The sequence below is a fragment of the Lactuca serriola genome, chromosome 3 (genome assembly GCF_051521515.1).
Source record: "Lactuca serriola cultivar US96UC23 chromosome 3, Lser_US96UC23_V15, whole genome shotgun sequence".
Taxonomy (NCBI): Eukaryota; Viridiplantae; Streptophyta; class Magnoliopsida; order Asterales; family Asteraceae; genus Lactuca; species Lactuca serriola.
The window spans coordinates 28,013,638-28,157,816 of NC_136410.1; the positions used below are offsets into that span (position 1 = coordinate 28,013,638).

The window sequence follows — 144,179 nt, forward strand, 5'->3', positions numbered from 1 at the left end:
TTGGAATAGATATGCATGCTAGTTTTGATATTCTAGTCTGGTAGATCTGTAAGACTATCTGTGATACTGTATGATTATCTATGTATGCTAATACTTGATATCCATTGGGCCCAATAGGGTTTATGTCTCTTGTCCAAACACCACAAACGAGTCACCATACAACGAGGCACACCGCCACCCGACACGGCGGCCGGTGGTGGTTTGACTTTCCTTTCATTATTCCAATTTTTACAATTTCAATGAACTCATGAAATAAGCACACAGACACACTACAGTAAATAAACACACACCCGCAACCACCCTTGTGGTGGTCGGTGGTGGTACACGGTGGCAGCCACCACCTCACGGTGGTGGTGGTGGCTTTCTAGCGATTTCCGGCCAAACACACCAACTACAATTATACACACACGATTTTCCAATTTGCTCAAAAGGTCCAGCCACCCACCTGGTGGCTCACGGTGGCGACAACAAGGGCTTTCGGATGCATCAACGTCGGAAGTGGGAGGAATGGCGGCAGGCGGCAAGAATTGGGATGACAACCACCACCGCATGGTGGTGGCAAGCTTCATTTGTCTTCTGCCCGACAACAAACCAATACCCTTACATACGACATATGGTGGACGGCAGGGCACGAGCGGGGACAACAGTTGCGCCTCCAGCCGGCGTTGCCGGTGACAACAATGTAACAATAGGAAGGAAACGGCGGAGGGTAACCGGAGCGCTGAATGATGGCGTCGCTTGGAGCTACATGTCGACGATCATGGCTAGCGTAACGAGTGAGGGACGGAGGACGGGAGCTGAACTCACGACGGCAGCAACGGCGGCAGGAGAAGGAGGTGTCGCTTCAGGTCCTTGTCGGCGACTGGAGTAGCAAAAACTCCGAACAGCAACATGGACGTTGGCTATCACCCAGAACTCCACCATATTGGAGAGCAAGAAGGGGTCAGGTGGTAATGGTGCTGGAGACTAAGAAGGAGGGTGGTGGCGGCTGCTTCTTAATCCGCTAGGGTTAGGGTTTAGATTGAGTTATATATCCCGTAACTTTGAAACTTCACCTCATAATGGCAAGTATGGTCCCTCTCTATACAATTCTTTTCAACTATGGTCCAAAATATACCATTTGAACCCTGCAACCTGAATCCTTTACAGTTGAAGTCCGAATTTTACCTTTTCAACCCAATCCATGGAAATCCCTTACAAATTAAGTCCCATAAATTATCAAACAGCCCCCAATATCTTAATTATGACATAATCAGCCCTTCCACCTCATTTCCTTTTAAATTAAATTCAAATAATTACCACTGAGTCCCTATCTTCATAAATAATTATAAACTGAGTCCGAAAATTACACTTTTAACCCTCGCCTTCTAAAATGGTGACAATTAGCTCTTCGAGACCATCCTTTTATACATAATTATTTATTTTAGGGCTACGAGTCCTTCATTCATTTATTTATTTATTTAATAAATAAACGGGTGTTACACATACTTTTGTGAACATGGAATTAGTCTTAATTTCCCAAGCCACATGATTCCAAGTTTCTGTCCAATTGAAACTTAGGTGATGAGAATCTTCCTTATTTGGTAAATTTCTGACACTACCACAAATAACATAACTAAGAATCACATCCATTTTCAATATTGTTAACAATAGAAACATACAAACATCAATTTTCACAAAAGTCATTGCAAGGGTATATATAAATAAGACAAAAATCAAAATTTATTTTATTTATAAAAACACAGAAAAACTTGTCCTTACAACGCAATTACAAATGAAAACTATGTTACTAAATATTTCTAAGCATTCGATCCTAACTCTTAAACAGCAGCTCAAAAATCTGATCTTCGAACCATGCAATCGAAATCCATTTCTTCGTGATCAAACTCAACTCACTTTTCCTTTAAGCTTCCTTTCTTTTCTTTGATCCTACAAAACATCAAAATGCAATCTTATCACATCATATATTAAGAATCTACAAATAGGAACTTAATAGAGTTAGATAGTGGATTTACCTGAAGCAGATTCATACATCTTGACTCTCCCATCCTTGCGATCTTTCACGTACGTATGTCAACTTCGTAACCAATGCACCTTCTCTTGGCAGTAGAAACAGACAAACTCCTTTGGAATAACACATGGGAGAATCTCATATTCAGCCTTTCCCATTACCATCCGGTCAAATGGTTTGACCTTGGCCAATCCCTTTCCATTAGGAAGAGAAAACTTTTCTGGATTTCCAATGTTGCCATTGTCAATGTCCATGGAAGTTTAGGAGGTTGATATACCAGTCAAATTTGCTTTGCCAGTATGCCAAATCATTTATGATTCAGCGGCAATAAGCAAATAGGTAAGATCAGTGAGGGTCATGTCGTGGTCAATCATATAGTAATCTTTAATGAACTCACTATATGATTCGGGAAGTGATTGAAGAACCAAGTCAATAACCAGATTCCTTGAGACGTCGACACCCAACATTCCCAGCCTGTCAATATGTAACTTCATCTCCAAGACGTGAGCACATATAGACTTTCCATCTTCGTGTTTGCTTGCTAACAGGGCTTGAGTGACCTTGAACTTTTCAAGTCTTTGAACACGTGGGTCAGGGATAACTATTGGATGAGGTGGAGGAAGTGAAACATGATTTCCGTTTCCATGATCCAATTGTGGAATATCATCTTCATGTGGAAATCCTTTTCCAAAGGATCCGGGAAGACCATAGTTGTTAGAATTTGACATCTACAAAACGGGAGAAATTCAAGTTAGTTGATTCAATCCTTAATATAACACCCAAATGAAATATTAAGGCTAGAATCCACCACAATATTATGGATGTCGTAATCCAGTTGCAGAATATTTGAAGGTAGGTAAATGACGATTTACCAATTTCCACCATGAAAAACGAAAATGAAAATTAGGTTTTAGATGAATTCAAACTCTTAGATCTTTTGAGATTCATTGAACTTTTCAGTGGCATGTTTAATCTTGATTATGCCCTTCAAGTTTGTGACTGGGATACCGAGGTCACAAACAATGTGTGAATAACCATGCAAATTAGCTTGGTACTCTCGAAGACGTATATCACCTAATCGATATGTCGATTAACCACACATGCTCAATTGATCTATGATAATCTACAAGCTACCCATTGAAATCCTTCATTGGTCCCATATTAGTGTGTCGGTTAACTACACATGCTCCACTAACGACCAACAAGGTGCAATGTGCAGTTTCATGGATTAGCACCAAATTCACATTTTTCCTAAAGTAACTAAGATTTGAGAATTTATAAAAGTGTTTAGTTACTTCGTATTTCATTATACTTATAATAGAAGGTTGTGTCATATCCTATCCGTTCGACTAACGACCATCCACTAGTCAAGGGTGCGGTGGGTAAGAATGGATACCCAATGGCAGCCATTTTACAGGCCGCTTCCTTAAACACCCCTTATAGATCAGCTTCGTGAATGCGGCCTACTAACGGTAAGACTGACATTTACTTATACATATATATAATATATTAGACCTTTAATTCTATATACTATAAGGGTGTATTTTATACTTTTAAAATACTATGTGGTTTAATCTATTAAGAAATTAGACTTTTAATTTGATTAATCTTAAAGCATATTATTATGGATTTATTAATTCGCTCTTTTAATTAAACTCTTAATTAATTTAATAAAATCCATAAGGGGTTAATTTGAACTTTTCAAAACACTAGGGTTTTAGAATTTAATATTTCAAAATTAATACCTTTTAATTAAATTTTTAAATTCAAAAACTTGAGGACAAATTTTGAAACCTTTCAAAATACTAGGGTTTAACTATTTAAATTTCAAAAACTAAAACTTTTAAGTTCAAATTTAAACTATAAAACCTAAAGGGTGTAATTTGAAACTTTTCAAACTTACTAGGTTAAATATTTGAATCAAAATAATCCTATATTATCTATATTTAACCCGATCCACCAATTTTGATAAGGGTATCCATACCAATCTTAAAAAATTGAATTTTGGCAAGAAAAACAAGTTTTGGTAATTATCCCAATCAAAATCTGGCCAGAAAATTGAAAATTCCGGCACCAGAACACCCAAATCGTTGAGTCCACTATGGAACTCATCGAGTTCATGTAACTCGCCGAGTCCATACATGGATTCAATGAGTCAACCAGTTAGACAACAAAATTTTCAATTTTTTGATCCTTTGGCAGTTCACTTTTGCATCTATTCAATAGAAAAATGACTTAGTCTCTAATACCACTGTTGGGTTTTAAGCATAACATCATTCTTATGGTGTACATGCAACCTTAATTGATTTGATCTAAGTTTTTTTAATTTGAACATACAACTATGAATACCAAATCAATAAACCATAATCTAGCATGCTTATTTCGAAATTGACATAATAAACAAGTTAGAATGATTACCTCAACTTGTTATGTAGTAATAACAAGAACTCCTTGACCTTTGAAAGCTTAGTGCCCAAGCGTTGCACCTCTAGTGGAGTCACAAACACTCATGCTACAAGATGACTTAGGAGAGGGGATGAAATCGGCTAGGTCTCTCTTGAAAGACTTAGTCGCCGAAAATCCTTAATAGAGGGTTCCTTATATAGTTGTAGCTGCTAGGGTTTTCAGGTGGAAACCCTAATACCTGACTTAGGCAACAAGTAGTCCATGAACTCCTTTCCTTAGAGCCCATGGACGAATTCTATAAGGCTTCCTTATAGAAATTCGTCCACTCCACTCTATGGAGTCCATCAGCCCATTTATGCAACTATCAGTTATTTGCATAACAGTCCCTCAATTATTTAATCGGTCTCTTTTGATCACCAAACTAATTCCAAATTGATTTATGATCAATACTAATTAAATATATGATTTCCAAATAATATATTAATCTTGTAATATATTAATAAACCATTTTGAGTACTAATTTATTATTCATAGAGTAAATTACTAAAATCGTCCATGTGGTTTGGTCAAAATTGCATGTTTGGTCCCTAACTTTTTTTTGCACTCGGATCGTCCCTGTGGTTTGATTTTGTTGCGTTTTTCGTCCCTTACATACATAAAGTTAGGGACCAAACATGCAACTTTTACCAAACCATATGGTCCATATGGTTTGGTAAAAGTTGCATGTTTGGTCCCTAACTTTATGTATGTAAGGGACGGAAAACACAACAAAATCAAACGACAGGGACGATCCGAGTGCAAAAAAAAAAAGTTAGGGACCAAACGTGTAATTTTGACCAAATCACAGGGACGATTTCAGTAATTTACTCTTATTCATATAACAAATTCTACTATCTCTGTCCTTTTGTCATCCTATCAAGTTGCATGTGTGAAAGGCAACCCCAAAGGACCATGCTCATAATCAAATCACGTACATACCAAAGTAGTTATGGGCTTAGACATCTAATCCAATAAGAACTGGAGCGGAATCTAGCAACCGTGACAGCTTGGAGTTTCTTTCTTGGTAGGGGCGGTGGAGGTAGTGGTGATGGTTTGTAAAGTTGAGGGTGGTTGAAAATGGGTTTACGAAAATTATCGATGGGTGTTGGGGCCTCTTCATCATCACTGATAACCTTATTTGATCAATGGAAGAGCATAGAGGTCTTTGCCATGGTTGTATAGAGATGAGAAAATATAACAAAAAAGGGGAGAATCCAAATTCTTAAACAACCTATAAGTGTGTGTGTGTGTGTGTGAGGGGGGGAGAGAGAGAGAGAGAGACGTGTACACGAATTGAATTGGCATAAAGGAATAACCGGTTTATCCATTCAGTTCTTTCAAAATAACAAATTAGACCCGACTAAAACGATCTTATACCCATATAAAACAACAAAAATAGTTTAATAACTGATCAGATAAGTTTCGAAATCATTATAGAAAAAAATGACATTTTTCTTATATTATATTACTCAGTTTTTTGAAAATAAAATTGCAACGCTAACACTGCCTAAGAATCAATGTTTTAAAAACCTGTTTTTTCGTTGAACCGGTTTAGTGACTGGTTCTCGTGTAACCGGTTCGACCACGAGTCAACCGGTTTTTATAATTTTCATATTTTTTTCTTATTTTCCTACATATACACACATATATAAATCATGAAATTGACATTTGCAAGTTCAAACATTAAAAATATACATACAAATAAGTTGTAGATAACTCCAAATACATTACAAACTTTATAACATTTATCAGATGTTTTTATTTAGAGAAAACTACATAGGTTTGAAAAAATTCACCAAAGTTTATTATGCAAATAATTTTTTTCCATGTGTTTTTATTTGGTTTAACCGGTTCAACCGGTATATTTTGACCGGTTCAATTGAGTTTTTCTAAAATTCGACCGGTTCAATCTTGTTCCGAAATCGATGTAAAACCGATGATAGTTAAACTGCTTCCTTCTTTGATTTCCGGTCCAACCGGTTTGATAGACCGATTGATACTGGTTTTTAAAACATTGCTAAGAATCCAATCAAATATAGGAAAAAAAAGAGAAATTTACAAAAATAGCCATTTACACTAATTACATTACAAAAATAGCAAAAAAAATCGAAACTACAAAAATAGCCAACGATTTCGCAGATGAGAAGCTCCATCTGCGAAATGGAGCCTCATCTGCGAAATACCCTTGTTTTTTAGTATATAAACGTTTTTTTTTTTCATTTTTCACCCTTATCTATACAAAAACTCTCTCTATCTTTGGGCTTCTTTCGGAATATTGGCTTAGTTTTTGAAGAAAATGGAGGATTATATCAACAATCCAACAAATATGGTTAGATTTTAACTCTTTTAATGTTTAAAGTTATTTTTTATTTTATCATTTGTTGTATTATTTAGTGTTAAAAAAGGGTAATTTTGTTGTGTTTGATAGTTTTAATATTTCTTTAGTATACTTGAAGTTTAAATGTTATTTTGTTAGTGTTTGTTTGAATGTACAAGTAGAGACTGCGTAGATAATGTTTACAATTTGTTATTTTAGTTGTTTGTTTAGTTGTTGTATAACCTGAAAACTTGTATATTCTTATCGTATAATTGTTTATATAAAGTGAAAAATAGTTAAATTATAGTATGTGCAAAATAGTCGTTTGTATATATATTTGTCGTATAAGTATAACATTTGTATAAGTTGAAAATTTGTCGTATATATATTGTTAGAAATTGTTTGTGTTTGTCGTATAAGTTGAAAATTTGTATAAAGTTGTTGTCGTATAACTTGCGAAATTGTTAATTTGGTTGTCGTTTTATTTGAAAAATTGTTAGTTTATATGGTTATAAAATGTTAGTTTTAATTAGAAAGATAAAAATTGTTTATATATTTGTCGTTTAAGTTGAAAATTTGTTTAATAAAATGTTTTTATAATTATGTATGATATTGTTTTTTATCGTAAATATATTTGTTGTATAACTTGGAAAATTGTTTATATATGTGTATGTTATTGTTTTTTATCGGAAATATATATATATTAGTAATTAAGAAATTGTATTTGCATTACTAATTGTTTATGTACTTATTGCAGTTCGTAATCATATATTTTAAAAACAAAATATTTTTTAGTTCTCTAATTTGTTTTTGTGTTTTTTTTTGTAACAGCCCGAAATTCCAGGTGTTGTTATATTTATAATGTTGGGTGTTTTAAGAGGGGACTCGGCGAGTTGGAGCCTAGACTCGCCGAGTAGGGTCGCTGATCTGGTCGCGGGTTCGCGACTGGACTCGACGAGTCCGGATATGGACTCGGCGAGTCTGCGCTGTTTAGCGAAAACCCTAACCGTTCAGGTTTGGGACGTATATGAGGGACCTTATGGCCGCCATTGTTCACCCTAGTCCTCTGAGAGAAACCCTAATTCGATTGTGAGCATCTGGAGCAAGGTTGAAGACCATTGTTGATTTTGGAAGTGTTGTTTTGCAAGGAAGAGGAGGCTTGGTTAAGGGAACAACAAAGGAAGCCACGTTCTGAGGATTGGGGACACAGAGAGCACATTATTCAGGTAATATTCGAGTTGCATTCTTCTATGTTAATGTATATATGGATTTAGGGTTTATTGAACCCTTTTGTGGCTAAATTGAGTGTTACCTTAGTCCCCCAAGCGATTGGAACCCTGTATTAGGACCTTTGGAAGTCCAGAATGTCCCATGCCTGAGCATTTCGGGAATCAATGGAGGTTTTGGATTGGAATCCTTATGCCTTAGGTCAAAATGTAAATTATGAGTCATGGGGTGTATTATGAGCACCGAAATGAGGACCTTACGTGATGAATCAGTCTAGGAAGGCCAGACCTATGAATGGTCGGAGCAGAACTGACCTTAGGAAGCAGTTTGAGCAGTTGCATGGCATGAACTCGCCGAGTTCGATGAACAGACTCGGCGAGTAGCTTGAAGATTTACTGGGACTCGCCGAGTTGTTCTTCAGACTCGGCGAGTTGAGTCGGGGTGGCCCCGCGATTCTTCCAGGAGGAACTCGTCGAGTCAACGAGGATACTCGACGAGTAGAAAGGGAATCTTAGAGAATTGGTGAGGACGTTTAGACTCGCCGAGTCGCCCTCGCACTCGCCGAGTCCGGTCAAGTTGACCGTTGACCAGAGTTGACCTATGTCTGACTTCTTAGGGATAGTCAAACTTAGAAGATAAAAGTGTTAATAAGAGATATATGATATCATAGGGAGATTGTAGCTCAGCGGATCGAGCACGAGTGACTTCGGGATTTGCTAGCTTTCGATATTCACGAGGTGAGTCTTCTCACTATACTGTACCCGGAAGGGTTTGACTGTGTGACCGGAAGGTCGGATATGATATGAGATATATGTGCTATATGTGATAAATTAATTGTTATACGTGCTATGTATGTTATGTGGGCCGGAAGGCATTATGTTATGGGCCGGAAGGCGAATATGTTATGGGCCGGAAGGCGTTGTGTTGTGGACCGGAAGGTCGGCGTGGGTAGGGCCGGAAGGTTTACCCAGCAGGGACGGAAGTCCCCTGAGACACATGGACCGGAAGGTCAGGGCCTGGAAAGGCGTATGTGCGTAAGTTGTATTTTGGGGAACTCACTAAGCATTTATGCTTACAGTTTTGTGTATGTGTTTCAGGTACTAGCGAGGACCGTGGGAAGACGCCGGCGTGATCTGTATACACTGATGGATGTTTTATGATCTTGGGATTTATATGATTTGTATTTCGACATGACACTTGGAATGTTTATGCCTTGTTTGATTGAAAATACTTAATTTTTGAAATGAAAATTTTGTTTGAAAATTTACGGCGTTACATTTTTGCAGCATGATTTAAGTTTTATCAATACGAAAGCCTTTGCGAACTTAAAAGGCTCGGACGGTAACATATGGGAAGTATTTGAAGTTTTAGATGATGCCAGACGTGCCATTTTCAGAGATACTGTCTTTGGTTATTTTATTGATGTCCCTCGTTTACAAGGGGACACATTATTGTTTCATAAAATGTTCCTTCATCAGATCCGGCCGGACCCTGTTTTATCTCCAGATGGAATAAAACGATTATATTTTCGAGTAGGCAATACGAAAATGGTTTATGGGCCAGAAGAGTTTTGTTTGATTATCGGCTTCAATTTTGGGGAGTATCCAAAAAACATTGGGAGAAAAGGGTCGGAAAAATTATTAAGCAGTAAAAAAAGATGTTTATTGCGTGAACGGCTATTTCCGGACCATACTAATAGTTCGATGAAAATCGGCGACCTGAAACGTTTAATTTTAAATCGAACATTCCTAGCACTTGACGACGTTGATGCAGTTAGAGTATGTTTGATATACATTTTGTGTGAAGGTTTTTTGGGTAAAGAAGTTAATGATCGGGTGCTACAAGATTGGTTTTTTTTTGCTGAGAATTTGAATCTCTGGAACAGGTATATTTTGTTTACGTTAAAAGTTCTATTTTATTAAAGTTATAATTTATATAATAATCATTTTTGTTTTTTTGTTTTGTTAGCTTCGCTTGGGGTAGCTATCTCTGGGATTTTACTTATGTTGACCTTGAGGATACATGGAACAAAATACATAATTATTTATCACTTTCTGAGCGTGGTCAAACTTTAAAGTACTTCGTCTCAGGATTTACGGCTCCAATAAGGGTATACAAATTTTCTTATATTTAAATTGTTTTATTGTTATGTTTTTTATTTTAATTTTAACTTTTATTACTGTAATTGTAAAAAATTATAGTTATGGATATATGAGATGATTCCGGCTGTTCGTGCATGTGGATTTGCATCGAGAAAAAATAAAGACTTGCCTCGGATGAAACGATGGAGTGGAACCAAAAAATTGAAATGGGTTGACGTGAACAAGATTTGGTCAAAGATGCAGGTTTAAAAATATTTCGTTTATTATTAATAAACTTGATTATTATATTTTTATATGCATTTTTAATATGTTTAATTTTTTAGGAGGGGCAACCACCAAGACAAAACATGTTACCGGGTGATGGTGAGATGACATCTTGTTATTATATGTCATTTCAAGAGTATGTATATGGTGAAGGGAAAGCAGTTCCATCCCCAGTACGGGACCATTTTAGGAGACAAGACGAATCTTCGTCTAGTATGTCGTCCAGTGGTCGCTCTCATGATAGAGGTCGGGGCAGTGGGAAACACAACCTAGACGAGGTGTTGAAACGGATACATGCACTGGAGCAGCATGTGTTTATGAACCGACAACCTACAGAGGTTTTTGTTGAAGAAGTGAATATTGAACAATTTTGGAACGACATTAGTTTTGATGATCCGATAGTGTCACAAAGAAATTATGATGAACAGGTTAGTTACATGCTACATTATTTTTTAAATTTTATTAACATATATGAATACCTGTGTTCATATTTTATATTTGAAAATATAGGTTGTTATAGATATTACCTTTACGATTTTAATAATTACTTTTTAATAAAGTGTCTTTCGTTATTAAGTAAAAAATTATATTTTTAATGTAGGTGTTGGAGGAGAGGAATGAGTATGCGGGGAACAAATTTGATGATGATGTGTTTGATGTAAATGATTATAATGAAGTTAAAGAGGTTCTTATAGTTACATTAATATAAATATTTTGTTTAATTAGATATTATTGCTTATTAAATTATGTGTATTTCGTTATTAAGTATAAAGTTTTATTTTTAATGTAGGAGTGGGAGGAGAGGAATGACAATGCGGGGAACAAATTTGATGATGATGTGCCGGACGAAGACGAACTAATAATAACGGGAATTGTAGATTATTTTGATGATGATGATGATGGCAAAGAAGTTACACCCGATAAACCGAGGACTCGAAAACCATCACAATATTTGTGCCCTCCTTACACCGAGGTATTCGTTTTATTTATAAACTGATGATTTTATGTTTATGTGAATTATCTGAAAGATATAGATTTAAACATTTGAATATTGTTTTTAGTTGCACACGACACCGAAGCAAAAAAGAAGAACAAAAAAGAAAGTTGATATCAAATCAACAAGCCCCGTTCCTCCTCCAGTTTTTGGTGTTGCTCATGACTTCTCCATGTTGCACCTGCAACCTTACGTAGCAGGCGGTGAGGTTGTCATCCAAAATTATATATTTCATTCATATGATGTCCAGCATCGTTTGTTTAATTTCGTGTTAGATAGAGATTTTTGGAGCTCATTGTTTGGGCATACACACGACGGATGGTTGGAGTCAGCGGTAAATTAATTGTTAATTAATTATTTTAAAAGTTAATTGTTTTTTAGTCAATAACAAAACTTTCATGTGTGCAGCATATAACCATTTGGTACCGACTATTGATGGAGAGACGGTTTGAGAGCGACCGACATACAATAATGCCTCCAAATTTTTTTGTTTCTCATGCTTTGGAAGAAGGACAGGACTGGAGGGCGTTTATGACTGGTATTGCTACGTACCCCAACTTCATGGTTGCTTGGTGGGATGTTGATACGGTGAACTTAATTGTTTATATTGAAAATAATATCGTTTTTTTGTTATGTTTTTGTATTGTGATGTAAATAAACATAATTTTATTTTCTGATCCTTATACAGGTCTTATTGTCGATTCATTCATCCCCTAATCATTGACTATTTGAGGAACTACGATTAGCGTCAATGGAAGTGCATATTTATGACAGTCTTGGTAGAGGGGCTTATGAAAAATTCAAATCTGAAGGAATCTTTTCCAAATTTGAACGTCGGGTGGCAAATTATTTGGACAAGATTAAGTATTGGGCCCGGAGGAACATCCCAAGGATTCCATTGAATATGCAATTCATTTATGAAGAAAATGTTCCCCAACAAAGTAGTCATTTGGGAGATTTCGGTGTTTTTGTTTGTATGTTTATGGAGCAATTGGTTTCAGGTCAACCAATACGTGTTCTTATTGACCCAAAGAACGCAGCTTTAGAGTTCCGTCTACGGATGGCAAAAATTATTTGGGGGTCTAGTCTTGGTCCTATGTAGTTGGATTATATAATTGTATATATATATATATATATATATATATATATATATATATATATATATAAATTAATGTTGGATTTGATTATTAGTTTGTTTTTACAGTTTACTCAACGGATGGCAAAAAATATAACGTTACGACAATTACAACAAATTAATGACCTACTAATTACTTATCAATACATACAACATAAGAACGACTACAACATTTGTTTTAACGTTACAAATACAACAATTTATTGACCTAACAAATTCAAAACCATAAAAACAATATTGAAAAGCTTCTAACTTGTAAACAAGAACTGCCAAGAACAACACCCAACTACAAACCAACGTTATCTTTAACTTCTTATTTTCTGTTTGAAAGAGCTTATTAGAGTTAGCTACTTTAGCTATTACCATAGATGATTGGTCCTTCTCTTCATCAACCCAACTGATAAACCCGTATTTTGGTCCCTGTTAAATTTAATATTGACAGTAAGAAAATAATTTTTTGTGATGTAAACACGAGAGTTTAAATTTGAATGACGTTAACAACATGATACCAAATATGGGCAAGCGTAAAACAATCTTCCTGGGTTTTTAGCTGTACTCGAAATCCTAACGATACGTTCTCCTCCGCAATTGCAGTATGCCATTAGCCTTCTTTTTCTTTTAAATCGGAGTTACTTTCTCAGTTAAATTTTTCATACTGAGTGACACCCATTTATAGAAGAAATCATATTATAGACACTTCTTTTTGACTATGAAATGAACTGGTTTGACTATGAATTCAAAAAATTGAACTACGAAATGCAGACAAGTACATTCTGTAGTATTGTCATGTCGGTCAGTGAAATTTGACTATGAAATGAACTGGTTTGACTATGAATTCAAAAAGTTGAACTACGAAATGCAGACAAGTACATTCTGTAGTATTGTCATGTCGGTCAGTGAAATTTGACTATGAAATGAACTGGTTTGACTATGAATTTAAAAGGTTAAACTATGAATTTTGATCAATAGAGATACAATATTTTCTATTTATAATTGCATTTGTTTCATATTGCATTTGTGTGATGATTGTAGAGCACTATCATCGGTATTGAAAATGAGTAGTTACAGCGAAAGAACCTTTTCTCAACTACCAATTTTCTTGCATAACCTTCAAAGAACAAATCCTAATACCTTCACAGCCATTAAGAAAACCGATACCAACCGCTTTCAATTATGTTTTGTGGCTTTAGGTTGCGTGGTATAACATACTTCTTTTATTGAGTTATATAATATTTCATGGTAATGTATCTCGATTAGTTTTTACTTATCACTAATATGTGTTTGTTTTTATGTAGATTCGTACCTTCCTTAGGTACATGATACCGCTGATATATGTGGGTTATTTACCCCTTTTTGACCTCGCATTTCATATTTGAGATCATGCGAACATCCCATTTGGTAAAAGTTTTCTTGTTTTCTTTTACAACTTCATCCGCCCAAGGGGTAAGTGTTGTTGTTGCTTCCGCTAAAAAAACAGCCAAAATGAAGAAGTTAAGATCAATAACATCAAAACTAATAAAACATTAATATTACAAATTTACTTAATACCTGCAAAGTTACGTCTTTGAAACCACCATTGTTGCATTGTAGCACGAAAAAAATCGATCAACATAAGTATTGGCCCCTTACGTGCGTGTCTAGATAATGCATTTATAGACTCCGCACTGTTGGACGACATAAGATTGTATCGGTTCCCTTTAAAATGTGCCCTTGACCAGGTTTCTGGATTTATACTTTTTAAGTACTCCCATACTGGTTCTTTTGTCTTTTTCATAACATCCATGGCAGCATCAAAAGCATCAACTGTGTACCCCCTCCACGCCTCCCAAAAAATTCCTTTAACCGTCTTACTCTTGCCGAATCTAGATACTATGTTGAAATACAAATGGACACCACATATTCCATGATGAGCGTGAGGAAAAATGTTGGCAACGGATGTTGCTATAGATGGAGACCTATCAGATATAATTGTAAGCTCCTGCATATTTCCTATGCAATCATGTAGTTTTTGAAAAAAACATGTCCAAGAATCGGTACACTCATTTTTGCATATACCATATGCAACCGGTAATATTTGGTTTTGTCCGTCCTTAGTAACTACAAGTAACATGGTACCTTTGAACTCGCCCTTTAGGTGAGCTCCATCTACTACTAGGGTCGGCTTACAAAAATTGACAAAAGCGCGTACCTACAATACATTGTATATCTATTCAAATACACCAAAATAAATATTAAAAAATTAAATTAGGATATGATAATACTAACCGAGCAACCGAGTGCGACGTACAAAAACTCAAAGCGATCATCAGCATCTGTTTTAATATGTGTGACAGTACCCGAATTATGTTTGGCCAAGTTGTGACAATACGCCGAAAGTTTGGTAAAAGAATCCTCTTTCGTACCCCTTAACGACAACAATGCATATTGCTTCGCACGCCATGCCTGATGGTATGAGATATTGATATTCAATTGAGCATTCATATCATTAACAATTTCTTTTCCCCGATAAACTCTACTATAGTCTTCAGCCAAAACATTAGCAACATATTCACCCAAAACATATTTGTTTGCTTGTCGATGATTAGGTTGCAACAATGTTGAAGAACATGTGTGTACATCAACAAATTTATTCACTTGGAAAAGTCCATCAGAATTTTTAATTGCTTTTGCTCTTAGTAACCAAGAACAATTTTTCGAAACACACACAGCTTCATACATTGATTTGGTGGATCTACTTGTCCTCGTCTGGAAACCTTCTCGAAGACATTTTTTACCAATACATCGCTTTAAAAGTTCTTTGTTCTTAAATATACTCTCACATTGAATCTTTTGAAGATTCATGTCTACCATCTGTGTTGGGATATCTTCATTAATATCAACTGACCGTGCTGGTACAGGGGGCATACCGTGAAAAAGGTTATCGGGAAACTTAGCTTTAACTTCATCACCCAACTCATCTCTATCGGAATTGCTTTGTAGCTCGGTTATATCTAAACATACATCACCAACATCAACATAATGCCCGTAAACATGATTTTTTTCATTTTTTTGACTTGATTTTTTTTCTTTTTAGTTTTATCTACCACACGTCTATTCATAAGTTTAACTTCTTGTTCGGCAACATCATCACAACGACCACCCACATGATTAAGATATGTACCAACATCATCATCACCAACAGACTTGTAATTCTCGGGATCCACATAGTGAATAGGTGAATAACTAACATTAACATTTTCAGCAACACTATGAAACTGAGGTACACTAGGAGTATTGAAAGTACCTATCGGATTGTTGCTCCCTTTATAACTGCATAAATTACCAACAAGCTGGTTTCCAATTTCACCACCCCCATTAACCTCCTCAACTTCATCAACCACCACAAACACTTTCACAGCCCTTCCTCCACTACATTTGATTACGTTTATCAACATTCTAACATCCATGTCTTCAACTATAACTATATAATAATTTAATTCAGGATGGTGGAAACGAAGACTAATTCTATATTTGTCTAACAAACCAATTTTGCTTCTTACCAAAGATACAAAATCACTATAACTAATATACTCAGAAAATATCAAAGCAAGTTCAGAAATACCTCCCTGTGGACATATGTATTCCAGATTAGTTCCATTAACTTGTCATCTCCCACCGGTTACAAGACAAACCAAATATTCAATCATTTTTTGAGCAAATTGTAGAGAGAGTTCCTAAACAAATAACAACCAAAATGATATTTTTTCTACAAAACTTTTTATATAGCAACATGATTTCGTAGTCAAACCAATTCATTTCATAGTCAAACTTAAAAAAATAATAATAAATAATACAAAAAATACCACGATTTCGCAGATAGAGTGAGAGTAAATCGCAAATGGACCTATTCCATCTGCGAAATTACCCCTATATATACAACAAAAATATTAAAAAAAAAAAAATTAAAACCACCTGCGAAAGTACAAGTACCTAAAGCACAACTGTGATTTAGGTGCTTGTACTTTCGCAGATGAGAAGCTCATTTCTCCATCTGCGAAATCGTTGGCTAATTTTGTAATTTCAATTTTTTTTGACTATTTTTGTAATATCATTAATGAAAATGACAATAAATGACTATTTTTGTCATTTTCTCGAAAAAAAAAATCTTTAATATGAGATAAATAAATGAATAACATGGAACGGGAGACCCACGCTCACCAGAACCAGAAACAACAATGTCTCTCCTCTTCTCCCACAACCCATCACTTCTCTTCGAGAACTCGGCCACCACCACCACGGCTACTTCTTCCATGCTCCACTACTCTCCCCCTATATCTCTATCTTTTTCAATCCGCCAAAGAAGAATCAAATCGGCATTCATTCGGTTCTCCTCAAACAATCCCCCAACAACCCCTGAATGGAACGCCACTGACCAGACTGTCAACGACGACGAAGAATCAGACGGGTCGCAGTTACCCACGGTCACAGACGAATGGGGAGAGAAATCTGAGCCGGAAAATGAACCACCGACGAGATTGTCAACCTCAGATCCTCCCCAAAATGAAGACGAGTGGGGAACCGGTGCTACACAGCAACCGGAGGAAGAAATTGTTGTTGCCGGTAACGGCAGTCAAACTGTGGAAGTGACTGCAGCTGAGGATAATGGTAAAATTGAAGAGCTGAAGAGGTGTTTGGTTGACAGTGTTTACGGGACTGGTCTCGGATTCCGTGCGTCGACAGAGGAACGGGCGGAGATTATGGAGTTGGTGACTCAATTAGAAGCGATTAATCCGACGCCGGCGCCTACGGATGCTGTGGAGCTTCTTGATGGTAACTGGAATTTGCTGTAAGCACACTGAAACCCTTCGTTCGTATCATCTTTTTGATATTGTGTTTTGTTGCAATTGCTGTGATTTTGCGGATTAGAATGCATCAGCTCTGGCTTTATCGATCTCTCAATCCATCACTTGTCAATTAAATCCAAGAAAGGTCTACGCTGCACTTATATTTTGAGATAACCAAAAACTAGAACTGTTGTATTAGAAATTATGGACTATGAGTGTAAAGCAAAGAAGTAAGGACAGTTGGTAGCTTATTGTGAGAAAATGCAAAAGATGGCTGCCTATTGTTTATTAGAATTAGACATAGACATCTAAGTAAATTCTCAAATGATGTATGCTTATTTCGTTTAGAATTCTCTCCATGTAATTCAAGTTCCTTCCCCATTTACCTATTTCTTCTTACTTCACTTGCTTCACTTAACCTTGTTTACAAGAGGCTGTCCAATCATCAATTAATTATTTATTTTTAGTAAGCATGTTTACTTCTTTCTCCAACCATTTTCCTCATAATTTCTTAAATTTCCCATTCTGCCCTTGTTGTGTTCTGAAACATATTCTGTTTGTGTGATAACACATAACAATTAACAGGTACACTGCATTTTCTGAGCTACTACCACTTCTGGCTGTGGGCTCAACTCCATTGTTGAAGGTTGACAAGATTTGTCAACAAATCTCTACCACCACCCTTACCATTGATAATTCCATCACATTCTCTACCCCTTTTGCTACTTTCACCTCCACTGCATCTGCAAACTTCGAAATCAGAAGTCCCTCAAGAATCCAGGTACCTTTTTTTTTTTTTACAATACAAATGTAGTTATTTTCAATATGTTGCTTCATGCATTGAAAATGACAAATTTACTCTTTGTTGAAATTTAAGTTAAATCTATAATATTTCATGATCTTTTTAGGTAGAATTTAAGGAAGGGAGCTTTCAGCCTCCAAAGATAAAGTCAAATGTAAGCCTTCCGGAAAGTGTTGACATTTTTGGTCAAAATATAAATTTGTCAGCTGTACAGCAATCTCTGAACCCTTTGCAAGAGGCTGTGGCAAGTTTAGCGGGTGCCATTTCAGGTCAAGCTCCTCTTAAGATTCAAATCCCAGGTGAAAGAACAAAATCCTGGCTTTTAACCACATACTTGGACAAGGATTTAAGGATTTCCAGAGGTGATGGTGGACTCTTTGTTCTTGCTAAAGAAGGAAGTCCTCTTTTGGATTAATTATCAGGTATTAGATTAAACTTAATCCCCATTGTTTTTAATTTTTACATATGCTTAAAGCTATAACCTTACCCACGAGAGATTCAGGGCGTAATTGTTGCAGAAATTGAAGCTTTTATGAATGAATCTAAGGAGGAGGTTTTCAAAGCTTATAAAAAATTGATATATATATATTTATTCGATAGAGATGAAAATAAGTATGGATGTTGTTGAAAGGTGTAATAGGTTTATTTACTTTCATATGTAAATTGTGTTGTATATTACTTTTTAACGGTGAATTACTTCAAGCTCTTTTGCTATATGTAAACTCATTTTGCCTTGTATAACATCTTTATGTGTCAAATTTTCTAATTAAAATATTTGGAAAAAGAATCACAATATAGATTCTAGAACAAAACATATATACATATATCATCTCCGTAAAATGAGTTGTCATCACATCGTATGAATGAGAATGAAAGTCCACAAAAGTTGCATGAAATGGATTTGGGCACTTAAAAATCATATGATTAGGGGGTCAAACACTCAAAGTGATTGGAAGTCAATATTCACGAGGGTGATTTTGTAATTTCATAGACATTATTCCAAGGATGATTTGTAATTTCAAAAGAGCGTGTGGACCTCAACTCGAAGTCTCTTTAGTCACTAGGACGGCAACCAAATTTGGGCAGGAGTCTGGGTTAAACTATTGTGAGGTGATTCCCACAGATGTTAACATGCTACCTACTACGACTTATATATTTTTTTTAAAAGTCAAATTAGCATCAAACATAGACGTTTGTTATTTGTTAATTAAATTAAATGATCTTTTTGGATCCTTTTTTATTAAGTGGGTATATACACTGTACCAAGTACCAAGACTCTTCAAGTCTCTTGAGTTTTGGATATAACTCAATAAATTATAAAGTCAAAGGTTGATTAACAATCAAAATTTGATGTGGCATCATCTCATTGGTAAGAGGTGGCAGATGTATTATAGCATAGGTGATGCAGAGGATCGCAACCATCCTACCCTTGTTGTGGAAACTTTTAATTTTTCAGAAAGCGGTTGAAAGGCCAAAAAGACGTGCCCGGCTTCACGCGATTGCCGCCGCTTTGTCTTTGCTAATAACTTTTTTTTTTAATAGTTCCAACAAAAATTTAAAATTTATAACTAAATCAACAGACTTATTATTATTATTATTAAAAATTGAATTTGTTTAATAAAAATACGTCAACCAATGGTCGTGTCCACAATTCAATCGATCCATTAAATATGGAGAGGTTAACTACCAATTCCAAATTCCAAATTCCAAAATCCAATGCAGATAGCCAGATACAGACTCATCTCATCTGAGTAATCGTAATCGCTTCGTGGAATGTTTGTTGGATCAATTCTTTCTTCGAATCCCTATATCCACCTTCATCATCTGTAATCTGTATAGATCTGTTTGCCATGAAATTTTAGATTGTTTTTCAAACACGACGGAAATGAGCAGTGACAAGGAGGCCGTGAAACTGGACGACGAACAACTGGGAGAGCTCCGGGAAATATTCCGATCGTTTGACAGAAACAACGACGGCAGCCTCACACAACTCGAATTGGGTTCGTTGTTACGATCTTTAGGTCTTACACCAAGCCCTGACCAGCTCGATGCATTAATACAGAAAGCCGATACCAACAGCAACGGTTTGGTGGAGTTCTCGGAGTTCGTAGCGCTGGTGGCGCCGGAGCTTCTTCCGGCCAAGTCTCCCTACACAGACGACCAAATGAAGCAGTTGTTTAAGATGTTTGATCGCGACGGCAACGGGTATATCACGGCAGCAGAGCTGGCTCACTCTATGGCAAAGCTGGGACATGCGTTGACGGCGGAGGAGTTGACGGGGATGATCAAAGAGGCGGACACTGACGGCGATGGACGGATCAACTTCCAGGAGTTCTCTCGGGCAATCACTTCAGCCGCTTTTGATAATTCTTTTTCCTGAAACATCATCATTCCGGCCATGGGTTTCCCTTATTTTCCTTTTCAGGTAAAATTTTCTGTCTGTTGGGTAGGTGTTGTTTTCTTCATCTTGTGTTCAGATTTGTTATCAACAATGAGGTCAGATTAGTAGTCCCAAGGTCGAAGGGTTTGAGTTATGAGCATCTGAATTGTTTTGTATCAATTTATAAACATGAATGATTTGTAACTTGTATGTTTCTCAACCCAAAGATATATCCCCTTATAGAGAAATCGAAGACAAAAGAAATTAAAAAGTGAACTTAATGAGTAAAATATATATATATATAGAACTGAATGGTTTTGTTTTGTAATTGGTTGTCAGATGATCGTTGTAGCTTATTGACAAAGGGGCTAGAATCTCCATATCGGTGATTAAAGTCTCTTCAACTTTCATACATGATGATACACATTATAAAGCATGCATTGTGAATATGTTTCATGGTTGTTTGTTTCATGAGTATAGGTCACTTATCGTGGATAATTAAGAACTAAGAAACATGTGCAGAGATGAAGATAGATCTGGTGAAGTCGATGATATGATGGGGCACATTCAAATAATCTGTTCATGTTTGGCTCGAATTCCTTGCTTGCATTGTTTTGTTTTGTTGCTAATAAGCATCATTCATTCATATATAGCTACTTTTGGAACCAAATTAATGTTAGATTCCCTTTCCCCATCATGCATGGATTTACCCGTCTGTCTTTTTGATATAAAAGAGTACTGATCTATTCGCTTACAGTTTTTGTAATGTTTTATATGAAAAAGGTGTGTGCCAGATGCTTTTTAGTTTTTACAAATATCATAGTAGATAGGGAATCAAAATATTAATACAAGCAAGTTGTATTTTGAAAAAGGTGTGTACCACTAACGCATATAATAATTCATGTCATGTACTTCAACCTTAACCCGTGTCTCCTTCACGCATACATGACCTGTCTATCAATGTTCAATTATACTGACATAATTATTTATGTCATGAATGTATCTGGCAAACCAAACATGACCCGTATAATAAACGGGGCATTTTGTGTGTCGCTTCTTGTTGAAAAATTGTCATTCTTAATTGAATGATGTTTTGAAACTATTAATTAATCTTGAAAAGTTAATTGTTAATCAAATAATAATAATAATAAACAATTTTTATATTAAATGTTATAAATGAAAATAAAAAACAACTCTATCTCCAAAATAATTTACCCATCTAGATTTTACTAATAAGAAACAGTAGAAATAGAATTGTATCGTTATCGGACAAATTTAAATATTATGCAATATTAATTAAAACCAACATTGTTGAGGATTTTCCACCAATATGATCATTATGAATTTGGAATCTTGTCCTCAAAGTTTGTATGTTGCTTATTTGTTGCAAGTGTAAGTGTAAAACCTAGATTTTAATGTACAAAATTCATTGGTTCCGATAGCAATGAGAGAGAGAGAGAGAGAGAGAGAGAGAGAGAGAGAGAGAGAGAGAGAGAGAGAGAGAGAGAGAGAGAGAGAGAGAGAGAGAGCAGTGGGGAGACATGTAACATCAGCCCAACCAGAACACAACACATGACCATGCCAAAGAATTGACAAACCATAGTCACACTTTGACGACTTCGGAACTACGGTTTTCACTCTAAAGTGCTAAATGTGCATACAACACGTCACGAACCTTGCGTATTTCCATAAACAGCCACGTCAAAAGGCACATGTGGGTTGCACCCTCTTTTAGCCCCCACCATTTTGTCGCATGTGGTAAGGAGAAAAAGTTGTATATAAACCTAAAATTGGTTTCTTTTTCCACGCATATGGGTCAAAGGAATGAACGACTTCCAACCTTCTCATCCCACGTCAATTCCAACAATTCCCCGTCAGGTTAGAAAATTTTCCTTTCATTTAAACAAGTGGTATCACAAGTGTCACGAAGATTAAACCCACTTTAATACAAACAAGGTAGAAGTGATTAATTTCAAGGTATCCCATGGGTTTCAACCAACGAATTCAGTGATCTCTCCGGCTAACCCAAACAAATACATGCCATCGTTGCGTTCTTATTGAACATTTCTTTTGGTATGCATTACAAAACATGGAGCAAGGGGAAATCTCCTCCTTTACGTTGATTTTGTTGCATCATGATGAACAAGATGGTCTTGTGTTGCATTTAGCTTGAATTATACTTATACCATTGTGAATAATTCTTTTGGTATGCATTACAAAAATATGGTTGGTTGAAATGAATCACGAAAGCCTTCTTCATCATTATCATTCAAGAATTGCCCTAGGAAACCGGTCTAACTCAGTCATGTATAAGATTCCAAATTACTTTTAGTTGCCATTTTTCCGATAACAATTGTGTTTCAATATTTCCCTTTGTATCTGTTTGTAACATAAAACAATGTTATAACATTGAATTTCAAATTAAAACTGAAATGCTTTTGGCAAAGTGAATGCGTCGTCTAAAGAAATGAATAGAAATTACAGTTAGTATTTAGTGAGATCACACATATATTTATATTTTTCCAAAACATGTCATATTTCCTCTGCAAAACTAGAAAAATAAGACTAGATCGCAAAACTTGAACTAGGCTTTCTTCTTCTTGGAGTTGGATTTAAGCATGACATATCCAATAAAGACAGATAAGAAGCAAATGAGAGAGACACCAGCATAAACAGGTAGCAGGATTGCATACTCTTGGGGTAAGAAGTAACTGTGTACAAAGTGATCCGAGTCTACAAAAGGCTGAAAGACCCATAATATAATAATAAGTAAGATCTTAAAATCATATGGTAATTTTAAATTTGAAGTAATTAAAGAAAATGAAGAAATTAACAAATTTGAGCAAAAACTAACCAATACAATCACCCAAAAGGAGTAATACGTGAAAACAGTCACACTGATGCTTGCTAAAATGAACCCAACTGCCCTGTCTGCCAATTCCATTTCTACTTTTGTAGTAGTTTTACTGTAAATCCTATCCTACAACCATTTCTGTAAACGTTAAGTATTAACAATCTCAATAAAGCCTTGAATATCAGGAAAAGCATTGATGTTTGTAGATAAAAGATGAGTCAAAGTGGTTTTGACTAAAATCATCCACGATGGTGAGGAAGTAATTAAACCCATTGTATGTGGAAATTCAATAAGATCCACATATATCAATGGTGAATGAGTTAAAAAAAATATATGAGTTATGGCTATGAGGAAGATATTTCGCTTGAGGATAAATATCACAAAATATGATTTCATGAACGTTTGTATGAAGAAAACCAACTAATTGCTTCAAATTGATGAAGCTTTGCTCCATTTGCTAGACCAAAGCTCCTATGATGTTTCAATATACAAAACACTTTCACCAATGTCTCTGGACAAAACAAAGCTTTTGAAATCTATGAGATAACCATGTCATTACATCGTTGCCAAAGGTCAAACAAAGGAGATATGGATGTAGGTCTAACAGATCCGCAATTAATGAAGCTTAACTTGTTCCTAACATAGAGTGCAATACTCATGGCTAATGATCGAATGAAGGATCTGAAGAAGACGAATTAGCATAATTTGACATGATTTGAGATGAAATAAAAAATGACCGAATGGTTAAGTAGGTTGATCAGGATGAAGATGATGATGATAACAAGAACAATGAGATTATCACGAAATTAGGTTGAATAATAATCGAGCGATGGAATTCAATCCATCTAAACGATTGATGAACTTTTCATTGTTATTGAAGTACTGATACTAACTTGTAACTAAATTCCTCTTTAAACAATCCCAACAACTTTACATAACATTTTAGGAATCGATCAGGAAATATTATAGCCAATAATAATCAAGTGATGAACTATTTTCATTACATAACAGGAGACAGAGACATTATGACTCTAGACACTAACGGAAAATAGAGGAGTAAATAACAGAAACTTACTCGATTATCGACAAATATAAATTAGGGCTTTTGTTGAATGCTCAGATCATGCCCTTCTGCAAAACGTTCCTCTTGTATTCGTTGAAGACCAAATGCTCTCGGAGTTTGACGAAAACCCAAATCAGGAATAACCAAAATATCGACGGATTGAACTAAAGGAAATTATAAGTCTGTTATTTTCACATTTTAGTCTTTAAATTTCTTTTTTTTTTAAAATATAAAAATACGATTATTTATAAAAACACAATAATACGGCATTCCTTATTTAAAAAAATGATTTTTTTTAAACTTAAGCAAGCATGACATAACCAGCACTTTTATGTTCAAAAAAAATATTAAGACTAAAGTGTAACTTTTTAGAGAATATTGAGATTTTTTTTGACAAATTTCTTCAACTAAAAACTCAAATCAGAATTTGATTGTCATCGGGTATATTTGGTTGTGTTTTGGATTTTGTTGGAATGGAAATCACAGTAAATCCCGAAACATATGAAAAAACCATTTACTTTTGACAATAAATAAACTGGTAATTATTTACTGGATAAAAAGAACCAGCAATCGTTTATATATTTTATTTTGTTAAATGTATTTTAAATAGCTAAAAGAATTATATATCATTTTGTTAAAACTCTTTATATATATATATATATATATATATATATATATATATATATATATATATATATATATATATATATATATATATGGGAAAATGAATATATAGCTATTAGATATAGAACCATCTAAACTTACTTCATTTTGATTAAAAAACATAACTTTCTTTCATTGTTAACTTCTTCCTATTGCTTTTGAACTCATATTATTTTTTTATTTTGGAATTCATCCCCTAACATCTATATATTTCGAATGTGCTTTTTTATTAGATCTATAGTAGAAGATTCATAACTTCCTCCGGTACATACCCTATATATACTTGCATTGTTTTTTTTATGGATTATAGGAAGAGGTTTATTCGGGTTTTTAACGAACAATTTCAATCTTTCACTATACTTCTTTGTAATAAATTTCAATTTATCGAACTACATGTAGTTGGTAAAATATTCTTATACACGGTTTCTGGTGCATAATTAAACTTATAAAACTCCATAAAAAATATATACAAAGCCTAACATAAGCTTTAAAAGATGATACAATAAATATGGTAAAGATATTTTATTGAATTTTGTTAAAATTATGTAGTTTTTGATGGTTGTATACCTAATATTAGGTACATAACACCCACATATTCTCCAAACCCATATATAGATGTTGGGGGATGAATCCCAAAATAAAATATAATATGAGTTCAAAAACAATAAGAAGAAGTTAACAATGAAAAAAAATTGTGTTTTTAATCAAAATGAAGTCAATTTAGATGGTTCTATACCTAATATTACGTAATGATAACCATATCATTTTATTTTAATTGTTTTAATGATTAAATTTTTTATTCTAATTGTTTTAATGATTAATATTATTAATTTAATTCTAATTGTTTTAATGATTAATATTTTTGAAGATTATATAAGTAAAAGTAAGTTATAATTTTAACATATCACTTTATTCTTCCGAAGAAAGAAACCATTATTTTTTATTTATTTAAATAAAAAATAACAAAAAAAATGGTTTTTCTTAAATAATGACTTAAATAATGACAAGAAACCGGTAATCGTTCACATATATTTCATTTTGTTTAAACTATATGTTAAATGTATTTCAAAAAGCTAAAATAATTATACATTATTTAGTTGAAGTTATTAAAATAAAATAATAATAATGACAAATATTATTGAAGATTATACTAATAAAAGTACGTTAGAATATTAATATATGGTTGTAGTGATTATTTGTTTAGTTATTATTAGAACTATAGTAATATGATTCGAAAACAATACATCAATAATTTGCTATTATTCGTCTATGCATCAAAAGATTCATTTTTTCTTCTAAACAATACACTTTTTTAATAATATCTGGCTAAATTTTGGGGAAAATGATAAGAAATTGAAAAAAACGTAAAAACAAGAGTTATAGGCAATTGAGTTTTCTTTTCGAGTTAAGTTCAAAAGATTAACATAGTATCAGACGATAAAGACATTGGTCGTGTAGCTATAGATCGGGGAAAATGCAGACATAAAACTTATAGGCAATTGAGTCATCTTTTTGTGGAGCCTCGAATCAGGTTAGTTTAATTCTGATTTTTGTGCTAGAGTTATGGTTGGAAGACTATTATGTTGTCATAATATTTTTTTAATGCAGTTTTCAATAAAAATACAACTTTTATGGTTGGAAGACTATCATGTTGTCATAATATACTTCTTTTAATGCATTTTTCAACAAAAGTGCAACTTTTAACTAGAAAAATATTATAGTTTAAATCATTTTAAGTGCCAATTTCTATATTAAAATAGGTTAATATGGTTATCTATATGCATAGAAAAATAATTATGCATTTTGATGATTTTTTTCTCGAATAAAACAAATATAATTATTTATAAAATAAATTTTGTTAAAAAAATTAAACTCTACAAACCATAAGGTCACTAAGTATGTATGTGAAGTGATAACTTTATTATATGACAATCATGAACTTTATTATATGACAATCATGAACACCATCCCAAACAAGAGTAAGGACATCGTTATTGTGGTGTGAAGTGAGTAGCTCCATGGACACAACAATCTCTCTCTTCCTCTTTGTCTTTTTCTCTCTTTAATTCCTCTTCAATTTTATTTATATAAAAGTTGTGACGTGGAGTATTTCTTAAGGTAGATAAAAATATAGTGAACGTGATGTGATATTGAGTTGGAGGTAAGCACATTGTGGAGTATACAAAATGGCGTAAGGTAAAAGTGGTGGATCAAAAGTCTAGAGGTCGGCTAAAAAGACACCCCATTTTACTATATAAACATCTTAATTTAATTTTGAAATATTTTTATAGGTTAAAATTGCATTGTTTTCCGAAAAAACTGATTATAAATAGTTAATTATAGGTTGACATTTTAAAAAATGGTCAATGGGGTGTTCAAAGGGTGTCTTATTAGCAACATCCAAAGTCTAACGATTTAACGATCCAACCGTTTTTAGGCCAACCATTTTGACGATCCAACCCTTATGAAAACAACGGCTTAGGATAAATACTAGAAAGAGAAACATCTCTAATTCAATTTTACGTCATATTATATAGTGGTGGAACCGGTTTTAAAACTAGGTACAAAGAACTGATCTCACCGAGCACCTACAGGCTTTTTAGTTGTCTTTTGTTTCACTATTGTCATGTTAGATAGAGTTTTATTACTTCTTGTTTATTGAACCCATGAAAACAAAAAAGCCATATTGTACACCATATAAGGCTGCTATTTTTCTCTAATTCAAGTATCTATAGTTTCATACACTTAAATTAGCATCTGGCTTACTCTTCATATGTGTTTGTTGGTTCAAGACATCTTTTTTGGTATATGAAAACAAAGTTGTACAAATACTTAAATATTGTGTTAGAAATTTTTAAAACTTGTTTGAATATCAATTTCGGCAGCAGACCCCACATTCTGATCGGGTATCCACCAATGCCTAACCCTATGGTGAAGTATGAACCCATCACAACCCAAATTATATATAAATAATCTATTTTGACACATTATTCAACTCATTTATCACCTACAAGTACAAAGTCTTCCTACACAATAAAAGTTAGACCGCGTCTTAACTCTCGGGACAAACTCACAAGCCAAACTTGGACCAATCGAACACTAGCCTGATAATTAGATTTTTACAATGTTTTTTAGTTTATAAAAGATGTGATTACTAGAATAAACATTTAACCTGCCATCAAAGAGAATATTATATTTGTTTTAAAAAGTTAAGACATTGCAATTAACAACCTAAGAATATACTTTTGTCATTCGGGATAACTATTTCTTTTTGTTATTCTAAGTCATTAAAATTACAATTACAAAATCACTATATCCAAATACAAAAGTAGTCGGTTAAAGCAATTGCCATAACATGGTAAAGCTCGCTCCACAATATGATAAGATGAGAACATGTTATGAGTTACGATATTGTGCCAGTAAAGGGGATCTCACATCAAAATCAAAGCCACTCGCAATTCATGTGAATGAGAGAAGTTTATCCCAAAAGTCACGCTCACAGTTACAGCACTTTCTCTAAAGTTGCTTAAAAGAAACAAACTCACCCAAAATCTCTCAACCAAGGGGCATTTTCTTTTAACTTAATTTGCTTAATGAGTCCAACACGTAAATTGGACATTTATAGACGCTTCCTTTTGACTTAATCAAAAGATAATAACTTAGAAGATTCAACCAAATAACATGGCTTAATTTATTAACACATCAACCCTTTAAGTATTTGCCCATCTTATTTTTCATCCCAACTTCTCTCATGTTATAATTGATAGATATAGTGAAAATTGTTTGTTAAAATTTAAAGATAAAATGATCATACAGCTGGTATGTATAAAATAACTTAAAATTTTTTTTAAGCTTATTGTGATGTAATGTTATAATTGATAAATATATTGAAAATTGTTTGTTAAAATTTAAAGATAAAATGATCATACAGCTGGTATGTATAAAATAACTTAAATTTTTTTTAAGCTTATTCTGATGTAATGTTTTGTAGATACCCTTTGAATTTGATAAGTAGTGAGGCTTTTTCCATAGTTTTCCAAATTTAACATGGTTTTTAGTTATATATTTAAATACTAGTTTATAATCCATGGAAACTCGGTTATAAATTTAATTAAATTTTTATAATAAAAATTTATAATTATTAATCAATTATTTTAAATAAGTTGTTTTAAATGAATTATTAATTAAGAAATATATCAAAAATTTAAAATTATTATAACTTCAAATTTAACATATAATTACAAAATATAAATTTAAATTTTAAAATGAATTGCATAATATATCTAGTTGACACATAATATAATATTAATGAAGAGTTGTATTAGAATGATACTTGACAAAAAAAGATTAAAACTATTCATTTATTATAATAGAGATTTTTATATTCATTTATTGTTTTTTTTCCATAGTTTTCCAAATTTATCATGGTTTTTAGTCATATATTTAAATATTTTTTTTATGTTCTTTTATATTTGTCATCTAACTTATCAAGGTGATCTTAGACTTTATAAACTTTCACTTTGAAAAAACAAACACACCTTAACAAAGACAACCATCATTAAGCATTTAACCACTTTACCCATAAAGACAGCCATCATTAAGCATTTTGCCACTTTACCCTTATATAAGGGGAAAAAAAAACCCAAGGCCTTTAAATACTAAAAAAAAAAACTTCAACCACCAACTGTTTCAAATTTAGATATATTCAAATTCACGACGAATGATGATATAAAAATGAAGTCTCGCAACAATCTAATGATGTAAAAGTTGTATCATCACCACACGACAATGGGTGAAACACACGATTTTCCCATACAAAATCCAATTCCCCAATAAAAATAAAAATAAAAATGTATATATAAAACGGGCACCTACAGAACCAAACCTGTAACAGGTGCAGGCTTTGAAGGATGATGCTGCTGCTCACTCACATCCGGAGCAGTTGGTGACTCAGACAAATGAACCTCTGCATAATCATCCACCATTTTTTTTCTTTTCTCATCTTCAGCCTTTTCTACTTTCTCTTTAGTCTGCTGCCCTACTTCCCCAGCAGCTTTTGCCACTTTATTAAAAGCACCAGTTACCCATGAAGCACTAGTAAACACATACCTGTTCTTCATTATAGCAGATCCAGCATTACTTACTGTGTTCTCAGCAGCTGTGAAGGCTGATTTAGCCTTCTCAGAAACCTGAAGCTTCTGATCAACTTCTTTCACTTTATCACTCACAATAGAAGTCCCAACATTCACTTTCTCAGTGAACCCAATCTTCTTGTCCAATGAGGCTACTTTAGCAGATGCTGTGGAAGTCAAACCGTGTTTCTCATCAAAGGTTTTTGCTTTCCCAACAGCATCTTTACCCAATACGAAACCCTTTGCAAACATGCTGGTGACAACATCTTCGGCTTTTCGTAGAGCAGAATCGGTTCTAACAGGAGCATTGCTTCCATATGGCTACAAGAAAGTTTCCAAGACTCTAAGGGTGAAAAATATTTTATTGGTGGAAAAGAGGTTGTGAAATTAGTCTTACTGGAGAAGCAGCAGTTGCAGCAGGTGGAAGCTGGTATTCTGGGTCTAGAGTTACAGTGACAGTTGTATCGACTATTGTCGCACCCTGATTCATACAACACAAATGGATCAATCACATGTGGAAGGTGTGTTATGTATAAACATTGATTAGGTGTAAAGAGAGAAGTGAATTACAGAAAGAAGAACAGCGGTTTCAGCTCCTTGAGAATCTGTGAAGGTGACATATGCGATTTGGGATCGCTCGGTATCACTGCAACCAGAGGATTGAATTGGTGTTAGTTGTAAGAAAGGGAAAAAGGGAAGTTTAAAGCCATCTAGTTTACTAACCTTTTTGTCTCGACATATACAATATCTCCAGAAAAGGAGAAGAACTCTCTTACATCTCGCTCAGAAGCACCTAGTGAAAGATTGCTAACTTTAACAGATTTAACCTGATGCATCAATGGTGAAAGATGTTACATCGCTACACATACAACAAGTAAAGAAACAAACATTTCCCAGCACATATCCAGTATAGTATACTTATACGCTTGTTCAAGATGTTCCAATGCTCTGATCTATTATGCTTTTCTAGATCAATTTTCATAGACTTTTCATCTATAATTCTATATCATCCGTTTTTTCTAGATCAAACTGGACTTGTTAAACAGTATTTAAATGGATAAGCCTCTGTTCATATAAATCATCTCAATCATAACATGTAATATGCGTAATCATAACTGTTAAATTTGATCCTTGTGGTAAGCAAATACATCAATAGCGATTTGGACCGATTTGCAACCATTAAGTTTCCGTAGTTATTTATTCTGAGAAAGGAAAAGCGAGTAATACATGTGTAACACATTAAAATCACCAAAGAGTCGAAGAAAACTGAAAGATGCGTTGTTGATTATCTAGTCTCGTAAAAATTTAGATCTATTGAATCAGCCAACACTCAAATTTGCAGTTCTCAACCATCTTGACTCGTATTTGACTAATCTACAGCATTTCAAATGCTCAAAAAAAATCAAATTCACAAAAACAGATCTACACTAAATCAATTAAAATAATGGATTAAGCTCTGCAAATAAGCAAGCAAAATCGTCGATAATAACGTAGATTAACAGGTACATTAATATTTCGATACGATTGATGCTTACCGACATTGTAAAAGCTCGATATGAGATCAGATATCAGATAGAAGAGAAACGGAGGGTTTTCCTCGATAACAGAAATGTTCAACGGAGAAACGCCGACTAACAAGAACAGTCACCGGAAACTGCAACAAATGTATAGAGAGAGGGTTTTGAAAATATGTGGAATTCGAAAGGGGTTTGCGTTGACGGAGTTGTGATTGAAATTTCTCAAATCGAGGTATTTATGGAAAGGAAACGTACAAGTTTTAAAGGAGAGAGTGCGATGAATGATGCATGGGTACGCTTTAGCGTATTTGTACGCAGTGCGCGTAGAAAGTCGTGGAGGCAAGTTCTCACGTGTTCTTGCAATACGACGTGCAATGTGGATGAATGATACTGTGCGATCCAATCGTACTATAAGGAGAACGAATACACATAATAAAATATTTTAAATTATATTTTTTAATAAAATAAAATACTCAGAAAATATTCCCAAAATAGCAATCATCTGTCAAGTATATTTTATATTCAGTCATAATAATCGTTTAATTTTATCCGATAAACAAGTGAAGTATTTTTTTTGTGCGAACGTTCGGTCGCATCATTTTGTCCGAACACCAAAATGTTGAATCCCTTGGCAACTCTTATCGACCCACACCCAACATCCCGAAGCCTAGGTAGAATCAAAGAGTTTATTTACTAACAAGGAGCTCCAAAGAGGACTAAAACCACAATTGGAAAATCGTAACAATAAAAACAAGAGATCCCAATATTCCATTGTAATAGGCACGATGTCTGACATTCATGCATCCATCGGTAGTAGAATGACTACATCTATACCATGTTGAAAGAGCGTGACACCAAAAGTATTCTTCTTAATAAGGAAGTGATCTCATTTTTCTTAAGTGAATAGTTTATTTGCCTTGCTTAATTAAGAAGAATTAATGCCTAAGTTTTCGCTTTGATACATATTTTAATGCCAAGTCTCTCTTAAAAATAGAGGATTATCTTTCATGTTATACATCATCTTATTTTTCAAAAACATTTTAACGTAAATCAATATAGTAAAGTGATTTTCGGCATATGGTTTTTTCCAGTTGGGTTTCCACATAAAAATCTTGGTGTAATTTTATCTTTTTTCTCTTTGAATCATTATCATAATACTTGACTTAACGTTTGATCTTAGAGATTGTCAATTTATACTACGATGTAGTATTCTATTTACTATAAAATTGTTGTGGTTGATTTGTCACCATTTGGTGTTAGAGCTCTTAGATTGGGTGTTTAAGCTCATAACTATAATTGATATAAAACTTGAATTGATTGTAGCACAGTCATTTTTGGTTGCCCTCAAACCTAGTAATTAAATAAATAAATTTTAGAGAGAAAAACTGATTTATTAATTTATTATATGGTTAATAAATTAATTAGAAATTAAATAAATGATTTGTTAATATATTATAAAAATAATACATTAATTATAAATAGTAATATTTAACTAATAATTAATTAGGATTAATAGAATTAATTAAAAGTACAAGGGTTAAAGCGTAATTGTTCAATAGTTGAGGAAGATGCATTCTTGAACCTTCCTAGAAGCCTTGGACAATTTTGGTAAGAATCTAGAGGATCTAGAATTATCATTGAATGATAATTACGAAGTTTGATAATTAGCAAAAGGAAATTGTAACAACGCAAATTTTCAAACAAATTTTTCATTTTAAAAATATATTTATTTCCATTCATAACAAGACATAAATAGTTTAAGTATTCTGTCAAATACAAATAATCAAAATCCCAAGATCATAAAAGCATTCTTCAGTGTGTATCGATCACGCCGGCGTCTTCCCACGGTCCTCGCTAGTACCTGAAATACATGCACAACAACTGTAAGCATAAATGCTTAGTGAGTTCCCCAATATACAACTTACGCACATACGCCTTTCCAGGCCCCGACCTTCCGGTCCATGTGTCTCAGGGGACTTCCGTCCCTGTTGGGTAAACCTTCCGGTCCTACCCACGCCGACCTTCCGGTCCATCACACAACATATCGCCTTCCGGCCCATAGTATAATCGCCTTCCGGCCCATAACATACATAGCACATATAACAAATAACTTACCACATATAGCATACATATCACATATCATATCCGACCTTCCGGTCACACAGTCAAACCCTTCCGGGTACAGTATAGTGAGAAGACTCACCTCGTAAAAGCTGAAAGCTAGCAAATCCCGAAATGACTCGTGCACAATCCGACGAGCTACAACCTCCCTATAACATCACATATCTCATTAACACTTATATCTTCTAAGTGTGACTATCCCTAAGAAGTCAGACTTAGGTCAACTCTGGTCAACGGTCAACGGTCAACTCGACCGGACTCGGCGAGTGCCATGGCGACTCGGCGAGTCTAGACGTCCTCCAACTCTCTGAGATTCCCTATCTACTCGTCGAGTATCCTCCTCGACCCGACGAGTTACTCCTGGAAGAATCGCGGGGCCACCCCGACTCCACTCGCCGAGTCTGAAGAACAACTCGGCGAGTCCCAGTAAATCTTCAAGCTACTCGCCGAGTCTGAAGAACAACTCGGCGAGTCCATGCCATGCAGGCGAGCAACTGCTTCCTAAATTACGTATGGTCCCGAGATATACAATCATGGGACTTTCTGGACTTCTAAACATCTTATTACTGGGGTATAAACGTCTGGGTAATAACATAATAACCCATCTAATCACTAAGTGGGTTTCATAAACCCTAGATTCGTATACACATCACAATAACAGAAATGGTCCGAGTATTACCTGAAAACGCACTCTCTGTGTCCCCCAAACCTCAGGACTCGATCCTCTTTGATATTCCTTTGGCCAAATTCTTCTTCTTCTTGCCTAACAAGTTCCTCCAAGTTCCAATAGCTTTCTCTCCTGCTCTAGACGTCCACAACGATTAGGGTTCTTCTCAATCGACCAAAAGACGGACAATGACGGCCTAAGAGGCGTTATATACGATCCAAAACCGAACGGTTAGGGTTTCTGTTGAACAGCGTCGACTCGCCGAGTCCATATCTGGACTCGTCGAGTCCAGTCGCGAACCCGCGACCAAGTCTGCGATCCTACTCGGCGAGTCTAGGCTCCAGCTCGCCGAGTCCCCTCTTAAATCACCCCCAAAAACATAATTTAATAATACCTGAGATTCCGGGCTGTTACAACTCTCCCCCGCTAGGATTAGACTTCGCCCTCGAAGTCTCATTCTGAAAATAGTTCCGGATGCTGCTCCCGCATCTCACGTTCCGGCTCCCAAGTCATTTCCGATCCCTTACGGTGTTGCCATTGGAACAACACCAGAGGTACCTCATTGTTCCTCAGAACCTTGATCTTCCGATCCCTGATAGCCACTGGTCTCTCCGCATAATTCAGGCTCGCATCCACCTGAATATCCTCTAATGGAACCACCGCCGACTCATCGGCTATGCACTTCCTCAATTGCGACACATGAAAGGTGTCGTGGATCTGTCCCAACTCCGCTAGCAACTCCAACCGATAGGCTACCTGGCCTATCCTTGCACTCACACGAAATGGCCCAATATACCGGGGACCCAACTTGTCCCTCTTCCTGAATCGAATCACTCCTTTCCAAGGAGAGACCTTCAGGAGAACGAAGTCGCTGACCTGAAATTCAAGCTCGGATCGGCGCCTGTCTGCATAACTCTTCTGCCGGCTCTGGGCGGTCAATAACCTTTGTCTCACTTGCTGAATCTGCTCTGTCGTCTGGAGCACGATCTCCGTGCTGCCCATCACTCTCTGTCCCACCTCTCCCCAGCAAATGGGGGTTCGACATCTCCTACCATACAACAGCTCAAAAGGTGGCATACCAATGCTCGAATGATGGCTGTTGTTGTAGGAAAACTCTGCCAATGGTAAGTACGCATCCCAACTACCCCCGAAGTCTAACACACACGCCCGGAGCATGTCCTCCAGCGTCTGAATCGTCCGCTCGCTCTGACCATCTGTCTGGGGATGGTATGCGGTACTAAAATGCAACTTAGTACCCAGCTCCTCATGAAATTTCTTCCAGAACCTGGAAGTGAAGCGCACATCACGGTCTGAAACAATCGAGATCGGTACCCCATGCCGAGATACTACCTCTCTCACATATATCTCCGCCAACTTCTCCACTGAAGAACTCTCACTGATGGCAAGGAAGTGTGCACTCTTCGTCAACCTATCCACAATCACCCAAATTGCATCAACTCCCCTGGCAGTCCTCGGCAATTTGGTGATGAAATCCATAGTGATTTGTTCCCACTTCCACTCGGGGATCTCCAATGGCTGTAACTTGCCGTGCGGTCTCTGGTGCTCGGCCTTAACCCTACGGCAGGTCAAGCACCTCTCAACGAACCATGCAACGTCCCTCTTCATACAGGGCCACCAATACTCTTTCCTCAAGTCCAAATACATCTTCGTAGCACCGGGATGGATCGAGAATTTCGATCTATGAGCCTCTTCCATCAAAGTAATACGCGTACCGCCTACAAACGGTACCCAAATCCGACCCTGAAACGTCATTAGCCCTCGCCCATCCTTAACGAACTCTGAAATTAACCCTACAACCCGCTCTTTCTTCTGCATTTCCGGTCGCACAGCTTCAGCCTGTGCCCCACGAATAGCATCCAATACAGGAGTCATCACAGTCAGTCTCAAGCATACGTCTCGCAATGGAGTGCTCTCCGCCCTGCGGCTCAATGCATCGGCTACCACATTAGCCTTGCCTGGGTGGTACAGGATCTCACAATCATAATCCTTGACCACATCCAACCACCTCCTCTGACGCATATTTAGGTTGGGCTGATCCATCAAATACTTCAAACTCTTATGGTCCGTGTATATCGTACATCGAACCCCATACAAGTAGTGACGCCAAATCTTGAGAGCGAACACTACTGCCCCCAACTCTAAATCATGCGTGGGATATCTCGCCTCATGAGGCTTCAGCTGTCTCGACGCATAAGCTATCACATGACCCCTCTGCATCAATACTGCACCCAGTCCCGAAATCGATGTGTCGCAATATACCACAAAATCTCCCATCCCTTCTGGAAGAGCTAATATCGGGGCTTCGCACAACCTCTGGCGAAGTGTCTCAAAGGAGGTCTGCTGCTCGGGCCCCCATGAGAATGCAACACCCTTCCGGGTCAATCTGGTGAGTGGCACTGCGATCTTAGAGAAATCCTTGATGAATCTCCGATAATACCCTGCCAACCCAAGGAAGCTCCTGATCTCAGAGGGTGACTTCGGCACCTCCCAACTCATCACTGCCTCAACCTTGGCCGGATCGACCAATATCCCTTTCTGGTTAACCACATGTCCTAGAAATTGGACCTCCCGCAACCAGAAGTCACATTTGGAGAACTTTGCATAAAGCTTCTCCGACCTCAATACCTCGAGGACCTCCCTCAAATGCTCCTCATGCTGCTCTCTAGATCTAGAATACACCAGAATGTCATCGATAAATACAATCACTGATCGATCCAACATCGGTCTGCATACCCTGTTCATGAGATCCATGAACACAGCCGGGGCATTGGTGAGCCCGAAAGGCATCACCACAAACTCATAATGCCCATATCGCGTCCTAAACGCTGTCTTCTGGACATCCTCGTCCCGCACTCTCACCTGATGGTACCCTGACCTCAGATCGATCTTGGAAAACCAAGATGCTCCCTGCAACTGGTCGAATAAATCATCGATCCTCGGTAACGGCTAACGGTTCTTGACCGTCAACTTGTTCAGCTCCCGGTAATCAATGCACATCCGGTGTGAACCATCCTTCTTTTTGATGAACAGAATAGGTGCTCCCCACGGCGAGCTACTCGGCCGAATGAATCCCTTCCCCAGCAACTCCTGGAGCTGCGAGGACAACTCTTGCATCTCTGGAGGTGCAAGACGATAAGGCACCTTAGCAATAGGCGCGGCTCCCGGAACCAGATCGATACCAAACTCTACTTGCCTCACAGGAGGTACTCCCGGCAGCTCTTCGGGGAAAACATCTGGAAACTCACGCACCACAGGGACCTCCTCAACTGACTTCGGTCTCTCGGAAACCTCCCGCGTATCCATCACATACGCCACAAAACCCTTACAGCCCTACTGTAGACACTGCCTCGCCCTAGCAGCCGAACAAAAAGCTGATCCTGAACGGGTACCCTCGCCGTACACCGAAAGAACTCCCCCACTATGGTCTCGTATAGTCACCAACTGACACTCACAGTCGATGACAGCGCCGAATCGGCTCAACCAGTCCATGCCCACGATGACACAGACATCACCCATCGCAATAGGAATCAGGTCAATATGGAATTCAACCCCGAAAATCTCTAGTACACATCCCCGAAGAACTTCCGTGGCACAAATCACTTTCTCGTCAGCTATAGAAACTCTCAAAGGTCGACTCAACGACTCACGACTAACGCTGATATGCTGACTAAAGGCTAAGGACACAAAGGACCTACTCGCACCCGAGTCAAATAACACTAAGGCAGGCACAGAGTTCACAAGGAAAGTACCTACGCATATAATAACATAAGCATAACATCTCGACATTTAAAATAGATACATGAATTACAACATACCTGCCACGACATCGGGCGCAGCGCGGACCTCTTCCGCAGTCAGCTGAATGGCTCTTCCCCGAGCCCTCGGGGCCTCGGCCTTCACCGGTCGAGTCGCAGTAGCTCTGGCAGCAGGTGCAGATCCCTGAAGAAGCTGAGGGCACTCGGCCTTCCTATGGCCTGTCTGGTTGCAATGAAAGCAAACCGTAAATCCCTTGGGACACTCCCTAGCAATGTGCCCCTCCTTGCCACACTTGTAGCAAGAACCAGATCGACACGCCCCCTCATGACCCTTGCCGCACTTTCCGCAAGTGCGGCCCTTCGAACCTCCTTTGCTCGCATTGGCGGACTTTACCCGCTTGGCTGCCGGCTGGAACTGATCCGGTCGCCGGTCCACCCGCTGAGACTCGGCCTCCTCCCTGGCCTGGGTCTCCAACTCGATCTCGCGCTTCCTGGCATTCGCCTGAAGCTCAGCAAAAGTATGGTAAGTGGAGTTTGACACAAACTCCCGGATATCCCTCCTCAACACTCCCAAGTACCGGCTCATCCGAGCCTGATCAGTGGACACCAGCTCGGGGCAGAACATCGCCCTCTCATGAAACTTCCGCGTGATCACCGCGACAGAATCAGTACCCTGCTTGAGGGTTAAGAACTCCTGAACCAATCGTTCCCTCTCCACCGGGGGAACGTACTCATCTCTGAACATGGCAGTAAACCCCTCCCATGTTACTACTGTAGTCTCTGCCAAAGTGAAGTTCGCCGTCACGAACTTCCACCAGTCCTTCGCTCCCAGACGGAGCTGGTTCAATGCGAACCGTACCCTCAGGTGCTCCGGGCATAAACAAGTGTAGAAGCACCCCTCTATATCCGCGATCCACCTCATCGCAGCAATCGGATCCTGCGTCCCATCGAACTCTGGTGGCTTCGTGTTGCTGAACTCTCGGAACAGCAATGAATCACCCCCCTGTGGCCTAGCAGCGGCCACAGCTGCGGTAGCTGCAGCGGTTGCAGCCTCAGTCAATGCGGCGTACCGCTCATCGAACGTCTCCATCAGTGTGGTCTTAATAGACCCAAACATCTCCGAGATCTCAGCCCGGATCGCCGCCGCTACCTCCTCGTGAATCATCTGACGAATCTTCTCGTCACTCACACCGCTCGAACTCGCTCCGTGGCGCGGTCTAACCATGATGTCTCTGAAATACAACATAAAACTATCAGAGACTCCACCGAGTATAATCGTACTCGATACGCAACCCTACTCAGTCCCCGATATCCAGGGATTCTTACTTGGGTCTCCCACTGACCCGGTGTCCTCGGTAGTACGGGCCCAATACTACCGACCACACCGCATCAACGTTCATCCCAAGTCCTCCTCCCCAAACTCCGGATAGTGAGTACTCTACTTCTGATATGCACTATCTACCCGCATACTAGCAACGCATCTCATATAGGCAAATTTCCCTAGACTAAGGCATCACAAATCAGGCCACTCTAGTCCTATCATGAATACCTAGTCTTCTAGCATGCATAACAATTCATATCATATAATATTGTAAGGTATTTTGGGGATCTTTACCGTTCGGGCGCTGACTGATCGTACACACTACTTCTTTCTTGCTTACCACGAAACCATTTACAAAAGTTTATGCCTTTATTTAAAAAGTTTTCCTCAAATCCTCGGTTTGAGTTCAGCTACTCCCGAAGGTGCACCCGAATCCCTCAAACCAAGGCTCTGATACCAATTGTAACAACGCAAATTTTCAAACAAATTTTTCATTTTAAAAATATATTTATTTCCATTCATAACAAGGCATAAATAGTTTAAGTATTCTGTCAAATACAAATAATCAAAATCCCAAGATCATAAAAGCATTCTTCAGTGTGTATCGATCATGCCGGCGCCTTCCCACGGTCCTCGCTAGTACCTGAAATACATGCACAACAACTGTAAGCATAAATGCTTAGTGAGTTCCCCAATATACAACTTACGCACATTCGCCTTTCCAGGCCCCGACCTTCTGGTCCATGTGTCTCAGGGGACTTCCATCCCTGCTGGGTAAACCTTCCGGTCCTACCCACGCCGACCTTCCGGTCCATCACACAACATATCGCCTTCCGGCCCATAACATATTGCCTTCCGACCCATAGTATAATCGCCTTCCGGCCCATAACATACATAGCACATATAAAAAATAACTTACCACATATAGCATACATATCACATATCATATCCGACCTTCCGGTCACACAGTCAAACCCTTCCGGGTACAGTATAGTGAGAAGACTCACCTCGTAAAAGCTGAAAGCTAGCAAATCCCGAAATGACTCGTGCACAATCCGACGAGCTACAACCTCCCTATAACATCACATATCTCATTAACACTTATATCTTCTAAGTGTGACTATCCCTAAGAAGTCAGACTTAGGTCAACTCTGGTCAACGGTCAACGGTCAACTCGACCGGACTCGGCGAGTGCCATGGCGACTCGGCGAGTCTAGACGTCCTCCAACTCTCTGAGATTCCCTATCTACTCGTCGAGTATCCTCCTCGACCCGACGAGTTACTCCTGGAAGAATCGCGGGGCCACCCCGACTCCACTCGCCGAGTCTGAAGAACAACTCGGCGAGTCCCAGTAAATCTTCAAGCTACTCGCCGAGTCTGAAGAACAACTCGGCGAGTCCATGCCATGCAGGCGAGCAACTGCTTCCTAAATTACGTATGGTCCCGAGATATACAATCATGGGACTTTCTGGACTTCTAAACATCTTATTACTGGGGTATAAACGTCTGGGTAATAACATAATAACCCATCTAATCACTAAGTGGGTTTCATAAACCCTAGATTCGTATACACATCACAATAACAGAAATGGTCCGAGTATTACCTGAAAACGCACTCTCTGTGTCCCCCAAACCTCAGGACTCGATCCTCTTTGATATTCCTTTGGCCAAATTCTTCTTCTTCTCGCCTAACAAGTTCCTCCAAGTTCCAATAGCTTTCTCTCCTGCTCTAGACGTCCACAACGATTAGGGTTCTTCTCAATCGACCAAAAGACGGACAATGACGGCCTAAGAGGCGTTATATACGATCCAAAACCGAACGGTTAGGGTTTCTGTTGAACAGCGTCGACTCGCCGAGTCCATATCTGGACTCGTCGAGTCCAGTCGCGAACCCGCGACCAAGTCTGCGATCCTACTCGGCGAGTCTAGGCTCCAACTCGCCAAGTCCCCTCTTAAATCACCCCCAAAAACATAATTTAATAATACCTGAGATTCCGGGCTGTTACAGAAATAATATTATTTTATTCCTTTTAGGGTTAAAAAGGGCTTCCTTGTGACATTATATAAAAACCCTTAGGATCCTAATTTCAGTTGTGATTGTTGTAGAAGGGTTAGGTTGTAATTCTTACCTCTCTCTCTCCCCCCCTCTCTCTCTCTTCAAGTTCCTTGGTTGCTAGGGTCTGGGTGTGAACCATTAGAGGCGCGACATTTTTGGTGTTTGCTTCCAAGAGTTTTTCAAGAAGGTTTTGATTAGTTATTTACTACAATAACTAAAAGGTAAGTAAACCCTACTTTGCTTTGTGAAATTCAAAAATTAGCCTAGGGTTTATAGTTTTTGTTGTTCAATAGAATATTACTTCAATATAGTTATAACATAGATATTTAGGTTGCATGTACCCTTAAGTGTTAAGGATTTATCTACGTTAATACATGTAAAACCCATCAATGGTATTAGAGCGTATAGTTGTCTAACAATTGAATATACATTAACTTTAACAAAAACAAATTGTTTTTTTTTCTATCAAACTGATCTCACGAGGTGAGATTTAATGCTCACAACTTAAGCATAGTTAAATTCAAAATTTTGTTTTCTGTCAGACTGGTCTCATGACATGAGACTTAATGCTCATGATTTGAGCACAGTTAAATTCATAATTTTGATTGTTGCTGAAGCATAAATGCTTAAGATCAATCTGAAGAAGAAGTACCTAAAGGGTCCAATTCCAAAGTTTCCATGGACACTAACAATGGTGAAAATGGTGGTCCAAAATAGATTTCTCTTCCTACTAGAAATGGATCGGCCAAGGTCAAACTGTTTGATCGTTTGGTAAAGAGAAATCCTAGTTATGAGATAGTTACATGTGTTAACCCTAAGGAGTCCATATGTTTCTATTGCCAATTGAAGGGCCATTGGTTGCGAAGCTGCCCAAAATACTTGAAAGATCTTAATGATAGTGAAGTCAAGTTGTATGACTCTACTTCAGGTACATCCATTATCTAAACTCCATTATATTATTCATAGATTCTTAATACATGATGTGATGATCATATTTTGATGTTATTGTAGGATCTAAGAGAAAGAAGAAAGCTTAAGTAAAGTGAGCTAAATTTGATCAGAGAAATGGACTTTGGTCACATGGTTCGATGATTAGATTTTGGAGCTGCTAATATGGAGTGAGGATAATTTTATAGATTGCTATTGCTCTTAGGATATGTCTAGAAACATAGTTTTTCATTATATGCGTTGTAAGGACAGGTTCCAATTTTTCGTTTATTTTTAATAAAAGTGAAATTTTGGTTTATTTAGTTGCCTCATTTTATATATTTCCTTACAATGACATTTAAGAAAGTGTTGGTTACATTTCTATTATTAGCAATGTTAATTGGGATTTGATTCTTATTATATCACTTGTGGGAATGTCATAATTAACTACGTGATAAAGAATTCTCATCACGTAAGTTTCAATTGGATAGAAACTTGGAGTCATGTAATTTGTAACGACCCAATTTTTCACAGAAAATTTTCATTTTCGAATCATCAAACATATTTCCATACATCAAGAAATCCAGTTATAATTGTTTTTAATACATAAGTCAAATACAATTTTTATTCCAACATCAGAGTGTCTCGTAAAAATGCCTGAAAGAGAGTGCATGCCACGTCATCACGCCCTGCCCTTGCCCTTGGAACCCGAAGTACCTGAAACAAATCCACAGCATGTAAGCTAATGCTTAATGAGTTCCCCAGAGCATATCCCACACAATCCACATATCATATGTGCTATAAAAGCTACCTCTACCACATAACACATATCAATTAGCTATAAAAGCTACCTCTACCACATAGTACATATCAATTAGCTATAAAAGCTACCTCTTTCACATATTACATATCAATTAACTATAAATCTATCTCTACCATTAGCCGCAAAGGCTATCTCTACCCTTAGCCATAAATGCTATCTCTACCCTTGGCCATAAAGGCTATCTCTACCATTATCCATAAAGGCTATCTCTATCACGTATCAATGCATAAATATGTCACACACCTCTACACAACAAGTCTACTAACTATCACAAAATGGGCCGACCTTGGTGCCTTAGACCCATTGGTATGGTGAGAAAACTCACCTCGAATGCAGAAGCTTCCTGAAAGAAATCCTTAGCTACTGCCTTGTCCTCTTCCTGAACTATCAATACCGATCAATATACCCAATTAGCAAGTGGGCCTCAATACCATAATCCTTAATCCATGCATGGGGGTAAAATGACAAGTCTACGTATGATCTGGACTAAGGCCCAATCCCCAACACATAAGCCCATAACTGATGAGTACGCGGGGCATACTCCCTTGTACGCTAAGCGTACAAGATGAAGGTGGTGTATGATGCGCGTACCTGCATGTACGCCCAACGTACTCCTCTGTTAAGCTACTTTTCGATTAAGTGCTTAATACTCCATTCTAGCGGCTACAAATACAGATCCAAGTCCTCTTTGACATCTTAATCCATAAAGTTGATTACTTGGTGGCTTGCAATCCACCAAATGAGCCCAAACTTGAAATGTGACAACAAACTTCCATGAAAATGAGCTAGATCTCATGCATGGCCACAAATGAGCCCTAAAGATTGAAACTTTACTACTTATGGGACTCATATGATACTAAGGGTGGCAACCCTGGACTTAGAAACGTGCTTGAGTCATAAAGATCCATTTTTGGGACTAAAAGAGTCCGTAAACTCATCCTAAGAGAGATATAAGAGATTAATCATCAAGCTCATGACTTTATACCTTGAAAAGGTCTAAAGTGAAGCAGAAATCCCAAATCTGAAACTTCTCTTTTGCACCAACACCTTGCCTTGACCTTTGCTTCCTTGAAGGGTGGATCCAAAACACCAAAATGCTCTCACAAAGCCTTCCAAGCTCCAAGAACACTCAAAGAAGATTAGGGTTTCGTGAAAACTATCTAAGGGTGAGAAGGAGGTTGGCCCTTGAGGGTATAATGTTTTGTATATAGTGGAGTACCCTAAAAATTAGGGTTTAGGGACTCTGAGCGTACGTTGGGTGTACTTCTCGTACGTTGGGCCAAGCGTACGTATCCAACACCCACGACCACTTATACCCTCTACGATGGGCGTACCCCAGCTTACGCTGGGCGTACTCTTGAGCTGGCCACCTTGCATGCATGGGATCTCCTTGCCACTTTTCTCTACTAAGGACCAATAATGCCAATATCTTCAAAGTACTATAACTTCTTCAGTCTAAGTCTGTTTCCTACGAACTTTATATCCACAAAAAGGTGATGAGAAACCCTACGCTCCCAGGTCCACCCCCGAGCCCTACAACCTTCCGAATAAGACCCGAGACCCATAAAAGGCCGAATCGACAGATTATGCTTATACCATTGGCCTCCGAAGTCGCAACCGAGCACCTTCTAAACCAGGTGTTACAACTCTCCCCCACTTAAATTAGATTTTGTCCTCGAAATCATGCATCTCCATCCCCGTCATACCAAACAACCTGAGCAATACGACCACAAGCCCGAGATTACCAAAACCTTTCCAAGGCAACTAAGACTAACCCCGTAGGGTTCTAGGACCCGAAGGAGAAACGAATTCCTTGCAACATATGTGACATCCCCATTTTCACGGCCAGAAAAGACCGATTTTGTTTATGCTTTATAAAATTCAGAGTACTTCTTTTAATAAAAATGTTGCGGCTTTTGTTCCCAGAAAAACATGATAAATACGTTATCAAAGCATTTTCGAATAAATGTATTTTTATTCATTTAAAACATTTGGGATGTCATCGTCAATACAGAAACATAAGCATAAACAGAACTTACATTCATTTACACTAGTGATCTACATCTCTTTTAAATCTCTCAGTGCAAAGTGGCTTCGTATCGACACCTATGATACAAATAAGCTGGAGTGGGTCAGGTTGGGAAACCTGGTAAATACATAGTGTTTTCAACCCACAATAATATAATTATTATATTTAAACATCAAACAATCAACCCGATTACCCATCCCCGTTATCTTCTTTGATATTCCTTAAATAATTATCTTAAGGGTCATCTCCTATATCATATTTACCTCTCATCTTTTTACCTCACATTTCCTTATATGCTTGTTCCTAAGGCATGAATACGCAGTTACAACGTCGCCTGAACTTGTAATTCATAGTAAGGGTTAGAGTATCATCACATGAATATACAGTCACAACAACACCTAGACTCGTAATTCATCATCTACAGGTTATAAGTCTGCTAGTGTTTCTACGGGTTGTCTAAAATAGTTTGTGGTCGCCATCTATACTCTAGTAGATGACTACATCTCCAAATTGTCAGACAAGGTTATAGTATCTTTCATCCTACATCACTGATTCATCATCACCTATCCATCACCTAATTATCATCATCTATCTCTCATCATTTTATTTCATCACACACCAACTATTTCATATACCCATGTTTTATCCCAACATATTTGTAGATATAAAATAAATATATATTTAAATCATTTAAAACATGTATAAAATCATTCATCCATCATAGACAACAAGTATTCAGATAATATGCACACATAGCACGTAATTTATATAAAATACTTCATATCTATGTGTAAGATGAAAGGGACCATGCACTCACTTGAAAAGGTGGTGAATCCGAACTCAGACAGCGCTGCGCTTCTTAAAAATAATTTATTTCGATGAAACCTAGTATTATTACCACTAGAGTTTAGTCTATTATTCGCCGAGACTAATTAATAGTCTAGCTATTATTACTATTATATAAGCATTAAACAATACTTATATAGACCATAATAATTGCCCAAGTACTTATTATAAGTTCCTAATAACGTTACTATAATTAAATAAACGATATATTAAAAATAGCGTAGGCGTAACTCACTTACAGCGGGTTTTATAAAAAACCGGGCTTTTCTTGGAGCAGCGTTCCCGAGCCGAAAATCTCTTTTTCTCGGAGCCGTCGATCACTCCGGGGCTTTTGCTTCGTTTTAGGGAGGTTCCCTAGGCTTTTCGTGGGGTTTCGGGGCTCGAGAGAGGTTCTAAAGAGAGAGAGTAAAGAGAAGAAAGAATGAGAAATGTGTGAAGAAAATGAGAGTGGGAGAGGTTCTATTTATAGGATGAAAATTGTTGAACTTGGTGCCACATGTCACCATCTAGTGGCAAGACTTGGGGAGAAAGCAACGACCAAGATTGTGCCACATCACCCATTTTCGACAACACACTTCCGACTTCTAAAATCCGTAACTTTCACATACGAGCTCCGTTTTTGACGTTCTTTATATCCACGCATAGTTAAAAATAAGATCTACAACTTTCATTTTGACTCCGTCAGCTAATTCTCGACCGATCTTAAATTTAACAGTACAAGGAGATTATACTGTTAAATGTCCGCGTAAAATTCATAACTTCTACATACGGACTTTGTTTTCGTCTGTCTTTTTACTGTTGAGTTCCTATTAATGAAATCTTCAATTCTCATGTAGGTCACGTAGACCAAAAACCGCTCGAACTAAATTTCGAGTTTCGAGCCGTGTACTGCTATGCCAAATCTTAGAAAATTCATAACCTCCTCATACAAAGTCAGATTTGGGCGTTCTTTTTTTGTATATTTTCGGTTTAATGTATGCTACAACTTTTATTTAGATCACTAAGGCTAAAAATTCTTTTATCAAAAATTCACTATTTACGTCTCCCGGTATCGTGCTGGTTTTGCCGTAAAACTTCGACAGGCAATAACTTCTTCGTTATAACTCGGATTTTGGCGTTCTTTATATGTACGAAACCCTTGAGACATATTCTACAACTTGGTTAAGATTAGTTATTCTAAATAATCTTTTGTATTATCTCTAAATTGACTAGCCCGGATCTACGGGCGTTACAACATAATTCCGTTTACTCAATCGGAGACTTGAAGTCTCGAGATGGCCTGTCTCCCAGACAGACTGACCACGTCGAATCATTGTTGAGGTCACGACACTTACCTCCAAACCGGCTATTCAGCTTCTGATATTTAATTAATAATTAATCAAAAATTAATTGGGATTAATAGAATTAATTAAAAGTATAGGGGTTAAAGTGTAATTATTCAATAATTGAGCAAGAGGCATTCTAGAACCTTCCTAGAAGCTTTGGACAGTTTTTGTAAGGATCTAGAATTATCCTTGGAGGATAATTAGGAAGTTGGATAATTAGCAAAAGGAATTGGTATTTACAGTACCCATCGAAAAACCCAAATATGCACTTATGAACACCGAACACAAAGATAAAAAACAACGAATCAGATTTTTAAACCATAACGATCGAAAAATAGAAAGAAGAAATCGAATCTGTAAAACCCTAACGATCGAAATTGAAAGATAAGGAGAACGAGAAATTGAATCGGCTCACATGGGTGTGAGATTATGGTTCTTGCAAGCGTTAATGACGACAAGAACGGAGGGGATGATTTCTCTTGCTAGAAGCGTTTATAAATCTATATTTTACTATAAAATAATTAAGAAAACCAAATAAAAAGCCACATAGGCAACATTTAACTATATCATCCATGGTTTATCGGTAAAGTGGAAAAAAAGCTTATCATTCCCCTTATTAGTAGGTAAATTTTAAGTTAGGTGACTTAAACCACTAAAAAAATAATTAAATGACCTTTTAAAACAAACGCAACAAGTTCGTTGGGCTAATATGACATTTTATTACCAAACATGGTTAAGTTATGAGTTACAAGACTTTTATGAAAGTTACGAGTTATTTGGGGAACATAGTTAAAACTTAAAAATGTCTAGGGAGCAATTTTGCTAAATTTCTTAACTTATGAGCCTGACCTCCTCTTTTTTCTCTTGATTTGAGATGCTGGAAGCTATATAGAAAAAAGAAGATTTGATTTTGAGAGTTGGTTGGTGAAATTAAAAGTATCGTTGAAGAATATCCGTGAATCGAAATCTTATTCTCCAAAGGAAAACTTAGGAGGTGGTAAATCACTTTTCCATTCTCATTTAAACTTCTAGATTTATGATTTCATCTCAAATCGAAATTTCCTTCATGACGTATGGAGTTGTGGTTCATATTGAAGTTCTATATATATTTCCATGATTCTATCACAAATCTAGAAACAAAAGTCTGTTTCCCAAGTTTGACTTTTAGTTTATCATTTTTTTATACATTGATCTGTTTGGAATTTGATTTATGTTATTGATTTATCAAGTCTTTTATTGAGTTTACGTGGTCATCAATGGTGATTAACTTTTAACTTTCTCTTGGTTGAAATTTATAGATTATATAACATGCCTAAGGTGTTAGATCAATGTTTGTAACACTATATTTCCATTCTTACTACTATAGAATTTTAAATTTGAGAAGTTAGAGGTAGAGTGGTGTTATGAAGTTTTGAATATTAAAGTCTGTTTTCCATGCGGTCGCTTATTATGCTTCCAAATGAACATCTTAAGAGTATTAGGTGATAAAATAGCTTAAAAACACTTAAGAATTTGTATTTAACTTACATAATGCATTAGAGTTTGTAGTTCATTCAATTGTATCCATATAGGTTACCATTGATTGATTTCCACTTAGATTGGTCAGTGTGGTGACATACTTACCACCGTCCATGTAGTCGTCACATCACACTTGCTATATTCTTACTAAAATTTGTCATTTGGTAGGCGCAAGTTGCTATGCTACTTTTTTTTTAAATATACAAAAAATATTTCAAACATAACATTTTTTAAAAACTAAAAATTCATTAAACTTAAAATAATAACATAGAAATTCAAAAAAACAACAAACACAACAAAAAAAAAGAATTTAAAATTAAAAACATACAAACTAAAATTACCAAACCTAGATAGACCTAAAGAACATCTTCATCCGAAAATTGACTTTCCAAATCGTTGATCGATTCCATGTTAAGATCGATGTGGTCGACGTTCCATATATGTTCCGTCAAGTCCCTACGAAGAACATGATGCGTCTTAACATCATGAACTAATGCCCTCCTCGACATGTACTCCGCGCTTCCAACCTCAAAAGCGTGTGTCGGTGGAACGATCTCGTTTTCGTTATACTCACATATTGCATTTCCTTCGTCTTCGATAATTATATTATGCAATATGATACAAGTATACATCACCTCGCTTATTTTCTTCTCCATGTACGGCGTGAGATATTTAAGAATATGCCAACGGTTTTTCAAAGCTCCAAATGCTCGTTCAATGTCCTTTCTTGCCCGCTCTTTAGCTCTCTTAAACTTCAACCTTTTTCCGATCATTTGGACAAGAGAGTGACTTCACAAAACAAGCACGTTTCGGATAGATCCCATCCACCAGATAAAACTTGTTTCTATACGATGTTCCAGCTACTTGAAAAGAGGAGTCGGATGCAGTCTTGTTGTACATGTCGTCAAGTAACGGAGACATGTTAAGAACATTAATGTCATTAAGGGAGCCAACTGAGCCAAAGAATGCATGTCATATCCACATATCCTGTGACGCCACCGCTTCAAGTATAACGGTTGGATAAACATGATCGCCTTGGGTGTATTACCCTTTATGGACATTCGGACAACAACCCCATGTCCAGTGGAAGCAATCTAGGCTTCCTAACATTCTAGGAAAGTCGTGCACGTTTGAGTGATGAGCATACAATTGGTGGATGTCACTACAAGTAGGTTTGCGTATATATCGTGGACCATATAATCTCATGACATACTTGCAAAATTTGTGAAGGCTAGTTCGTGCAACACGTCCGGACATCCTAAGGTTATCATCTAATGCATCGGGGCAAGTGGCATACGCTAATTGACGAAGTGCAGCAGTGCATTTTTGTATAGGAGTAAAACCAATTGTACCTCTAACATCTCGACGTTGTTGAAAAAATGGACACGCTGCTGTGACGTCGTTAACCATACACAAAAACAGAGATTTATGCATACGGAACCGGCGATGAAAATAATATCCTACAAAGTTGGCGTCATCTACAAAGTAATCTTGCATGAGTCGATCATTAGCTGCCTCACGAAATCTTTGTATGTATTTTATCTTCCTCTGGCGTGCATTCTCCACATTTTCTTCTTGTAGTTGTTTGATCATCTACTCCGCCTCCTGAATAACCTTTATAGTTGTTTCAAGCAAGGCATCAAACATGCCCAATGAAGATGATGAAGACGACATTTTAAGAATGTATATGAGTTGTAAATTGATGTTGATGAGTTAAAATGGTTTAAGGTTGTAGTATTTATAAGAGGTTTTTTTTAAAAAAATAAAAATAAAAATAAATAAATAAATGGAAGTAGTTGTTGTTAGCTACCCCACTTTCTCATTGGTCAACAAAACTCGACATATATTGATCGAGATACCAAGCCGAGGGGTTGACCCGATGTGTGCCAAGGATGCCAAGCCCCTCGTCGAGCCCACACTCACCAACTTTAGAGAACTTATCGGTGGACTAATCTACTCTTGAGTCTCGAGATAGGTACTTTACCATAAAGTGCATGCTCCCTATTATACATTTGTAATTTGAGATGTTTCTAGTTTGTATACAATTTATATGCATGTTTTTAAAACACTGTTACAAATTTAATTTTTCCATTCATAAAATGTTTTGAAGACTAAAATCTAAACTTTAGAACCAGGAGCAAGGTAAGATCTTATGATCCTAGTGGGTATCCTAAAATGGTAATATACTATTGCTCCACAATCATTCCTAGTAGGATCTTAACCATACTTATTTATAATGCCTTGTTAAAATAACAAGACACCATTTCCTGATAAGTCGTCCCCGATTTTGATTATTTTAGTGGTTAAAATACCATAATATAGATCTTCTAAACATCCTTGAAAAATAAACCCAATAATGTTTATTAAGAAAAGGTAACTAGTTTGGTTTAAATATGATATTTTATATAAACATTCTAAAAAAGTTATAACGATTGAAAACGAGGAAGACATAACTTACACCAAAATAGATACTACTTTGTCCACAAGAATAACATATGCAACCATCCCATGTCTGATCTATATCTAGATGCTAACAAATAAACCATGTTCTATGGTATTTTTGTACATGAAATCCATGTTTAATCTATCTCTGAATAATTTAACATGTATCACCGGCCATTTATAGATATCAAGTTATCGTTTCTCTAGACAATTTAACATGAATCACCCACTTATGACTTAGAGATATCAAGTTATCGTAACTATTGTATAAAACAACCATATTATATATGATATTTTGTTAATATTATGGGAATAATTAAAATTTGGTATTTGACCAACTCTATTTTATTCGAGAAGGAATCCTATTCCTATCTGCTCAATGCAAAATTACAAAATCGCCCCTTGGAGTCTCCGAATTTCGAAAACTATAAAGTGTAAACTACAGAGCTACGTCCCCACTCTCCACGTGTCCCCTTTGGTTTGCTTTCGGATCGCCGGCAATGCAATACCTGCTCTTCCACCACCACCGCATCCTTCACCTGTAAATCATTGCTGTCCCTTTCGTTTCTCTCACCTCAATCGGTGCCTTACTTTCGATTTTCGATCCATATTAATTCGATCACCGTTGCAGACCAAGGGTTCAGTAATTTCACCGTTTTGATCGAGACCCTGCTCCGATCGGTAGGGTTTCATCTCAATCGGAATTGTTGTTTGTTTTAGGATTTATCAGTTTGAGGATTATCGTAGAGAGATATAAGATAAGATAATGAGTTTTCAAGATATCGAAGCTGGTCGCCCGCTCAATTCAAGACGCGCGGGCTACAACAATGGCATGAGGAAACAGGATCCGACTCAAGCTGTTGCTTCTGGAATTTTCCAGATCAATACGGCAGTCTCTACGTTTCAGAGGCTAGTAAATACCCTTGGTACTCCGAAAGACACCCCTGAGCTTCGAGAAAAGCTGTACGTCTGATTCATTTTTGAGCTTTACTTTGACTCAGTTATGATAACCAGGGTTAAAATTGAAAAGAAACCTAATTCGTTTTAGTTTCTTACATTTGATTTATTTGAATTACCTGTTGTAAACAAGTTTGATGTATAATTATTCCCTAGCTTTACTTTTGCTTGGTTATGAACCATAAAACCTGTAAAAGTGCAATCACATTATTGTTTCCTTTCATACAAACGACGATGAAATAAAAATGCCTTCCATGAATTCATCGTTATAATCATTTTGACTAGTTTGTATGACAACTGTATACAATGATGGCGACTATTGTCTTTTGGTGGTTTTCACATGACAGGCACAAAACCAGACTACATATTGGGCAATTGGTGAAGGATACTTCAGATAAACTCAAGCAAGCAAGTGAAACAGATCATAACTCTGATGTTAGTGTAAGTGACACTTTGATTCTTGTCAATGTATTTTTGTATTATACATCTTCATATAGCCTGTGAGACATGAGGTTTGAGTTGGTGGGTTTCTCAATATCTATCTGATCATCATAAAACTCCTCTTTAGTTTCTTCTCCTTCTTCATGTTTCTTGGTGGTGGAATCATCATGTTTTGTGCAGGCCAGCAAAAAGATCACTGATGCAAAACTTGCAAAAGATTTTCAAGCAGTTCTTAAAGAATTTCAGAAAGCTCAGAGACTTTCAGCTGAAAGGGAGACAGCTTACACACCTTTTGTTCCTCAATCTTCTCTTCCTTCTCGGTAAGTTGCAACTGAATGCATACCAAATTCTATAAAAAAAAGGAAAACTCTGAATGTAGAATTCTGGTTGATTTTTAATTATTTTACTTTTTCTTTAGTGATCCAGCCAGTGAAATGGATTTAAGCTCAGACAAAACTCAAGAACAACGTGTTCTTCTTGTGGACTCCAAAAGGCAAGTTCTTCAGTTGATTAGTAAGGGAAAGTTGCAGACTAACAATTTTTTCAAGTTGTTTTTGGATTTTTTCAGACAGGAGGTTTTGTTGTTGGACAATGAGATTGCATTTAATGAAGCAATCATTGAGGAAAGAGATCAGGGAATACAAGAGATCCATAATCAAATTGGGGAAGTAAATGAAATTTTCAAAGATCTTGCTGTTTTGGTTCATGAGCAAGGAGCTATGATTGGTAAAAAAAGCTTTCTCGTTTTCAATTTGTTAAAAATTTCAACTTTTTATAACGCCCCCAATGATTCTTTTTGCAGATGATATTGGGACCAACATTGAGAATTCTCATGCTGCCACTTCCCAGGCAAAATCCCATCTTGCAAAAGCATCAAAAACTCAAAGATCAAACTCTTCCATGGTAAATTTTATATTATGTTTTTACCTAAAGTTTTTCCAGTCCTTTTTACAGTGCTCATTAATTTTCATTCCTTCATGCAGACTTGCTTGCTTTTAGTGATTCTTGGAATCGTGCTTCTGATCGTGATCATCGTTCTTGCAGCTTGATCCTCTCAACATTTCCCATATAAATAAAAATCAAACTCTTTTTAAGTGATCCATAGCAGCCTTCAAGAAACCTTTTTTTGAGCATGTGTGTTTCTTTAAGGCCAGGTGGCCGATTCTTTTTCTTTCCTCGTGTTTGTTTGACTCTGTAAATCTGATTATCTGACTCTTTATTTTGTCGGTATTATAACTATAGTCTAATCTTTGGGCTTGTGTTTTACTTTCATATACGTTTGTTGCAAGTGTGAAATATTACAATTAAAAAAAATCAAATACATTGTTTAGCCATTTAAAATTTCTCAGCTTTTCAAAAATTGGTACCTAGATTCCACATAATTCTCGGCATCCCACAAAAACGACCCAAAAGCAACCGCTTCAAGAACCAGCATTGTCAACCCAGAAAACGTCACATTAACCACTTCATCATTAGAAGCGCCCAACGACCCATCCTCCGAGACCTTAATATCAGGCCTCCCAAACAAAGCCTGTGTTTGTTTCTCAATCAAAGAAATCGCTTCTTTAGATCTTATCGTTGCATATCTCTGAAGTGTCTCAGCATCCAAATACATCACATAAGATCTTAACCTATACATCTTATCATCACCACCACCACCACCCATTAAGCCCTCATCTTCCATGTCATAATCGGGCTGGATCCGGATCAATGAATCCGGATCCCAAAACGGGCTTTGCGGGACCGATGGGTCTGCAAAACTCGATTGTTGTTCCTTGAAACCTTCCGGAAGCGTGTTCATGGATCTCTCGAGTTGAAATCTTTCATCCACCCGTTTCAAGAAGTATCCATACATGATTGATGCAGCGTAGAGTTTTCCGAGTTTGATTTTGCTGATCTGGACAACAGATTGTAAGGGCCCCACGACGCGGTCCCCGAGAACAAGGGCTACATGGTTTTGTATCATCTCAAGTGCTTCAGCTGAGTGGACTGATTCCAGCTTCATTTCTTGGTTTGGCCAGAAGTCAACCCTTCCGGAAGGATCCGAGGTTGATGATATTTTTGGGATCATTAAGATTTCTTTGTCCACAAATTTATGAACGATCCAGCAGTACATTATTTCTTCTAGTATCTTCTGTCTGTCTTTTTCTTTCACTTGGGCTATTCTCCTGAAATTTAATGACTACAAGATATGTAAACTTTGTCTCTAGAAAATATGATCTGAAAGGTCATAGCAAAGTTGCTCACTTGTAAAGGCTGAGATCCATAGATGAAGGAGGGCGTTCTTCTTTTTGAGCATCTTTTTCATTTTGAAGGTTTTCAAGCTGTTGATCAATGGCTGCAGGGAGGAGATGAGGATGGGTTTGTAAGATTTGTTCCAGGAGTTGACCAACTGGAGACTCGAGCTGATGTGGCGCTACTGGAACCAAATCATGACCTGAACTGCCAGATGCTTTTGCTATACAGCTTCTTGTTCGGGATGATTCGGGTCCACCTCTTGCCATGGGGAATGGAGAGCTCTATAAGACATAAGAAATTAAGAATCATGAAGACAATTGTAAGCACTTAATAACATAAGCAAGAAAGCATAACAATAGGATTTAGGAACTTCACTTTAGGGCTTACTTAAACCACATATTAATTTAAAATTGGACATGTTTAGCAATAACGTATTTCAATTCCTATTATTGATTGGAGAGCCACTTGCTGTATAACCACAATCAAGTAGAGATATGAGACCATTAATCTGCATAACCTTACTTAATGTAATGTGATCAAAACTTACATTTAAGCATAATGTGTCAAATTCAACCCTTTTAGGTCGTCATAGTCATCCAAGCTTTTGTGAACAATTTGAAACTCCCTCTGTTTATGTCTTCACTACAGCTCTCTCGTACATTAAAAAAGTTTTAACATTAATTTCAGTTCCATATCATCACCCCTAGGACCACAGTCCACAGACCACAAATATATAATACGAGAGTATAGCTTGAAACTCCATTTATAGAAGCTTTGAGGCCTTGAACCGAAATTAGGGAAAACCCAAAATTAGAAAGAAACGAGATTCAATTTAGTTAATCGGATTCGGTTTTCACCTCTTCAAACACTTACTTCCGAAACAATTTACTAATTACTACAGTACCTAAAAGGCAAATTACGTTAATTGTATGAATATCAAACGGCTTAAACGTCAAGCATAGAAAAAGGAAAATGCAAATGAAGAGCGTATTACCTTAAGAAAACCGAGAGAAGGAAGGGGCCTAGAGTCAGAAAAGGCATGGACATGTCGGAACTCATGAGACCTAGCACAGCACGGAGGAGTCGGAGACGGATAGAATACGGCTGTGACGTCGGTCAACACGCCGCCGATGATTTGCATAGTTGTTGCCTGGTTTTGGTGATTGGAAGAAAGGGGGCTTCCGAGGGGAGGGAGCAGAGCAGAGATATTTTTGTTGAACGTTCTAGGGAAGAGTCCAGTCTCGCACGGCGTGTTTGGATTTGGAGCCCATGTCCCCCATGGCCTAATTTTATATTATTTTTAATATCTTTACTAAAGTTTCCATTTGGCAAGCTTGTCAATGTTGTTTTATGTTGAAGAAATTTAATGGGTTAATCACTTCACGTAATTAACTTTGTTTTATAAATATACTAGTCGTGAAACCTGTATATTATACAGGTTGATTAAAATAAAATGTTAAATAAAAACGATTAAATGAGAAGTTTATTTGAATTTAAAATTTGAAATAAATAAAAATTATGAGAAAAAAAACATACAAAAAATAAATAAATTAAAATTATTGTTTAATTATCAGACCCGTATAGTAAACAGGTTAATTATAACAAAATGTTAAACACAAAGGTTTAAACTGTAAATTTATTTGAAATTGAAATTGAAATTTAAAATTTAAAATTTGAAATTAATATCATTATGGTAGGTTTAATTTATGGAAACTAATTAATAATATATTAGAAATGGAAAATGAAATAAATGACAAGTGGAAAATAAATATATCTCTAAATTATGAGAAAATGACATGTGGCAAATTGAATGAGAGAAGGACATGTGGTAAAATCATTCTTATTTATTAGGGTAGATTTAGTAATATTGTTTTTTTTGTATACAAGTTATTATTGAATTATTTATGGTGTTCAAAAATCGTCAAGATATTTAGGCCATAGGGAGTGGAAGAATGAGAAGCTCGACAAATATGGAGGCAGAGATGTACTCGACAAACACCGTCCTCCATCTCTGTATGACAAAAATTCTTTTCTCCTCCACAATGGGTTGCCGAACTACAAAGAGGAAAGTGGGTGGGAGCTTGGTGGTCTCAGCACCACTCCCCTCAACCTTATATGTTAATATTTATTTGACATCTCTAGCATCATCTTCGGCTACCTTGGTACCTTCGATGGGATTCCAATCATATTTTATGTCCAAAACAAACCCTTAAATGTGTGTTCAAAACAAACCTAGAAATTGTTTTCAACTTGCATCTTTGATTTCTTAGCCTATAAGAAACTCTTAAATCGATTTTGAAACCTAAAACAAACCCATAAATCGTTATCGGTGTGAACCTAAATGGGTTGTGCATCACCGTTTTATGTGTGTTCCTTAAATATAGTGGCTTTTGGTATTTCATCTTTGTTTTTTGGATTTTTATCTTCTCCGATAATCATGGGCGTCTTTGAGGGTGTGTCAGGTGGGCGACCGTATAGGGCCCACGTCATGGAGGGGCCCCAATTTTTACATAGGATTCATAATAGTAGACTAGTAATCCAGGTCCAGAAAAAAATTGATTCAACGGTATCGTCACCAGGAGAAAGTCAGTTCACCCTCTGATTCTTGCCAATCTAAGTCGGAAGTCCCTATGACGTTACTCGTTCTCTTGAACCTGCTAACTAAGTCGTTGAGGGTGTGTGTGTGTGTTTGATTGTTGATTAACTGATTGTTTCAAAATTAGTGAGCACCATCTGATTCGGAAGTCAAATTTGTAAGTTTCAAGATCCAATAAGATCACTCAATTTCATATTATAGATTAATTGATTGTTTCAATTTCAAAAATTATAATCGATTTTCTTATAAATATGATGCTCACTTGTTGTGCTTCAAAATTAGAATCGACCTACTTATGTTGTTTCTTGTGTGTTTGATTGTTTTAATTTCTATCGATGACGTCTTTTAAAACAAGATTTGAACAATAAAATAAATATGAAAGAATCTTGATTTTGTTTCCAAAAACTTGAAGGGATTTGATGACAAATATATTAACTTGTGATGTATCCGTCTTGAAGTTGCACTCAAATATGACGTCAATGAACTTAATCTGAAGTTATATCTGGTTGACGAGTTCTTACCAAGTGAAACCACTAACCCACCAATGTTTTAAAATATATGAAAAAGTTAATTGTTTTCTTGATTCATATAGAGTTTTGCTGACTATTCTATTAATTGTTGTGTCTGTAGAAACAAGCTTCTCAAAATTGAAGTTGTTAAATTCCTACTTATGGTCAACAATTTCACAAGAAAAAATTAATGACTTGGAAATGATAGATTTTGAGAACAATATATTTGGTAGATATTGAGAACAATATTTTGGAGAGTATTTATTATGACAATTTGGTGAACAACTTCGATTCTAAGAATGCTATTAGATCATTGCGATTAATGTAACTATGTAAGTTATATAGTATGTTATCATTTTTTCTAATAATAATCGACTTATCATAATATTAACGAATTTTGCTTATATATAAAAAAAGAATGTGTTTAAGGGCCCAATTTTATTTTCCGAACAGGGCCTTCAAAATCAACGAGACGCTCCTGCGGATAATGTTTTGTGTGTGTTCCAGATCTCAAGAAATCATTTCATCAAATATGACGGGTTTGGAAATCATTTCATCAAATATGATGGGTTTGGTTAAGATGAAGCACATGTATAGGTTTTCTTAAATATGGGTTAAATCTCCAATCTTGTTTTGTTCATCAACCCAACCTTGTTATCATCATGAACACTCAATAACCTGCAAAAATAAAAACGAAAACAAAAACCTAACATTAGAATATAAGAAGAACATATTTGGGTTTCACACAATCTTCCCCATTTTGGAAATTGATTTTTGAACCTTGTCTTCTTCAAGATGACAAGATGAGGGAGATGGGATTTAGCTAAGAGAAGATGAGTGGAAAATTGATTTTGGATGGAAAAGATAACCGAAGATGCAAAAATCGTTGGAAACCAGCTAAACTTACAATATTCGGTGTTATTGGTATTTTTTAAACATGAAAAGAGAGTTCAACCACATACAAAAAAACTTTAATGATTAAATGTTCACGGGAGGCAAAATTCCTTACCCTTTACAAGTCATTAACCCAAATTTAATTAATACACCAACAAAAATTTAGACATTACATAACTTATATATCAAAATTAAACACCACTTACCATTGCTAAGTGATGTTTCATGATATATTCGGTTGTGAAATTAATTGATATCTTGTTCAATGTTGCAAAATTTGTTACACGTTCTCAGGACGACCAACTAGCGCCTAACGAGTATTCGTGTAACGCCCCGAAATACGGGCCAAAAATTTCATTTTTAATTAAGTGATTTGCAAAACGTTTGTAACAAAATATCATTCGACCATATCATTTAATAAAACATGTCTCGTGTCCGTAAACCGAAACGTAAATCATAATAATATCAGAGTACAAATCCCATAATGTTTCATAGTGCGAAAAAACAAGAGCGTGTGTGTGATATGCCGCTACCGCGCCAGCTCCTTCCCCTTGGCTGAAGAGGTACCTGAAACAACAACTAAAAACCGGAAGCTTAGTGAGTTCCCCCACTGTACCACATACCATATAACCACATATCATACATATATTGTCAGGCATATCTGGGTGCCCAACCTACCCCTTCGGTCCTCTCGACCGGATATTAGCTAGCATATCTGGGTGCTGGCCTCCCCTTTGGTCCTCTCGACCGAATACTAACTAGCATATTTGGGTGCTAGCCTCCCCTTCGGTCCTCTCGACCGGATGCTGGGGACTATTTGTGACATCCCCAATTTTTCGTCCAGAAAAAACCGGTTTGTTTATGCTTTATTTTAAAATCAGAGTGATCGTTTAAAGAAAACGGTTGCGGAATTTGTTCCCAAAACAAAATATGATAAGAGTTTATCAAAGCATTTCTTTAAAGAAATGTATTTTCATTACAACAATTATTTATAACTACTGATCTATAATCCAAAATCTCTCGTCAAGTCCACCAACTTATACTCTTGTGCCATTACCTGTAATGCAAAGAAAACTGAGTGGGTCAGGCTTGGGAGTCTGGTGAGCATATAGGGTTTTCAACCCACAATAAATAATTAATTTAATTTTATCAACCAATAATAACCCAATTACTCATTCCCGTTAGTCTCACTTTACATCCCTAAGACAACTAACACAAGGGACCTAGTCTAAGAATATTTCATCGGGGCGACAACACATGCTTCGGGGGTTCCTCAGCAATATAAGTCAAATACGGCAACCATGAGGGGGGATGGAATATAGTGAATGAACACCCAAGTTCATTAACACCTACAGGTTATGAGCCTGCTAGCGTTCCACTGGACTGTCTAGAAAAGTCCGTGGTCGTCATCTAAATTCCGCTAGATGACTGGATTATAATGACATCGAGGCCTCTCATCCTTTTATCACAAGAAAAATATCTACCCATGTTCTACCCAACATTTATATAGATAAAATATACATTTTTAGACATAGTTTAAAACCTGTATAGTATGTTCATTCAAAACACATTCTAGATAAAAGATGAGACACATACATATAACAAGTATTTCATAGAGAATAAATCATATCCATGAGATAGAAGAAAATGAATATACATTCACACATATAACAACAAAATATATACACATAGCACGTATTTTATAAAATACTTCATATCTATGTGTAAGATGAAAGTGACCACACACTCACTTGATCAGAAGATGATCAGACAGCACTACGGCTTGTAGAAGTAGTATTCTTCGGTAGATCTAGAAGATCTTCACAAAAACCGGACTCCTCGCGGGCAGAGCTTCGGCTCGGAAACTCTTTTCTTCTCGGGATCTTCGGGCTTCGGGATATTTCTTGCACGCAAATCGAGGTAAAACGGGAGAGAGAGGAGAGAAAATAGCAACCCTAAACGGTTGGCCCTTCAAATCTATTTATAGGGCAAATTTGGCCCTTGCCGCGTCGTGGCACCCTGTTTCCACATCGTGGGCTTGGTCGTCACTGCATACGTTGTTGCAAGTTGCATCTGGGGGACTCCCGGAGGTGTCAGGAGACTTGCCACGTCGTGGCACTGCTTGCCACGTCGTGGTCTCTGACACAACTTTGGGGTTCGCGCCCCGAACTTCAGAAATTCATAACTTTCGCATACGAACTCCGTTTTCGACGTTCTTTATATCGACGCGAAGGTGAGATTATGCTCTACAACTCTCGTTTAGACTCCATTGGATAATTTTGACTTTATTTTTAATATATTATAAATATATTACTTATATATTATCTTTAGTAGGCCGGGACAGGAAAACTCCGTTCGAAATTCATAACTCCTTCATCTGAACTCTGTTTTCGTCCGTCTTTCCGTCGTTGCACTACTATCGATGAGATCTTCAATTCTCATTTAGATCACTAAGGATCGATATCTATCTACCTTAAATTCATTATTTACGTTGCACTGGGTCACGCTGGGCCGTGCCAGTTCTGTCGCGAAACTTCGACAGGTCATAACTTCTTCGTTATAACTCAAATTTTGGCGTTCTTTATATGCACGGAAACCTTGTGACATATACTAAAACTTGGTTAAGATTAATCCTTCTAAATAATCTTCCATCAAAAAGTCATTTTTGATGCTTATCGTCTCTAAATTGACTAGTCTGGATCTACGGGCGTTACACTATTTCACCCCCTACTACTACCATATAACACATATCACATAATCTATCTAGCATGGTTGGGCATGACTGCCCCTTCGGCCCTATCGACTGGTAAACCGGGGACTATCTCCCCTACTGTCACTAGCACATAGCATCATATCATACTAGCACATAAACATAACACAGGTAGTAGCAACCCTATATGAATATCACAGAGACAATCATCTTATCATACAATTCCTAATGGTAGGCCGGCATTGTGGCTGTAGACCCACTGCTACTGGAAGGTAACTCACCTCGAAAGTAGCTGCTGAAAATCTGCTTGCTGAGCGCCTGACTGCTGAATCGGTAATCCTCCGGCTATAAATCATGAACATAGATTAGACACTCATAAATACCCTTAGGTCAAATGACTGACCCTCCCCAGGTCCAAGGTCAACTCCTTGGTCAAAGTCAACTTCCAGTTGACCGAACTCGCCGAGTCATGACATAGACTCGCCGAGTCCTTCTCCTACTAACCCGGTCCTACTCGACAAGTCCTTCTTTCCACTCACCGAGTCACCCTTAACTCACTACTTGGGATGATTGAACTGACTCGCGACCTGACTCGCCGAGTCCAAGAACAACTCACCGAGTCCCCACGAGCAGATCTCCTGCTCGCTTCCAAATCCTCACCAGAGCATCTTTTTTTGAGGATTTGGGTTTCTGGGACTATAGCTATACGCTAAATTGCTAATTCTACGTGCGGATACGAAGGGTTGGACCTCCAACACTTTAACCCCTCTCACTTAGTAACAGTTCCTCTGACTCGCCGAGTTTGAAGAACAACTCGTCGAGTACCAGGCAATCTTCATAGGACTCGCCGAGTTGTTCATCCAACTCGCCGAGTCTAAGGCCATCTTCATAGAACTCGCCGAGTTCCACTTTGGGACTCGCCGAGTCCCTTGACCCATTTCCCATATAGACCAAATCTGAGACATGCAACGCTTCAAAACCATAGATCTATGTTCCTAGGGCATGCTTATCACGTAAAGTTGTAAACTTTACGTGCATGCATGGCCCTACAAGCTCCAAAAGGCAAATCCAAGCTTTTTATGAGGTCATACACTCAATGGGGACCTTAATCACTCCAACCACAGAAGCTTTATACTTCTAATACGTCCATAATGTCTAGATCTGAAGTCCTTTCGGATCATTAAGCACAAACACAAGGAGTATGGTGTTTTAGGGCTTGAAAACCACCATTTAGGGACAAAAAGGGAATCTAAAGAACTAGTGATCAAGGTAGGGGCTTTTCTACCTGAATGGAAGCCTCTTGCAGTGTAGATTCCGGATCTACCTTCCCTCCTTGCACACTACAACCTCTTTCTTCTTCTTCTAAGCTCCAAACCTTCTTCACAAAGCCAAAATCACTCTCAAGAACAAAATGGGGGCTAGGGTTTCGCTCTTCAGCTCTCTGGAAGTGTTAGGGACAAAGGAGGCCAAGTTAGAGTGTTTAAATAGGGTGCAAACACCCATATTAGGGTTTTTGCCCAAACAGGGTCTACTCGTCGAGTCCGAGAACCGACTCGCCGAGTCCACAGTTCAGTCCCCGCGTCTTATCCCGCTCTTACTCGGCGAGTTGGTCCATCAACTCGCCGAGTCCAAGGCAAAAATGCATTATTTTAAAAATGTTAATTACAAGGAGTACGTACCGGGAACCAGGTGCTACAATTCGGGTATAGGCATGGAGTATTCGGGAAGTACTCGAATTAGATATATTATATAAAATTAATTTTAAGAAAATTATTTATATAACAATTATAACAAGTTTATTAAAATTATAACAAATTAAACAGATGAATATCAATAACAATTCTAGATATTTTTTCTACAAAAAAAGTCAAAATTTCCGAGTTTTTCCCCACCTTCTCCGATTTTTACTGATTTTTGACCGAGTTTGACAAATTCCAAATTTTTTGGCCGATTCCTAATTAGGCGCCTCGGCCCCTACCTGATTCCGATTAATCGGCTGCCTATGCCGATTTTTGCAACGTTGATGTTGATTTGTTTACTCACTAAGCTCGTTGTATATTTGTGGAGTTAGTAGCGCCCGACTTGGATTCTTAATCAAGGTTATTGTAAAATCCTCTTGATAAGAGTTGTATTGATTTGTGATACAAATATACATTGAATTTGTAATGATTCATGTTTAATAAATGAAAATTTTTAGGTGTAGTTTGTGTTAAAATTTTGGGCGTCACCCAAGGCATCAACTTCATCTCCATGGTTTCCTCTTTCCTCTTGATGATACTAAGTCAGGTCTATGCTTGTCTTTTCACGTTTAATGTCTGGGCATGTGCTTGTTGTTGGACATAGATACAACAGTCGGATATTGTTTTCTAAAGCGGGTACAAGAGTGTGGAATCATTTCACCTCCATTTACTCTATCCTTGATTTACATGCTTTCAAGGTGAACATATATATACCCCAACCGCATCTTCTGATGTATGTGAAATGAGGCTCAATCAAAACCCCAGTGTGACGTTACTTAAAATTAACAAATCTTTGTTCATAGGTTGGGAGCTTGTAAGCACGTGTGAAATCTCTATGTGATGGATGACATGGATTGAGGTAAGTACACTGTTATGGAAAAGTGGAAATAGATACACGCGAGATGAAATCGGTGTGCTCAGAAAACAAAAAAGGATATGCTTGCTTTATCAGCGTCACTGGGTAAGCTATTAAACTAGAACTGTGGCCCGATCATCTGCTATAATACGAGCCAATTACTTCCACAAGAGAATTCGAAAAGAATACTGTTTTATAAGATGTGGTACTTCCCCACTGGTGGATTTTAGCTTTCATATCTTAATTTCTTTGTTTTTATTATATAATAATTCCCACCACTGGTGGATTTACGTGTTGCAATTAGCTTACTGTTTAAATAGTTTGGTTATTGATTTACAAGCCACACTTTGTTCTTTGAGTGACGATTAGAAGTTGGAGCTCCAGAAGATGAGATGGCTGAGGCTGTTAATAGGGGAAGTAAAGATAAAACGAAACGACATAAATGCAATACCAGTCTACTTCTCAATTTTTTCCTTGTTACATTATTATACTAGTTTATAACCCGTGGGAACCATGGTTATAAAATTAATCAAACTTTTATAGTAAAAACTCAAAATTATTAATAAGTTATTTTAAATAAATTATTAATTTAAGAGATATTTTTATTAGTTATGTGAAATTATAATCATTGATTCAAATAAATATATAAAATTAAGTTTTAATATATATTAGATATTTTTTTATTTGTAAATTAATGAAAACAATAATTTAAAATTTAAAATTTAAAATAGAATCACATTAATAAGGAGGTCTAATAAATTTAAAATGGAAAACTAATAGATTGACAAGTGGCAACACATTAATTAGAATGTCTAATATGATGACACATGGCAAAAGAGCTACTCTTTTATTAGTATAAGGATTTTGGTTTATATATTCTTATTATAGCTTTGTACTTTCATATTATTTTGGGAAAATGACGATAATGCCCTATTAACTTTCTAAGGTTGGTCCATTTGGTCTCTAAATTTCTTTTAGTGCTTTATAGGGGAACAAAATAGATTTTGACCTGTTCATTTAGTCACCTAACCTAATACAACCGGTTTATGTATGTCACGTAGCCATTTTTGTTTGTTGACCATCCTAGTCACATGATTATGTGATTTTTTTTAATAAAAAAAATAAAGAAAAATAAAATAAACCCACCCTGCTTATGATTCTTCTCCACCCAACTTTTGCTTTTCTTCACTATGTTTTTAAAACCTTCACGAATTCCCATGGATTTAATTATTCCATCATAATCGTTTGTATTTCGATAATTTTTTGAGTCTCTTGGATTGAAGTCATCTTCTTCCCCCAATCTCACCGTCAATACACCGTCACCGAAAAAAGATAATTGTGCCACAAAGGGGAAAACGATAACTACAAACATACATTTCAGTTAAAGCAATACCCACAAAATCTTAGCTTTGAAACATGAGTGTGTATTGTTAATCAGAATTAAACCCATGAAACACATGATTTCATCACCATAACCAAATTCAACAAATTAGGTATGTTATGTTTATCAGAAAATTCTTATTTCTTAGAAATGGCTACTTATCTGTGATAGTGAAGGAACTCTAATCAGCAATCAATCATATTATTGATTGATTCAAATGCTACAATGGTGTCCTAAATACATACATTGGGGATGAAAATGGCATCCGACTTTTCACTAATCTAGCACAATCGCTACATATTCTGACGAGAGAAACCGAAAACTGACAAATAGAACAAACAGAGGTCAACCCTTCATCACCATCAGAGGACGATGGTTGTAGTGGTAGTAAAACCCTACCATTAGCGAAATTCTCATCCGTATTCATCAGTTATTCACCATCAAACAATGCCTATTCCCCAAACCTCTTCGACCTCCAGCAATTCCCCAAGCAACGACGACTTAAAATCCTCACCACTGCACACCCATCACCACCGAAATCTTCATCAACATCACCGACGTCATCTTTATCCCAATCTAAGATCGTATCTTAGTCCCTCTTGCCAGATCCATCACCAGAAAACCCTCCGGCATCACAATGCTTCAAAGAATCGGAACCGGAGTCATCGTTTTAGCAGTTGTTGGGTCAAACGATTGAAAACCGTAGAGAAATACAGATTATTAGATAACACTAAAAACCGTTCCAATGAAAATTTAGTGGTTATCATCTCAATATTTTTTTACTGGAGGTGCTGATGTGGTCACGATTGGTGGGTTTATAAGAGTTCCTCTACGATCAGGCGCCAACAGAATCAAATGAGTCAACATGTCTATGTGGCAAGGGATAACCGGTTTACCCCTTCATTTTGTGCAAAGTGACCTAATAGACACGACAAAAACAAGTTTGTTGCCCCATAAAGCACCGAAAACAATTTAATGACTAAATAGACCAACCCTAAAAAGTTCATAGGGCATTATCATCATTTTCCTTACTATTTTACATCACTTGTATGTTCTAAAATGACTAACCTTAAGTTGTTGAACTGAACTCAATTATGGTGACTATTGACATGACACGAGTTAAAAGTTTTTTACATGTCAGTAAAAAATTATAAAACATAGTCAAACTTAAAACGTTTAACTAATTTCATGGGATTAGATATAGGTTTATGCATACGACTCATAGAAATTAAATGACTCGCTCGATTCATACACATAAAATGGGTGGTTTTAACATCAATTGTATTTGTTATGAATACATGGTTAGTTGTTATGAATACATGGTTAGATGTTATATTCACCAAATTAGTTAATTCGCCTATGTACAGGTTTGAATCCGGACCTCCACCACCACCATTTTAAGAGGCTTCCACCTCTACCTACTCTTCCACATTGGGACTAGGTATAAGAAATACTAACACGATATCACATTATAAAGAGTATAGACTATTAGATTATTATAGAAAGGACAAAAAGGAAAAGATACTAAGAAATAACATCAATAGCATGTTAAGATTTTAAAATTGAATACATCGCACATCTTATTGAATGAAATATTCAAGGACACAACTCACTTTCTGTCCCTAGCTAACCTCCCGATTAATTCGATTAAACTTTCTTAAACTGCATATATACTTAAAAAAAATTAATGCATACAATCTCCAAGAAACATACCATAATCATATAAATATTTCAAAAAGAGATCAAAACAATATACAAGAAAATCACAAAAGATTAAAACTTCAATTAAGCAACTCACCCCTAACTAATTCATTCAGAAGAGTATCATAAATTTCAATATTTTTATACACAAATTTGGTCAAAACCAATAATTTTCCTCAAAGCAGATGATCATATAGAAAAAGATTAATATCTCCATTAATAACTCATATATATATATATATATATATATATATATATATATATATATATATATATATATATATATATATATATATATATATATATTGAAAATTTTCAGAGCTCGAAGATACATGGGTCCATATAACTCACATCATCGACTGTCATTTTATACAAATTTAAACAATATACACAAAACGAAATAGAACTTGGAAGATCAAACAATCATGATTTAAAACAACGAAATGAAAACCCTAGTACTGAAGAATAAGGCGTCGAGAACAGAGAGTACAGTAGTACTTGCGTTTGGTTTTATAGTAGAAAGGAAGGAAACACAGCCTCCACTGACTTTCTATGTCCATCGCTTGTATCAACCCACCGCAGTAGGGGCATGATCCCGGCGCCTGTTTTTGTCCGACGATCCTTTCGTCTTCATCGCATACAAACACCAAACACATGGTCTCTTTTGATCTTCTTTAATTTACCTTCGTTTCGGATGATCGATTTCGGCTGTTTGAGAATGTCAACGACGAAAACCTGCCCAGAAAGTGATGAATTTGGCAAAAACCATCAAAGATTGTTGTGAAAATACTACTTATATGTGAAGAAGATATTTGATGGAGGAGAGTGAGACGAAGAGGCGAGAAAGTTCTCGAAAGGTGACAAATGCTGGGGGAATTTTGTATTAAAGAATCTAGAAAGTTCATGTTCATACGAAAGAAAAGAAAGTATTGTATACTAGGCAAGTAAGGTTGTACGTTGGTTATGATGTGGCGGATACGTGTCAAAAATCTCAGATGTAATTTGCGATTGTACCTGGCGTGCGTGCAACCAACGCATGACCCTAATGTGGTGTGGTTTTTATTTTGTACTGTTTATAAACTGTGAAAACCTTGGTTATAAAATTATAATTAAAATTTTATATTAGAAAAACAAATTTATTAATCAATTATTTTAAATAAATTATTACTTAAGAGATATATTTTTAATTATATAAAATTACAATTGTTAATTTAAATAAATACGTGAAGTTATATTATAATTTGTATTAATTTTATTTTTAGATCTAATGTTGTTAATTTAATATAATTAAAGTGAAAACATTTAAAATTTAATATAATTAAGGTGAGAAATTTAAATTTTGAAATTTGAAATTGATAATTAATATGTTAACATAATAAAATGCATATAATTTTAATGAAAAGTTCTAATATAATGTCACTTGTCAATAGGAGAGGATTTCTTTGAAAAAGAATACCTACATGTAAATTGTAATAGTATATGGTTAGGGAGTTGATTTTTTTTATCTAAAAACATACTTGATTACCCAAATTTCGGTTACTAACGATTTGGCACATTTTGTATTGAAAGGTTTTCTTTAACCATATTGTTATTTTTAAGAACCGATTAGTACGAAGAAAATCAAAAGTTAACAATATTTATTAAAGATTGGAATTTAATTTTGAAAAAAACTGTCAAAAATAGTTTATTAAAGCATCTCGGCAAAAAGATATATCTTGATGATTATTATATAAGATTAAACACTAGCGGATACAGTGTAGCACAGCGGATACAGAACAAAATAACAGTGTAGCACATATGATTTTGGAAGTTTTATGCCGAAAAAGTTGTAACACTATTTCGAAAATTTTAAAGGTAACACTAACTACCCGTCTGCTACCCCATGTAGCCTATTATGTCTGCCCCTGAAAGTAAATTCTTAAATTTTGACAAATTTGGTAAGAGGGTCCACATTTCGCAGGCCTTTGTGAAATTATTCGTTCTTGAGTGAAGATTTCTAAAATTTTGTCATTTTTTTCATTAACAAGTATTTGTTTTAAATCAATTAATTCGATGTCTTAATTGATTTATTAAGCGCACAAGCATATTAGTGAAAAATTGTGCATCATGGCAGTTGTTGGTCCTAAAAGATTCTTATGTCTAAGATGTGCATTTGGACGGTGTAGTTAAAAAACTTGTCCATAGCTATGGATTGAACAACCAGAGAACACTCCTAAATATCTTGCCTACCCCAAATCGGTTGTTTCCTTGTTTTTCAAAAAGTTGAAATTATGTAAGTGATAGGATTTCATGGTGTCAAGTATCTTAGATGAAATTTGTTGAGCGATGCTAAAAGATTTTTATGTCTAAGAATCATTATAGAATAATATTTATTAATGAAATATATAAGCGTATACGATCATATCTTATAATAAGTTACTACCAATTAATTATTTATTAAAATAATTTAATTATTAATAAATATTATCAATACTTGTATTTAATTAGAGAATTATAATTTTATGAAAATAAAATTTTACCAACTAATTAAGAAATTATAATTTCTAGGAAATGATGATAAAAAAGAACAAAACAAATTATATTCATATGATATGAATATATAAGTCATGTACAATTAAATAGACATTTTGACTAACCATCTAGTTAGCATATATAAGAGAAAATTACTAATCTAACCTAATTAACTAATTACTTAACCATTTTTAGCTAAAAGTTAGCAATTGTCCAGAAATAGCCCACGAAACCTTAGGTAATTAGAGTGGACTACTGTTTCGCAAAATGGTCTACTGTTTCGTGTTAAGTATAAAAAAATATATTTAGAAAATCTAAAACCATAGGTAATTTTATAACCTACGGTTTCCTCTCGACGAATTACAATTTCCCAAACCGTAACCTACGATTCTGGGTAAAAAGTCTACGACTTTATAATTTTTTTAAATAAATGAATAATAGCTTTTTGACAATTATTCTGATAAAAAAATCATTGAATCATAACATATATACAATTATTTACAGGTTATAGCCATTTGTTTTTGAAAAAAACTAAAAATAAACCCGTAGGTTTAAGGAAACCTACGGTGTACAACCATTGAATGCACAAACCGTGCATTAATTTATTGTACACCGTAGGTTTCCAAACATTTAATGCACAAACCGTGCATTAATTGATTGTACACCGTAGATTTCCAAAAAAAGCTACAGTTTCAGTAATTTTTTTTAGTTTTTCGAAGAAAAATCACAGAATCATAACATATATATAATTGTTTACAGGTTATAACCATTTTTTTAAAACGAAAAAAAAAACTATAGGGTTCATACGAAACCTACGGTGTACAAGTCAAAACTGCACAACCTGTGCATTGTGGACTTGTAAACCGTAGGTTTCGTATGAAGCCTACGATTTTACTATATTTTTTCGATTTTTTTAAACAAAAGTTATCCTCATGTACAAAAACTATTCTTAATCAAGAATACGGTAAATTTTCGATAAAAAATAGACATACCCCGTTGTTCTTCGGGTGTTCCATTGAGAGAAAACAGTAGAGAAACCAAGAAAAAGTAGTAAAAAATGACCTAATCTGAAAATCAGTACATTATATACTATGGGTCAATGGGCCCCGAAAGAGTAGACAGGTCGGGAAACAGTAGCTCATTTCCCTAAAACCGTAGATTTTTCCCGTTGACCGTAGGCAACGCTGGCCGAACTACTTTTTTGTGGGCTATTTTTTGCTAATGTCTTTTTTGGCTATTTTTGGATAGGTAATTAGAGAAAATGGCTAGATTAGTCATTTTCTCCATATATAACTAGTTACTTTGAGCTTGAGTGTAAGAGAGACAGGCCTTCACATCACCCTTAAAATCGTGGACTCCTCATGGAGTGGGATAAGTTGGCTTGTTTGACTTATCTTGCATCCATGCTTCTTATATAACCTTACTCTTGCATTTAAAGATGGTATGGTCCATGTTTTGTGGATGTAAGTATAAAAGGAAAGTGATACACTAAAAACTAGTTACTTTTTCCATGTATTCTCTTCTTCTTTTTTCCTCTAATAGTCGTAACTTTTAGAAGTTATATCCCTCTCCCTCTCTATCTCTCTCTCTCTCTCTCTTGTAATTTGGTGTATGCTTTGAGTGGTTATTAGTTGCTTCTCCTTAAGACTTATTTGATATATCTATGTAAGGCTTAAGAACAACTTAATACAAGTGAAGAATAGCATCTTGAAGTGGTTTACTCTTGCTTGGTGGATACCTCTAAAGAGCTTCTACTTTGGAGCTTCATGTATCACTTCATCAACTTCCATATCCCATGAGAATCAAAGACTTCAATGGTTGTAATCTATAACAGTCCGTTATTTTTCAAGTCAAACCTTTTAAATAAAATTCGAGTTTTGTTGATGTGGTTAAGAACATAAGAGTTAAATAAGATTTAAATTATATAAATGATGTTTTTATGTACGTATTTGGAATAAAATACACTTAAAAATCAACATTTTTCCCTTTGGAACTGAGAACCCTCGCACTGAAAACCCTTTTTCGGCCGAGAACCCTCGGATCGCAAACCCTCGCACCAAAAACGCCTTTCCGCCCGAAAACCCAACCACTATATATGTTTTTCCCCGAAAAATAAATCATTTTCTCACTTTTTCACTCGAAAACACTCCCATTTTGCTCCCAAGTATCATACAAGAACCTTCCAATATTCAAGAAAATCCTTCAAATCTTCATAATTTTCACCAAGAACACCAAGAACAACCTTCAAATCTTCAAGCTGACCAAAAAAATGCTTAGACCGAAAAGTTTTTCATGACCTAGAACACCATAAGACCGAGAACCTGGTTCTCGGTTGAGGTTTTAAGACCGAAATCAAGGATTTTGATGAAGGCTAGATCGAAAACGCTCATCAACACTCCAAATAATTCTCGGTAATTATCCCTTTACATAAAATAAGTGTTGTCTAACACTTTAATTAATTATTTCGCTAATTTAAATACGGTTACGTGTTTAAATAATATTAGGATACCGTTGTTTCCACGTACGCTAGCCTGAGGATCATCTCTACAATTCCGGTATCCAGACTCTAACACGTACTAGAGCCTAGAGGTGAGTTCATACCCCTACAATTTCACTATTTTCAATGTTTTAGGGGGGGGGGGGATACAAGTTAAACACAAGGACTTTTGTGTTTACATTCAAACGATTTCTAACAATTTCAAACCATTTGCAATTGTTCCAACCTGATTTATCGCTGCATTTACCAAAAATATATTTTTGTATATTTTTATTCCTTTTGTAGCATGTCGAGCAAGAGGGTGTTTTTCATAAATCTCTTACTACCGCTTTATACACACTATTAAGTTGCATATGCTTATGTCCATTACAGGGTTTACATTTAAACTATAGTTCGTATAGTTTATGAATCACTACACTATTTTGCTTAGTTAAATAAACAATACAAGAACATACATTCCAAATATAATAGGTATAGTTTGGAAAACACTACATTATTTTACAAGTTCAAGAACACTATACAGAAACAAGTATATAAACTATAATAGGTATAATTTATGGAACACTACTCTATTACACTAATTCAAGGATACACTACTAAATAATTAGTTCGGTGTAATTATTTACAATACAAAGTACACTACTACAAGGTAATACATACAGTTTCAAGTACAAGAGAACACTACTACACTACACGTAAACTAGTTAAATACAGGGTTGTGAGGCACTACTTTGGGGTACCCATCAGGGTACAGTACTAAGTCCTATAAATTATAACCAGAGTCTCCTGGAGGGAAAGCGTGAATATGTGTATAAATCTATACGGGACTGACAATCCCGCACCTGAGCTGCTTGCAACAGCTAGGTCGGCAGGCCTGGGGTGACAAATGTCATAACATTCCGATGCCTGAAAAACGTTGTAAAGGCCACTAGTCATATCAAGTATGGTTATATGAAACTCATAATAGTATCAACTAAAACATATGTTTACGGGATTAACACTACTTCAAAGGTTTTATTTTAAGTAATAAAACTACACTACACTATTTTACACTACAGCTGGTGGATTCCAAACTCTCATACAAATGGTTTTATTTTAAATAATGAAACTACAGTACACTATTTTACACTTCAGCCGTAGGATTCCAGGCACTCATACAATAAGTTTTCATACAAACACTACTACGAGCACTACTATAGAAACTACTAGAGTATACTAGTACAACGTACAATTTCAACAAAACATTTATGACATAGTTTTATTTATTAATAAGACGACAAGTCACTATTTCAGACTACAACTCACTATTACAAAGTACAATTTACTATTTCAGAACACAATAACTACATACATTTTGGTCTTAAGGCTTAAGACCACATTTCATTTACTAAAGAAAATATTGGATTTTCTGGAAGTACACTATAACATTTTCAAAGAACAAGAAGAAGCATTCCATCTCAATAAATACTTATGAATTCGACAACTTAAATGTTGATACACTTTCAAAACCACTTGTATTCTCAGGGAACCGGTTGACAGGTACACCCGCAGGTTTTGAGAAGACAGAGCTTATAGAGTCGCATCTTTTATACTTTTGCTATACATTTTGATGTCATACAAACTGTGTATTGAACAGATGTAAATACTATAATTATCAATGTAATGGTTGTGTTTGCTTTGATTAATATTATGCATTTGTTGTGATACTGTACATGACGTCCTTCGCCCCCGAACGTTTCCGCCGTTCTGGTTTGGGGGTGTGACATAATCTTTTATTTCTATGTTTGATTTAATCTTTCAATGATTGCAAAATGATCCTTGGTGTGTTACAATGGATTTAAAGTTATTCAAATCTTAAAATGTTTCTGTAACATCCCAATACTTTGCCTAGCATATCCGAGTGCTGGCCTCCCCTTCGCCCCTGTCGACCGGTACCTTGCCTAGCATATCAGGGAGCCCGCCTACCCCTTCGGTCCTTTCGACCGGTACTAGGGACTATCTCACCCCCTACTCTACCACATAGCATCCTAGTGCGTAAAACATACAAGTTATATACTGCCTAACTTATCTGGGTGCTGGCATACCCCTTCGGCCCTATCAACCAGTATTGGGGTCTATCCTATCCATACCACATAACATCATAACATACTAGTACATAATCATAACGGAAAACAGTATACTCGATAACTATCACAAAGACTATTATATCTACTATAAGTCTTACTAGTGGGCTGACCTTGGTGCCTTCGACCTACTTCTACTGGAAGGTGACTCACCTCGATGTCGTGAAGTGCCTGAAATGTCCTCGATGCTAGAATCAACTCCTTTCAAACTCATACACATAACTACCTTTCTTAATTACCATTTCATACTCTTAACCATTTCAAGGGTCAACTCAGGTCAAAGTCAAAGTCAAGGTCAACACCCTGGTCAAAGTCAACTTTTGGTCAGAGTCAACATTTGGTTGACTCAACTCGTTGAGTTGGTCTACCAACTCGTAGAGTTTCATATTCCACAAAATACTGGAACTTCGATCCTACTCGTCGAGTCTTTTAGGGACTCGCCGAGTTCTCCTTCATAAATAATCGAGACCTTTTACTCATGACTCGCCGAGCTCATCCTTGAACTCGTTGAGTCCTTCTTCATACAAGTTGAAGTTTTTAGTCCTTGACTTGCCGAGTTCTTCCTTGAACTCATTGAGTTCTTCTTCATATAAGTTGGGACATTGCCTTGAACTCGTCGAGTTCTTTGATCTTTAAATCCATATTCACGTCCATCTTGTTGAGTTCTGTTCTAGACTCAACTAGATAGATCAGAAACAAAAAAGATTGGGGAACCATAACCCGAATCGCCGAGTCCCATGAACGACACGTCGAGTCCCCCAAAGTCCATGTCTATCCAGTCGATTTCAGTCAAGCTTAATGCATCTAGAACTTAGATCTGACCTCCTAGGGTCGATATAGCACGTAAAGTTACAAACTTTACGTGCATGCTTAGGTTAACTATCTCATAAGGACCCAAAATGAAGTCTACAATGTGCATGGGACTCCCATTGCCATAAAGTTGGCACCTTTATGCCATGGGAACCCACAAAGGTTCAAGATCTGAAGTATAACCCCCTTGATACACACAATCCCGAATATGGCTTCACTAATACTTAGAAAAGGTAGAAAATAGCCCTAAATAGAGATATAAGAAATGAATAGTCAAGGTATCAACTTTATACCTCAACCGAGCTGGAAATGTTCCAAAACCTATGGATCTACTTGCGTTCTCTTGATCGCCCAAGCCTCCTCTTTCTTCTCAAGCTTCAAGGACACACACAAATGGCACAAAAGCTCAAGAATACTCAATAATCAATTAGGGTTTCATGAGGAGAGTCCAAGGGTGATGGAGGCTGGAGTCGAGACCCTATAAGTTGCTTAAAGAAGGTGCAAACCTCAAACTTAAGGTTTCATCCAGACAGGTTTACTCGTCAAGTTGGGGATTCCAAATCGGCGAGTAGATTCTTCTACCCGTGTCCCGAACTTCACATCTACTCGACGAGTTAGGCCTCCTGCTCATCGAGTCCCAGATTAAAAAAATGCAAAATTGCCCGGTCTTGCCGCACTTGTAGCAACCCGATGATCTGAATCTATAAGTTCCCTCATGGGTCTTGCCGCACTTCCCACAGCGGCCCCGACCATGTTGGCCCTTCAACCTAGTGTCAGATCCCTTGGGTTTCTTCCCCGAAACCCCAGTAACATGCTCATCCCCTCCCTTCCTCTTCCTGAGGTGGTCTATATCAATCTCCCTCTCCCTCGCCCTCACAATCATGTCATCCAATGTCGGACATGCCGAGTAGTTGACATGTTTTCGAATGTCATCTCTCAACACTGATGGGTTTTGAGCATTCTAACACTCCTATGGTGCACATGAAACCCTAGATGCTTTGGATCGATGTTTTCTCTAGTATACATGCAAACTTTTAAAATTCCAAAGCATCATCATAACTAGCATACAATGGAGTATATATACTACAAAATTCTAGTTATATGACATACCTTTTAGTGTAGTTGAAAACCTTGAAGCTTTAAGAGCCAAGCAATAATAGTGTGAATGCCTAAAATGAAACCACAAATCACCACCAACAAATGGAAGAACTAGATAGATAATTCCTTGCTTCACAAAATCGGCTAGAACTCTTCTAAGATCACTTAGGTGCCAGTTTTAGTAGCCTTAAGGTCTCTTATATAGTGTGGAGAACTAGGGTTACACCATGTAAACCCTAATGACCTTCGATATCCCTCATGCTCCATGGGTTAAAACCTCCATGGATTATCCATGGGTTACCACATGGGTTTAGCCCATCATAAAGAACTATGGATCATTAGCCCACTTTATAAGAATGAATGATTTACAATCAACCCCTTATATTTAATTAGTCTCTTTTGATCACAAAATTAATTCCAAATTAATTATTGATCAATACTAATTAAATAACATGATTTCATATTAATATATTAGAGCTTATAATATATTAATAAATCATAATTATCGTCTTCTCAAAAGTCCATCCTGCAAATTGCCCCGGTGAAGTGCAACCCAAATGGACCATGTTACTATCGGGTCAAGTACATACCAAGTATAGTTATGGACTTAGACACCTTTATCCAACAGTTTCCCACTTGGATAAGTCTAATAACTATAGTTGTAAGTATAACTTCAAGATCCGACTAGCAATTGTGGCTCTTAAATGCCTTTGTCGAACTTAGACGTACCATTTTAGATAAGTGATCATAGAATCCTCTGTTCTCAAGATATCAGTTGGACAAAACAGTCAATCTTATTGTCCAGTAATTTGTTTCTTGATTTTTGATTCGTTTGACATAAAACTTAATCGAACACATCAATTTAGTTCTGACCGAGTCTGGCACATAAGTCAAAAAAAATCATCGAGGGGCCCAAAATATCTCTTTTATTCCTCCAAGGACTAAAAGGAACAGATAAACATTGATAGTATATGGTTGTACTAACTATTCACTGAACCATACACAACAACACGTTTTATATCATCGAGTTACTGATGCGTTTTCGTACTATCAATGTACGACCAACTCATAGTCAACAACTCATATATCTAGGTTTGAAGATTATATGATATTATCGTCTCACGATCACTCGATATAAATTCCATGAAGTGATACACGTGAGCGTGGGTTTAATCCAATACTCGGACCTTATAAGCACTCATGAATGTCATAGCAATGTCTAACCATTTCTGACAATCTACAAGCCAAATTCATGACAGTCTTGCTTCAATACCTACTTCCAACGTATGATCGACTGTGGATAGTTTGAATAATATAATTATTCTGGAAGTCAAAATATGCAAAATGAAACAATAGTAAATGATTGACACAAGACAGACCATACTAGTAAATAAAAAGCACCTTTTATTTAAGCATCAAATGTCAATTACATTTCAACTATTACAAGTTTCGAAAACTATCTAATCATTAAAACTAATATCATCCCTCAACTCAATGCGCCTCACATGTTGTAAATGCTTAACCCTACTCAGTCCCTTCGTGAGGGGATCTGTCGAGTTTCTCATATGATGATACCCTCTTTGCCACGAGGAGTCCTTCTTCTATCTTCTGTCTTATGAAGTGATATTTCCTGTCGATGTGCCTGGACCTGCCATGATCCCTCGGTTCCTTGGCTAAGGCAACCGCACTATCGACGTCACAGAAAATCTCCACAAGCTCCTTTTGTAACGCCCGTAGATACGGGCTAGTCAATTTAGAGATAATAGGGGTCGAAAACGACTTTTCAGCAAAATATTATTTATAATAAATAGTCTTAACCATGTTGTAGAATATGTCTCAAGGTTTCCGTACGTATAAAGAACGCCGAAATTCGAGTTATAACGAAGAAGTTATGGCCCGTCGAAGTTTTTCGGCAAAACCGGCACGACACTGGGAGACGTAAATAGTGAATTTAAGATATAGGACCTTTTAGCCTTATTGATGAAAACAAAATTTGTAGTATACATTAAACCGAGAACATACAAAAAAAAATAACGCCAAAATCTGACTTTGTATGAGGAAATTATGATTTTTCTAAGATTTGGCATAGCAGTGCACGACCCGAAACTCGAATTTTAATTCGAGCGGTTTTTGGCTTACGCGACCTAAATGAGAGTTGAATATCTCATTAATAGGAACTCAACGGTAAAAAGACAGACGAAAACGGAGTCCGTATGAGGGAGTTACAAATTCTTCGCGGTCATTTAGCAGTCTAATCTCCTTGTACTGTTAAATTTAAGATCGGTCGTGAATTAGCTGACGGAGTCTAAATGAAAGTTGTAGATCTTGTTTTTACCTACGCGTGGATATAAAGAACGTCGAAAACGGAGCTCGTATGCGAAAGTTATGAATTTTTGAAAATCGGCTGATTTTCACCCTGTGTGCGATGCCACGTGTCAGCACCAGGCTGCGGCTGGCTGAAGCCAGCCTGGCTCACGATGTGAGCACCTTAAAAATCACGACATGAGTGACCCTCCAGCCTCCTATAAATAAGATGTGAAGCCCTCTTTGTTCCTCACACCTCCCCTCACTTCCCTCTCTGTCTAGAACTTCTCTCTAGCCCCAAAACCCCCCGAAAAGCCTAGGGAACCTCCCTAGCACGAGGCGGAAGCCCCGGAGCGCCAGACGGCTCTGAGAAGAAGAGACTTTCGGCTCGGGAACGCTGCTCCAGCGGCACCTGGTTTTGAGAAAAACCCGCTGTAAGTGAGCTACGCTTATTCTATTTTTAATATATCGTTTATTTAATTATAGTAACGTTATTAGGAACTTATAATAAGTACTTGGGCTATTATTATGGGTTATATAAGTATTGTTTAACGCTTATATAATAGTAATAATAGCTAGACTATTAATTAGTCTCGACAAATGATAGATTAAACTCTAGTGGTAATAATACTAGGTTTCGTCGAAGGAAATTATTTTTAAGAAGCGAAGCGCTGTCTGAGTTCGGAATCACCACCTTTTCAAGTGAGTGCATAGTCCCTTTCATGAACATGATTTTAATACAAGTATTAATTAAAATATTAAATATATGTTAAAGAGTTAAATATTTGTTGAAGAGTTTATGTGTGAGTGCATAGTCCCTTTCATGAACATGATTTTAATACAAGTATTAATTAAAGTATTAAATATATGTTAAAGAGTTAAATATTTGTTGAAGAGTTTATGTGTGAGTGCATAGTCCCTTTCATGAACATGATTTTAATACAAGTATTAATTAAAGTATTAAATATATGTTAAAGAGTTAAATATTTGTTGAAGAGTTTATGTGTGAGTGCATAGTCCCTTTCATGAACATGATTTTAATACAAGTATTAATTAATGTATTAAATATATGTTAAAGAGTTAAATATTTGTTGAAGAGTTTATGTGTGAGTGCATAGTCCTTTTCATGAACGTGATTTTAATACAAGTATCGATTGAAGTATTAAATATATGTTTATGTGCGAATTATTTGATATTGCCTGAGATACTTGTTAAAGAACATACCTGATTATATATGCTGATTTAGGATAAAGAGTAAACCTAAATTAATTATGAGGAATATTGGGTAGTGTTTTCTTACGAGTACGAGTGAATTATACTCAGAGAATAAAACCTTAGTATATGTCATTGATCCGGGAGCATGGATTAGACATAGTCATTGTCCCTAGTCCGAGAGTATGGATTAGGCATAATCATTCATCATTAATCCGATAGTATGGATTAGTCATTCGTCCCTAGTCCGAGAGTATGGATTAGGTAAAGTCGTTCATTTCTGATCCGGGAGCATGGGTTAGGTAAAACGGCTAATCTTAGGTCCGAGAGTATGGATAGTCTCGTTGTGAGGATCGACGGGGTGGGATAAGAGTTGTTTATATATATGGTGAAATTGTTTATTTTGTGAGTTTTAAACTATATATATATATATATATATATATATATATATATATATATATATATATATATATATGGTATAACATTGTGGGATTGAAATCCCTATGTACTCACCAGGTTTCCCAACCTGACCCACTCAGTTTATTTATATCACATGTGTTGATAAAAAGTCACATTACACTGAGAGATTAAGGAGATATAAATCACTAGTGATAATGAATGTAAGTTATGTTTATGCTTATGTTTCTGTATTGACGATGACATCCCAAATGTTTAAAAATGAATAAAAATACTTTTCTTCGGAAGTGCTTTGATAACGTATTTATCATGTTTTACTGGGAACAAATTCCGCAACATTTTTATTAAAAGAGGTACTCTGATTTTTATAAAGAATAAACAAAATCGGTTTTTTCTGGCCGTGAAAATGGGGATGTCACACCTTTATAGCTGGTACAACTCCAAGGTCTCCGATGAAGTTCTTCAGCCATATCGCCTCCTTTGTCGCTTCACTTGCTGCTATGTACTCTGATTCACACGTTGAATCACATGACTTAACCTCACTTCTCGAAAATCCAAAGTCTTTTACTTTCTCATCGAAGCAAAGATTCCATCTTCGAGATGCTTGTTTCAATCCATAAATGTATTTCTCAATCTTACACACTCTATTAGGGTACTTAGCATCGACAAAACCCTATGGTTGATTCATGTAAACATCCTCAACCAACTTCCTATTAAGGAAAGCAGTTTTGACATCCATTTGCCATATTTCATAATCATGAAATGCAGCTATGGCTAGCATAACCCTAATAGACTTAATCTTCGCTACCGATGAGAAGGTCTCATCATACTCAACTCCCGGAGTTTGAGTAAAGCCCTTCACGACCAGTCGCGCCTTATAAGTGTGTACTTTCCGATCCATGTTGGTCTTCTTCTTGAAGATCCATTTGCACCCGACTGTCTTACGACCCGGTACATTGTCAACCAAGTTCCAAACTTGATTGTCATACATGGACTGAATCTCACTGTCCATAGTCTCTTTCCATTTAGAAGACTTGGGGCCTACCATGGCTTCCTTGTAGTTGTTAGGATCATCCAGATTTACCAGTGTGATATCACTGATAAATGTATCACCTTCTGCAGTAATATGGAAACCATAAAACTCAGGTGGAACTCTAACTCTACCGGAACTCCTCAGAGGTACAGACTCGTCAATCGGCTCAACAAGAGTTTCCTCCTCAGGTTGATCGCTAGTGTTTGAGGTTCCTTCACCGCTTGACTCTTGAAGTTCTTCAAGGTCAATTTGCCTCCCACTGTCCCTTTGGAATACGATCTCTCTCTCACGAAATACTGCTCTCCTCGTAACGAAGACAACATTGTCACTCGGTTTATATAAGAGATATCCAAAGGACTTCTGCGGGTAGCCGATGAAAATACACCGCTCACTTCGAGGTTCGAGCTTGTCGTGAGTCTCGCGCCTCATGAAAGCCTCACAACCCCAAACCTTGATGTGTGCTAACGAGGGAACCTTCCTGTCCACATCTCGTGAGGTGTTTTGGCAACCCTTTTAGTTGGGACTCGTTTAAGGATATGGGTGGAAGTCTCCAAGGCATACCCCCAAAATGAGATAGGTAACGAAGCTCAACTCATCATGGAACGAACCATGTCTAACAAGGTTCGGTTGCGCATCTCAGTCACACCATTAAGCTGTGGTGTCCTAGGTGGCGTCAATTGTGAAACAATTCCACACTCCTTAAGATAGTCTAAGAACTCGATACTAAGATACTCACCACCTCGATCGGATTAGAGCATCTTTATCTTCCTGCCCAGCTGATTCTCCAATTTTTGCTTAAACTCTTTGAATCTTTCAAAAGTTTCTGACTTATGCTTGATTAAGTAGACATAGCAATATCTACTGTAATCATCAATAAAAGTTACATAGAAGCGGTTAGCATCCCTTTTGGTGGTTCTGAAGGGCCCACACATATCGGTGAGTATGAGATCCAATAAACCTTCACCCCTTTCACAAGTACCAATGAAGGGTGATTAAGTCGAATGACTCCAAAACTCCAGCCTTTTGGAGTTGGCAATTGCGCTTCTTGCTGACATGTCCAAGACGACAATGCCACAAGCATGCTTTATCCAATTCATTGGAAGAATCGATATGCAACACATCATTTCCTAAGCTGTCTACAACATTCACAGTTTCAGATACACCATTACAAGGTAATAATTTAAAATAAAAAAAACACCATTATAATAAGCATTTATTGCACCAATTTCATTATCAAACGAAAATGTGAAACCTTGTTTGTACAAACCAATAAAGAAATAATATTTCTCGCCATATCAGACGAGTAACAACAATTATTCAAATCTATTTCTAACCCACTACTAAGAAATAAAGAGTAAACTCCAATCTTGGTGACATGTAAAACCTTCGTATTCCCCATGATCAATTTTATCTTCCCGTGCTCCACATCCTTACTTCTTTTTAGGCCCTACACATCAAAACAAATGTGAAATCCATAGCCTGTGTCAAGCACCCAAAAGTTAGTATATGATGAGTTGTTAGATAGAATAGTATAAATACCTGCATGGGTGGGTTTGAACTTCCCATCCTTGACATCCTACAAGTATTTGGGGCAGCTTCGCTTCCAGTGCCCTTTTTCATGACAGTAGAAACACTCTGCTTCTTTAGGAATGGAAATGGGAGTAGCAGAACCAGCCTTGGTCCCACTTGAAGAGGATCCATCAAGAGACTTTCCCTTGCGGCTCTTTGAGGGAGCCTTCCTCTTCTTCCCTTTCCCTCATCCAATTCCCAGAACAGGGGCGGTGGTAGGAGTAGTAATAGCCGATTTACCTTTGAGACCACTTTCGGCAGTCCTCATAAGCCCTTTAAGTTTGCTAAGTGTGACCTCCTCCTTTTTCATATGATAGGTCATGTGGAACTGATCATAACATGGATGTAAGGAGTGTAGAATGATATCTATAGCCAACTCCTCAGGGAAGTTCACATTCAACTTTAGCAATCGGTCCATAAACCTTTGCATTTTTTTGCAAGTGGCCCGTGATGGGTTCACCATCCTTCATCCTGGTTGTTATCATGGAAGAAATGATTTCATACCTCTCTTTACGAGCACTCTAATGGTATCTTTCCATCAGGTCCTGGTGCATCTCAAAAGGGTAAAAGTCCTCATACGACTTTTGGAGTTCAGCTGACATAGTGGCAAGCATGATACAAGCTACCTTGGTGACATCCTTCTCATGTGCCCTAAACTCAACAATCTCCTCAGGAGTAGTAGAAGACTCATCAACTTCATTTAGCTCCTTGTCTAAGACATATTCCTTGTCTTCATAGCAAGTGACCATCTTGATGTTCCTAATCCAATCATTGAAGTTGGAACCATCGAAGATGACTCTCCCACAAAGGTTCATGAGAGAGAAGGATCGAGTAGGGTTTGAGCCAGAAGCAGTGTTGGAAGACATCTGAAAATAAAGAAAGACAAGTTTAGATTAGATTAAGAGTCCTTAATAAAACACTCAAATGAAATATTAAGGCTAGGACCCAACACAATATTTTACAATTTGGAAGAGGGATGCCGTAATCCAACTTGCAAAATATTTGAAGGTATGTAAATGACGATTTACCAATTTCCACCATGAAAAACGAAATGGGTTAATTAAGTTTTAACTGGATTTGAAATTCCTAGATCCTTTGAGATTCATTGAACAATTCAATGGCATGTTTAAATCTCGATTATGCCCTTCAGGTTTGTGACTGGGATACCGAGGATCACAAACAAGGTGTGAATAACCATGCAAATGTACTTGGTACTCTCAATGTCAGTTATCACCTTAATCAATATGCCGGTTAATCACACACGCTCCATTGACCTTATGATAAACATTAAGCTACCCTTTTCCACCCTTACTAGTCCAAGTTAATGTGCCGGTTAACCACACACGCTCCATCAACGACTTGGTGAAGTGAAAAGTGTAATTTCATGGATTAGCATCAATTTCACATTTTCGTAAAGTAACTAAGATTGAGAATTTATAAAAGGTTTAGTTACTTTATATTTATCATTATACTTTTAATGAGAATTATAGTATTTGTCCTACCCGTTCGAATAACGACCCTCCACCAGTTAAAGAAGCGGTGAGTGAGAGTGGACACCCATTAAACCACCATTTTATAGGCAGTAACCTTATACCCCCTTATAGACCAGCTTCGTGAATGAGGCTTACTAACGGTAGAATCGACTTGTCTTATACATATATATAAATGTTAAACCTATAATACTATAATAGCATATGGGTTGAATTTTAACTTTTAAAATTCTATGGTTTGGAATTAAAGTTTCATTTCCTGAGACTTTACAAATTTTAAAACTTGAGGGCAAGTTTTTGAAACTTGTCAAAACTTTTCAAGTCCATAACATATGAGTTTAATGACATCTTTAACAGAAAAATATTTCATGTTCAATAACATCCATACCTTGAGCATAAGTTATGGAGTCCATTAAAATCATTTAAAACATTATGTAACTAATACAATAATCAAATAAATCATAGAAGATACAATTAAACTCATAAGAACAAGACAATTCAAATCAAACAAATTTCATGTAATTAGCCTAACCATATAAACTAATACAAAACATGAAACTTTGACAATTATCTTTTAAATTGGATTAGCATGATCATTACCTCATCAAAAACAAGTTTATAAGTTCAAAAACAGTTTAGGGTAGTGATCCTATTCCAATTCCAGCCTTAAAACTCAAAAATCTGCACTCTGGAGCACCAACTCATCGAGTGCACGAACTAACTCGGCGAGTGCACTGTCCAGACAAAAAAAATCGATTTTTCAAGCATTTGAAAGCAAGCAACATCAAGTATATTGGAAAACAATCGTAGTCTCTGATATCACTGATAGTTTTTGAGCATTCTAACACTCCTATGGTGTACATGCAAACCTAGATGCTTTGGATCTATGTTTTCTCTAGTATACATGCAAAATTTCAAAGTTCCAAAGCATTATCCTAACTAGCATACAATGGAGCATCTATACTACAAAATTCTAGTTAGATGACATACCTTTTAGTGTAGTTGAAAACCTTGAAGCTTTAAGAGCCTAACACCAATAGTGTGAATGTAACACCAAGAATTTAAAAATAATTTTTCGCATTTAATAAAGACAACTTCATCTAATATTCATAAAAACATCATTGTTTGTAATTCATTTCATAAAGTATATAAAATCCCCAAGATCACATAATATAAAAATCCCGCGTGTGTGCACTGATCAGGCCGGCGCCTTCCCGCGATCCTCACTAGTACCTGAAACAAATAACACCAACACTGTAAGCATAAAGCTTAGTGAGTTCCCCAAAATACCATAATAAACATATTAGCCACTCGAGGCTATACTCTGTGGGTCCGTGCACCCATGCTCTATGAACCCTCAGGTTCTAACTCTGTAACAAGCATAGCATAAATCACATAGAAGAATGCAGTGCAACACATAACATACATAGCATACAAATACTCTATCACATAACTCTGGTTACCTACTCAAGGTAAAGTATAGTGAGAAGACTCACCTCGCGTGTCTCGATATCTCACAACCTGGGAATCCCTCGTACCCGATTCTCCGAGCTCTAATCCTCCTATAACATCATAACGTCCCTAGTTAACACTTTATATCTCTAATGTTGACTATCCCTAAGAAGTCAACACAGGTCCACTCTGGTCAACGGTCAACTTTGACCGGACTCAGCGAGTGCTAGGGCGACTCGGCGAGGCTAGACGTCCTCACCAATTCTCTAAGATTCCCTTTCTACTCGTCGAGTATCTCCCCTGACTCGACGAGTTCCTCCTGGAAGAATCGCGGGGCCACCCCGACTCAACTCGCCGAGTCTGAAGAACAACTCGACGAGTCCCAGTTAATCTTCAAACTACTCGCCAAGTCTGTTCATCGGACTCGGCGAGTCCATGCCATGCAACCGCTCAAACTGCTTCCTAAGGTCAGATCTGCTCCGACAATTCACAGGTCTGACCTTCCTAAACTGGTTCATCACGTAAAGCCCCCATTTCGGTGTTCATAACACACCCCAAGACTCATAATTCCCATTTTGACCTAAGGCATAAGGATTCCAATCCAAAACCTCCATTGATTCACGAAATGTTCAGGCATGGGACATTCTAGACTTCCAAAGATCCCAATACAGGGTTCCAATCGCTTGGGGGACTAAGGTAACACTCAATCTAGCCACAAAAGGGTTTAATAAACCCTAAATCCATATACACATCAACATAAAAGAGTGGAACTCGAAATCTTACCTGAATAACGTGCTCTGTGTCCCCAAATCCTCAGAGTGTGGCTTCTCTTGTTGTTCCCTTCACCAATCCTCCTTCTCCTTGCAAAATAACACTTAGAAGATCAATAATGGTCTTCTACCTTGCTCCAGATGTTCACAATCGAATTAGGGTTTCTCTCAGAGGGCTAGGGTGAACAATGACGGCCATAAGGTCCCTCATATACGTCCCAAACCTAAACGGTTAGGGTTTTCGCTAAACAGCGCAGACTCGCCGAGTCCATATCCGGACTCGTCGAGTCCAGTCGCGAACCCGCGGCCAGATCCGCGATCCTACTCGGCGAGTCTAGGCTCCAACTCGCCGAGTCCCCTCTTAAAACACCCAAAATCAGAAATATAACAATACCTGAAATTCCGGGCTGTTACAACTCTCCCCCACTAGGACTAGACTTCGCCCTCGAAGTCTCACTCTGAAAATAGCTCCGGATGCTGCTCCCGCATCTCACGCTCCAGATCCCAAGTCATTTCCGATCCCTTCCGGTGTTGCCACTGAACCAACACCAGAGGTACCTCCTTGTTCCTCAGAACCTTGATCTTCCGATCCCTGATGGCCACTGGTCTCTCGGCATAATTCAGGCTCGCATCCACCTGAATATCCTCTAATGGAACCACTGCCGACTCGTCGGCTATACACTTCCTCAATTGCGACACATGAAAAGTATCGTGGATCTGCCCCAACTCTGCTGGCAACTCCAAACGATAGGCTACCCGACCTATCCTCGCAATCACACGAAATGGCCCAATGTACCGGGGTCCCAACTTGCCCCTCTTCCTGAATCAGATCACTCCTTCCCAAGGAGAGACCTTCAGGAGAACGAAGTCGCCGACTTGAAACTCAAGCTCGGATCGGCGTCTGTCTGCATAACTCTTCTGTCGGCTTTGGGCGGTCAATAACCTCTGTCTAACCTGCTGAATCTGCTCTGTCGTCTGAAGCACGATCTTTGTACTGCCCATCACTCTCTGCCCCACCTCTCCCCAACAAATGGGAGTCCGACACCTCCTACCATACAACAGCTCAAAGGGCGGCATACCAATGCTCGAATGATGGCTGTTGTTGTAGGAAAACTCTGCCAAGGGTAAATATGCATCCCAGCTACCCCCAAAATCCAATACACACGCCCGAAGCATGTCCTCGAGCGTCTGAATCGTCCGCTCACTTTGACCGTCTGTCTGGGGATGATATGCGGTACTAAAATGCAATCTAGTACCCAACTCCTCATGAAACTTCTTCCAGAACCTAGAAGTGAAACGCACATCACGATCTGAAACAATCGAGATCGGCACCCCATGCCGAGATACTACTTCTCTCACATACACCTCCGCCAATTTCTCTGCTGAAGAACTCTCACTAATGGCAAGGAAGTGAGCGCTCTTCGTCAATCTATCTACAATCACCCAAATTGCATCAACTCCTCTGGCAGTCCTCGGCAATTTGGTGATGAAATCCATAGTGATCTGTTCCCACTTCCACTCTGGAACCGCCAATGGCTGCAACTTGCCATGGGGTCTCTGGTGCTCGGCCTTAACCCTACGGCAGGTTAAGCACCTCTCGACGAACCACGCGACGTCCCTCTTCATGCAGGGCCACCAATATTCTCTCCTCAAATCCAAATACATCTTTGTAGCCCCGGGATGGATCGAGAATTTTGATCGATGTGCCTCCTCCATCAAAGTAGTACGCGTACCGCCCACAAACGGTACCCAAATCCGACCCTGAAAGGTCATCAACCCTCGATCATCAGTAACGAACTCTGAGACCAAACCAACGACCCGTTCCCTCTTTTGCATCTCCGGTTGCATAGCCTCAGACTGTGCCCCACGAATGACATCCAGTACTGGAGCTATCACGGTCAACCTCAAACATACATTTCGTAGTGGTGTGCTCTCCCCCTTACGGCTCAACGCATCTGCTACCACATTAGCTTTGCCCGGGTGGTACAGGATCTCGCAATCATAATCCTTGACCACATCCAACCACCTCCTCTGACGCATGTTTAGGTTGGGCTGGTCCATCAAGTACTTCAAACTCTTATGGTCAGTGTATATCGTGCAACGAACTCCATACAAGTAATGACGCCAAATCTTGAGGGCGAACACTACTGCCCCCAGCTCTAGATCATGCATGGGGTACCTCGTCTCGTGAGGCTTCAGCTGCCTCGATGCATATGCTATTACATGCCCTCTTTGCATCAGCACTGCACCCAACCCCGAAATAGATGCATCACAATAAACTACAAAATCCTCCATCCCTTCCGGGAGAGCTAACACCGGGGCTTCGCACAACCTCTGGCGAAGCGTCTCAAAAGAGGTCTGCTGCTCGGGTCCCCATGAGAATACAACCCCCTTTCGGGTCAATCTAGTGAGTGGCACTGCAATTTTGGAGAAGTCCTTAATAAATCTCCGATAGTACCCTGCCAATCCAAGGAAACTCCTGATCTCAGAAGGTGACTTCGGCACCTCCCAACTCATCACCGCCTCAACCTTGGCCGGATCGACCAATATCCCTTCCTGATTAACAACATGTCCTAGGAATTGGACCTCCCGCAACCAAAAGTCACACTTGGAGAACTTCGCATAAAGCTTCTCCGATCTCAACACTCCAAGGACCTCCCTCAAATGTTCCTCATGCTGCTCTCTAGATCTCGAATACACCAAAATATCATCGATAAATACAATCACTGACCGATCCAACATCGGCCTACATACCCTGTTCATGAGATCCATGAATACAGCCGGGGCGTTGGTGAGCCCAAAAGGCATCACCACAAACTCATAATGCCCATATCGCGTCCTGAATGCTGTCTTCTGAACGTCCTCATCCCGCACTTTCACTTGATGATATCCCGACCTCAAGTCGATCTTGGAAAACCAAGATGCTCCCTGCAACTGATCAAATAAATCGTCGATCCTCGGTAATGGGTAACGGTTCTTGACCGTCAACTTGTTCAACTCTCGGTAATCAATGCACATCCGGTGTGAACCATCTTTCTTCTTAACAAACAGGATAGGCGCTCCCCACGGCGAGCTGCTCGGTCGGATGAATCCCTTCCCCAGCAACTCCTGAAGCTGCGAGGATAACTCTTGCATCTCTGGAGGTGCAAGATGATAAGGCACCTTAGCGACAGGCGCGGCTCCCGGAATCAAATCAATACCAAACTCCACTTGCCTCACAGGAGGTACTCCCGACAGCTCCTCGGGAAAGACATCTGGAAACTCACGCACCACCGACACCTCCTCAACTGAACTCGGTCTCTCGGAAGTCGCTCGCGTATCCATCACATACGCCACAAAACCCTTACAGCCCTGTTGTAGACACTGCCTCGCCCTGGCGGCCGAACAAAAGGCTGATCCCGAACGCGTACCCTCGCCGTACACCGAAAGAACTCCCCCACTAGGGTTTCGTATAGTCACCAGCTGACGCTCGCAGTCGATGACTGCGCTGAATCGGCTCAACCAGTCCATGCCCACAATGACACAGACATCACCCATCGCGATAGGAATTAGGTCAATCGGAAACTCAACCCCAAAAATCTCTAACACACATCCCCGAAAAACCCCCGTGGCACAAATCACTCTATCATCAGCTATGGAAACTCTCAGAGGCCGACTCAATGCCTCACGACTAGCACTGATATGCTGACTAAAGGCCAGAGATACAAAAGACCGACTCGCACCCGAGTCAAATAACACTAAAGCAGGCACAGAATTCACAAGGAAGGTACCTACGCATAACCTAATATAAGCATAATATTTCAACATCAATATAAATATATGAAAGGAAACGTACCAGCCACCACATCGGGCGCAGCGCGGACTTCCTCCGCAGTTAGCTGGAAGGCTCTCCCTCGAGCTCTCGGTGCCTCGATCTTCATAGGCCGACTCTCTGTAGCTCTGATGGCGGCAGGAGCAGATCCCTGAGGTGCTCCGCGCAGCTGCGGACACTCAGCCTTCCGGTGTCCAGTCTGGTTGCAGTGAAAGCACACTGCAAATCCCTTGGGGCAGTCCTTGGCCATGTGCCCCTCCTTGCCACATTTGTAGCAAGACCCTGCTCGACAAACTCCGTCATGCCCCTTGCCGCACTTTCCGCAAGTGCGGCCCTTCTGGCTCCCTGGTTTGGGATCAGCAGGCTTGGCCCGCTTGGCGGCCGGCTGCGACTGTGCCGGTCGTCGATCCCTCCCCTGAGACTCCGCCTCCTCCCTGGCCTGAGTCTCAAGCTCAATCTCCCTCTTCCGGGCATTTGCCTGAAGCTCGGCAAATGTCCGGTACGAGGAGTTTGCAGCAAACTCCTGAATATCCCGCCTCAAAACACTCAAGTAGCGGCTCATACGTGCCTGCTCAGTGGGCACGTGCTCAGGGCAGAACATCGCCCTCTCGTGGAACATCCTCGTGATTGCTGTAACAGACTCAGTACCCTGCTTGAGGGTCAGAAACTCCTGTGCTAAACGCTCCCTCTCCACCTGGGGAACGTACTCATCTCGAAACATAGTGGTGAACCTCTCCCAGGTCACCGCAGAAAGCTCAGCAGGCGTATAATGCGCTGTTGCAAACTTCCACCAGTCCTTCGCTCCCAAGCGAAGCTGGTTCAGCGCAAATCGAACCTTCAAATGCTCAGGAGACGAGCAAGTGAAGAAGCACCCCTCAATATTAGATATCCACCTCATCGCTGCCACCGGACCCGGGGTTCCATCGAACTCTGGTGGTTTTGTGTTGCTGAATTCCCGGAATAGTAACGCGTCCCCACCCTGCGGCCTTACAGCAGTCACTGCTGCGGTAGCCGCTGCAGCAGCAGCCTCAGTAAGAGCGGCATAACGCTCGTCGAACGTCTCGATCAGTGTGGTCTTTATGGACCCAAACATCTCCGGAATCTCTGCCCTGATGGCTACAGCTACCTCCTCCTGGATGATCCGGCGGATATCCTCCTCACTGGTACCACTGCTCTCGGACGTGAAACGTGTCCTCACCATGATCTACCGCTGAAATACGACATACAATAATTTAGAATCCCCACGAACACACTCACACTCGTCAACTCTTTCCTCCTTGATTCTTGGCATTTCAAAGATTCTTACTTGAGCTGTACCCCGCCCCGGTGCTTCCAGTAGTACGGGCCCAATACTACTGTCCACACCGCACCGGAATACACTCCAATTCCTCCTCTTCGAATTCCAGGTCTCAAGTACTCTATCATGCGTAATTTACTCTCTAATAGATCTCTCATAAGTCCCTCGCTGCTACCTACTCACTCTCAAGTATCTCATAGCAGCTCACCTCTCCCAAGGCTAAGGCAACACAATCAGGCCAATCTAGTTCTAATAGCAATGCCTAGCCTACTCTAGCATGCAGATACATCATATCAATATTAACATCACATAATGTAAGGGTATTTTGGGAAATCACCGTTCGGGCGCGGGCTGATCGTACACACATCTCTTGCTCTGCGTCTTTTTAAAATCTTTTAATCTTTTGAAAATTACATCTCAATCCTCAGTTTGAGTCCAAATACGCCCAAAGGTGTACTCGAATCCCTCAAACCAAGGCTCTGATACCAAATTGTAACACCAAGAATTTAAAAATAATTTTTCGCATTTAATAAAGACAACTTCATCTAATATTCATAAAAAAATCATTGTTTGTAATTCATTTCATAAAATATATAAAATCCCCAAGATCACATAATATAAAAATCCCGCGTGTGTGCACTGATCAGGCCGGCGCCTTCCCGCGATCCTCACTAGTACCTAAAACAAATAACACCAACACTGTAAGGATAAAGCTTAATGAGTTCCCCGAAATACCATAATAAACATATTAGCCACTCGAGGCTATACTCTGTGGGTCCGTGCACCCATGCTCTATGAACCCTCAGGTTCTAACTCTGTAACAAGCATAGCATAAATCACATAGAAGAATGCAGTGCAACACATAACATACATAGCATACAAATACTCTATCACATAACTCTGGTTACCTACTCAAGGTAAAGTATAGTGAGAAGACTCACCTCGCGTGTCTCGATATCTCACAACCTGGGAATCCCTCGTACCCGATTCTCCGAGCTCTAATCCTCCTATAACATCATAACGTCCCTAGTTAACACTTTATATCTCTAATGTTGACTATCCCTAAGAAGTCAACACAGGTCCACTCTGGTCAACGGTCAACGGTCAACGGTCAACTTTGACCGGACTCGGCGAGTGCTAGGGCGACTCGGCGAGTCTAGACGTCCTCACCAATTCTCTAAGATTCCCTTTCTACTCGTCGAGTATCTCCCCTGACTCGACGAGTTCCTCCTGGAAGAATCGCGGGGCCACCCCGACTCAACTCGCCGAGTCTGAAGAACAACTCGACGAGTCCCAGTTAATCTTCAAACTACTCGCCAAGTCTGTTCATCGGACTCGGCGAGTCCATGCCATGCAACCGCTCAAACTGCTTCCTAAGGTCAGATCTGCTCCGACAATTCACAGGTCTGACCTTCCTAAACTGGTTCATCACGTAAAGCCCCCATTTCGGTGTTCATAACACACCCCAAGACTCATAATTCCCATTTTGACCTAAGGCATAAGGATTCCAATCCAAAACCTCCATTGATTCACGAAATGTTCAGGCATGGGACATTCTAGACTTCCAAAGATCCCAATACAGGGTTCCAATCGCTTGGGGGACTAAGGTAACACTCAATCTAGCCACAAAAGGGTTTAATAAACCCTAAATCCATATACACATCAACATAAAAGAGTGGAACTCGAAATCTTACCTGAATAACGTGCTCTGTGTCCCCAAATCCTCAGAGTGTGGCTTCTCTTGTTGTTCCCTTCACTAATCCTCCTTCTCCTTGCAAAATAACACTTAGAAGATCAATAATGGTCTTCTACCTTGCTCCAGATGTTCACAATCGAATTAGGGTTTCTCTCAGAGGGCTAGGGTGAACAATGACGGCCATAAGGTCCCTCATATACGTCCCAAACCTAAACGGTTAGGGTTTTCGCTAAACAGCGTAGACTCCCCGAGTCCATATCCAGACTCGTCGAGTCCAGTCGCGAACCCGCGGCCAGATCCGCGATCCTACTCGGCGAGTCTAGGCTCCAACTCGCCGAGTCCCCTCTTAAAACACCCAAAATTAGAAATATAACAATACCTGAAATTCCGGGCTGTTACAGTGAATGCCTCAAATGGAACCACAAATCACCACCAACAAATGGAAGAACTAGAGAGATAATTCCTTGCTTCACAAAATCGGCTAGCACTCTTCTAAGATCACTTAGGTGCCAATTTTGGTAGCCTTAAGGTCTCTTATATAGTGTGGCAAACTAGGGTTACACCATGTAAACCCTAATGACCTTCCATATCCCTCATGCTCCATGGGTTAAAACCTTCATGGAGTATCCATGGGTCACCACATGGGTTTAGCCCAACATAAAGAACTATGGATCATTAGCCCACTTTATAAGAATGAATGATTTACCAAATCAACCCCTTATATTTAATTAGTCTCTTTTGATCACAAAATTAATTCCAAAATTAATTATTAATCAATACTAATTAAATAATATGATTTCATATTAGTATATTAGAATTTATAATATATTAATAAATCATAATTATCCTCTTCTCAAAAGTCCATCCTTCAAATTGTCCCGGTGAAGTGCAACCCAAATGGACCATGTTACTCTCGGGTCAAGTACATACCAAGTATAGTTATGGACTTAGACAACATTATCCAACAAACATGTCATGATAGCGGATCTTCCGCATCTCCTCATCTACTGCATACTGGGGCACCAATAAGGCCCTCTTCTGGAACTTGGCGGTAATCTTCGCCACCGTCTCGGTAGTCTATCTCATGTCAAGAAACTCCCTGGCCAGCTGCTAAAGCTCCACAGCCAGCCCAAACTCCACCCTAAACCTGGTCACAAAGTCCGACCAGGTCATAGCCTCGATAGTTAAGGCTCCCAGAGAATCATTGACCGCCTCCCACCAATCTCGAGCTTGGTCCCTCAAACAACTTGCCGCATACCGGACCTTCGACCCCTCAGGGCAGAAGCTCGTCAACTAAGCAGACTCCATGCCTGCGATCCACCTCCTGGAAACAATGGGGTCCTTCACCCCCTGGAAGACTGGTGCACTACATCCCCTGAACTCCATGAAGGAGAGTGTGTGTGTCCCTGTCTAGCGAGATGCCATGTCGCTCCTAAACGCCCAGAGGTGATCCTCCATCAGCTCGATAATCCCTTCCTTGATTGACTTGAATATCACCGAGGTCGACTCAAGGATGCCTCTCGTGATCTCAGACGCGATGAAATCGCGTAGTCCCTCATCAACTGGCTCGAAACCTATACCTGAACCTAATCCCGATCCTCCTGCTCCGTGACGCGTAATCACCACCATTCTGAAACAAAACACATAAGTATCAGAGTCATACATAATCTCGAGAGGTCTCACACACTCTACAAGTCCTCCGGTTCTATCTTGGCCCTCCTTTATTCGAGTACGGATCCTCTGCTTTCAGTAGCCCATACCACCTTCCACATATATCCGTACTTTCCTCAAGGATTGCGTCGACCTTACCAAGTCCCTTCTACTGCTACAACTTTCTGCTCTAATCTCATCCTAGACTTACCCTAGGGTAACTCCTCCAACCCACTCTCTGCCATCAGCTGCATAAGGAGTCTCTATTACCTTTACCTGACTAGCTCGCGAATACCATCATATATTAGTTAGACCGGATAATTCTTCGAATGAGAGGTCCTGCCCTACAACGGTTGGACTCAAATAAGAGTTGCGAAATAGGGCTAGACCTAACCTTCTGAAATTATATAGTCCTTGCAATATATGACTTTGCGTATTCGTTTACTAATTAGTTAAAGCTAACTAGAGCTCCTAAAGTACAAAGCAAGCAGCATTCGGTCATCGAGTAATCCAAACCAACCATATCCTATCCAGGTCATCGTATCACTGACAAATCAGTACTATCATGCAGCTCATACAACAGGCATATCAGGCATCTTCCTAGATCCTTAGCCCTAATCTAGCATCCATTTCCCATACACATACAGTAGGCATAAAAGGCATCCTTCCTAGATCCTTAGCCCTAATCTAGCATGCAGTTCTCATAATCATATCATATCATAACATAAAATGTATATGTATCTTGGGGAAAACTTACTTGAGCTCGGCTAGTTGCACGCATCACACATCTTGTTCTTTCTCAAAAATCTTTACTTTAACTTTTGGAAAAAACCATTTTCTGGTGAAAATCTTTGAAACCCTCGATTTTAGTCACGACACTCCTGAACGTGTGTCCGAATCCCTCAAGCCAAGGCTCTGATACCAACTTGTAACATCCTAATTTTCAAGGCCAAAAATTTCATTTTGATATATAAAGATTTAGAAAAACATTTATAAGAAAACATCATCGTGTCACATCATATCATAAATCCATAATAACATGTTTCAAAACCATATCATAAAAACAGTAATAATGTCAGAGTATAATCCCAAGAATCTCATCATGCGGAAATACTGTGTGTATGTGATGCGTTGCTACCGTGCTGGCTCCTTCCCCTTCGACGAAGAGGTACCTGAAACAAAACTGAAAACTGTAAGCACAAAGCTTAGTGAGTTCCCCCCATCATACCACATACCATACATAGCACATACATCATAACATAACTGGGTACTAACTACCCCTTCGGTCATGTCGACCGGTACTTTGCCTAGCATATCCGGGTGCTGGCCTCCCCTTCGGTCCTGTCGACCGGTACCTTGCCTAGCATATTAGAGAGTTGGCCTACCCCTTCTGTCCTTTCAACCGGTACAAGGGACTATCTCACACCCTACTCTACCACATAGCATCCTAGTGCGTAAACATACAAGTCATATACTGCCTAACTTATCTGGGTGATGGCATACCCCTTCGGCCCTATCCACCGGTATTGGGGTCTATCCTACCCATACCACATAACAACATAACATACTAGTACATAATCATAACGGAAAACAATATACCCAATAACTATCACAAAGACTATTATATCTACTATAAGTCTTACTAGTGGGTCGACCTTGGTGCCTTTGACCTACTTCTACTTGAAGGTGACTCACCTCAATGTCGTGAAGTTCCTGAACTGTCCTCGATGTTGGAATCAACTCCTTTCGAACTCCTACACATAACAACCTTCCTTAATTACCATTTCATACTCTTTACCCTTTCAAAGGTCAACTCAGGTCAAAGTCAAAAGTCAAGGTCAACACCTTGGTCAAAGTCAACTTTTGGTCAGAGTCAACATCTGGTTGACTCAACTCGTTGAGTTGGTCCATCAACTCGTCGAGTTTCATATTCCAAAAAATACTGGAACTTCGATCCTACTCTTCGGGTCTTTTAGGGACTTGCTGAATTCTCCTTCATACAAAATCAGGACCTTTTGCTAATGATTCGCCGAGCTCATCCTTAAACCCGTCGAGTCTTTCTTCATACAAGTTGAAATGTTTAGTCCTTGACTCACCGATTTCTTCCATGAGCTCGTAGATTTCTTTTTTCATATAAGTTGGAACATTGCCTTTGTAACGCCCTGTTCCTGGTACATATTTATTTTGATTAAATGTTCTTTTGGGAAGAGCTACTCGGCGAGTTGTAGCCCTAACTCGCCGAGTAGATGTCGAGTGGATGCTGGCTTTAAGTGATCTACTCGGCGAGTCCACGCCTGGACTCGACGAGTAGGCCAATTAGGAGGAGGCCCTAATCCTTAGGGTTTGCACCCTATTTAAACGTCCTTACAGCCCCATCTCAGCCCCCATCACCCTTAGAGCATTACTTATCGAAAACCCTAGCCTCCATTGATAAGTTTGAGTGATTGTTGCCTTGTGAATGGACTTTTGGTGCACCTTGGAGCAAGTGGAAGAAGGGAGATGTTGAAGAGGTCAAGGAGGGGGACTTAGATCCAGAACACATTCATTTGTGGTCATCCATTCTGGTAATAAAGTTTCCATCTTGGTTATTGATCTATTAGATCTTGTTTGCCCCTAAATTGTTGCTTTTAAGCCCTAAAACCCCAAATCCTTGAAGAGAAACCTTATGGTTGGGTTATACTTTAGATCTGGACTCTCATTACCTTCTTGAAGTGTTAAGTTTCAGTCATATTGGTGATTAAGGTCCCTCTTGAGCTTAGAACCCCATTAAGAGCTTAGTTTGGACATTTGAAGCCTCTAAAGCTATGCATGCACGTAAAGTTTGCAACTTTACGTGATAAGCATGCCCTAGAAACCTAGATCTGTGGTTTGGAGCCGCTGTAAGGCTCAAATCAGGTCTGTATAGAAAAAGGACCGAATGAACTCGGCGAGTAGAACGATGGACTCGGCGGGTCCTATAAAGTTAGCTGTGGACTCGGCGAGTTGGATGAACAACTCGGCGAGTCCGATGAAGATTGCCTTAGAATTGACGAGTTGTTCTTCAACTCGGCGAGTCAGATGAACTTGGACTTAGTATGTATGCATCAAGGAAGAACGCGTCGAGTCTTCGCTAAGCTCGACGAGTAGAAATGGGTGTAGAACTAGAACAGATGGAAGGGACTCGGCGAGTTGGCGAGCCAACTCGGCGAGTCCGGTCAACCAGGAAGTTGACTTTGACTGGGATTTTGACTTTGACCAGGGGGGTAAAATAGTCATTTTACCCTAAGATTAGTTATCAGTATCTGACTTAGTGTTTATGGAAATTGTAGCCGGGGAGTTCCGGTTTAGCAGTCAGGCGCTCAGCAAGCAGACTTTCAGCAGCTACTTCGAGGTGAGTTTCCTTCCAGTAGGAACGGGTCTAAGGCACCAAGGCCGGCCCGTATAGACGATATGATAGTGTCGGAGTGTGGGAAGAGCCCGTATCTCTTAGTTGAGTCTGATGATGCTATATGCTAGAGTGGTAGAATTGTTTATACTCGTTGTCTGTGTGATACTTGTATATTATGGTTTAGTAGTGGAGTGTGGGCAAGGCCCGTATCTCCTAGATAGCGGAGTGTGGGCGAGGCCCGTATCTCCTAGATAGCGGAGTGTGGGCAAGGCCCGTATCTCCCAGTTAGTGGAGTGTGGGCGAGGCTCGTATCTCCTTGAGTGTGGGCGAGGCCCGTATCTCCTAGCTGTTCATTATATGATTGTATGGTATGTGGTATTATGGGGGAACTCACTAAGCTTCGAACTTACAGTATTCAGTTTGGTTTCAGGTACCTTTTCTTCGAAGGGGAAGGAGCTGGCGCGGTAGCGGCCCATCACACACATGCCTTGTATTCTGCACTATGAGATCCTCCTGGGAATTTGTGCTCTGATGATATTATGTTTTCATAAAATGTTTTTCAAGACATGCGATAATTTTTATGAAATGATATGATCGGTGAACATTATATTTCTAATGGTTGCTAAGCATATGCTTTATGAGTGAAATATTTGGCTTTTATTTTTGGGACGTTACAAGTTGGTATCAGAGCCCTGGTTTGAGGGATTCGGATACACCTTCGGGGGTGTTTGAACTCAAATCGAGGGATTAAAAGATTTTGAAAAAAGATGTTTTCTAAAAGGCTAAGTAAAGGGTTATAAGAAAGAACAAAGTCTGTAATGTGCGCGATCGGCCAAGCTCAAGTAAGTATTCCCCAAAGTACCCAGACAAGCTTATGTTATGTTTATCAGTTTCAGTAGAACAGCATGCTAGAATAGGACTAAGGATCTAGGAGTGATGCCTTATGTGCCTGGTTTATGTGGTTCAGTGTATGAAAAACTGCATGCTTGAATTGAGTAGACAGCAGTAGGATAATCTGTTTAGGTTATGCCTGATAGTACGAGTTTAGCATTGTATGCTAGTTCAGTTTCTCTCTACGAAGATAGAGTTGCTTGAGATTGTTTCCTTTTGTCCAAATGCTGCTTGCTTTGTGCTATGTGGGCTTTGAGTGATGGGAGTTAGTTGTTAGGTGAATACGTTAAAGTCACATGTGATCAGGGTTGAATAATCTCAAAGTTTTGGATTTGACCCTATTGCGTAGCTCTTGTTTGAGTCCTAACCGTTGTAGGGATGAGTCCCTTACTCGAAGGATTATCCGATCCTCTTCGCATGTGATTGTATTCAGGTAATAGCTAATTGGCATCATAAAGATCCCTTCAGCAGCTGAGGACTGGGTTGGGTGGAGTCAGAGGTTTCCTAGGGTAAGCCTAGGATAAGAGTAGCAGAGATCAGCGGTAGTGAAAGGGATCTGGTGGAGTCAAGGCAGTCCTTGGAGAAGGTACGGATAGATGTGGAAAGTAGTATGGGCCCGTACTACTGAAAGTAGAGGATCCGTACCCAAACCGAGGAAGGCCAAGATAAGACCAGGGAACTTGTAGTAGGTGTGATCCCTCCAGAGGTATCAGTATCGCTAACGGTTATTATTTATGTATATCATAATGGTGGTACTATGCTCGAGGCCAGCAGTTGGCAGTACAGGAGAGGGATCGGGTTCGGGATCAGGTTCCGAGCCAGTAGATGAGGGGCTACGCGAGTTCATCGCGTCAGAGACCACTAGAGGCATCCTTGAGTCGACCCCCATAATCTTCGGGTCGATCAAGGAAGGTATATTGGAGCTGATGGAGGATCGCCTCCGGGCATTTAGGAGCGACATGGCATCTGGCCAGTCGGGATCTCGCACACTGTCCTTCAAGGACTTCCGGGGCAATGGTGTGCTGGATTTTCACGGGGCGAAGGACCCCATAGCTTCCAGGCGATGGATTGCAGACATTGAGTCTGCGCAGTTGACTAGCTTCTGCCCTGAGGGGTCGAAGGTGAGATATGCAGCAGGATGTTTGCGAGATCGAGCTAGGGATTGGTGGGAGTCCGTTGGTGACTCACTGGGAGCCTCGGCTGTCGAGGCTATGACCTGGTCGGACTTCGTGACCAGGTTTAGGGTAGAGTTTGCGCCGGCTGTCGAGCTTCAGCAGCTGGCCAGAGAGTTCCTAGACATGAGACAGACGACGGAGACTGTGGCGGAGATCACCGCCAAGTTCCGAGAGAGAGCATTGTTGGTGCCCCAATATGTGGGTGATGAGGACATGAGGAGGACCCGCTATCATGACATGCTCCGAGCTGATATTCGGGAGCATGTTAGTTTTCCAGCTTGCCCCACCCTGGACTCTATGATTACCAGGGCAAGGGAGAGGGAGATAGATCTGGAGCACATCCGGAAGAGGAAGAAAGAGGAGGGACAGGCAGGAGGGGCTTCAGGGAAGAAGCCCAGGGGATCAGATGGTAGGCCGAAAGGCCAAAGAGGACCAGGTCACCGCGGGAAATGCGGCAGGTAACACGAGGGAGCATGTAGATTGGGATCGTTGGGTTGCTACAAGTGCGGCAAGACGGGACACTTTAGCAGGGATTGTACTACCCCTGCACCTGTGGTTTAGACATCGGAGTTGCTGTGTTTCCACTGCAACCAGAGGGGCGACAAGAAGGCCAATTGCCCCCAGTTGACAGCATCAACGCCGGTTAAGGCGCCAGCTCTAGTGACCCTGCGGATCACTGATGGCCGACAGGGCAAGGCAGAGGCTCCAGTGGTGAGGAGCTGGGCATTTCAGCTGACTACCGAGGAGGCACGGGCCGCACCCGATGTGGTGATGGGTATGATTCTTCCCTTTATTTTATTTTAGATGATGTTATGTTATTGCTGTGTGCTCTGTGTTTATGTGTTAGGATCGTTCCATGTGAACGGTATCCCAGTTCAAGTGTTGTTTGACTCGGGTGCCACCCGGTCATTTTTTTCCCTTGCGCTTAGCAAGAGGTCTACTGAGTCATCAGGCATGTTGGATTGCCCTTTAGAGGTGGAGATTGCCGATGATCGATCGGTGCGAGCGACAACAGTATTCAGGGATTGTGACCTAAGGTTATTTAAGGAGCGCTATTTAGTGGATTTGGTTCCCATCCCATTGCGGGGGAACAAGGTGATTATAGGCATGGATTGGTTGAGCCCTAATGGGGCGGTGATAGATTGCGCATAGCAGTTAGTGCGGATCAGGACCCCAAGTGGGGGAGAGTTGGTGATCCACGGCGAGAGGCCACAGTGTGGACCTGCAGTATGTTCAGCAGCGAGAGCTAGGCGCTACCTTCAGCAAGGTTGTGCGGGATATGTCGCGTATGTTTTGGATGCCCGGGAGATGGGTAAGGCGACAGTGAGCGAGGTTCTAGTGGTACGAGACTACATTGATGTGTTCCCGGAAGAGCTTCCTGGAATACCTTCGGAGTGTCAGGTAGAGTTCAGGATTGACCTAGTTCCTGGTGCGGCTCCGATAGCCAAGGCACCGTATCGAGTGGCTCCTCCTGAGATGCAGGAGTTGTCTACACAGCTACATGAGCTGTTAGACAAGGGATGCATTCGACCGAGCAGTTCACCCTGGGGAGCCCCGACCCTGTTTGTGAGGAAGAAGGACGGGTCGCATCGGATGTGTATAGATTACCGGGAGCTGAATAAGTTAATGGTGAAGAACCGTTACCCACTCCCGAGGATTGATGACCTCTTTGATCAGTTGCAGGGAGCATCTTGGTTCTCCAAGATCGATTTGCGTTCAGGTTATCATCAAATGAAGGTCAGAGAGGAGGATGTACAAAAGACCGCGTTTCGGACGCGCTATGGCCATTTTGAGTTCGTGGTGATGCCGTTTGGGCTCACCAATGCTCCTGCCGCGTTCATGGATCTCATGAACCGTATGTGTAGACCGATGCTGGATCGGTCTGTGATAGTTTTCATTGATGACATCTTGGTTTATTCCAAGACGCAGGAGGAGCACGAGGAGCATATGAGAGAGGTTTTGGAGACCTTGAGGAGGGAGAGCTCATACGCTAAGTTCTCTAAATGTGAGTTTTGGTTGTGTGAGGTGCAGTTTCTTGGGCACCTCGTTAACCAGAACGGGATTTCAGTAGACCCGGCCAAGGTGGAGGCCATGATGAGATGGGAGGTTCCGAAGTCTCCATCCGAGATTTGGAGTTTCCTAGGATTAGCAGGCTGCTATTGGAGATTCATTCAGGATTTCTCCAAGATAGCCGTACCCCTGACACGGTTGACTAAGAAAGCTGTAGTCTTTCGATGGGGGCCTGAGCAGCAGGCAGCATTCGAGTCTCTGAGACAGAGATTGTGCGAGGCGCCAATCTTAGCCCTGCCATAGGGCGTAGATGATTTTGTGGTATATTGTGATGCGTCCATTTCGGGGTTGGGCGCGGTGCTGATGCAGAGAGGGCACGCCATAGCCTACGCTTCAAGGCAGCTGAAGCCTCACGAGGCGAACTACCCGATGAATGATTTAGAGTTGGGGGCGGTGGTCTTCGCCCTCAAGATTTGGCGACATTACCTTATGGGGTTCGGTGTACGATTTACACGGACCACAAGAGTTTGAGGTACCTCATGGATCAGCCGAATTTGAACATGAGGCAGCGTCGGTGGCTTGATGTGGTGAAGGATTATGATTGTGAGATCCTTTACCACCCGGGGAAGACCAATGTGGTGGCCGATGCGCTTAGCCGTAAGGCGGCGCCGATCAGGGATATTTGCATGCGGGTGACAGTGGTGACTCTGCTTTTGGAACGAATTCGGGAGGCCCAGCAGGAGGCTATGAAGGAGGAACATCGAAAGAGTGAGCGAATAGTGGGTCAAGTCACCTCTTTCGATTATGATAGCCGATGATTATTAACATTACACCGTAGGGTATGGATGCCATACCTCGGAGGCGTGCGTCAGATTTTGATGGAGGAGACGCACAAATCCCGATTCTCCATTCATCCCGGGGCGACGAAGATGTATAAGGATCTTCGTCTGGACTATTGGTGGCCCTACATGAAGCGGGATGTGGCTTGGTACATCGAGCGGTGCTTGACTTGCAGGAAGGTCAAGGCCGAGCATCAGAGACCGCACGGAAAGATGCAGCCGTTGGAAATCCCGTTGTGGAAGTGGGAGGATATTACGATGGATTTTATCAAGAAGCTTCGCAGGACCGCGCGAGGAGCGGATTCTATATGGGTCATCGTGGATAGTTTGACCAAGAGCGCCCATTTTATTTCAATTCAGGAGAGCATCTCGGCCGAGAAGTTGGCCGACATCTATATCAGGGAAATAGTGGCGCGACACGGGGTGCCAGTGTCAGTGATTTCAGACAGAGATGTGCGTTTTACTTCCAGGTTTTGGAAGAAGTTTCATGATGAGTTGGCCACTCATCTGCATCTTAGCACTGCCTTCCACCCACAGACGGATGGTCAGAGTGAGCGGACCATCCAGACTCTTGAGGATATGTTGCGGGCATGCGTGCTAGATTTCGGTGGCAGTTGGGATACGTATCTTCCGTTAGCAGAATTTTCGTATAACAACAGTTACCATGCGAGTATTGACCGCCCTCCTTTCGAGATGCTCTACGGGAGAAAGTGCAGGACCCCGATTTGTTGGGGCGAGGTCGTTCAGCGTGTCATTGGGAGCACCGAAGTGGTGCTCAAGATGACAGAGTTGATCCAACAGGTTCGTAGTAGACTGCAGACTGCGCAGAGTCGGCAGAAGAGTTACGCCGACAGGAGGCGTTCAGACTTGGAGTTTCAGGTGGGTGACATGGTCCTCTTGAAGGTATCACCCTGGAAGGGTGTCATTAGGTTCCGGAAGAGGGGTAAGTTGGGCCCCAGGTTCATTGGTCCTTTTAGGGTTTTGGCCCGGGTGGATCGGGCTACCTATCGATTGGATCTTCCAGCAGAGCTTAGCCAGATCCACAACAGTTTTCATGTTTCTCAGTTGAGAAAGTGTTTGGTGGACGAGTCAACAGTTGTACCCTTGGAGGATATTCAGGTTGATAGCAACCTGAATTATATCGAGAGACCAGTTGCGATCTTAGATCGAAAGGCGAAGACCTTGAGGAACAAGGTGGTTCAGTTAGTGAAGGTGCAGTGGCAGCACCGGAAGGGTTTAGAATGGACATGGTAGGCGGAGGAGGAGATGAGGGAGCACTACCCTGAGTTGTTTCTGGAGTCAATAGACTTCGAGGGCGAAGTCTAAGATAAGTGGGGGAGAATTGTAACGCCCCGTTCCTAGTACGTATTTATTTTGATTAAATGTTCTTTTGGGAAGAGCTACTCGGCGATTTGTAGCCCTAACTCGCCGAGTAGATGTCGAGTGGATGCGGGCTTTAAGTGATCTACTCGGCGAGTCCACGCCTGGACTCGACGAGTAGGCCAATTAGGAGGAGGCCCTAATCCTTAGGGTTTGCACCCTATTTAAACGTCCTTACAGCCCCATCTCATCCCCCATCACCCTCAGAGCATTCCTTATCGAAAACCCTAGCTCCATTGATAAGTTTGAGTGATTGTTGCCTTGTGAAGGGACTTTTGGTGCACCTTGGAGCAAGTGGAAGAAGGGAGATGTTGAAGAGGTCAAGGAGGGGGACTTAGATCCAGAACACATTCATTTGTGGTCATCCATTCTGGTAATAAAGTTTCCATCTTGGTTATTGATCTATTAGATCTTGTTTGCCCCTAAATTGTTGCTTTTAAGCCCTAAAACCCCAAATCCTTGAAGAGAAACCTTATGGTTGGGTTATACTTCAGATCTGGACTCTCATTACCTTCTTGAAGTGTTAAGTTTCAGTCATATTGGTGATTAAGGTCCCTCTTGAGCTTAGAACCCCATTAAGAGCTTAGTTTGGACATTTGAAGCCTCTAAAGCTATGCATGCACGTAAAGTTTGCAACTTTACTTGATAAGCATGCCCTAGAAACCTAGATCTGTGGTTTGGAGCCGCTGCAAGACTCAAATCAGGTCTGTATAGAAAAAAGACTGAATGAACTCGGCGAGTAGAACGATGGACTCGGCGAGTCCTATAAAGTTAGCCGTGGACTCGACGAGTTGGATGAACAACTCGGCGAGTCCGGTGAAGATTGCCTTAGACTCGACGAGTTGTTCTTCAACTCGGCGAGTCAGATGAACTTGGACTTAGTATGTATGCATCGAGGAAGAACGCGTCGAGTCTTCGCTAAGCTCGACGAGTAGAAACGGGTGTAGAACTAGAACAGATGGAAGGGACTCGGCGAGTTGGCGAGCCAACTCGGCGAGTCCGGTCAACCAGGAAGTTGACTTTGACCCGGGGGGGGGGGGGGGTAGAATTGTTTATACTCGTTGTCTGTGTGATACTTGTATATTATGGTTTAGTAGTGGAGTGTGGGCAAGGCTCGTATCTCCTAGATAGCGGAGTGTGGTCGAGGCCCGTATCTCCTAGATAGCGGAGTGTGGGCGAGGCCCGTATCTCCCAGTTAGTGGAGTGTGGGCGAGGTCCGTATCTCCTTGAGTGTAGGTGAGGCCCGTATCTCCTAGCTGTTCATTATATGACTGTATGGTATGTGGTATTATGGGGTAACTCACTAAGCTTCGTGCTTACAATTTTCAGTTTGGTTTCAGGTACCTCTTCTTCGAAGGGGAAGGAGCTGGCGCGGTAGCGGCCCATCACACACATGCCTTGTATTCCGCACTATGAGATCCTCCTGGGAATTTGTGCTCTGATGATATTATGTTTTCATAAAATATTTTTCAAGACATGCGATAATTTTTATGAAATGATATGATCGGTGAACGTTATATTTCTAATGGTTGCTAAGAATATGCTTTATGAATGAAATTTTTGGCTCGTATTTTTGGGACGTTACATCCTTAAACTCGTCGAGTTCTTTGATTTTCATGTCCATATTGACGTCCATCTTGTTGAGTCCTATTCTAGACTCAACCAGATCGATCAGCAACAGAATAGGTTGGGGAACCATAACCCAACTCGCCGAGTCCCATGAACGACTCGTTGAGTCCCCCAAAGTCCATGTATATCCAGTCGATTTCAGTCGAGCTTAATTCATCTAGAACATAAATCTGACCTCCTAGGGTTGATATAGCACGTAAAGTTACAAACTTTACGTGCATGCATGGGTTAACTAGCTCATAAGGACCCAAAATGAAGTCTACAAGGTTCATGGGACTCCCATGGCCATAAAGTTGGCACCTTTATGCCATGGGAACCCACATAGGTTCAAGATCTGAAGTATAACCCCATTGATACACACAATCCCGAATATGGCTTCACTAAGACTTAGAAAAGGTAGAAAATAGCCCTAAATAGAGATCTAAGAAATGAATAGTCAAGGTATCAGCTTTGTACCTCAACTGAGTTGGAAATGTGCCAAAACCTCTGGATCTATTTGCTTTCTCTTGATCTCCCAAGCCTCCTCTTTCTTCTCAAGCTTCAAGGACACACACAAATGGCACAAAAGCTCAAGAACACTCAACAATCAATTAGGGTTTCGTGAGGAGAGTCTGAGGGTGATGGAGGTTGGAGTGGAGACCCTATAGGTTGTTTAAATAGGGTGCAAAGCCTCAAAATTAGGGTTTCATCCAGACAGGTCTACTCATCGAGTCGGGGCTTCCGACTCGGCGAGTAGACTCTTCCACCCGCGTCCCAAAATTCACATCTACTTGACGAGTTGGGGCCTCCTACTCGTCGAATCCCAGAGTAAAAAAATGCAAAAACTTATATTAAAATACGTACCATGACCGGGCGTTACGGTTTCCATGGCTAATCCCATAATTTTGACTATATAGTTAAACTTTGGTATAATCTTTGTTTTTGAAAAACATTGATGTTTTTCTATTTGTTAGAAAATTCATACATATTTTTTATGACATCTTTATAATTGTTATTTTATGTGACAAAAGTTTACATGCATATTTTGTCACCAAAGTTATCTTAGAAAAATAAAGTGTTGTTATATATGTATATATATATATATATATATACACACACACACACTAGCCATCTACCCGCGCAATGCGACGGACGACATACAGTTTGTTTCAACAATTAGTTTCTTTTAAGCACACAATAATTAGTTTCAATTTAGCGATTAATTTGATTTAGGAAATATGTCATAATACAAATAAGACACAATGTATTGACAAGTATCACTAAACATTAGTTTCAATTCTACAATTTGTTTTTTTTTCTTGGATGAAAAATGTGTTCTTTAATGTTTGTTGGATAAGTGTTTTCATATGTTGGATCCATTGTGTCTAAAATAGATCATTTCTATTTCATGATATAAATCTTCAAAAGACCCAATAATCAAGAGTAATGTTGCGAGCGAGAACATATTTTTTTTCCGACAATTTGTGCGACAAATAATTTTATTTAATAAATAGCTTTTTTGGCTCACGGGTTAGGGTTTATGGTTTAGGGTTTTGAATTTTGGGGGTTCAAATTAGGGTTTAGCATTCAGGTTTAGGTTTATCGTTTTAAATGTAAAAAATAACATCTTGCTTTCGACATGTTTTTAAAAGTAATATGTTGGCAATATTTATAGAATGATAGGTAATTTATGTTTTGTAATCCAAGTAAATAAAGTTACAATCTACAACCTTGAAATGGCACTACAAGAAAATTCAAAAATCACCAACCCCGAATAATGGTGTGGGTATGAATATGTCGAGTCAAGTCAATAAAGATCAAAGCTCGAACTCGACTCAAATAATAATTTAGAGTTTCTAAACCGTACTCGAGCTCGATACCGCTTTAATTTTCAAGCTCGGAGTTTAGCTCATGAAATAATCAACATGTTCTAACATGTTCTAACACGAATCAATTATGTATTAAATATGAAAATGAATAATACACGTTCATTAATTTACATAAAAAATAAGGTTACATTTATAATATTCATTTTTACAAAATTGCAATATAGATATATCTACAATAAAATTTATTTTAAACAAAAGTTACAACAAAAATACTATTTGTCGAATACATTGATAGATAAACATTAAAAAATCGTCGAGCCTAATAAAACATAAAATATCTAACTTCATCTCTTTCTCAATTCGACATTTCACAACACCTGAAAAGGAAAATTAGAGTCAAAATGGAAGTAATACTATTTTAGCACTTAATAATTCCCAATTCTCGTCTATTTTTAAAAGAAACTTGTTTTTTATGTCTCAATTTCTAATAAAATGGAGAGATTACAAATGGTGATCATATAACATGTTATAAAAGAACTGATTTTAAAAAGATCTTGATATAGCTCAATAACTTTCATCATAGTTTTGATATTATATAATATCTTAGACAAATTTGCATACCTTGTGACAAACATGGAAAACTAAAAAAAAATGTATGCAAAATTGCAAATTATGTACCCTTTTCTACCGACAGGGGATTTGTCATGCACTTCAGCTTGCTCCTCATCATAAATCTTACGTCTCATCTGTTTCCATTAAATAAAGTAAGTTCCGACCTAAAGTAAGTTCCGACCTAAAGATATACTTAAAATTATTACAATTAGTGTAACAAGTCTATCGCAACAAGTTGTGCCGCTAAGCCTTTTTGAATGGTAAAACTAATTTCTTTTAAAAACTACATCCGAAGATCTAGGGGATATAACATTACTATGCATGATTCATTGTACTCTTTTAATAGCTCTACCGCATCCGGTGCGAGGAAACCAAACGTATCAAATGCAAATGGTATGAACACATTTTGATTTTCCCTGCACGATTTCTCATGTTTGGTGACTTTGCCTGTAGCTGCTTTTAAAGTAGCATGTCCCGCCGTGAAACCCCCGGCCCTCAGGCCCACGAGAGGGAATACCCCTGTAAGATCCACACATGCGTGTTTCCCTCCGACCCATCCAAAAATCAAAATGTCAGCCGGTCTGAGAGTTGACCTTCCTTCTGTCGGGTCAGTCAAGAAATTAACAGGTGCCTCTTTCTTAGCGGAAACCCCGACACGCTTAAATATGTCAAACAAAACATCCCTAACCATATCGTGCTTGTACTTGAACCCTGGGAGTTCTTTACAGTGAACTGCATGCTCTCCAAAAGAGTCCAAACATGCCTTGCGACACACATGACATATCTCGTCAGCTGGGAATATGGGAATCATGAGTCGATATTTGAGAATAGTACGATATTCCACGGGAGACATATGTTGGCCAAGCCCATCTATAGGGATAGCCAGAAGAAAATCTTGAGCATGTGGTGCACGTAAGCACTGGAAACCGCTTTTTGTCGAACTGTCATGTCGAGATGCACTTCCATATCTTGGACAATTTTACGAAAAAGGTCACTCGCTAGTGTATTCTGGGATTTAGGGGGGGGGGGGGGGGTATTTTTAGTAGTAAAATTGTTAAGGTCAAAATCTGGAAGCTTGTTGCGAAGGGATGCCAAGGCACAATCATAATCAAAATTCATACCATATATACTGCTATCCCGTAAGATGTGGTCTTGTAATACCCAAGATTGGGCCCTTGAGGCAACAAAAGCATAGGAGGTACCCTCTAATGCCGAGTATAAACCCAAACCCCCAAACCTAACGGGTAAGGAAGCAATTCGTCATTGTATTTCACCAAAGAAAGGGCCCCCACAAACCACAATGTCCTCAATCACCCCGCGCAATCCATTGTCAAAGAATATTGCCACCTCCTCCATGTGAACGGGTTGGCACGTCCTCAACCCAAAGAAAAGCTTAGCAATAGCCATACACGACCGAAGAAGAAGGAGCTCACTCTAGGGTCAGACAATTGTGGAAGAAGGCGCATCAAATTCACAGCGTTTTCGGATCTCTTTATGGCTAAGCTGCGAATGAAACTAGCATCTCTACTAACAGCTCCCCCAAGAAGTTTAATCCCCAAAGGTGGCCTCCCGATGTCCGCCAGAAATAGCCCCTCCTGTAACTTCCTACCATCACATGAGGGCCAAAAGAGCTCGGTTTTCTTGATATTCAGCCGAAGGCCCAATTTTGGGCCAATCACCGTAATGATGTCCAATGCTTTGGCCACCTCCTCCGAATCTCCGATAAGTGTGCCATCATCCAAGTACCATGCATGGAAAAGAAGCTTGCAATTGTTTCTAATCTTATGCAAGAGCGGGTGCAACACAATAGCAAAGAGAATTGGTCTCAAGGATCTCCTTGCTAAACCCCAGTAGAAGACCGAATATGTGTGTTGCCTAGATATAACCTTGCTGCTTGACCATAAAGGAATTCTACCCACAAGGAAATAGAGGGACACCTCAATCTGACCTCTCTCTCACACACACACACACACACACACACACATATATATATATATATATATATATATATATATATATATATATAATGCCCTGATCGGTGCATGTCTGAAATTTAAATACCTAAACTCCTAATATTTAATGCTATGGTAGGATTTGTCGAATGCCTAAAATGGATTCAAGATAAAAAGTACTTAAATTTAATAGCACAATAAAACATGATCCCTGATGACGAATTAGAGAGTTAAATACAAGAAATACCAATGCACTTTCACTTATTTGTTTATCATAGCATTATAGTTTCACCTCTTCTTATAATGCCAATTTTAGCCAGATAACAATTTTTTCTCAACGTATGTAGATGTTTCACACACAAACACACTAATCCAATCCATTTGTCTCGAGATTAGTTACAGTTGAAAATATAAATAAAGCAATTTTGATTTACAATGTGCCTAGAGCTTGGACCTCTCCAATTGCAACATAGATGATTCGATGAATGTGTAAAAGCCAAGTTGGCTGGAATTCATCAAATGGGGAACACAGAAAAAAACATTAAAGATTCACACAACTGAAACCTGTACAAAGCATACTAGATGTAACATAAGCACATAACTCTTCAAATTTTGGTGTAGTTACTATGTAAAATGCACAAATTAAAGAATTGGGTCATATATGTTTACAAAATAATTTCTGAAGCACTTCCAACCTTCATACTTTTGAATCGCTTCAAAACTTCCATCTTCTTACTCTAAACTCTATATTTTAGACCATCTTCTTACATGAAGGAAAATGATGGTGATGGCAGATTGGCAGTTAAAAGATTGTATCCAATTTGTAACATTTTTCCTAAACCTGACTGTCTTTTTTCTTCTTGAGATCCAGTTTTGAGATGAAAATATGTATTAAAATAAAAAGAACGCCAAGGGATGGAATGGTTAAACTTAGAACATAGTCTAAAATTTTGATAGCAATGAGCTCTAGTGCTCTACCATGTCCACCATCTTCAATGAGAAGTCCAAAAAATAATCAGGGAACAAACCAAAACCAGTAGGGGTTTAATGGTCAAAATCGTAAAAAGAATTCCAAACAACAATTATCACTGTAAAATACTCAAGGCAATCGAAATCCAACTCCAATATATTGATTTACAAGCAAATTATCAAGTTTCATACTACACACTTGTTATGATATTGAAAAAAGATACAACCTTCCACCTTCATCAGAGTTTTGAAATTCTATAAATCAAAGAAGTACACCACAAAAATCATGTATCGGGATTGTAAATCAACAGATTGACGGGGTAAATATAAAGAATACCTGATTGCATGAGATCATTTAGCCATGAATTTCCTGGATCATGTATGTTTGAGAGAACCAGTAATCAAGATACACACAAAAGATAAGATGAAACCAAATTATATATATATATATATATATATATATATATATATATATATATATATATATATATATATATATATATATATATGTGAAAAGAGAATGAGGTTGTTATGTACCTAACATTAGGTGTAGAACCATTCAAAACTACGTCGTTTTGAACTAAAATATAACTACTAATCTCTAATTCCTCCAAAACCTTGATTTTCTCCTTCATTTTAGGTTTAGACTTTAGAGTACTTTTACCCAAATTTTATTATACGGTCGGCTACAATGTTTACAATCCGACTGTTAATTTTGATTAATTAATTTAAGAAATGGGTCATTGATTTCTTTTGGAAGACACCGTCGATTACTTTGTTAATAGGAAAAAAACAGATGAATTGTTTTCTTATTATATGTAGGACATAAATCTTTATATTCTTATAGTATTTTGGTTTACACCATTATCACCCTTTAAATGATGAATTGTTTATTCTGAATTTAAATCATGAATACCCCAATTTAAATGGAAAAAAAACCACAAATAATCCAATTGAACAATTGCCTTGTGTTACGAAATTGTTTTGTAAACAATAATGTTCAATAAAGCTCCTATTTTGTTGATGGAAATACATTGGAAGGCATAGATGTATATATGTTTGGAAATGGGTTATATAAAAGGAAAATATTTTATAATATTTAAGTAAAACTACACGTTTATTAGCAAAAATGGTCCCTATTTGGTGGTTTAGGTCCCTACGTCGTTAAGTTTAAAAGTATGGCCGTTAACTTTTGGCAAATGACGGACCAATTATGCAATTTTTCTTTTTCATTTTATTGAATTCTTTTAATTATATCTTTTTTAAATTCTTTTATTTTGGATTATTATATATTAATAAATATTATTTTTAATATATTATATTTATATATTAATAAATATTATTTTATTTTGATTATTAATTTTTTTGAATTTTTTCTTTATTGGATTAATTCTTTTTATTGGATTATTATATATTAATGACTATTATTTTAACATATAATATTTATCTATTAGCAAGTGTTATTTTATTGGATTATTAATTTCATTTAATTAATTTTTTATTGCATTAATTCTTTTTATCGGATTATTATTTAAATTTATTATTTTTATTTATAATAAATATTATTTTTTTAATTGTTTTTATTTTCTTTTAATTGCTTTCTTTATTGTTCTAAATAAAAATACCAAAAAATCTCACCCACCCCACATCTCCTAATTTATTTTAAATATTTGGAAGATAACATATTTTGGACAACACCACCACCATCACTCAGTCACCACCATCAGCATCACTCAGTCATCGTGTTTATTTTAGTTTTTGTATATTGACATGTATTTAAATTTGTTATATATTTCAATAAACTTATGATTTTGACTTATGATTTTGACATATATAATTTCCCTAAATATATATTGTACATGAATTACCAAATCCGAGTACTCGCTAGTCGACAATCGGCCAAACAAGTACTGAATAACGAGTTCTACAACATTGTCACCACTTGTAGTGGCTATGGTGGTTTCAAAAACCCTCGATCTAACATTTTCACCATCGATAACGGTATCGGTAATGAATGGTTGGTCGTAGGCTATATGTTTTATGGGGTTTATTGCGCATTGTGTGGGTAGTCGAACGGTGTAGTTTTTGTCGAGATTGGCTGACTATAGGCGATGATCGACAATTTCCAGCGAGATGATATGACGACGCAAGATGGTAGAAGACAACGAATGAAGGAGCTGACCATGAGTGTTTGGATCGGACCTCCTAATGGTTGTAGCAGAATATGGTCGGCTTGATGGCAAATATAGAGGATTCCAACGGATTGTGATGAGGTTGTCTTAGGTGGATATTGATGGCACTGGGTGTAACAAGTTAGTGGGGTTTCCGCTGAACAATCGATGAAGTGATTGGCGGTTGTCCCACCGATTTTCTACGATGAGACATGACACTTTTACGTATTCTGATGACTTTGTGGTGTAACCAATAAATTAAAAAGAATTAATATTATACATTATAAATTATTAATCCAATAAAATGATATTTATTATATATTAAAATAATAATCCAATAAAAAGAATTAACATAACATAAAAATAAAAGAAATTAATAATACAATAAAGTAACATTTATTAATAGAAAAATATTAAATGTTAAAAAAAATATTTATTGATATATAATAATCTAATAATAAATAATTAATCCAATAAAAAAATTAAAAAAATTAATAATATAATAAAATATTGTTTATTAAAATATAGACATAATAAAATTAATATTTATTAATATATAATACTCCAATTAAAAAGAATTAATCCAATAAAGAAGAAATTAAAAAAAAATAATTAAAAAAATTAATAATATAATAAAATAATATTTATTAATAGATATTAATCCAATAAGAAAGAAATTAAAAAAAAAATCAATGTACAATAATTCAATAAAATGAAAAAAAAAATTGCAAAAATTGTCCTTGTAGTTATGTTTAAAGATAAAACTATAAAAATGGTCCATAGGGGTAAATTTGTTATTTCCAAAAACTTAACAGCCAAGTTGTTAAACTTAACGAGATAGGTATCAAAACCACAATAAAACCATCAAATATGGACATTTTTTGCTAATAATTTTGTTTTGGACCTTTCCTACAGAAATTGACAGCGGTCAGGGACAATTTTTGCAATTTTGTCTAATATAAAAGAAAAATATTTGGAAAAAAAGAAAGCAATTATAACAAAAATAACCCACCAAGTATAGATACATAAATGAAATACAAGGTTTGTTACGACATTAAAATTATGATTTATTATGTATTTGAATTGTAGTAGTATCGAGAAGTAATACAATGAACACGGAGACAATGATGAATCAATGCTTGAGCAACATATATAATACAATTATAACAAAAATAACACCTAGACCAAGTATATATACATGAATGACAAAATATGTTAATATCAAGATATTATGCTTCATTTATGTTCATCGTGTTCATCTATGAACCCATATTGTCGTGTTCATCTATGAACCCACAGGTATGTGTGTGTGATTCCAGAAACATGTTCAAGTGTGTTATGTGTATGTGTTTACATAGATGATTTTTATGGAAAAACACACACACACACCCCTGTTGGTTCATAGATGAACACGATAATATGGGTTCATAGATGAACACGGTGAACCAAAATGACAATTTGGGTTCATAGATGAACACGTTGAGCTCAAACCTGTAAATCGATTTCTGGGTTTTGTTAGGGTCGAAAAAGGTTGATTTTGAGAGCTTCTCCACAGATGAACGAGGTGAACACACACACACACACCAGATTTTACCAATTAGTCAAATTCTGTTTGCAAGTGTAAATCGATAGATTTAAGATGCAGGTGATGAATTCAAACAAACTTTTATTGTTTCTGATTTGGTCGATTTCTCAAGGTCATCATCTGAGGGTTTACCGAGATGAACACACACACCTACACAAATCATTTTTCAGAGATGAGGGCTTGAATATTTTTTCAGGAATCATTTTAGAGACGAGGGCTTTAGCGTTTTCAGAAACGAATTCAGAGATGAGGGAGGTCTTGAGCATATTTCATTCTCTAAAAATTCAAATCCCCAAAATGAATCCCACGTTTCAGGTTTTGATTGTCGCCATCATTGCAATTGGTGCTGCCAATTCGAAGAAGAACAAACATATTATTCAACTCACTAAGTTTATTGATTTATGGCAGATTTAGGGGGTTGTTGGGTGAGATCAACGAGCAAGATCGGATGCGAAATCAAGGATTAGTGGTTCTTGTTGTGAATATACTAGAAGCCATTGAAATCCTTTTGTAGAAGACGATGAACACACTCAATTTTGATTTCTAGATTTTTGGATTTTAAGGGGAAAAAGAAGTTTATCGAAGCCAATGATCACCACCACAGCAAGGAAAGAACGAGCAAGATCACAAATTCGCAAATGCAGTGGAGCATGACACCAAAAAAAATCTAGATAAAGTAATTAGACGAATTTGGGGCTGCAATCGGGTGGTTTGGGTGAGAGAGAGACCTCTTATTTTTTTAATTATTAAAATAAATAAAGAAATAATAGATTTTAAAAAGCAAAAGAAAAATGGAAAATAATTACACTAAGAGTATTATAGTTATTGAAATATTAATTACACTAAGAGTATTATAGTTATTGGGACAATTTCCACATAGAAACATTGCTAAAGGGACCATGAAGTCAAAAAAAAATTAAAGTTTGACTAATTCTCGATAAAAATACATACCACAGAGATTATTTTTACAGTTTTGTCTAAAATATATTTAAGGCTGAGGGAGTTTCCTTCACCAGAAAACTCCCTTCCAGTTTGCAGCTCTCGCCATCAGATGTGCTCCTTGCCTCACCAAATATGGCTTGCGACTCTCAGGCATCTAGTGGAAAGAGAAGGATAAGGGAAAGGTGTGATTGGTTTGTTTATTTATTTTATTCTTTTTCAAAATAAAATCTTTCAACGTTTAGATGCTACTACTCCATATCTTATCTTTTACGGTTGGGATGCTACCGCTCTCCCATCCGATGTGGCATAAAAAAAATCCTATATGGCAATGCCAAGGCCTAAAAGTTGTATTCCTTCAAACAAATTCGACATTTTTAAGTACAAGTGAATGTTTGGCATTGGCATGCTAAGCATTCATGATGCTTTATATTACTTTTAAAGCAAGTTGACGGCGGCTAACATATTTAATTAAGATAACCAAATTCTTCGATAAACATGACACAAAGGACAATCTGTTCTTTTGACTTCATCGGCCAAAGAAAATGACTATGCAAGTTTCTATCTTTTATCGTCTCAAATATGCTTCACATAATCACATCTGCACCCTATATAAACCAGGCTTTAGTCTCACTTCATATGCACTCACAACAACGATGACCACCTCTACAATTTCCACTTTCCTCCTCTTGGCTCTTCTTTTCCACTTCACCAATGCAGCCATTTTCGATATCCGAAACAACTGTCCATACACTGTCTGGGCTGGAGCAGTGCCCGGCGGTGGTCAACAGCTTAATCCAGGTCAAACCTGGTCTTTAAATGTGGCAGCAGGCACATCACAAGCTCGTATATGGCCACGTACCAACTGCAACTTTGATGGGTCGGGTCGAGGCTCGTGTCAGACCGGTGACTGCAACGGCCTCCTTCGGTGCCAAAACTATGGCACCCCACCAAACTCATTGGCTGAATACGCGTTGAATCAATTTATGAATCTTGATTTCTTTGATGTTTCTCTCATCGATGGATTCAACGTGCCTATTGAATTTAGCCCTAACTCTGGTGGGTGCACCCGGGGCATCAAATGCACTGCGGACATCAATGGCCAGTGCCCTAATGAGTTACGAGCTCCTGGTGGTTGCAATAACCCTTGCACTGTGTACAAGACGGATGAATATTGTTGTAACTCAGGGAACTGTGGGCCGACTTATTTTTCGAGATTTTTCAAAGATCGATGCCCCGATGCTTATAGCTACCCCAAGGATGATCAAACTAGCACGTTTACATGCCCTGGTGGAACAAACTATAGGGTTGTGTTTTGCCCTTCCAACGCTATTCAAAATATAGCTAGTGATATATAAAGATGATCATAGTCTAATTATTAGGCTTGCTTCTTAATAATTTGTAAGAGCATAAAAACACCAGCTTTGGAGTGTTCATGACCAACGTAATAAAAGATTATACACTTAATGTGTTTGGTTTCAACAAACTTAAGAAGAAACACAAAACATTACTTATGAATTTAACTTCAATTTTTGGATGGAAAGGCTAATAGATTTATAGTGAAATGTAGGAAATTGGAATTTGGGATTAAATTGAACATCCTCCTTTAATCCAATGGTAAGACTGATCATTTTCTATATTATCCATCAACTTATAAATGCTTTATACTAAGAGTAATTTTGTGAGAACTTCCGCGACCTGATCATCAGGCATGTAAAATTCCACTTCTATATCCTTTCTTTTGGCAATTTGATCCATCGAGAAATGATACCATGTATCTATACATGTTTGGTGGTTGGGTTGCAGTAGCGGATACATGGGGGTTAACATCTTTTTTTACCTACATTTTATATATGTAGAAAATTTATGATTATAATTGATTTTCAGTTAATACCCCCATAATAATAGTAGTTTTACACTATGCACCCCCTTACAATCATCTCCTTTGGGTTGACCAACATCAAAAAATGGACTGATTCTACTTTTTTTTTTTTTTTTTTTTTTTTTTTATTATTTTTTTTATATCATCAAACTTAGATAATTATGTTGCTTTATTTGTAAAAAACATGCTTGATACCGATATAAGTTACATATTTGCTATTATAAGCAAAAACAAAAAATGTAAGTAAAATTGTATTATTAGTAAAAAAATAAAATATGCCACCTATATTGGAAAAAGGAGTAACACAAACAGTAACAATTACAAAACCCTAACTCCCATTAGAATGAGGTAAGGGGGTGGTAAGATGGTAGGAAGTCGAAACTGTTTCCCGAAAAGATATCTTGCAAACAAAACATAAAATAAATAAAGAAATATAAATAAGATTAAACGCCTTATCGTCGGGTAAGATCTCATGTATATTAACATGTCAGTACACTTTGAAACAATACAAAAAATATAAATATATAATTAAATAAATTAAATAGGCAGTGGTTAGTTGTTAATAAGTTAATGAAAAAAAAACATGTATAATCAATAAAGAAGAGAATAAATAGGGTTAAGAAAAAAACATGAGCACATTGTATGTATACACAATAGTGTAAATAAATGGCAGCAATAAGCTGGGAAAAACACTAGCTTATCACTTGGAGCAAACACTATCAAATACATTAGGCAGGAAAAAGGGAACCAAGGACAAACTCATAAGATTATAAGTGCAAAAAACAAAGGCCGACCAGAAAAGACTACAATTACATACACTATAAGCAAAATACTAGCAATAAAGCATTGATAACTCTCCCTTAAGCATGCAACAGATAATAACAAATACAAGCAACCAGTAAATAGAGAGCAATAGGGAATAATAGCAAAAAGCGAGTAAGTTGCCATTTACCAGAATTTGGCGAAAAAAGGAAAACCCATAATTACATTTCATCTTCAAAGAATTGCATTGGGTACAATAATATTTTGCCATTCAAAGTCCGTTACATGAAGGGGTTGAACAATTTGGTTCCAACTGGTTTAATTTTGAGGCAGTTCATATACAATATTTTGTTACCTCTTTTTTTCTTTAAAAACTATTTTAAAGATACCTTAATCACATACTCTCTAAGAGTTGTCAAATACCCATCTAGCCATCACGAACCATACCATAATGGTTAATTGCAAAAAAAAAAAGCCTAAAAATCTGAAAAACAAAACAAATGGTTGACCAATTTCAGATGGGTTGTTAGTGTAGACTATTGGATTTTCTTTGTATAGGTGGATGAGAAAAAAAAAACATTTTTCTTTAATGGGTTAATGAACTAGAAAGGTAAATAACTATGGTCTTTGCTCATATTAAGGTAACCATGTTTTTTTCGTATACATTTGACCATTGAACTTGTTTGACCTGTTCAAAATAAGGTAATATGACTGGTAATTAGCGGTAACATTACCTTATTATGAACATGTCAAATAAGTTTACTGGTCAAATGTGTACGAAAAAAACATGGTTACCTAAATATAGACAAAAACCAAAGTTCCTTACCCATTTTGGTAATATTAGGTTCTTTATGTTAATTGCATGTAGTTATAAGATCCATTGATGTGACATGAAATTGGGTTGTCCGGTCTTTATGTATGAGGAAATGGTCAAGTCTTGGACCAACCCAGTTTAGGCCTAGCTGGGTTAGGTTGTATACGCTTAAGGGGCTACGTTGTTTGTGCTTTAAAGACCTAGCAACACAGCTTAGCCCATGACTAGTCGGGATTGAACTGGGTTAGACCAAGCCTAACCTAATTGTTCATTGACTATCGGAGCCTGATCCCAAGACACATTCCTTGAGACGGTTCTCGTCCAATATTACCAAAATGGGTAAAAAACTTTGGTTTTTGTCCATATTTAAGTAATTATGTTTTTTCGTACATTTGACCAATAAACTTGTGTGACTTGTTCATAATAGGGTAATATTACCGTAATTACGGTAATATTACCGTAATTACCATTCATATTACCCTATTTTGAACAGGTCAAACAAGTTTAATGGTCAATTGTTAACGAAAAAACATACTTACCTAAATAAATAAATATGAACAAAGACCAAAGTTTGTTACCTTCCTAGTTCCTTAACCCTTCTTTAATTGGGTTTGGGTTTCATACGAAGAGTAGTCCTCAACGTTACATTTTATTCTTCAAAATGCACATGTTGGCAATCAAGTAACTTGATTTACGTTAACCTCTCAATTTGCTCCTTTTTTGCCCTTTTTAGTTTAAGGAATATTATTGTTGTAAGTTAATAGATTTTTGAACGGTATCTATTCTTTTCTTCTTTTTGATTTTATTATGAGGGTATTATTGAGAAGCATTTGAAAATAGATGAAGAAATATTTTAAAATTCAAGGGTGGTTGTGCAAAGAAAAAGTTACACATACTTATTTTATCCTATCTTTTTGTTTTCTTTTCTCTTCACAATTTCACTATCATTGAATGTTTAGGTGGAAATTAAGTTTGTGACATTCTGTGTACATACTATTGGTTTATTAGAAAAAGCTATCAGCCTATTTTAAGTAGTTCAAGAGGTAAGGACGAAAGGTTGGGTTACAACTTTCAATATAAAATGGAAGTAAAAGTGGGTTACATACATAAACGTTTTAGTAATAGGATATACAAAAAAATATGTTGTTGACATTAGTAATACTAAAAAGCACTTTCATTTCTTTTGACATGTATTTCGTTTCAATTTTTTGATCTTTACTTGACGCATTCATTTTTTTTCCCTTTTGTCTTTCCACTTTTTATGCAAAACAAACTATTTATTTTAATTTACATCATTTTGCTACACCTTCTAAGGTTGTTTTAAGATTCAATGACTTTTATTTTAAATGACTTTTATTTTAAAGGGTCCATTCACATCAATGACTTCTATTATTAACTATTATTACGATTAAGTTTCAAATTTATTTTTTATTTTGAAACCCCGTGTAATACGGGTTATAACCTAGTTATTATTATATCCGAACAGTAGAAATAAAATAGACAGTAGTTTGACGGGTTTTATAGTCTTATTTATTTACATTTACATGATTATTTGAATTCTCCTCGTAAACGAGTGTATATTGTAGTCATGAATTTCTTTCCATTCCATTCTTGGTATTCTTCAACGGGCCATAATCCAGTGTGGACGGATCGGAGGCACAACCTGACTACAAGAAGGCAAATATGACCACTCTACAGTCACCACGTTGTTTGATTTCTCATATTACCTCCTTTAAAAAACACCTTACGCCGTCGTTCAGGAAGGCACTTCCCTCTTCACTCCATTTGCATATTCGCCGCCACTCGACTCCCATGGCCTCCACCGACGCGACAGAGGTTTCGGCCACCGAGAACTCGGAAACAACTTCCGACGTGCTAGTACAGTACGTAGTGCTCCGACGAGATCTGATAGACTCGTGGCCGCTAGGGAGCGTTGTAACACAGGGCTGCCATGCCTCCGTCGCAGCCATCTGGTCACACAAAGATGATCCTCACACCATCGACTACTGCAGTCCCACCAATCTCGATTCAATGCATAAGGTAAGTTCTCTGTTTCACCGATTGTTTTAATTTCATGAATTTTCAATGTTAGGGTTGTGAATGCGTGCTGCTAAATTAATTGAATTATGCACCGTATACATTTGTTGAATCTCGATCTTAATTTTTGGGGAAATTTCATTGCGAGGAAACCTTAATACCAGTTTTTACTTGGTTCCCGTCTGTATTCAATTATTCTATTTTAAATCAAATAATTTTATGTAGCAGGTTTAATTTTAGTGTACTTATGTCAATTCCATCCTCATCCTAAGAGTAAGAGTTATGATGATGAACACTATCAAATATGTTTGCAAACAAACTAGTTGCGTTAGATTTGTGATCTTTGAACACCATCTTTACTTTGTAGATTCAAAGTTGATAGAGTTTAGTTATCATGATTCGAGAGGGTTGAATTTCAAGATGAAGCTGAAAACTTCTTTCTTGTTGTCTCTGTTAATTCTTAGCTGAATGTCTTTCTTAGTACAAAACAGTGTTGGGGTCCATAAAAAGATGAAGGGATTTAAGTAAAATTGGATTAATTGTTTGTTAATAGGAAAGTTATGATAATGGGACTACCAACAAATATATGCATTCGAATGGTGTAGGTAACGCTTGAGGTGAAAGGAGAAGTACAGTTAAAGAACTTATCTGAGAAGCTTAAAAGCAATGACATTGCTCATAAGCTATGGATTGAACAACCGGAGAACACTCCTACATGTCTTGCCTGTAAACCCTATCCCAAATCAGTTGTTTCCTTGTTCTTCAAAAAGCTGAAACTCTGTAAGTGATATGATTTCATGGTGCCAAATATCTAATGATGAATTTTGTGTTGTTCCTTTCATTCTAAAAGTTATCAAGCTACATATGATTTGTTGTTGTGTATTATATCTGCATGGCTTACAGTTGTTGGTGGTCTAATACATGTAGGATTTTAGGTTCATTGACAGACCCCAAGTAATATTAAATTAAGAGCGTCATTAGTTACCTTTTATGTTATGTACAGTAACAAACAAAAATTGCATTTGAAGTGCATTGGAGTGAGACAAGGACGAGCACAAAAATTGCATATGTGTATGTTGTTGAGGATCAATAGTGGCCATGTTGGTGGTGGGACTGGGTTTTTCAATACTACATATGTGTAAGGTCACAAATGTCTAAAACGGAAGTGTAAAACCATTAGAAATTAAAAAAAAAAAAAAACAATTTCTTAACAGATGCAACACTCAAGTGTGTATGTGTGTGAGAGGGTTTGGAGCAGAAGATGATTAGTCCATGGATTTAGGGATAGATAATTGAAATGGGTTTTTCTTGTTTTGCAAATGGTGCGATTTTCTTATTGGAAAACAATGCACATAAATTGGCTGGAATCTGAGTATCTGACCGGAGAAAATGAAGGGTAGTAGGAGGGAGGCAGTTGCCGGAGGAGAGGATAAAGAGTGTGAGATGGGGTAGCGTGGTGGGTCAACAAATTGGAGAGTGGGATCCACCTTTAACTCTAACCATAATTATAAATAAATAAAAATCAATAGAAAAATGGTAATTTAATAAACTTAGTTAAACAGAGACCAAAATCACAATCAAGCGTTGTTGGAGGACTATCTATGAAAGCCGCAACTTTTTTAGATCTTAGACAAAGAACATTGTAAATCCATTTTTATAGTTTTCTCAATATTTTATTAGTAGTACAACTGAATGTTGGTCTTGATGCTTTGTATTGTATTTGTATGAGTAATATATCATGGATTATCTTACTTTTAAAGCAAGTTGCCGTCGGCTAACATATTTAAGATTAAGAATTGTATTAAACCTAATTCTTCTATAAACATGACACAAAAAGATGAGTTATATATAGGGTTGTGTTTTTTCCTTTGAATTCTATTCAATATTATAACATGTGATATATAAAGATGAGATGGCTTGCTCCTTAAACTTACCAAGACAAGAGGTTTGGCAGGGAAACATTACCGATGAATCTCACTTGCAATTTTGAATACAAAGACCGAAACATTTATAAGAAAACAGGTTTCATAGTTTTTAACTAATTTGTAATAGGAAAACTACTCATGAGTACTTGAACTCGTTACTTAAAAAACACAGTTTGTCTATTGTCCGTAACAATTTTCTTGATTTTGAGGTTATGGGGGGAAGAGAGATCACCTTTGATGATAATGATAAGCAACCCTTATAAAGCTAGTAATAGACAAATTACCCATATTTGTTGGCTAACCGGTAATAGGCAAATTACCCATGAGTACTTGAAAAACGATTTGCCCACTGATCATAGCGGTTTCTCCGATTTCAAGGGTATGAGATAGATGGCTCACTTTTGACGATGATGCTAAACAACCCCTATGGAGTTGCGTTGCAAACCCTTCCCTTGGGCACCTAGAATGGAGCTCCTAGGATTCGAACGCGGGTGGTCAATAGGTTAATGAGCCACATCTTCCACACGCCTTACCAAGTGAACGTGGGTGGTCAATCGGTTAATGAGCCACATCTTTCAGACGCCTTGCCAAATGAGCATTTTAGAGATGGTTGAACTCATTACTTAAACATATATCTAAATCAAATTTGGTAGACTGATCATTCCTATATCTTCCTTCAATTTTATAAATGTTTCATACTTGAGTAGTTTTGTGATAATGTTTGCAACTTGATCATCAGTGCTCACAAACATGCAAAATCCCACTTCTATATCTCTCATTTGGCAGTTTCATCTTACATGAGATGGTAACATGCATCAATATGTTTTCTTCTTCTAAGTGTAACAAGATTCTTTGCCAATTTAATTGTAGATTCATTATCACAAAATCTTCATAACTTTCTTTTTTTGTGTGCATGAATCTAACATAATACTCGACGCCATCAAATTGCGTGGCATGTGCATGTGCATGTTGCTCTTGCTACAAACACAACTCACTAGTTGAGATTTGAGAACGTGACAATTAATTGCTTCTTAGATGACTATGAACATGTACTACCTCCTTAGTTGAAGCATTAGCTAGATGTACTTTTATAACTCATCAGGGTATTCTATAAAAGACCACTGATTCATGGCTAACAAAACAAAGCATGATCAACAATTCCCTTTGAAACACCCCTCGTGAAGGTAATTTAGTAATACCATTTAATGTTAACATGTTATACACATTTGCGTATTTGTGTTTGTGTTGTATAGTGACCGACCCACATTGTCCATAGCCCAAACTTTTTATTGTATTGTGTGTGTATTTGTGTGTGTATATATATATATATATATATATATATATATATATATATATATATATATATATATATATATATATATATAATGAAAATGTTTTTATGGAAAAATATTCCTTAGCATGGTATCATAGCAACTTTGCTAAAATCTCTTCCTTCTCATATCTTTCCTAATCTTGTAACCCTAATTCTTTCCCTAGGCGTTGACCATCATCTTTTCCTAAAAAATAATGACTAGCTTGACTTCATCTTCTACTCTCTCATTTGAGAAATCATATGGAATAACCAATTTTCACTCCTTTGTTCTATTGTTCCTCGATCCAGAGTGTCTTAATTACGACTCTTGGCGAGAAATCTTCTACACCTATTGCATAGGCCATCGTGTAGTTGATCATTTAGATGAACCACATGATAAAGCGTTGATTGTTACCAATGAACAAGAATGAACCTATATTGATTCCAAAGTCAAACCATAGATCTATGGCATGATCTCCGACTCCTTATTGCAAAAAGTCCTAAAAGTTAAAATGACACACTACTACTTCTCAAGTTTAGATAAATCTTAAGACATTGTTTTGTGACAATAAGGATTCTAAAATTCCTCTCCATGACATGCATTCTAAAATTCCACACACGTAGGAGTTTCACACTATGAGATTTCTTAGGATTGTATTCTGACATTGTTGCTATTTTTATGATATGATTTTGAGACATGAGATTATGGTTTTATGAAATGAAATGGCTCAATTATGTTTTCTTATAAATGTTTTCTGAAATTTTATATCAAAAATGAAATTTTTGGTCTTGAAATTTTGGGAAGTTATGTTTTAAGCCCAACCTCATTGTAGAGACTGAAAAAATGGTGGAGATGGGTGTGAAGATGATTAATTGGGTATTGTGAAAATGACGATAACTAAAAGTGTTTTTGACTTTTTGTAAATCAAGATCAATTTTTGTTGTTGTAAATCTAGATTTGGGTGTAGCACCGAAGGTGGGGAAGTTCACCGAAGAAGATGAAATGGTTGGTGTGTGTGTGTGTGTATGAGAGAGTCCCTCTTATTTTTTTAATTGTTTAAATAGATAAATAAGTATTAGACTTCAAAAATGAAAGAAAAATAAGAAATAAATACCACAAGGGTATTACAGTCATTTCAGTTTATTGAGGGACCACATCTGCAATAAAACTAGCTCAAAATGACAACAAAGTCAAAAAAAGTCGATATTTTGACTAAACTTCATAAAAATTCATATATAAAACTGCATAAATGGTCAATGTGGTATATATTTTTTCTGAGGTTTTGTTCAAATCTCGACTTTTTTTGGATCAACTGTCATTTTGAAGATGTTTGTATGTGGTTTTGGTCCGTCGACAAACTAAAAAGACTAAAATGTCCTTTTATTTTTTACTTTTACATTTTTAATCATTATTTTTATATTTTATTAATTAAAAAACAAGAGGACCCTCTCCCTCTCTCTCATGCACGCGTAAACACACACACACACCCACCTACTTCTATCTTTCTCCTTTACCCACCAAAACATCGAACCCCCATCTCCATTAGAATCAGAAGCTGCCATCTGCTCCCGCCGCCACCACCACCGGATGCCACCAACCAAGGCAAGCGATTTCCTGCCTCTACCCCAATCAAAACCCACAAATCCACCGCCATCCCTTCCCGTCAGCAACCCTAAATTAGATTTGAGAAAAAGAACCCCCCCTTTTTTTTATATTGATTGTGCAGCAGTAAAATAAGCATCTCCTACCTCCATTGTCGTTCCCTTTACATTGCCTCCACCCTACCACCACCTCTGGCCACAGTCGCCACCCTCAATGGAAATCATTTTTTAGGTTTTTTTCTCAATCATAACTTAATAATTGAACCCTTTTCCAAATTTGTTTATGGTAAAAATCAAAGAAACTTATAATCAATCTTTTAAAGGAACCCAAAACAAATATTCTCGTGTTTAACATCTTCCCCCAAAATTTCTCACCATCGAGAAACCTATCGTTCAAGGTGGTTGTATAGCAACATATATAAGAGAAAAATAACATATTCAGAATCAGATTGAAGGGATGCTGTAACGCCCCAAAAATACGAGCCAAAAATTTCATTTTTAAAACATATACTTAGCAAAATATTGGAATTAAACATTCACCGATCATATTGTTTCATAAAAGTTATTGCGTATTTGGAAAAACATTTATAAAAACATAATAGTGTCAGAGTACAAATCCCCAGGAAGATCTCATGATGCGGAATACAAGGCATGTGTGTGATGTGCCGCTACCGCGCCAGCTCCTTCCCCTTCGAAAAAGAGGCACCTAAAACCAAAACTGAAAACTGTAAACACGAAGCTTAGTGAGTTCCCCCAACATACCACATACCATACAATCACATAACATACATATATTGTCAGGCATATCTGGGTGCCCGACCTACCCCTTCGGTCCTCTCGACCGGATACTGTCTAATATATCGGGGAGCTGGCCTCCCCTTCGGTCATCTCGATCAGATACTGACCAGTATAGCTGGGAGCTTGCCTCCCCTTCGGTCATCTCGACCGGATACCGACTAGCCTATCTGGGTGCTGGTCTCCCCTTTGGTCCTCTCGACCGGGTACTGGGGACTATTTGACCCCTACTACTACCACATAACACATATATCACGTAATCTATCTAGCATGGTTGGGCATGACCGCCCTTTCGGCCCTATCAACCGGTAATCTGGGGGACTATCTCCCCCTACTGTCACTAGCACATAGCATCATATCATACTAGCACATAAACATATCACAGGTAGCAGCAACGCTAGATGAATATCACAGACACAATCATCTATCATACAACTCCTACTGGTGGGCCGACATTGTGGCCGTAGACCCACCGCTACTGGAAGGTAACTCACCTCAAAGTAGCTGCTGATCTGTGTGGGAACTGACTGTCTTCTGTTGCTGCTGCCTCGGAAATCCTCCGGCTATAATCCCCAAAAAACACTCAGTCAAATACTGCTAACTGACCTCAGGGTAAAATGACCATTTACCCTTAACCAAACCAAGAGTTAAAGTCAAAGTCAACTTCCAGTTGACTCGACTCGCCGAGTTGGCTTGCCAACTCGCCGAGTCCCTATCCATTCGATTGACCATAATCTCGTCTCTGCTCGTCGAGTTAGGCATTGACTCGACGAGTTTTCCTTCTAAACCAAGGTCCAATAGTCCTTCATCCTACTCGCCGAGTTGTATGAACAACTCGTCGAGTTCATCTTCATCCGAAGAACATTCTATGATGATACTCGCCGAGTTGTATGAACAACTCGCCGAGTCTGTTCTTGGGACAAGAAGATTGCCTTGAACTCGCCGAGTCAGGGCATTGACTCGCCGAGTTCCTTCATGAGTGAGTCTGGCTTCCGACCCACTGAGTCACACCCCGTGACTCACTACTCCACCCAACAAACACGAAAAGGGGGAAAACTCGGGGACTCGCGACTCGACTCGCCGAGTCCGATGAACGACTCGCCGAGTCTTTCACATGAAAATACTATATACTCGATTTTTCTTGAATCCAGCTCATGCCATACATAGATCTGGGTTTCTAGGGCTTGATTAACACGTAAAGTTTCCAACTTTACGTGTAAATAAACACCAATGAAGGTTTTAGGCTCAAAATGCACTAAAAGAGTAGATCTAGGGCTTTCATGCAATATGGCTCCATAAAGGCAGTAGATCCAAGCTACTGGAGCTCAATCATGCCTAGATCTAGAGGCTAAACAACTTATTACAAACCCTAATACACAATCAAGCTTGAGGAAAGGCTCAAGAAGGACTTCCATGGAGCTATAAGGGACTATAAGCATGAAAACAGAGGGAAACTGAGTTATACCTCAAGGAAATCACTAAAGTAACACCAAGATGCCTGGCCTCCTTCTTCTCTTCTTGATCTACTCTCCTTTCCTCTCAAAATCTTCAAGAAAACACACCAAAATACTTCAATCTCACAAGGAACAAGGTTTGAACGAAGTAGAGAGCTTTGAGGGTGAATGGGCGAGCTTGGGGGCGGATAAGAGGGTTTAAATAGGGTGCAAGCCCTTGAAATTTAAGGTTTCATCAGACAGCGGGGACTCGCCGAGTCCAAAATATGGAATCGCCGAGTCGCCAACTTAAACGTGTTCCATATCCCGTCTCTACTCGGTGAGTCGGGCCTACAACTCGCCGAGTCCAAGGCTAAAAATGCAAAACACTTAGATAAATTTTACATACCAGGAACCAGGTGCTACAAATCTCCCCCACTTATTTTAGACTTCGTCCTCGAAGTCTGCTGATCGATCCTTAAACAGCTCGGGGTAATGCTCCATCATTTCTTCCACCGGCTCCCAAGTCCACTCTGAACCTTTTCGGTGCTGCCATTGCACCTTCACTAATTCCACCTTCTTGTTCCTCAGATCCTTCGACTTCCGGTCGAGGATCGCGACTGGGCGCTCAATGTAATTCAGGTTGTCATCAACCTGAATATCCTCTAACGGCACCACTGTTGAATCATCCACTAGGCACTTCCGCAGCTGGGAGACATGAAAGATGTTGTGGATCTAACTGAGCTCGGCTGACAGATCCAGCCTATATGCCACCTTGCCCACCCGGGCTACAACCCTGAACGGACCAATATATCTCGGGCCCAACTTGCCCCGCTTCCTGAATCGAATGACGCCTTTCCAAGGAGACACTTTCAGGAGAACCATATACCCGACCTGGAACTCCAGGTCTGATCGACGCTTGTCGGCGTAGCTTTTCTGTCGACTCTGCGCAGTCTGAAGCTTGCTTTTAACCTGCTGGATTCTCTCGGTCGTCTTGAGCACGACCTCAGTGCTCCCCATGACCCTCTGACCAACTTCACCCCAACATATCAGGGTCCTGCACCTCCGTCCGTATAACATCTCGAATGGAGGACGGTCAATACTCGCGTGGTAGTTGTTGTTGTACGAGAACTCAGCCAAGGGAAGATAGGTATCCCAGGTACCACCGAAGTCTAGCATGCATGCCCGCAACATATCCTCCAAAGTCTGGATGGTCCGCTCACTCTGACCATCCGTCTGCGGGTGAAAGGCGATGCTAAAATGCAGACGAGTGCCCAACTCATCATGAAACTTCTTCCAAAACCTGGAAGTGAACCGCACATTTTGGTTTGATATCACTGACACTGGCACCCCGTGCTGCAGCACTATCTCCTTGATGTAGATATCGGCCAACTTTTCGGCCGAGATGCTCTCCTGGATCGGAATAAAATGGGCGCTCTTGGTCAATCGATCCACGATGACCTAAATCGAATCTACTCCTCGCGCAGTCCGGGGAAGCTTTGTGATAAAATCCATCTTAATATCTTCCCATTTCCACAACGGGATATCCAACGGCTGCATCTTGTCGTGCGGTCTCTGATGCTCGGCCTTGACCTTCCTGCAGGTCAAACATCGCTCAACATACCAAGCCACATCCCGCTTCATGCAGGGCCACCAATAGTCTAGTCGAAGATCCCTATACATCTTCATCGCCCCTGGATGAATGGAGAATTGGGATTTGTGCGCCTCCTCCATCAAGATCTGGCGTACGCCTCCGTGATACGGCACCCACACCCTACGGTGTAGTGTCAATAATCATCGGCTATCATAATCGAAGGAGGTGACTTGACCCACTATTCGCTCAATCTTCCGATGTTCCTACTTCATAGCCTCCTGCCGAGCTTCCCGAATCTGCTCTAACAGTGGAGTCACCATAGTCATCCTCATACACACATCCCTGATCGGTGCCGCCTTACGGCTAAGCGCATCGGCCACCACATTGGCCTTCCCCGGGTGATAGAGGATCTCGCAATCATAATCCTTCAGCACGTCCAACCATCGACGCTACCTCATGTTCAGATTCGGCTGATCCATGAGGTACCTCAAACTCTTGTGGTCCATGTAAATGGTACATTGAACCCCATAGAGGTAATGCCGCCAAATCTAGAGGGCGAAGACCACTGCCCCCAGCTCTAAATCATGCGTCGGGTAGTTCGCCTCGTGAGGCTTCAACTGCCTCGAGGCATAAGCAATGACATGTCCCCTCTGCATCAATACTGCGCCTAAGCCCGAGATAGACGCATCACAGTATACCACAAAATCCTCTACGGCCTCGGGTAGGGCTAAGATTGGCGCCTCGCACAATCTCTGTCTCAGAATCTCGAATGCTGCCTGCTGCTCAGGCCCCCATCGAAAGACCACGACTTTCCTAGTCAACCGTGTCAGGGGTACGACTATCTTGGAGAAATCCTGAATGAATCTCCGATAGTAGCCTACTAATCCTAGGAAACTCCGAATCTCGGATGGAGACTTCGGAACCTCCCATCTCATCACGGCCTCCACCTTGGCTGGGTCCACTGAAATCCCGTTCTGGTTGACGAGGTGCCCAAGCAACTGCACCTTGCGCAACCAAAACTCACATTTGGAGAACTTGGCATACAAGCTCTCCCTCCTCAAGGTCTCCAAAACTTCTCTCAGATGCTCCTCGTGCTCCTCCTGCGTCTTGGAATAAACAAAGATATCATCAATGAAAACTATCACAGACCGACCCAGCATCGGTCTACACACGCGGTTCATGAGGTCCATGAACGCGGCAGGAGCATTGGTGAGCCCAAACGGAATCACCACGAACTCATAATGGCCATAGCGCGTCCGAAACGCGATCTTCTGTACATCCTCCTCTCTGACCCTCATATGATGATAACCTGAACGCAAATTGATCTTGGAGAACCAAGATGCTCGCTGTAACTGATGAAAGAGGTCATCAATCCTCGGGAGTGGGTAACGGTTCTTCACCGTTACCTTATTCAGCTCCCGGTAATCTATACACATCCGATGCGACCCGTCCTTCTTCTTCACAAACAGGATCAGGGCTCCCCAGGGTGAACTGCTCGGTCGAATAAATCCCTTGTCTAGCAGCTCCTGCAGCTGCGTAGACAACTCCTGCATCTCGGGATGAGCCAACCGATAGGGTGCCCTCGCTATCGGAGCCGCACCAGGAACTAGGTCGATCCTGAACTCTACCTGACGCTCCGGAGGTATTCCAGGAATCTCCACCGGGAACACATCAGCGTAGTCTCGCACCATAGGAACCTCGCTCACCGTCGTCTTACCCGCCTCCCGGGTATCCATAACGTACGCGACATATCATGCGCAACCCTGCTGAAGGTAGCGCCTAACCCTTGCTGCTGAACATATTGTGGGTCCACGCTGTGGCCTCTCGCTATGGATCACCAACTCTCCCCCACTTGGGGTCCTGATCCGCACTAGCTGCTGTGCGTAATCTATCACCGCCCCATTAGGGCTCAACCAATCCATGCCTATAATCAGTTTGTTCCCACGCAACGGAATGGGAACCAAATCCACCAAGTAGCACTCCTCAAATAACCTCAGGACACAATCCCTGAACACTGATGATGCCCGCACCGATCGATCATCGGCAATCTCTACCTCTAAAAGGCAATCCAACATGCTCGAAGACTCGGTAAACCTCTTGCTAAGCGCAAGGGAAACGAATGATCGGGTGGCATCCGAGTCAAACAACACCTGAACAGGGATACCGTTCACATGGAACGATCCTAACACATATACACAGAGCACCTATCAATATCATAACATCATAAAAATAAAATAGAGGGAAATAATCATACCCGTCACCACATCGGGTGCGACGCGTGCCTCCTCGGTAATCAGCTGAAACGCCCGGCTCCTCACCACTGGAGCCTCCGCCTTGCCCTGCCGGCCATCTGTAATCTGCAGGGTAGCTGGAGCTGGCACCTTAACCGGCGTTGATGCTGTCAACTGGGGGCAATTGGCCTTCTTGTGGCCCCTCTGGTTGCAGTGGAAACACAGCAACTCCGATGTCTGAATCACATGTGTAGGGGTGGTACAATCCCTGCTGAAGTGCCCTAACTTGCCACACTTGTAGCAGCCTGACGATCCCAACTTGCATGCTCCCTCATGCGTCTTGCCGCATATCCTGCAGCGGCTCCGCCCCTGTTGGCCTTTCGGCCCCGCATCTGATCCCTTGGGCTTCTTTCCCGAAGCCCCCATAACATGTCCCTCTTTCGCCTTCCTCTTCCGGATGTGCTCTAGATCTATCTCCCTCTCCCTTGCCTTGGCAATCATAAAGTCCAGGGTAGGGCAAGCTGAAAAACTGACATGCTCCCGAATATCAGCTCGTAGCATGTCATGATAGCGTGTCCTCCTCATATCCTCATCACCCGCGTACTGGGGCACCAGCAACGCCCTCTCTCGGAACTTGGCGGTGATCTCCGCCACAGTCTCCATCGTCTGTCTCATATTTAGGAACTCCCTGGCCAGTTGCTGAAGCTCGACAGCCGGCGCAAACTCTGCCATGAACCTGGTTACGAAGTCCGACCAGGTCATAGCCTCGACAGCCGAGGCTCCCAACAAGTCACCAACAGACTCCCACCAATCCCTAGCTCGATCTCTCAAACATCCTGCTGCATATCTCACCTTCGACCCCTCATGGAAGAAGCTAGTCAACTGTGCAGACTCAATGTCTGCAATCCATCGCCTGGCAGCTATGGGGTCCTTCACCCCGTGAAAATCCGGCACACCACTGCCCCGGAAGTTCTTGAAGGACAGTGTGCGAGATCCTGACTGGCCAGATGCCATGTCGCTCCTGAATGCCCTGAGGCGATCCTCCATCAACTCTAATATCCCTTCCTTGATCGACCCGAAGATAATGGGGGTCGACTCAAGGATGCCTCTGGTGATCTCTGACGCGATGAACTCGCGTAGCCCCTCATCTACTGGCTCGGAACCTTATCCCGAACCCGATCCCTCTCCTGTACTGCCAACTGCTGGCCTCGAGCGTAGTACCACCATTCTGAAATACATAAATAATAATCGTTAGCGATACTGATACCTCTGGAGGGATCACACCAACTACAAGTTCCCCGGTCTTATCTTGGCCTTCCTCGGTTCGGGTATGGATCCTCTGCTTTCAGTAGTACGGGCGCATACTACCTTCCACATCTATCCGTACCTTCTCCAAGGACTGCCTTGACTCCACCAGGTCCCTTTCACTACTGCTGATCACTGCTATACTCATCCTAGGCTTGCCCTAGGGAAATCTCTAACTCCACCCTATCCGGTCCTCAGCTGTTGAAGGCCTCCTTGTAATGCCAGTTAGCCATTACCTGAACACCATCACATGTGATGAGGCTCAGATAATCCTTCGAGTAACAGACTCGTCCCTATAACGGTTAGACTCAAACGAGAGCTGCGCAATAGGACCAAATCCAGCAATCTAAGATTATTCAACCCTGATCACATGTGACGTGACGTATTCACCTAATGGCTAACTTCCATTACTCAGAATCCCACAAAGCACAAAGCAAGCAACATTCAGACAAAAGGGAACAATCTCAAGCAAATCCGTTCTCATAGAGAGAAAGTGAACTAGCATACAGTGCTAAACTCATACTATCAGGCATAACCTAAACAGGCTATCCTACTGCTATCTACTCAATTCTAGCATGCAGTTTTCATACACTGAAACACATAAAGCAGGCACATAAGGCATCACTCCTAGATCCTTAGTCCTATTCTAGCATGTTGTTCTACTGAAACTGATAAACATAACATAAACTTGTATGGGTACTTTGGGGAATACTTACTTGAGCTCGGCCGGTCGCGCACATCACACACTTTATTCCTTCTTAAAACTCTTTACTTAAATTTTCAGAAAATATTTTCTTCTTTAAAATCTTTTAATACCTCGATTTGAGTTCAGACACCCCCAAAGGTGTGTCCGAATCCCTCAAACCAGGGCTCTGATACCAACTTGTAACGTCCCAAAAATATGAGCCAAAAATTTCATTTTTAAAACATATACTTAGCAAAATATTGGAATTAAACATTCACCGATCATATTGTTTCATAAAAGATATTGCGTGTCTGGAAAAACATTTATAAAAACATAATAGTGTCAGAGTACAAATCCCCAGGAAGATCTCATGGTGCGGAATACAAGGCATGTGTGTAATGTGCCGCTACCGCGCCAGCTCCTTCCCCTTCGAAGAAGAGGTACCTGAAACCAAAACTGAAAATTGTAAGCACGAAGCTTAGTGAGTTCCCCCAACATACCACATACCATACAATCACATAACATACATATATTGTCATGCATATCTGGGTGCCCGACCTACCCCTTCGGTCCTCTCGACCGGATACTGTCTAATATATCTGGGAGTTGGCCTCCCCTTCGGTCCTCTCGATCGGATACTGACCAGTATAGCTGGGAGCTTGCCTCCCCTTCGGTCCTCTCGACCGGATACTGACTAGCATATCTGAGTGTTGGTCTCCCATTCGGTCCTCTTGACCGGGTACTGGGGACTATTTCACCCCCTATTACTACCACATAACACATATATCACGTAATCTATCTAGCATGGCTGGGCATGACCGCCCCTTCGACCCTATCAACCGGTAATCTGGGGGACTATCTCCCCCTACTGTCACTAGCACATATCATCATATCATACTAGCACATAAACATATCACAGGTAGCAGCAACCCTAGATGAATATCACAGAGACAATCATTTATCATACAAATCCTACTGGTGGGCCGACATTGTGGCCGTAGACCCACCGGTACCGGAAGGTAACTCACCTTAAAGTAGTTGCTGATCTGTGTGGGAACTGACTGTCTTCTGCTGCTGCTGCCCCAGAAATCCTCCGGCTATAATCCCCACAAAACACTCAGTCAAAGACTGCTAAACGACCTCAGGGTAAAATGACCATTTACCCTTAACCAAACCAAGAGTCAAAGTCAAAGTCAACTTCCAGTTGACCCGACTCGTCGAGTTGGCTTGCCAACTCGCCGAGTCCCTATCCATTCGATTGACCATAATCTCGTCTCTGCTCATCGAGTTAGGCATTGACTCGATTAGTTTTCCTTCTAAACCAAGGTCCAATAGTCCTTCATCCTACTCGCCGAGTTGTATGAACAACTCGTCGAGTTCATCTTCATCCGAAGAACATTCTATGCTGAGACTCGCCGAGTTGTATGAACAACTCGTCGAGTCTGTTCTTGGGACAAGAAGATTGCCTTGAACTCGCCGAGTCAGGGAATTGACTCGCCGAGTTCCTTTATGAGTGAGTCTGGCTTCTCACCCACTGAGTCACACCCCGTGACTCACTACTCCACCCAGCAAACACGAAAAGGGGGAAAACTCGGGGACTCGCGACTCGACTCGCCGAGTCCGATGAACGAATCACCGAGTCTTTCACATGCAAATACTATATACTCGATTTTTCTTGAATCCAGCTCATGCCATACATAGATCTGGGTTTCTAGGGCTTGATTAACACGTAAAGTTTCCAACTTTACGTGTAAATAAACACCAATGAAGGTTTTAGGGCTCAAAATGCACTAAAAGAGTAGATCTAGGGCTTTCATGCAATATGGCTCCATAAAGGCAGTAGATGCAAGCTCCTGGAGCTCAATCATGCCTAGATCTAGAGGCTAAACAACTTATTACAAACCCTAATACAAAATCAAGCTTGAGGAAAGGCTCAAGAAGGACTTCCATGGAGCTATAAGGGACTATAAGCATGAAAACAGAGGGAAACTGAGTTATACCTCAAGGAAATCACTGAAGTAACACCAAGATGCCTGGCCTCCTTCTTCTCTTCTTGATCTACTCTCCTTTCCTCTCAAAATCTTCAAGAAAACACACCAAAATACTTCAATCTCACAATGAACAAGGTTTGAACGAAGTTGAGAGCTCTGAGGGTGAAGGGGGCGAGCTTGGGGGCGGATAAGAGGGTTTAAATAGGGTGCAAGCCCTTGAAATTTAGGGTTTCATTAGACAACGGGGACTCGCCGGGTCCAAAATATGGAATCGCCGAGTCCCCAACTTAAACGTGTTCCATATCCCGTCTCTACTCGGCGAGTCGGGCCTACAACTCGCGGAGTCCAAGGCTAAAAATGCAAAACACTTAGATAAATTTTACATACCAGGAACCAGGTGCTACAGATGCCAGGTCGGATTTGTCTCACACTTGATCTTTGGAATTCGCCCCAAAAAACCGGTTATATTTGTTTGTAACAACTCAATTCATTGATAGTGCATGATTTCAAAATCCACAAAAGCTACTAAACATTGTAATGGAACCATACCCATAATTGGATTCTGCTTTCAACCACGTTGTGTCTTCTTGTCTATCAGATTGGAATATGGAGGGGCAATCGTTTTCACTACAATAAACCGAGTTTGAGTTGAGTGAATGGAAAAGATGGGTCTTATTGTTGCTGAGGTGAGGGACTGAGGGTATTGGAACATAGAGAAGGGTAGAGAATGGCATTGTATGTAATAAACAAGAAGAAGACGATGGGGTGGGGTGGGGTGAGGGAAATTGATGAAAGGGAGAGAGAGAGAGAGAGAGGGTCCTCTCTTGTTTTTTAATTAATAAAATATAAAACTAATTATTAAAAAAATGTAAAAATACAAATAAAAGAGCATTTTAGTCTTTTTAGTTCGCCGAGGGACCAAAACCACGTAAAGACATGTTAAAAAGGACCGTTAATCCAAAAAAATCGAGGTTTGGACTAAACCTTAGAAAAAATGCATACCATAAGGACATTTTTGCAGTTTTGTCAAATACAAATCATAGAGACCACTTTTACGGGTATTGCTAGATTGACAACCCTTAGACTCTCTATGAACATTTTTATTAAAAGTCAACCTATAATAAACTATTTATAATTTACTTTTTCGAAAAATAATGCAAATTCAATCAATAAAAAAACCTTAAAAATCAAATAGGTTGTATATATAGAAAAGTAGAGTGTCTTTTAGACAACCCCATTTTTACAGTTTTGTATCGTATCTATGAGCATTTGGATGGTGTCACTCTTGAGGTGAAAGGAAAAGTAGAGTTAAAGAACTTACATGAAAAGCTTAAAAGTCATGACATTGCTCATAAGTTATGAATTGAACAACCGATAGTATGCTCTACATTTCTTCTCTCTCTCTCTCTCTCTCTCTCTCTCTATATATATATATATATATATATATATATATATATATATATATATATATATATATATATATATATATGGATGTTATTCGGGTCGGAACCGAACCGAATTGACCCGAACCCGAATAAACCAAAAATCGAATAAGAATAATTGTATGAACCGAAAACCGAACCAAATAAGCAATACAGGTTCGGTTCGGTTCGAGTATTATTCGGTTAGGTTCGGTTCCGACCCGCATAACCCAAATAACATGTAGAAGATGATAAAGGAGCCGAATAACCCGAATAAACCGAATAACATTTACAATGTGATTATAAATATTGTATTTTGTATGACTTGAATGGAGTTTGATCCTAGTAGAAACTAGAAAACAACGATGATGAGACGATTATTTTTTTTCCAGACGCAAGGACCGAATTTTTTTTTCTTATCGTGAATGGACTTTGAAGTTTGAACTTTGAACCGGTGATGATCGATCAATGAGTCCAAGTTATCGTAAGTCGCAAGGGCAACAGCCGCAACTGTCGATCAAAGAGTAATGTCGCAAGGATGAGAAAAACCTCAATCGATCAAAGAGTAATGTCGTCGACTCGTCGATTTGGTGTAATACGGATGATCGAATTCGATTGTGTTGATTTTTTTGGTGTATTATGGGTTTTGTTGGTTAACAATCGATAGAAAAAAAGACCGAATAAGCAATCGTGTTTGGAAAAAAATGTGACTTTTCATATTCGGTTCGGTTCTTTTGGACCGAATAAGCCCTTATTCGGGTAACCCGGACCGAATAACCCGAAAACCGAATAAGCTTTATATAGATACCCAAAAACCGAATCGAATTGCTTATTCGGGTCTAATTCGGTTCGGTTCGGGTTTTCGGGCCAAATTCCCTCCCTATATATATATATATATATATATATATATATATATATATATATATATATATATATATATATATATATATATATATATATATATATTAACAAAGATTAGGCTGGTGTGTGGAGTAGGGTAGTATAGATTGGTGTGTGAAAAGAAATTGCATATATATATATATATATATATATATATATATATATATATATATATATATATATATATATATATATATATAATCTTTTTATAACATTAATACTATAATATAACAACCTAAACTGATAAAAAAATATGTTACAGTATAATATATGCAAGTTGGTTGGCTAACATATATTCCACATAAGAAACAAAATTCCTCATAAACATGAAGGGCCTATGAATACAACCCTTCCAATTCTCCATGCATTTATCTCTTCCCAAAAACCTTATATAAACGAGTCTCAGTCTGAGTCTGTATACACACCCACAACCACAATGACCTTCTCTACAGCTTCCACTTTCCTTCTCTTTTTCTTCACTCTTTGTTTTCACATTGCCAATGCGGCCAATTTTAATATCCACAACAACTGTCCGTTCACCGTCTGGGCTGGTGCAACTCCCGGTGGTGGCCGGCAGCTAAATTTCGGTGAAACCTGGTCTTTAGATGTTGCACCTGGAACATCAACAGCTCGTATATGGCCCCGTACCAACTGCAACTTTGATGCGTCTGGTCGAGGCAGTTGTCAGACCGGTGACTGCAATGGCCTCCTCCAATGCCAAGCTTTTGGTAAAACGCCCAACACAGTGGCTGAATACGCTCTTAATCAGTACATGAATTTTGATTACTTCGATGTTTCTGTTATCGATGGGTTCAACCTGCCAATGGAATTTAGCCCCACTTCCGGTGGGTGCACTAGCAGCAGCAGATGCATTGCCGACATCAATGGCCAGTGCCCTGACGTGTTACGGACACCCGGTGGCTGCAACAACCCATGCACGGTGTTCAAGAACCAAAAATACTGTTGTTACACAGAGGATTGTGGGCCGACTGAATATTCAAGATTTTTTAAAGATCGATGTCCTGATTTTTTAAGCTACAAGAATGACAGAACTGGCACATTTTCATGTCCTGGTGGAACCAATTATAGGGTTGTCTTTTGTCCTTGATGGGTCTCAGCTTCGAATTTAGGGTTCTTCACCTCCATGAAATAAATAAATGTATGAAACTATATGTAGTTCATATGTTTAGATGGTTTAAAATCCTTAACGTAATACATGTTTAGTGTTTTTTTTATATAATATGTAAAACGAGTGTTGGTTTCCTTTTGTGTCTTTGTACTGTTATTTAAATTTATGATATATGAATGTGATTTTATTTTGTTCCTACAATTATCTACTGAATATATACCCATAATGGTAAATCGTAATACATAAAGCAAATCGCATTAGCCCTCCTCTATGCAATAATTAACATGCGTTTTTGGATATTTTAACTATGCTCAGAAGGCACAACTAAAAAGACGAACATCACATAGAAGAAGCTGACAGGTCAAGTACTCATATAAAGCAGCACGAAGCAATCAAATGAAAAGATATAATTAAGATAAAGCAAATTATATTTTAGAAACTCAAAAAAAAAAAAAAAAAAGAATTCTAAGAATCTAAGATTGATGATGTTCTTACCAAATAAAGTAGGAGAGGGTTATTTAATAATTTCGAACAAGCTGAGTAATTAATGTGGAGGAATATCGACAAAAGGAAATATGTTAAATGAAAAGGTAAAAGAAAAACCAAACATACAATAATTTTTCTCCACGTATAACAATTTGCTTTTTTAATATGCTTATAACATTTTAAAATATAAATTGATGTGTATACAAATCAGCTCTTAATAATAAACCTTTATTCTTAGGTTATATGATATCTTCCCCATTCCCCACCCCCGACGACTCCATTTGGGTCTTCTCCTAGACTCCAAGAATAGACCAAAACTCCCCACTACCGAACAAGATGAATAATTGAACAATAAGTTAATAAATGAGCCCATGTTAAACTTCCACCAAATATAAAAATGCCTTGTTTCTTGACGTTGCAGATTTTCTGGAACAATAAGACAATAAATAAGCCCACGTCTATTTTCACAAACAATATTTCACAAAATTAATAGGGCAAAAAAATATTATATTTTTTTTTGGATTTTGATACTTTTTTATTTGTAGTTTTAATTTCGATACTGTATTTTCAATTTCCTTTTTGGTTTTAACACTATATTTTCTAATTTATTTCAATATCGATTGTTTAATAGATTTTCTAGTAGCACTATATCACATCCGCCTCCGGTGTGTATTCCTTTTGATGATACAGTCTGTCACTATATTGGGAATGAGCTCAATGGCATTACAAATAGATAAAATACAACAGATTTACAACTTTTTAATGAATTTATTTTTCTTGACGTCGCAACATGTTGATTTGTCCACTTGTTAAATTCCGACAGACAATGATTCACAAAAATCATAGGGTAAATTGTACAGAAAGAACATTATGTTTTCATTTTCTTTTTCCGAGTTTGACACTGTTTTATTTTAGTTTTGAATTCGACATTATATTTTCATTTTTTTTTTCGATTTTGACACTATATTTTCTAATTTGTTTCAGTGCTGACAGTTTAATAGATTTCATGGTTGTCGGTAAGCATATACCACGTCAGGGCAGTCCATTGGTTTTCCATGCCCTGGGCGAAGATGCTTAATTATGCCCGTTTATTTGTACCAATCCTATATAAATTCATGTTTATAAAAAACAATTATTAAGAAGTTAGATTGAAGTCCCAAAGAATAGTCCACAAATATGATTATTGGTCAGGATATTTGGTATAATTTAAGAGTTCCTTTTTTCTAGTTATAACCTAAAATCATTCATCAATACTTTTCTAGATGTCCATATAACGAATATGGATCTTCAATCACCACAATCTCATTTATTTAAGAAACTTAAATAAAAACAATAATTTTGTATTTCATTGAATTACCATCATTTTACATTAGGTTCTTCTATCTTGATATTTGTTTGTAAATTTTCTGTTAGCAATTGTTTTGTCAATAAAGAATAGTTGTGAATTTCACAATTGCTTGACTTGAACATTAGCAATCATTCTTTTAGCAATTTGTATCAGTAAAAAATTCCCCTAAGTGTTCAACAATCAACAACTTTATCTTATGCTGCTAAAAATCTGTAAAAACAACAATCAAGTTTCTCAAATGGAATCCCAAACAAAAGTTATAACTTAGGGAAGACTAATTGAATATTTTTCAAACAAAAGCTAGCGATTGTATACTTCAAATTACTGAACTTGACAAAATAAAATCAATAATTAACACCTTCCATAACTTGGGGAAGGCTGATTGAATATTTTTCAAACAAAAGCTAGTGATTGTATACATCAAATTACTGAACTTGACAAAATAAAATCAATAATTAACATCTGCCATAACTTGGGAAAGGCTGATTGAATATTTTTCAAACAAAAGCTAATGATTGTATACATCAAATTACTGAACTAGACAAAATAAAATCAATAATTAATACCTGCCATAACTTGGGGAAGGCTGATTGAAGATTTTTCATGTTTCAAGTACAAGATGAACATTAACCCAACTTTTAATAGGTTCTAGACTTCACATACACAAATTTCTCGTTCTATGATATGCTAATTCTAGACTTCACATACATACATGTGCTTAAAGATAACTCAAGTAAAAAGATAAAGGGATCAAGAGAAATCGACATTAATCCAGACAAAAGAAATCGACAAAAGAAATATATACAGGCAATTTTTATCAACATAAATTCGATTGGAGAAAAGAAATCATGTTCAATAAAAGAATCCAAGTTGTAATCGACAATGATCCAGACAAAAAAAATAAATCCTCAAAAATTAGTGATATCTTTCCTTCAATCCTTCCTTCTGAGATAGATAGAGAATAAGAGGTTGAAGATTAAAGAGTCGACTTTAAGGTGTTGTTTGATTTTCTGAAGCAAAAATTCATGAAGTCTGCGGACCACCTCTGTAACCCTCTGCAGTAGAAGAGGTAGACCAAACGGCTGCAGATTGTTATAAGAATCTTGTTTGTTTTTTTAACATCTGCATACTGCTGCAGATATTAAAAAATTAAAATAAACTAATTTTATAAACCAAAATAGTTTTTTAATACGTAAAATTTAATAATGTATAATATTTCGGTAAAAATTAATGATATTTCAGTAAAAAATAATGATATTTCAACAAAAAATAAAGATACTTTAGTAAAAAATAATGATATTTCATCAAGAAATTATCATTATTGAATATAAAAAAACGAAAAATAAATTCAACAAGAATAAACGAAAAAAAAAGAAAAAAAAACGAAAAAAAAGTGAAATAAAATTTAAACAAGATATAATCAAAATTTCAGCAATAAAAAAAGAAGAAGAAGAGGTTGGAAGAGGTAGTACAAGTGTTGCGCCAAACAGAGCACGCACATAGGTTTTTGACTCAAAAGACTTCTAAAAAACAAACAGCCGCGAGATGAAAAGTGTTGCGTGTGTGCTGCGCCGCGCAACAATAAGAGGTTTAAAGAGGTTTTTCCAAAAAACAAACAACACCTAAGTCTTCGACTCTAAATCATCGAACGGAAGTAAAATGAATCAGAGAAAAATTAAGTATAAAAGAAAAAGTGTGCGCTTAGAAGCACTACCTATACGACTGGATTTATATCGTTTCCCCGTCTCCCCGGCTTCTCCCCATCTGTTCGTCATCAAATGTCGCCTTCACTTTTCAAGTTTTCATCCTTTTTTTTTTGTTCGCGCTTCCATTAAATCCCACCTAGGTGGATTGGATT

General features: G+C 38.4%; 9 protein-coding genes, 1 long non-coding RNA gene and 2 pseudogenes across 17 annotated transcripts; 6 read left to right on the plus strand and 6 right to left on the minus strand.

Annotated features, from left to right (window-relative positions):
- The first annotated feature begins 16,675 nt into the window (after positions 1–16,675).
- On the plus strand, positions 16,676–18,861 carry LOC145091737 (Plastid-lipid associated protein PAP / fibrillin family protein). Its single transcript, XM_079029522.1, has 4 exons — positions 16,676–17,320; positions 17,904–18,099; positions 18,227–18,542; positions 18,623–18,861. The coding sequence occupies exons 1-3, from the start codon at positions 16,710–16,712 to the stop codon at positions 18,533–18,535; spliced, it is 1,116 nt and encodes a 371-aa protein (XP_078885648.1). The 5' UTR covers positions 16,676–16,709; the 3' UTR covers positions 18,536–18,542; positions 18,623–18,861.
- Positions 18,862–19,771: 910 nt separating this feature from the next.
- On the plus strand, positions 19,772–21,254 carry LOC145091738 (putative calcium-binding protein CML11). 4 transcript variants are annotated; one of them, XR_013702263.1, is made up of 3 exons: positions 19,772–20,545; positions 20,840–20,885; positions 20,981–21,254. XR_013702263.1 is itself a non-coding variant. In XM_079029524.1 (2 exons), exon 1 carries the CDS (start codon positions 20,006–20,008, stop codon positions 20,498–20,500), a length of 495 nt encoding a protein of 164 aa, XP_078885650.1. In that variant the 5' UTR covers positions 19,772–20,005; the 3' UTR covers positions 20,501–20,545; positions 20,981–21,254. The 4 variants fall into 4 exon arrangements, 3 of the variants coding, with proteins under 3 accessions (XP_078885650.1, XP_078885651.1, XP_078885649.1); XM_079029524.1 differs by lacking the exon at positions 20,840–20,885; XM_079029525.1 differs by lacking the exon at positions 20,840–20,885 and having other exon boundaries at positions 21,023–21,254.
- A 1,682-nt stretch (positions 21,255–22,936) lies between these two features.
- Positions 22,937–24,576, minus strand: DPMS2 (dolichol phosphate-mannose biosynthesis regulatory protein-like protein). 3 transcript variants are annotated; one of them, XM_079029528.1, is made up of 3 exons: positions 24,430–24,576; positions 23,355–23,475; positions 22,937–23,243 (listed from the first exon to the last, which is right to left on the minus strand). In XM_079029528.1, the coding sequence occupies exons 2-3, from the start codon at positions 23,442–23,444 to the stop codon at positions 23,085–23,087; spliced, it is 249 nt and encodes an 82-aa protein (XP_078885654.1). In that variant the 5' UTR covers positions 23,445–23,475; positions 24,430–24,576; the 3' UTR covers positions 22,937–23,084. The 3 variants fall into 3 exon arrangements, with proteins under 3 accessions (XP_078885654.1, XP_078885652.1, XP_078885653.1); XM_079029526.1 differs by having other exon boundaries at positions 23,355–23,480; XM_079029527.1 differs by having other exon boundaries at positions 23,355–23,492.
- A 5,189-nt stretch (positions 24,577–29,765) lies between these two features.
- Positions 29,766–31,937, minus strand: LOC145091740 (binding partner of ACD11 1-like). Its single transcript, XM_079029529.1, has 5 exons — positions 31,748–31,937; positions 30,936–31,039; positions 30,783–30,858; positions 30,610–30,693; positions 29,766–30,533 (listed from the first exon to the last, which is right to left on the minus strand). Exons 1-5 carry the CDS (start codon positions 31,751–31,753, stop codon positions 29,952–29,954), a joined length of 852 nt encoding a protein of 283 aa, XP_078885655.1. The 5' UTR covers positions 31,754–31,937; the 3' UTR covers positions 29,766–29,951.
- A 1,809-nt stretch (positions 31,938–33,746) lies between these two features.
- Positions 33,747–35,034, minus strand: LOC145094315 (uncharacterized). The gene is made up of 3 exons (XR_013703281.1): positions 34,912–35,034; positions 34,530–34,649; positions 33,747–33,999 (listed from the first exon to the last, which is right to left on the minus strand). It is a non-coding gene; the product is annotated as an uncharacterized LOC145094315 (long non-coding RNA).
- A 14,460-nt stretch (positions 35,035–49,494) lies between these two features.
- On the minus strand, positions 49,495–49,911 carry LOC145095100 (uncharacterized). Its single transcript, XM_079033041.1, has one exon. The coding sequence runs from the start codon at positions 49,909–49,911 to the stop codon at positions 49,495–49,497; it is 417 nt and encodes a 138-aa protein (XP_078889167.1).
- A 2,109-nt stretch (positions 49,912–52,020) lies between these two features.
- Positions 52,021–54,250, plus strand: LOC145091742 (syntaxin-22-like). The gene is made up of 6 exons (XM_079029532.1): positions 52,021–52,543; positions 52,885–52,978; positions 53,159–53,298; positions 53,397–53,704; positions 53,781–53,881; positions 53,962–54,250. The coding sequence occupies exons 1-6, from the start codon at positions 52,347–52,349 to the stop codon at positions 54,025–54,027; spliced, it is 906 nt and encodes a 301-aa protein (XP_078885658.1). The 5' UTR covers positions 52,021–52,346; the 3' UTR covers positions 54,028–54,250.
- LOC145091741 (beta-casein (DUF760)) lies at positions 54,218–56,482 on the minus strand. 2 transcript variants are annotated; one of them, XM_079029530.1, is made up of 3 exons: positions 56,211–56,482; positions 55,226–55,497; positions 54,218–55,146 (listed from the first exon to the last, which is right to left on the minus strand). In XM_079029530.1, exons 1-3 carry the CDS (start codon positions 56,355–56,357, stop codon positions 54,324–54,326), a joined length of 1,242 nt encoding a protein of 413 aa, XP_078885656.1. In that variant the 5' UTR covers positions 56,358–56,482; the 3' UTR covers positions 54,218–54,323. The 2 variants fall into 2 exon arrangements, with proteins under 2 accessions (XP_078885656.1, XP_078885657.1); XM_079029531.1 differs by lacking the exon at positions 56,211–56,482 and adding an exon at positions 55,764–56,183.
- An 11,440-nt stretch (positions 56,483–67,922) lies between these two features.
- Positions 67,923–68,452, minus strand: LOC145094316 (methionyl-tRNA synthetase). Its single transcript, XM_079032571.1, has one exon. It carries the CDS (start codon positions 68,256–68,258, stop codon positions 68,055–68,057), a length of 204 nt encoding a protein of 67 aa, XP_078888697.1. The 5' UTR covers positions 68,259–68,452; the 3' UTR covers positions 67,923–68,054.
- A 48,845-nt stretch (positions 68,453–117,297) lies between these two features.
- On the plus strand, positions 117,298–118,155 carry LOC145091743 (thaumatin-like protein pseudogene; annotated as a pseudogene).
- A 3,557-nt stretch (positions 118,156–121,712) lies between these two features.
- LOC145091744 (Peptidyl-tRNA hydrolase II (PTH2) family protein) lies at positions 121,713–123,005 on the plus strand. The gene is made up of 2 exons (XM_079029533.1): positions 121,713–122,167; positions 122,770–123,005. Exons 1-2 carry the CDS (start codon positions 121,811–121,813, stop codon positions 122,950–122,952), a joined length of 540 nt encoding a protein of 179 aa, XP_078885659.1. The 5' UTR covers positions 121,713–121,810; the 3' UTR covers positions 122,953–123,005.
- A 16,748-nt stretch (positions 123,006–139,753) lies between these two features.
- On the plus strand, positions 139,754–140,621 carry LOC145091745 (thaumatin-like protein pseudogene; annotated as a pseudogene). Its single transcript, XR_013702267.1, has one exon. The product of XR_013702267.1 is annotated as a thaumatin-like protein pseudogene (transcript).
- Positions 140,622–144,179: the final 3,558 nt, after the last annotated feature.

Excerpts from the sequence above, each read along its gene's own strand:
- LOC145091737 (XM_079029522.1), top strand. The coding sequence starts at position 16,710 with ATGTCTCTCCTCTTCTCCCACAACCCATCACTTCTCTTCGAGAACTCG. Across the intron at positions 17,321-17,903 it reads GATGGTAACTGGAATTTGCT|GTACACTGCATTTTCTGAGC; the intron begins GTAAGCACACTG and ends AACAATTAACAG. Across the intron at positions 18,100-18,226 it reads GAAGTCCCTCAAGAATCCAG|GTAGAATTTAAGGAAGGGAG; the intron begins GTACCTTTTTTT and ends TGATCTTTTTAG.
- LOC145091738 (XM_079029524.1), top strand. The coding sequence starts at position 20,006 with ATGAGCAGTGACAAGGAGGCCGTGAAACTGGACGACGAACAACTGGGA.
- DPMS2 (XM_079029528.1), bottom strand. The coding sequence starts at position 23,444 with ATGGAATTGGCAGACAGGGCAGTTGGGTTCATTTTAGCAAGCATCAGT. Across the intron at positions 23,244-23,354 it reads CCTTTTGGGTGATTGTATTG|CCTTTTGTAGACTCGGATCA; the intron begins GTTAGTTTTTGC and ends TGGGTCTTTCAG.
- LOC145091740 (XM_079029529.1), bottom strand. Across the intron at positions 30,859-30,935 it reads GTATATGTCGAGACAAAAAG|TGATACCGAGCGATCCCAAA; the intron begins GTTAGTAAACTA and ends CTCTGGTTGCAG. Across the intron at positions 30,694-30,782 it reads AAACCGCTGTTCTTCTTTCT|GGTGCGACAATAGTCGATAC; the intron begins GTAATTCACTTC and ends TGTATGAATCAG.
- LOC145095100 (XM_079033041.1), bottom strand. The coding sequence starts at position 49,911 with ATGATCGGAAAAAGGTTGAAGTTTAAGAGAGCTAAAGAGCGGGCAAGA.
- LOC145091742 (XM_079029532.1), top strand. The coding sequence starts at position 52,347 with ATGAGTTTTCAAGATATCGAAGCTGGTCGCCCGCTCAATTCAAGACGC. Across the intron at positions 52,979-53,158 it reads ATCATAACTCTGATGTTAGT|GCCAGCAAAAAGATCACTGA; the intron begins GTAAGTGACACT and ends TGTTTTGTGCAG. Across the intron at positions 53,705-53,780 it reads TGAGCAAGGAGCTATGATTG|ATGATATTGGGACCAACATT; the intron begins GTAAAAAAAGCT and ends TTCTTTTTGCAG.
- LOC145091741 (XM_079029530.1), bottom strand. The coding sequence starts at position 56,357 with ATGCAAATCATCGGCGGCGTGTTGACCGACGTCACAGCCGTATTCTAT. Across the intron at positions 55,498-56,210 it reads CTTCTCTCGGTTTTCTTAAG|AGCTCTCCATTCCCCATGGC; the intron begins GTAATACGCTCT and ends TATGTCTTATAG. Across the intron at positions 55,147-55,225 it reads ATGGATCTCAGCCTTTACAA|GAGAATAGCCCAAGTGAAAG; the intron begins GTGAGCAACTTT and ends ATTAAATTTCAG.
- LOC145094316 (XM_079032571.1), bottom strand. The coding sequence starts at position 68,258 with ATGTGTTTGGTGTTTGTATGCGATGAAGACGAAAGGATCGTCGGACAA.
- LOC145091744 (XM_079029533.1), top strand. The coding sequence starts at position 121,811 with ATGACCACTCTACAGTCACCACGTTGTTTGATTTCTCATATTACCTCC. Across the intron at positions 122,168-122,769 it reads ATCTCGATTCAATGCATAAG|GTAACGCTTGAGGTGAAAGG; the intron begins GTAAGTTCTCTG and ends CGAATGGTGTAG.